Raw genomic sequence first — 144,179 nt, 5'->3', positions numbered from 1 at the left:
GAAGTTGAATATTACTGAGAAGAAGATGGAGTTATTTCAGCTGATATGATGAGAGATTTGAGACAAAGCAAATGAACAGGAAAACTGCTTGTTACATTTCTCATCTGTGATTATATCTGTGTAACAGCATAATTTCCAATGTGATTAAGATTCCAACGAGAACTGGTTTTTGTTTGTTTGTTTGTATAGGGATGGAGGTTGAAAATATCACATCTATTTGTCAAGTTTGATACCATATTAAAAAAGAGACAACAGGTAAGGCAAAGGAAGTGAGGAGACATGAAATTGATCAATCGCATTTGCCTGAATTGCCCAGCTGTTCAGTGTATGCTATATAGCGTGATACCTCAAAGCATGTCATATGAGTTGCGTATTATTTCAAGCTTTTTGTACGATGATTTGGTTTTGTTTATTCTCAGTGTTGATTCTGTGCGCATACACAAAGCGTCCCATTCATGCATGGTTGATTGTACACACACAAAAGAGCGTAATCTCCATTTTTTCATCAGCAATCAAACGGTGATGCCTTAGTAGTGATACGCATGCTGCCAGACGACAGAGGGCGCTTTGGCTTCAACGTGAAAGGCGGAGCAGACCAGGGTGCCCCGATCATTGTGTCGAGAGTAGCGCCAAACACACCGGTACGTTACCTCAAGTTTCCTGCACAGGATTGGCATGTTCATCAATATCATAATCATTATCATAATCATCATCATCATCAACACAATCTTTATCTCTGTCAGTATCATTTGCATTATCATTCTTATTATCATAATCATCATTCACCATCATCATCATCATCATCATCATCATCATCATCATCATCATCATCATCATTTTCATTGTCATTTTCATGCCACCATCATCGTCTGTACCATTATCATGATTATTTGACTCCAACAGGCAATTTTCCATCAGTTTTCATTAGAAATTACAATACAAGCCATTATGGTAGTGTAGAATGTTTTGCAATGCATTAATTTTTTTTTTTCTCCAGAAGATTCATCTTTGCTGAACTACTGTATTGAGAAAGGAAGTTGCATCGTGGGTAAAGTGTCTCACAGAGATTCCAGAGCAGGGCTTGCACCCTTAACTTTCTTATTGTAAGCACATCGTGCAATCCACGAGTCCTCTATACTTCAGACAAGACTTTGTGCAAGAAGATAATTTCATTAGGTAGAGGATTACTTGTGTGGAAACTGGTAGTCAAGACCCTTTGGCCCGAATTCACAAAGGTGGTACAATCTTTGTCCATGGTTTAAACCATGGACAAAGATTGTAGTTTTGTACATGTATGGGGTGCCACGTGTCGCATGGCCTATTTCACTACGAAATGTTATCATTTCATCGATGAAATGATCATTTTGTCAATGAAATGGTCATTTCGTACGAAATGGCTGATTTCGTAACAAAATAGGCCATACGACACTTGGCGCCCCATACAAAACTACAATCTTTGTGAATTCGGGCCTTTTAGTCTCTTGAGCCAACTTGTTCTTATTCATAAATGTTGTTACCACACTACTGTGGACTTGGCACGTTTTTCTTTGCCACACTGGAAGGCGTCGGAAGGAAGGAAGCGAGCTACAGGAGAAATAACAGATACTATCCTCTTACCCAAGCTCTCCTCCCACAGATCCTTGAATAGGATATATATGTCACCCACACTCACTGTTCATCTCCTTTAATATCGAGAATGAAATCTGATATCCTTGTGCGATTGTTTACACTCCCCCTTTCATCCTACTATGTGGCGATGTATTTTTATAAGGCCGTCGCTACCTGACCTCATGAGCAAGGTTTGCATGATTCATTGCTGGAATATAGATGGGAACATACGATAGATTGCATCAGAAATTTATTTTCTGAATAAAGTCTGAATCATGGCAAAACAGGCTTGATGTTTGTATCTGGGAGACAGTATTCATCTCTTAGAATGAGAAATTTATCAGCATGTTCCAGAAATAGAAAGGAACTTTCTTTACTTGATGTAATAAGGTCATTTCTTGAGTTCAGTGTGATTCCTTATCAACATCATAGGGTTTAGTCATATCTCTGTGGAAAATGAAATGAGGGAGTTTGTAGAGGGCTAAATTTGCAGATAAACATTCCCTTTTCTTGCTCATTTCACTAGGCTGTTCATTTGAATGATACTGGTTGATTTTATATCTAGACTTCACAAGCAGCAAAATGGACATAATTGCAAGAAAAAGAAAACATGAAAGTAGCAACCATATTTGATGATTTCTTTCATGTCACACTTCAAGATGTAGCAGATGAAAGATATGTTATGTATGCCTCTCCATATGTTTCCATAGGTTTTTGCAGACCAACGATAAAGACACAAATTTTATTCTACATGTTTTACATACATATGCATGACATCAAGAATGTACACAGAGGAGATATTGAAGGAACTATGAGATTCTATGATGTTGGTGCTTTGGCAGAGTAACCTATTTACTGGTTGTACTGTCCCTCCGTTACAGGCGGACCTGTGCATACCTCGATTGAATGAAGGAGACCAGATTCTCAGACTGAACAACCAAGACGTCTCCTCATCAACTAACGATCAAGTGGTTGCAATCATCCGTGCCATAGGGGATGCCGGCAACAAGGACTTGGTTCTGACTGTACGACCAAATGGTGGGTGAATAATGAAAACAGGATAGCGAAAATACAAAACTTGTAAATTCTTAATTTGAATTCTTTCTTCCTTAAGTAGATTGTATGAAAAGTAAGTATCATATTAAAGAGACTTCCTATCAATTGCATAAAACATTGTGATATCAAAGATATGTTATGTTTGGTCTCTTTTTAGAAGTGAATACAACTGTGATATAGAGATATTGTGTGTGTTGCTGTTGACCCCAATACATGCCACCTTCTTTGCCAGATGTGTAGCTCTGTCCAGAGAACAAAGAAAATATCTTCACATAATACTCTGTCAGAAAAACATATTTTTTTCTTCTTGTCCACCTGTTCTCTTTCTTCTGTCAAGATGAGATATATTAACTTCACCACAGGATGTTGTGACTGCAGCCATTGCCATGGTAACGGCACCGGCGGCCTTATTCAGAGTCCCCCATTCATTGGAAATCACATTTTATGATTATGTCATCCCGTTCCAGTGAGGATTTCCTCCAAAAGACAATCCCAGCCAAGAAAATTTGGACGTTCCTGCGAGTGCCGCAACGTTTGCCTTACGTGTACATTGTCAGGGATCAGATTTTACTCCCAAACACATGACGTAGGCTGAAATCCACCCTTCACTCTCCCAGTGAAGGCTTAGGTTTTGAAATGGGTCTTTGAGCAGCAGAACCGTGTTGTCTCCATGAAAATTTGTCTGTTGTATAAAGCATTTTTCTGTTACATACATGTAACTGATTGAAAAAGTGTAACAGCTCTTGTGTAAGAAGTACACTGTATGAGATCTCTTCCTACCTCTTGGACAAATTTTCAGTACATGTAAAAGTGGGTATTTTCGCGCGACTAATTTTTTTGCCCTTAGCAGGGTAAGAAGAGTTTTGCGTGTCTTTAGTTCCGCAGAATCAAGACATCAACTACTGGAACGTATGGCATGCATGAATATTCACGTGCTTTTATTTTCGCACTAGTTTCTGGTTGCGCGAAATGCACGAAAATTTCAACACAGCAAAAATGTCCACTTTTACAGTATATAGAAAGTAGAATATTAAAGTCAAGTCTTTTAGAGAGACAGAGTTTCCATGCAATGAAAAACACTAATCAGAGTGGGTTTTTTTTTTTTTGGGGGGGGCAAAGAGGAAAAAGCTGTTTCTTTGAATTTGTGTGATACTGCCTGCAACAAGAGTAGCTAGCAAAACTTGAAAGTTAATACGTACAGTTTTTAGAAGTGAACTGCAAACATAAATTACACGGAAAATTAACTGCAGATGAACTATAACTTACTTTCCCCTCTCTCTCCTTCAGAGAATGTAGACATTAATTAGACAAAGTTAAAGTTAACACATACATTGTAATTGCAGTGATCGATCATAAGCTATTTCCTTTTTGCAAGGCCATCATTTTTCATACACTGAATATTTTTTTATTCCCCCCAGACAATGAATTGTGAGAAAGAGCTGCAGCTAACAATGCTAGTTGATGCATGTGTGTAAATTTTGAGCCCATGATGAATGAGAACCCATGATTTCCTCTGTCACTCACCCTGTCAGAGGTCTGTCGCTATGGCAACAAACAAGCCTCAGTCGTGAGTCATGCACCGAGTATGTTGGCTTGCGTCAATGTCACCTTCAGTGTTTTTCAGGAAATTATATGTGTTTGTCTGTCTGTCTATAGGGCTTTTTACACTTGCAAATTTTTGCCTAGTCCCGTACCAACGGTGGGGCTAAGGGGGGGGGGGGGGGGGGGGGGGGGGGGCCTTAGCCCCACCGTTGGTACCAGACTTTCCTTAGCCCACTTTCTGTTTACACTTGTTTTTGCGAAAGTGGGCTAGCCCCACCGATAATCCCGTACTATCTGGCCGTGCAAAATAGCAGGGTTAGCACCGCAATTGGGGTCCTAACCCCACAGTTGCGGTGCCAAGCAAGCGAGTGTAAACAGAACGAAAAATTAATCAGGGGCTAAGCGACAGAGACGAAGTCCAACCCCCACTGACCAATCAGAAACGAGGTAATCAAGTGCTGCCGGTGCTTGCGTGTACTTGTACAGTGCACAGCGTAATCATGAATATTCATGTGGTTTGGAAAGTACGGGGCTACATGAGTGTAAAAAGGTCAGTTTTCTCCTTAGCCCAGGACAAGAGCTTAGTATGGGATTTATTGGCGAGTGTAAAAAGCTGAAAAAATTCGTATGGGACTAACGATAGTCTTGGGTCAGAGAAAGTACGGGGTTAAGAAACACAAGTGTAAAAAGGGCTTATCAAGATGTAAAGACTATCATTGTGTGTTTTCTGACTTAGGAGACAAAAAAGGAAAAGTAGGTGAAATTCTTCCTCCTGCTTTTCTGCTGAAACACAACACTAACAGATACTTACCACGAAAGGAAGAAAAGATAGCAATGGACCAATTCAAGGTCAGATTTTGGGGGGATGGGGCAGGGTGAAGAAAGAAGCATTCACAAATTTTTTCAGGAAAGTCATTATGATTTAGTATCACAGACATTGTTTGCTAGAAATAATTTTACCAGCAGATATTTGGCTTTTCCCCTTACATTTTTGTTTGGAGTTCACAAACTTGATATAACGTGTATTAAAGGGATCATAGAGTTTTGGTTGAGACGTAACTTCAGGTTTCTAACATTTTGGGGTGAGATAATGAGAAACCTCTTATGAATATGAAAGAGCATGTAATTCCAAGAGGAATTCAACATTTATTTCATGAAAATTGATTTTGAAATGGCTGAGATACCCAAAACAGAGCGATTCTAATATAAGGTGGGACCCACCTTGTGTTACGGTCGCTTTGTTTTACTTTGTTTTGGACGTCTCAGCCATTCCAAAACTGATTTTCATCAAATAAACTTTGAATTCCTCATAAAATGGTATGCCCTGTACTATTTCATAAGTGTTTTCTTGATATCTCGCAAATAGTTAAAAGCCCAATCCTCATCTCCACCAATACTATACCATCCCTTTAACTGATATATTGCTTACAGGCTTGTCATGAATCAATAATCATCAGATCAAACCCTCCGCCTAATGCTACCGTAGAGTTGCAAATACTTTATAAAGGGCTTAATTTTCATATTTTTGTTACACATCACTTTATTGTTTCTTTCTATGTTGGCATCCTTAGTTCAGTATTTTGTCCACAGCTTGTGAAAATTGTAAAGCTTAAAACATACCCAAGAGTTTAATTTTGCACTTTCTTTGGGATTCCACTCTGAGTTATATTGTGTTGACTGCATTGCAAATGCACTGCAGTCTGACAGAAAGGTTGTGGACAGCCTTCCAAACAAAGATGCCAGCTTATGTACAGAAATCCTGAAGCATTAAATAAAAAAAAATAGAAGAAGAAGAAGAAAGAGAGATTTATGTAATCACCATGGCAAATTTTGAAAATCAGAAGCATTGTAACTGCTTCCCTGTAAAATTGCTTACCTTTTATAGTACTACACAAAAGTTCATGTTCAATTCACATGATGAGCTCAGATCTATTCACCCTTTCTGTGTTTTAATACTGTGGGGAATATCTCCTTGAGGTAGATGCAATGTTACTCAATTTCAGTACACCATACACCGGATTGGAGCAAAGCATACAGTTTATTCTGTTTAGATTTGTCTAAATACTGAATCATGTGTGGTGGAGATAGGGTAGATCACATTTTGTGGTTGATTATCAGAAAGCAAGCTTGATAAATATGTTGCGTTCAGGGGAAATTTCATAGGAAATATCATATTCTAATTTCAGGCTCAAGTTGAAAATGAATATGTAGTTTTGAGAACTTGTTTAATGTGTAAACAATTTATATGTAGGGTGTAAATCAATCATGGTAATGTGAGAGATAGTGTATTCCGAAGTGATATTGAAAGCATACTGTGGTTAGACCTCAACACAAACATCATCTGTATGCCAGAATTCTTTTATTTTTTTTTTGTGCTCACCTGTGAAAAGAATCCGCAACTTTGAAAACTGATGTGACTGTGCAAATACCCTGTATGCAGTGTTAACTGATCACAGTGACTTAATAGCAAAGAGATAGCGTATCCAAGAGTGATAACGAAAGCATCAGATGGTTAGACCACAAAACAATCAGGAAGTCTGCATGCCTTAAACTGGTTCAATATTTGCTGAATAGTGCTTAATATGACCCCTGACTGCACAACGCAGGATGTTGTATAATATCTAGTCCACATCTGGCATTGTTGAAATAATGTTGGGCAGAACAAGAGTACTGACATGTGCCTGCCATCATGCAGTCAGTTTACACTGTAGCGTAATTAGATATTTCCAGTATGAATGTGAAAATTGGAGAATATTGTGGTTGTGGTAGTGATTCATTTTATAATCTTAAGTATAATAAGGTGTGAAACTTGAAATTGGATTAGCCTGTAGAAAGTTTAAACTTCTCTGTTTATATATACTTTCATTTTCATCGATGAGAAATTCTCATAAGTATCTGTGGATATTTGTTTTATTATTGCTTGTAAACTGACGCTTTGTGGACATACACGAGGTTGTAAATACACTTTGTACTTCCTTTCTTCGAAGAGTCTAACCACTTTCATGTTTTTACGCACGTACTTTCAAGTGTTTTTCTCATCTGGCACTGCACATTTGTATTTCTCATTTTGATACTGAAATGCAATATCTGTGTATCGATTAATCCAACTATCAGCCTATATGTACAATTCGCTGTTTGAGTATTTGACCAGTATCTGTTCACCTCTGTGTGTTTAAGTTTATCCAGTTGTTCGTATTGTTCTGTCTATCTATCTCTTTCTATTAAACTACTTGTTGGTGGTCTATGTACAACAAATTTCTGCTCTACTCCATGTTCTATATGTTCATCTTTCCTCTATCTTATCAATTGCTTACGTACCTTACTGTAAAAGTAGAAATTTTCGCAGTGTTGAAATTTTCGCACACTTGGCGCAACTGGAAACTAGCACAAAAATAAAAGCATGGGAATAGTTTGCTTGCCATATGTTTCAGTAGTTGATGTCTTAATTCCACCGAATTAAAAACACGCTAAAATCGTCTTACCCAACCGAGCGCAAAAATTTACTGGCGCGAAAATATTGTCTTTTACAGTATCTGATTATCAGCTTTTATCTGCAGGTGTATCAACGCAGTTTAATCTCAGTGTATTCATGCACAAAGCCTTTCCTTTTTGATGTACTGTAAAAGTGGATATTTTTGCGCGACTAATTTTTCGCGTTCTGCGGGGCAAGAAGAGTTTTGTGTGTTTTTAATTCCGCGGAATCAAGCCTCAACTACTGGAAAATATGGCAAGCAAAAATATTTGCGCGCTTTTATTTTCGCGCTAGCTTCTGGTTGCGCGATATGGGCGAAAATTTCCACTTTTACAGTAATGATTGATGTATATCCTCCTGTATGTGATCATTTCATTCACCAGGTAATTCTGTTATGTCTGTCTGTCTGTCTGTCTGTCTTGTAGTGTATGTCGGTGAGGAGGTGGAGGAGCCCGTCTTTCAGTACATCCCAGAGAGTCCTCGCATCATCAACGGTGAGATCGACTCTCTAACGGAATCCATCATGCTGCTCCAGGAAGCATTGGATACAGGGATGGCACAAGCCCAGTTTGATGTGAGTCTTTCCGTAGTGTTCTCTCGTGGTTTGTCTGCTGAAGAATGAAGAACTGGTAGAGCACCACATTAACTCTTTATGTGCCATGGTGGAAACCCCCTGTGTGCCACATTATTCTGAGACACTAACGTTGGCATGCTTTGAGAAAAACATTCCATTTTTCAAATCTATGTAACTTATATAGATTTCTGTTGAGCCGGACATGTAGTGAGCAAAGTTGCAGAGAAAATGCCAAGCTTTGCCTTGATGTAAATTGTATGACAAATCTATGAGTCTTTTTCTGTCAAATGACCAGTTAGCTGCATTACTGTAAAGGCATGACTTTTGCACACAGAACAGTTTAATACAGAAACTTGTAACTTACACACAAATTGAGTAGGAAACACCGCTTGCTCGTCTGATCGCCACACAAAATACAAGCTACAGCTGTATGTATGACAGGAAAGGAATCGTAAGAAACGCTTTCATTGTACTGTGGCATTTGGCGATTTATCAATCAGTTAGGGCAGGTTTGTGCATTTTAGCAGAATATGCGAAGTTGGCACACTGTCGACTGAGTCAGGCGTGCGAACGTGGCACATAAAGAGTTAAAAGGGCTCAAAATTCATCTTCCACCACCTGAACTTTGCTTGTAATATCGGAAGGGTCTACCAAGACACTTGTCTAGCCGACGTAATTTGCCTGGATAATGAATTGTTTTGGAGTATTTTGAGATCAAAAGTTGAAAATAATTTCGAGCGGAGTACCTGTCTTGTTCCTGAAGCACCCTCCCCATTCAGTAGTGGGTAGGTAGATACGTGATGATAAATCATGCCCTAGCAGTAGTATTTGCCTATATTAACTCGTGTGGAAGATCTATACATCGTAGATACTTCTATGGCCCAATTTGTAATCGATCACAAGATGTTACATAGCGACTATGTTTGGATGCGTTGTCAGATTCAAATACTATTGACGCACCTTTTTGGCTAATATTTCACATTTTCGTCATTACCCAATTGCAATTGTGTTATCTCAGCATTACTTCACACATTTCTTGTGCATATGCCTCCATTTTAGAGTGAAAAATCAACAGTTTCTGCAGACATGGAGACTATGTTTAGCCTTTAACCTGCACAGTCCTAGTTATTAAACCTTCCAAAGTTTTATGAGATTTCATCTTTAATTTGCAATTGACGTCAGCTTGGCTTTCCATGAACCGCAACCCAAGCTTCCTCACACGATGACATTGAGAAACAAACCCTTTATTAGATTATCCTGTAGATGAAAACAGATGAATGAATTGTGTGTGGTTCATGTAGCATTGTGGCTATGAATCAAATGTGAATTCAAAATGGAATAAGCAACCAAGCCACATCAGACTTTTCCTGGAAAAATGCTTGTTTTGCCATGGGTGTAGGGCCATGACTTTTGAGAGACACCACTCCAGTGACGTAGTGTTTGACATCGGAAACAATTAGAATTGAGGCACAACATTGACATGGCAATTAGCCATTATGAATAAATTCAGATTAATGAGAAAGCAAGGTAGTTTTGAATATCTTTTTAGTAGAAATGGGATCAGCTTGTATTTATTTAAAGGGGAAGTTTACCCAAATTCACACATAGATTGAGGTAATGCAGCAATATTAGCAGGACACATTAGTGAAGTTTGAGAGAAATTGACAATCCATTCAAAAGTTGTAATTTTTTTTCCATGTCTGTACCATAGTGAAAGAGCAATTGACTTGCCTCTTTTTGAAAAGCAGGGTCAATAATATTACTCTCAGCATACATCAGTAGCAAGTCAAAGGAAGTTTACTTTTCATAGAAATGAAATTTTGTGGAACTCTCTACATTATATTTTCTTTGTATCATTCTGCAGTGACATCACAAACTGTTGTAGTCTTCTCATCAAGGGATGGTAGCACTAAAACTTTACAAATTAATATTTTTTGAATGGATTATCCAATTTTCCTCAAAGTTCACGAGTGTATTCTACCAATATTGCTGCACTCACTCAATCCACATGTACAGTGTATTTGGGCCTCATTCTCTCTTCAATTTGTACAAAAAGCAACATTACACAATGCCAGTTGCAAAGAAATTCAATGTGGAAGACGTCACTGGTTGTAATAAAAAAAAAAAGAAGCAAAGGTAGCAATCATAGCAGTAATACCAATATGGTTTTGCTTACCCCAGGTATCCTCCTATGTCATCATTGTGGTGAAGATGAGTAGATTTCATCCTTGAATTCATGGAAGGAAAGGAATTAGATGCAAACATAGCTGTGCATGTCTTAAAGATCTTCACACATTTCTACCAGGAAGGAAATTTTACTGGAACTTCAGTTCCTGCAATCAGTGTGTGACATAATGCAGATGGCATTTGGAGAAATGAGATGAAATCAGGAAATAGAATTTGTCGGTTTTCTTGACCAAATCCAATATCTGATGGTGATGTGGCTGGCAAAATCTTTTAATGAGAACCACATTTCCTTTAGAGGGGAGATATGTTATTTGACAAATCTCATTCACAGTTTTGCTCAAATTATTTGCCAGTTTTTGACATCATTTCACATATGTATCAATAATCAGATAGCTCTGCTGAGAAAGATGAAAGATGCAGAATCATACATGTATGTATAAATTTTACAGCAGATTTTAATATACAACTGTATATTCCCAAATATGAAGCTTCCACCATATTTATTAATGATAGCTGCACATGCTATCCTGTGCACTGTACTTCCACAAAGTTTATACTAGTAGGCATTATTTTGCACGTGGTTTATTTTGTTTTTATGTTGCCTTTCAGCAATTGTACAGGAAAAAGCCAGGCATGACGATGGGTGCTTGCAGACTTGCAGAGAATATTGCCAAGAACAGATATAGAGATATTTCACCATGTGAGTATATTGCTTTCCAACAGTGTGAAACATAGACACCAAATATATAGATGATATTAACAGTTGTCTCAGTGTATGTTAATGTTGTTATATTGTTGTTAGTGGTATAACAAACCATTTAGATGGCTCTGAATGCAAATGTTATGAAGAATTGTGTTTTATATATATTTTTAAAAAGTACATGAAGAATGGTTTCTGTAAAAAAACTTCCCTAGTGTAAGACGGGACCTTTAAGGAATCATAGATGATATTATTTAATGTATATGTGAGTATTGTAAGAAATGCATTGTAAGAAATGGATTAAAAAATAAAGTCGCAATACAATTGTGAATTTTTAAAGTCATTAGCCATCAGCCTATCAAATGCGTGCACACTGTCTGAGTTCCTAAGTACAATTTTATGACTTTAGTGTTAGAGCTTGTAGCAATCAAATTGAACTAAAAACAATGTGGAGTCGCAAAGACGTATACTATGTATTTATGTTTTGCATCGATAGGCCAAAAATTGAATAATGCCATCTGGTCTTTTTCCTCGCATGCCCTTTTCTTTCCGTCTATTTCCTGCATGTTTCATTACTTTTCAACCCCTTCCTTCCTTTTGTTATACCCAATATATGTTTATATATGAACTGGCTTTTCCTTTTCCCTATCCTCTCATTCTCGGTGAATCTAAATTTGTTTGCTTTTCTTGTCAACCGTCTCTTTTTCTCTTCCTCCTTTTCTGATATGTTTTCTCTCTAATTTCCTGTTCTCTCCATGTCTTGGCTCTTTGTTCTGTTTTCCTTGCTCTTTTTCTCTCTCTCTCTCTCTTCTCTCTCTATCTATCCAATTCTTATAATCTCTCTCCCTTACTCTCTGATTTTTCTTTATCTTTCTTTGTCTCTGTCTTTATGTATCCATTTCATTTTATCTCTTCATTTCTTATTATATCTCCCCTCTCTTACTCTCTGCTTCTCCCATCTTCCCTCTCTCTCTCCCTTTCTATCTCTCCATGTTTTCCATGTCATCCTATTGCTGCGTCTGTTTCCCTCATGTAGACGATGCAACCAGAGTCATCTTACAAGATGCCGACACGGGAGATTACATCAATGCAAACCTCATTAATGTGAGTACCAAAACACTCCGTTACCGCAATCGGAGAACAGACGTATCTCTTTCTCCAGGTATCTGGGCACACTGGGTATCCATTAACCCCTTGAGGACGAGCTGATTTTGCTACAACATGCATTTCCTATAGACACCTGCCCGAGTATACTCGGGACTCATCCTCAATGGGTTAATGAGGATCACATCATTTCTTCTCATGATGACTGTTATGGTATAGCAAATATTCCTTCTCCGGTAACACATGTTTCATACATTTATGTCATTATCCAGACACTCCTCAGGCAGTGATTAAATACCTTTAGATGTTATATTTCCTGTTCAATCACAATACAAAAGTAAATCATACATAAAAAATAAGAAAGGTTAGTTATTTTGTTTGAATTGCATTTTTTTTTAAATTGCATGCTCCTTATTCAGTGGTGACTGTTTTATTAAAGGGTTATATTAAAGTTCTCAAACTTCTAACATATTTTTTCTTTCTTCGAGTAAGTTTGGTATTATCTGGGCCCCATTTTATCAAGAGATACATGTCGTCGCTGGGGCGATAAGACCTCGTATCTACAAAATGTCAAATGTTCAGGAGAGCCAAAAAACATGGCGGCCAAAGCACAGTGGCGAAGGGGAAAGCCTTACCTTTGACATGCCGTGGTGGCTTCATTTTTGGAGTATTAAAGACAGTTGGGATTTGGACAGGACGTCACTTAATGCATTATTTGACCATTGATCCAAAAAAGTCATTTTCCCCAAAATTGCAGATACAAGGTCTTGTCACCCCACCAGCGATGTATAATTGAGTATAAATTTCCTCATTCTTAAATTTCGCTGCCATATACTTACCATAGAAATCAACTATATAATCAATTATAACTCTCCTTAAAACAGGGCCCTGGTATTTTATAGAGCTGAAAATAAAAGAAACAAAGAAACTGGTAAAAATAGAGGATAGACCGTGTTGGTTCTTATATCATGCCAATAGGAAGACACCTGTTACTTTATGTAATTGAAGATAGGAATTGTGATCACTGGAGCTATGATCCTCAAAATCTTCACCAGTTAGAGCACCTCGTAGATAAGCAGTGCTGCATAGTGACATACATGTAGAATATAACGTGATACAGTGTACCACACACTTATTTTGAAGGGATTGGGTGGGGTCAGTTTCAGGGCCAGTGTTTCATTGTGAGCACTCAATTACTACATGAGAAACAAAGTTAGGCTCTGGACAACTGGGTCTTGATGTTATAGGCAGATTTCCCAAAATTGACTTTGACACAAACTCTTTCTCCTTCTATCAACATTGCTCTGCTTCTTGCAACATGAATCTCTTTATCAATTAACTTTCAAAGTATAGAAATGTTTTAGACAAAATAACCACATTCTTATCAGGATAATTCAGTGTATTTTAAGCACAATCAGATAGTTATTCAGTATTAGAGCCAACAACACATAGGTCCTACCCACTAGCATCTGGTTAAAGGGGAATTTGTGGCTGAGAATGGTACATTTGTAGCCAACTAAAAAAAGGTTGATTCAGTATGGATTGTGGAAAGGATATAAATCTTTGAGATGTATCATTTCTGTAGTAGTGGATGTTTGTTTTTTTGCACAAAGACAGAAAAAAATATATATATATATTTTTCTTTTTCTTTTTCTTTTGTTGTTGTTGTTTTTTAAGAGCCTTGATCATCTGGGTTTCCAACTCATTTAAAATATCATAGACACTTCATCATATTTGTGGAGTCAAAGTGATACTTGTGGTCTGGAGTTTACTTGTATATGTGTCAAAGAATGACACCAGCCCGTTTTAATGATTTTTCTTTTCTTTTCTAAATTTGTAATCAGGTTAGTGATGTCTAAATGTATATGTTTCTCTCAAGTGCTACTCATTGCACTTGTATCACTGTATCATTGACTTTTAATTTTGTAAACAGATCTGTAATGTTGCTGTCAGTTACAGGGGTGATTATTTTCCATGCCATTCCATGTCATTCACTCGCAAAATGTCCATGTAGTCTAGGTTGAGTATTCCTTTTTGCATAATTATGTTTATGATTCCTGTATCCTAACTCTCCTTTTGAACAGATGGAAATTCCGGGCTCAAGTCTAGTAAATAGGTACATAGCAGCCCAGGGCCCCCTTCCCAACACCGTCTCAGATTTCTGGTATATGGTATGGGAGCAGAAGTCAACACTCATCGTCATGCTTACCACCAATGTGGAAAGGGGAAGAGTAAGTATGCTGTATTCATGGCCAAGCCACCAGTCGGTCAAGTTTGAATATCGTGGTCTCGCAGTGCAATTTCACACAATGTTCTAGGCTAGGTAAAGTAAATTCAGAAGAGTAGAGTGGTAGATGTGTCAGTAAAATTATACCCCGAGATCAGAATGTGATGGCATTTTGATGTTTCTTCTGTTTGATTGAGTCAAAATGGGACTGAGCTTTTGATCTTAATAGCAGAATCTTTGTCAGAGGCAAAATGACCAACATACACAGTATTCGAAGTAAGCACACACGTATCAATGGACTACACATAGCATGCACTGACTTGGGAGGGGCTAGGGACACAGAACAAAGAAAACAAAAAGGGTAGATTAGGAATCAAAGGCAGGGGGCCAAACAGGTATGGAGGGCAATTAGAGCAAGGGGGTGAACAGACAAAAGGCAGACTAGGGTCAGTAAAGATCCCAAGGATAATAGGGGGCAACCTGTGAATGATGAAGATGAATAAGGGGGCAATGTCACACAAGATTTTAGATCAGAAACAACACAATGGTGATGGTACATCGTTGTAGGAAAGGGTTGAAATAACAACAACATGAGTGAAGAAAGGAGGAGGGGGTGGTGTCATATTTCTTAGGTTTGGATGAAACATTGATATTAAGAGTAATCATATTCAACATGGTAGATAAGGCGATGTTACTACCTCACTGTGATTTTTTGAAGGATTGCCTGGTGAGAGACTCAGACTTCATTGGTTTGTGTTGCACCATGAAGATTCTTTCATGGATGAGTGTCATCCTGGCCTTTTTCTGATCACAGTCATCCAAGAATGAATCAGTGTGATTCACTTCATACCAACAGAGCTGAAGCAGGTCTTATCATGCAGATATCACAAGCAAAAGGACATAGAGAATGCTGATGTCTACTACTACTGAACACATTAATCATAATATAGCTATTGTCTGAATCATGCTACTGTAGAACCAGGAGTATTCGTGTGGATGAAACTTTTGTAAATTTCTCAAAGGTGCCAAGATTCATGGGGGTGAAATGCACGCAAAAGTCTTTGTCTGCACAATGCATTGAATGCCAGTGACATTTTGTGAGAGTTTCATGCCTTGAAAAAGGCTCTCGTCTTTATTCACTCTTTTCTAGTTTTACAGTACTCAATACAGAGTGTCAAATACACACAACTTGCCAGAACCTTTGGAGAGGCGATGTCTCTTCTATGTTGAGTCTGTGTTAAATCTAATGTCTCAATGTTTCTTTCTTTCTTTGGTGTACCTGTCCAGGTCAAATGTCACAAGTACTGGCCAGACTATGAAGACACGCTCAAGTTTGGTCCCGACCTTGAGATCCGCTGCACACGCTGCGACGAGACACCGTCCTTTGCCTACAGGGATTTCATCATTGCCAACACAGAGGTGTGTTTGTAGCTTCATTCTTGTCTCCATGGTGATTCGTGGAAGTTGGTGGGAGGTGATTCGTGGAAGTTCGTGGGAGGTGAAATTTGATGGGTCAATTTGTTGCGTACAATAATGTCATTTCTTAATTTTTGCATTACATTGTGCTAAAATAGATGCAAATGTGTAACTTATTCATATGAATATATATAATTTTTTTTTTTCAAGGCCCAAAACCAACTGATGCTGAATGCTCTAGATTTCTTACAATTTTTGTCTGTCCTCGTGAGCTGCAAACTCTTCAGCACTAGTTGGGAGATTCTTTGAAAGTGTGTTTGTGATCTGAGTCCCTGACCCAAAGTGATGCTCATTGTGAATGTGGGGCTTTTATTTTAGAAATCAGTTTAATGTGGGGTAGGGATTACCTTTCTTTATTCCAGCCTTTACACTCATATGCTATATTAGGTATTGACAAGTATATACATACATATATATTTTTAAGCATAAAGATAGTGAAGATAATCCTTGATCCATTTTCAAATTGTTCCTCTATTCCTATTCTTTATAAGTGACCCTTTTGATATTCAACCAGAGTATAATGTAATGACCTAACTCTTGCATCAAACAAATGGAAGCCTGCAGAGACATTATTTTTCCTTTATGAGTTCTCAAGGATTTAACCAGAACTCAGGCACAGGATGAAAATTAAGAGCCTCATGGTTTCTCTCCTGTCTCCCACTCCTCACCCCATCCTCACCCCATCCTCACCCCATCCTCACCCCTACCCTACCCAACCACCACCCCTCCCCACCCAAACCTCTCCCCTCTCTTCTTACCTCAACCTACCCCAACCCCTCACCCTACCCTCATCCCACCCCAACCCATTCCACCCTACCCCACCCCACCCAACCCTTCCCCTCACTCCCTAACTCGCCCCACCCCACCAAACCTCACCCAACCTCACCCCTCACTCATTACCCCAACCTCTCACCCCAACCCCTCATCCCATCCCACCCCACCCCTCATCCCACCCCACCCCTCACCTCACCCCACCTCACTCCTCACCTCACCCCAACCCCTCATCCCATCCCAACCCACCCCTCATCCCACCCCACCCAACCCCTCATCCCATCCCATCCCACCCCTCATCCCACCCCACCCCTCACCTGCAGACAAAAGAGGAGAGAGTGGTCCTCCAGATGCAGTATGTGGCGTGGCCGGACCACGGTGTGCCGGATGACTCCTCTGACTTCTTGGACTTTGTGCTGCGGGTCAGACAGTGTAGGGTGGGCATGGAGGTTCCCACTGTCGTCCACTGCAGGTCAGTACTGACCCCAGACACCCTTCCTGGGCAGATGCTCTCAAATTTCACAGATTCACCCATATGATGGCAGCTACCATTAAGGTTTACCCAAGTCTAGTCAGTGTCAGAGACCCTCTTGCTCTAGTGAGTACAGGAGAATTAAGTGTCCGGAGTCAAGCCACCTGCAAGAGTGCCTGTGGACACCCGTCCCAATTTACTACCTACTGACGTATTCACCTTCAATTACCAAATTTCAAATCCAGCGCTTCGTAGCAAAACTCGCTACTAATAAGCCAGTTTATACGTAGTTTACCTTTGAGCACAAGCAGAAAAAGGTCATTTGTACTGACAGGCATGTTGGTTTTTAGATTCACTGCGGAAAGCATCTGTGATGTAATGGTTATTCATGTAATCCTTAATATAAATGTTGCTTGCCAGCACATCCACCTGTTCAGTATAGCCAAGCACTGTATTTAGCAATATGAATAGAAAATGTTTGTTAATCAGAAAGCATTCAATTTTACAAATTCTGAAGGCAGTGTATCTGTGAGAAGTTATTCTGTTTTTCTCACTTTAGTGTAGTGACAGTATCAATATTCCTGTCAGGTACAATATAGGTGGTTTTAAAAGAGAAAAGATGCCATTATGATAAAGCAGAGAAGTTGTCCTAACCTGGCAACTTGTGCCATTGTACCAGTAATATCAATAAACTTCTCATGGTAGTTTGTTTTCTTCTTCTTCTTTTTTTCAGTGGTCTTGTTGAATGTATGGAACTTTGATTTCAAAGTGAAATGAAAGGATGTAAACTTGAAACAAAAGATTATTCCTGTTATGCGGTTATCTCAGGTGAATCCTAACTTGCTAAAATAAGAAAAAAAAATGGGTATTTACAGCTTTTTTTTTCTAACTTATGACCTTTTAGCGCTGGAATAGGGAGGACAGGTGTGCTAGTCACCATGGAGACAGCGATGTGCCTAATAGAGGCCAATGAACCTGTCTACCCACTGGACATCGTCCGGATGATGCGGGACCAACGACCGATGCTCATCCAGACTGCTGCCCAGTACAAGTTTGTCTGCGAGGCCATCATCCGAGTCTACATGGGTAAGATAATCTCTGACAGCTGTTTTGGAGTAAGAAAGGAAAGATGTTTTTTTGGTTTTTTTTTCCCTGGTGATTTCAGTGAACAAACTAGGATGACTTCCTTCTTTTCATCTCATCCATCGACTATTTTTGTAGGGTGTTAGATGGGTGTACAGGTGAACCTGCCCATCTAATGCAGTTGAAATGAGTCAAAGACACGTGGTTATACACCCTTAACCCATTGAGGACAGACTGATTTTCCTACAACACGCATTTCTCATAGACCTCAGAAGGTTGTTGAGGATTTACCAGTGGTATTACTTCTTTCTTTTCTTTTCTTTTTTTTTGGGGGGGGGGGGACAAATATTTGTTCTGTTTTGATAGCAGTGAATCAAATAATGAAGAGAGCACAAGGCAGTTCATGCTCATTCATGCTTGCACTATCTGCTGTTTCTCACACTTCTTACAAAATTGTAGATGCCAAAATCTAGGTCACACATCTCTTCACTAGAGATGAAATCATTCCTCAAATTCTGAGATGCTCTTTGAATGTTTTAGTTAATATATCTGCTATCTGGCTTTTACTGAAAAAAGGGTGGTTTGATATCACCAAAAGTTAACCATTAAGATTTGTCTACCTCCACAAAAATAGATAAACAGTTATGTTTGGGTAATTCCTGCTTTAGATCCCCCTGATGCACCTGAAACTTGTTTAATTTTTTTCACTGCTCCCTTTTCAAAAACTGCAAGCCTTATATTATAAGGCTTGCAGTTTTTTAAAAGGGAAGCAGTGAAAAAAAAAAGAAGAGTAGGGTGAAGATGCAGCAGCTGACCTGACACGGCCTCCAAAGTGTGGAGAGTCCATGAAGACTAGAACCAGCTTCCTATCATTCAGTCCACCTATTGATGGCTGCAGGCAGGCTTGAGGCAAGCCATAGTCTTCCTAATTGTGGATGTAAATCTTTCCCTGTTTGATGCTAGCTTTTCACACATGTAGGACCTTTCATATGCCTCTATATCTCTGACTCAAAATGCCTATGCCGAGTTGATGTAGAGTTTCCAAAGTCTGGAGCCGAGTATGTGTGAACAGTCCCAGAGCTTGGCCAGGATCTGCCTTCAGTGTATATTAAACTAAGATCAATGATTAATGGACCATTGTTGTATTATTGCTCCCGTGTATTTCCATGCAGATGGGATCGTGAGGCCGCTGGTAGAAGAAAAGTCATGAGTCAAGCTTCAACCATCCAGTCTTCCATGGTTTTATCGAACATTTGTCGTTTGCCAGCCAATTTTTCCCCTGTTTGTTTGCTTGTCGAGTCTGCAATCAGTAAAAGGAAGGATGCTCCTCCCGTGCTCCCCAGCTCTGCTACCCTGCATCGTCGATACCGATGGCCAAAGTTCTGCGATGCCTCTCCCGAGCTTAGGATGAGGAGGGAAGATGAGGGAGAAGGAGCTCAAGCAGCGGAAACGAGCGACACGCCTGGTGCTCTACGTCTGTCTAGATTTGCTCCCCATTTTGATAAAGAGTAGATGAGTTATTTTTGTGATAAAAGAAGAAAATAGAAATCTACTTTTGGGCATGATTTGTATATTTAAAAAGAAGAAAAATATATATCTATATATATTTGTTGTGTACATGTCTGTTATTTGCTAAAGAAGATGCAAAATAATGAAAACAAGATCAGATTTGTAGATTCTTTGTTAGCGTTCAATGTAACTAATGCAATGACGTATGCGTTGTGCGTATGACCTTGTTTGTTTTCTAATAGATTGTACTGAGTTTATTTCAGTTGATATAAGAGAGATGAATGCAACACATTTTTGGAGTACCTTTTCACACCATGCAATATTTTGTTGTGACGAGAAATTGAAGTGGGCTAGTTGCTGTGATGTTAGGGATGAAGTGATGGTCATGATGGAATGCGGTGCCCACATTGGTTCTCTTTTTTATAGCAGTTCTTCAAATGAGTAACAGGTGCAGATGTCATTCACATGAAATAAATTCTTAATAAACATTCATTCTCCTGCACAGACTTTGAGCTTGATCATGAGGAGACAACACACAGATGATTCACTGTACAGGTCTGAGTGCATCAGTAGGGAATTGTGTGCATAATGTAACTGTGGAATTGTTTCAGTAGTTACTGTACTGCATGTACGCTATTCCTACTGATGCATGGAAAAAACAAAAACAAAAACAGGTGCATTATTTGTTTTGTAGCATGGTGGACAGATCTTTTGGTGGAAATCCATTTCGTGATCATGTAACCCGTTAGCAAATTTACTGGATGCCTGGTGAATTTACGGGAGGCATGGTTTAATAGCTAGCCAGAAGGCACCTTTTACTACATCAGTGCAATTGCTTCCTAAGTATGCAGACTATTGCTGCAAGTATATGATGGCATGTTAACAATGGGTATCACCAGTGAAGCAATGAGCAGCCAGTAGAAATCAGCTCACACCTCGTGACCAATAAGATTGCAGAATTTTCTCCACCCACACCCACTCTATAATTTGTACTGTCCCGTACTGTCTTGTAGAGACGTAAAATTCATCAGATAATCCACCTTTTAATTACCCTCTTGATCCCTCTGAAACTAATACAAAGCATTGCTTTGTTTTGTTTTTTGTTTTTGTTTTTTCATTATGCACAGAGAAAAAAAGATGTGATAATTCCTCGCTATGAAGCATTTTTTGTTGTTGTTGTTTTATTGAGAAAAGGATGCAGTGAATTGCTGTGTTATATTTAAAGTCAAGAATACCACAACAAATTTAGCAAACTATTGATAGCTTGATATATTATAGTATAAAGTAAACAGATCCATGCAGACTAGATCACCACCAATGTTAAACGACATCTGTACTCAACTTGGATTAGGTGGACCAAACTGATATGAAAATAATATTAATAATTTCCTATGCTTGAATTTCCCTTTTCTAATGGCTCAACTTGCATGTTAAGTTTTAAATTAAAGTGAATATACAGTGTACTAAGTATGCATGGCATATTCGTAGTAAATGTATGAAAATTTTACATTTATTACTTGTTAAATCTTCACCCATTTGTAATTTCACAATGTTGACTTTCTCGACAAACCACTAATAAAAGAGAAGTGTATCATTTATTTTTGATTGATAACTAGAGGAAATTACTGACACAAGTCTGTTCACCAAATTTTAGATTGATAATGGTAGCAGGATATGTATATATTTCTTTCATTTTTGCTACTATTTCCATTCTGTTACATACTTGCTAAAGTGATGCATTGTATGGTAAATGAGGGACTGATCAATTTGATTTTGATTCAGTATAGTCTTCAGAACTAGACACCTTGCTATGCCTGGCCAAGTGAATGGGCAAAAAGACACAAAAACAAAATACTTCAACTTGTAAGAGGAAGAATGCAATTATGCATACAATAAAAAAGAGATATATGTGCTGGTACTGCTTTATTTCTTCTCCCAATGAAGTTTAGTCCACCATGAGATTTGCAAGCAATGCACTGACCATCACAACATGTTATCATTTGCTTCAGAACACTTAAACATTATCTTTGTACTCGAAGTGATCATTCGTTACCTTTAGAGGTCTGTTTTGAAGCAATTTTTGTGAGTACACTAAGGAAATATTGAGTTGTATTTTAGGTCTGTCCAATACCAAAGAAAAACTCACCTCTGCATCGGAGATTGTTGGTTAAAAGTGAGCATTATGTTTTTTCATCATTTGCTAAGAAATTTTAACAGCTGCAGGTTCAGAATTCATTTTTAAATTAGCTTTTATCGCTATATCAGGATTTCAACAACATCAGCATATTGTATTCAACATGTTTGCCAGGTCTGAAAACCGGCAAAGAGAGTATAGTTTAATTTTGCATTCTTTTCTTCAGTATTTTAGTGGCGTCATCATATTTGGTGTATTTACAGATGCAAAATTGTCTGATTGTGCTGCTTGTTTAGGAGTGAGCAGTTTTTAAGCTTGAGAGATATACAAGTTGTATGTTCCAGTGTGAGAGATGAGTGTGTAATGAACTTGTAACCTGACAGATAGCCATCTTCTTTGGGGAGTTCCCATTTCTTCTTGTAATACACATATGTTTCCCTTTGTGATACTTGCTAAGCTAAGGTGAGGCGATCAGTAGTCAAGATCCTCCCCACCAGCCGTTAAATGTTTGCTTTTTTGGGCTACCATTCTCACTGGAAGACAAAAAAAAAAAGTGTTTTTTGATATCTATGCAAATAAAGCACAAGTAGTGACTTGTAGTCGCTTCTTGACTACTATGCCTTGCGGAATAATTACGAGCACTCTCCACTACTTCTTCTGTCCAGTGTGGTAGACTCTAGGTACTTGCAGATATTTTGATATTGACGTAAAACTTTTAGATACACTCTCTCGCTCTTGTGCATGTTGTGAAATTAAAGTGAAAAGGCTTCAGCCCTAAACTGTGAATGCCCTTGAAAGGAGGACTTCTCCTCTTTGCTCCCTCCGTTCTTGTCAATGCCCATTTCTGTGTGCCGTGTTGTGCATTATATAATATCTGATGAAAGCAGAAGTCTCGAACCCTGCAATCAGAGTGTAAGCTGGTGAATCGCCAAACTTTTCAGTGCTTCTAGAATGTCTTCATCTTGTGACGGCAGTGCGACTTGAAAAGGAGTTGCAAGACCAGTAAAGTAAATGATCCAAATGGTGATGTTGATTTAAAGGGAGGAAAATATTATCAGTGGTATTTGTTGTTGTTCAAACCAGTGAATCCCCAGTGTCAAGTAAGTGAAAGAGACATCAGTTTAAAACTGCAGGTAAGATCAAGTCTGCGAGGATCAGACTAGGGAGGAAGACATTGATTGTGATAGAAGTTTGTAGTCTGTGGGTCAGCCTTTGAGTGAGAATATCTGGAGTGTAACATGGTGTGCTTTCCTTCAGACTATAAGCCTTTTCAGTTGCAATGACGTGCACCACACTGCCATACCACTGCGGCTTATTTTTTTTTTTAAGTATGCCAGTGAAGAACATTGTGTGTGTTCCCTAGCTATGGTTGGTGTTGTACATGCACTGCATGGTGTGTACAGAGATAAGATTTTACCCCCATGTTTAGGCCTACACCAGACATTTTGTGCTGTGAACAATATCTAATATTGTCAAGTCCCTGATCGTGAGAATAATTGACATATGTAAGTGCCTCGGTTATAAAAACCGACTACTTTTTTCAGTTCGACCTTGTTCAGACTTCTTGCATCAGACTTTATGAATATTTCTAACTATCCTTGTCTAAGTATTTTTTGTGTAACTTTCTACTCTCCATTATGTATACATTCCCTAATTCCTGATACAGTGGATATCATATGCTAAACTTTTTAGACTTGTCCCCTTTTTTACACATGCTATACTGTATATCTATATATATTAAAAATCTTGCCTGTTTGCATTAAAGTAAGATCATCAGATGTATGGACGTGTGCAAATGCAGTTGAACACTGAAACCATCAATGTTGGCATGCCCTGTACAAATTACATGTTCTGTCAAACATTTTTTTTTTCAGAAACCTTCATGAAAACTTGGTTGACTTGAATGTTAGTAATTTCACATCCTGTGACAATTAGATTCAGAGTTTCCCCAAAAGAAAGAGAAAAAATACATGTGGCTACAGACATTCAAAAAAAAGGACAGAGAGAAAAAAAAAATATATGTTGTCGCTGGGGCGATAAAACCTCATATCTACAAAATGTCAAATGTTCAGGAGAGCCAAAAAACATGGCGGCCAAAGCACTGTGGCGAATGGGATAGCCTTTCCTTTGACATGCCGTGGTGGCTTCATTTTTGGAGTAAGACAGTTGGGATTTGGACAGGACATCACTTAACCCATTATTTGACCATTAATCCAAAAAACTCATTTTCACCAAAATTGCAGATACAAGGTCTTATCACCCCAGCGACGAATGTTGTATGTTGTACATGTATCAGGGCCCTGTCTCAGCGGACTCAGTAATCAAAGTTGAAATCAAGGAGTAGAAAATTTTGTGACCATACCTCATACCAGGGATATTACAGTTTTCAGCCGTCAGTAAGGCTGGATGATTACATGTATGTGTTCTGAAACTACCAGAAGTCATTTGGTGTAAATATGCCCCAAATAGACATGAGGAATAATGTGTGTGTGCCATATATTTGGCGAGTCTAATTTTTTTTTGCAAATCGGAACTTCCTGACAGATGGTTAAATTCATGAATGTGGAGTACAATAATGAGCAGATAAATGTATACATGCACACAACGTTTATATTGAGGTCAGAGTTAATATTTTTGCATATTGTTAAATTTGCGAATAGCACCCTACTCATTAAATTTGCGAAAATAAAAACCTTGTGATATACCGTATGTCAAAAAAAAATTACAACGGATCCTCCACTGTGATAACTCTAAAAATAGTGAATCAATCCAAATACAATTTCAGGGTATGAAACTATAGCTTATTACCCACATCTTACAGAAAACCCCATCCGATTTGCTGTAGTGGTCAAAGAGAAATGAGGAGTTTTGTAGAGCATGTCAGGAATCCCTTCCCTCCAAGTTCTGTCTATTGTGTTCACACATTATGCAGTTCCAAGAGCATCCAAGTGCCCAACTTGGAAGATGACATGCGTTACAATGATCCACATATCTCTGTGACCACTCAACCAAATTGAATGGGGTTTACTGCATAATATGGCTAAGATGTTATATTTTAAGACCCTGAAGTAGCATTGAGAAACTTAAATCATATTGGAAGTTATCAATGCGAAAATCTGATTGTAATTTTTTTGGGGACATACTGTATATGGCATATACAGGAGTGGATCACATTATAATGATAATGAGATCTGGACCAATGTAGGAAACTATAATGGTGTACCAATGCCTAATACAAAGCCAAATTTTGTATGTCACTTTCTAAGCTATCCCAGCACTCTTTCAGAATTCAGTGTGTCTCCTGGTCATATGGAGATATTTTTTAAAAAAAATAAAATCCACACGAATGAAAAGAATCTAGCACACAGTGCCTATAGGATATCCCTGATCATGTCCCACTTTTAGTTCAGTGTATTTTGAACTATTGAACTGGTATTTTTTAGCAATTATGCTATCTGGCATGAAAATCTGAATGGGAAGAATAACTATTCAGGCTAAATATTGGAATTATTCTTTTATTTTATCTTAGAATTGATCATTGCCCCCCCCCCCCCCCCCACGCACACACACACACACACTTACACATACAACTTTACTGAATCCTTTTAGATTGTGAAGTGTAGATACATTTTCAGAGATTTGTAAGAAACTCTCTTGTACAAACAAACAAGTGTCATGCATCTGGTTTCTAAACGTAATTTTCTACATGAGCCTCCAACTTGTATCAACATTTCTAGCACAGCTGTTGTATGTAGACTTGAAGAGCTTTGGTACTTCTGAAGCATTTGATGAGGGTTCAAGTGCTCTATATTTCAACATACCTATTTTTTCATCATGATGTGTCAAGCATTGCAAAAGTTTGTTTACACTGTACATAAAGCTTTTTGAGAGCAAAATAATATGTTATTATGTACATAGTTTTAGACTGAACTGTACCCATCTCAATGTAAAGGAAGTGGATTGCGCATTTCTAATCCTTTTAGCAATTGTCAATAGCAAATGTTGTATATGTATATGTATATGCAGAGAAGTGGTGACTTAATTTATATATTTGTAATTGTCCTTCATGAATAGTCCTCAGAATGTGTCAGATATTTTAATGAAACAAAGAAATGCATAGTGGACTTGATTTTTTTTCTAACATTTTTTTTTAGAGATATGTACATATTGTTGCACTCATTTGTGATTGAAATGTATGTTGTTTATCAGATTTCTTTACTTCTACATGTTATTTCTGTTCACAGAACAGAAATCTCTTGTAGTCCAGGAATCAGTTCAGTTGTTGTTTTTCAGTGTTGACTGGGTTTTTGTAAAGTGTATGCTATCAGAATGTTACCATACAGAGCCTCAAGAATGACATATTTTTGATGCCGTTGTCTGGGGCAATGAAAAATGATGCAGATTGATTGTACTGAATATCTGTCTCCCTCCATTCTCCAGCAATTGTATTGTGGAAGGAACAAGACAGGTGTGATTGGGCATATACCATGCATTTCTAGAATGTTGTACATTTATATGTTTCCGTGGCAATGTATGGTCAACATACATTTGTTTTGTTTTTTCTCACACCTTGTCTTATGAAGACATGACAGAAGTATATGCCCCGTAGTCGAGCACCACAGAACGACATCTGCAACTCTGGGCATGGGGTGTGATGGGGTGTGATGTGAAACAAGTTCTTTGGTAACAAGTTGATGATGAATGGTATTAATCTATTGGATGACTGAAAGGGGTTTCATAAAAAGATTAATTTGGGTATGGTATCTGATTTGGCACCACAGATTCTCAATGTGATATACACAAAATTAGCCTTGCCCCATTCACATTAGAATATTGCGAATGTAAGAGTTGAAATACAGTTAAACCCGATATACTCTGTATGATTTAATGTAAAAGGGGTACCAAGTGTATCTGTGGTGAGTGAAGAATTAAGATCAGTGTTTAATCCTTCAGAGAATCCAGACAAGCATATCAGGGTTGCATGGTTATGACAGGTGTGTATGAATACCTCCTTGTGAGGACCATGGCAGAAACACACACACACACCCACTTACTGTAGGCCCTCACAGGCCATGGGTGTCCTCAGTTTGTAAACAAGTCAAATGTCATGTAGAAAAGGTTTGGGGGAGGGGTGTTATTGATATGGCTGCATCAATCAGATTTAAAGAAATGGGGTCCATGGCTGCCTGCAATATTCCCGTGCTGTAGGGTCCTCGGTAAGATCGCATAGAAATTCACAAGGTGGAAAGGTTCACATTGGAAGGCCTTCACAAGATTTGTTGAGCATTTGTGTGTGTGTGCATGTGTGTGTGCTTGCTTGTATGAAACAAGACAAATGCAAATGTGTTGAAAATAAGGTGTTTCATTACTATGTTTTGTTGTATGCCTTAAGTTGTTTAAGGAATCTGTTAACCCACTTTAACAAGCCCTTGAGGAGAATGAGAGTGAGAGAGAGAGAGGAAAAGGGGAGAAAGAGCTTAGAAATGATAACAGCCATCTCTCATTGTTAGCATCCCTTTAAGGGCTACAGCTCATTGTGAGCGTCCCTTTAAGGCCCAAGGCTCATTATGACGTCCCTTTAAGGGCTACAGTTCTGTGTAACCTGTCCCCCAGTCTCCAAGACAGATGTGTAAATGATGCAAGCACACATTAAAAGTCCAAACTTGCACCTGCACACTATACTGAGTCATATACAAGTGTATTGTCTATAAAATCTAATTTTGTCTTTCATAAGTTTAGGTTTGCCACACTATTATGTGTAGTTTTTACACACACCAGTCAGATTTATTGAAAAAACCTACTGAGGTAGAATTAACAAGAGCAACAACGACCATAAATACATTGTAAGTATTACTTTCTATGTATTCACAGTGTGCACAGGATAGGTACGAGGGTTGGAAGAAGACAAAACTAACGACTTGGTAGGCTTTGCTTTTGTTTTTCCAGGTCCAGACTTGCTGCTTAAAATGCATCAAATACACTCGCTGTATCATTAACATTTGTTATGCCTACTATCTGATTTTGACGTATGATTTGTGATTGGTTTCTGTTTCTTTGTGCGAGTTGACCAGATGGACTATATTAGTCGTGCTTGATTACAGGTTTTAGGTCTAGACCAACATGTGTGTGGTACAGGTGTAGCGAAGACGGAAGCATGTTGTTATATATATGATTATGATATAGAACATTATTTGTAAATTTAGAAATTATTTATCAATTACCTTATGAATGTATGCCATTGTAGAACCCAGCATATTATACATATGTATATCATTTGTATCATCATTTTTATGGTTGTCCACTTTCTTTTCACCTGGTTTTGTTTTGTTGTCATGGAGACGGAGATTTTGATGTCCTAGCTATGACACACCGAGGAAGTTTAATGACTCCAATCCTCAAGATGTCCAGCTACAATGATTGTTGTGAGTGACTGACTGTACATGGTTGTACTCAATGGATATTGTAATAAAATGCAAAACAAATTGCTTTCTAGAAAAAATGAATGGACTCATGTATATAATTTGTGATTATATTATTATCTTCTTGTGTTGAGGTGTCAGTTTGTGAGTGTATTTGTGTGGGTATTTGTATGTTTGTAGTGGAGTACCAGGCTGTGTTCTATGGCATAGAACACAGCCTGGCACTCCACTACAAACATACACTAGTATGGGAAGGATTTTTTCCCCCTCTTAGACATCTTGAATTGCAATTTCCCCAGATTGCTGTACTTGAAATTCTGATGGCAACTCAAAATTTTGAAGTCAACAAATCACCTACTCACCTATGTCATTGTGATTTGATGTTCAAAACAACACAAAATACTGTAAAAGTGGAAATTTTCGCGGTGTTGAAATTTCGTGTATTTCTTTAGCCGGATGCCAATTACTGTATTATCAAAAGCATGAAATTTTTTTGTGAATTGGAGCAGCCTTTTTCATGGCATGAAATTTTCATGAATTGCCACTGGCATTCAGTGCATATAGTGTAGACAAGAACTTCTGTGTGCATTCTAATTGTGCGAATCTTGGCTCTCACAAAATTCATGAAATTACAATGCACGCAAACATTTCTGGTTTTAGAGTAACCCCCTGCTAGGCAACATTTTACATGTGAGTACACTACTCATGTCTGCAATCATGTTAAGTGTGTGTGGGTGTTGGTGTGTGTATCAAGGTCTTAAACATGTGCATGGTCAGTGTTAGTGACTGAGCGGAAGCCTTAAAGTCAAACTTGAGTTCTGGTAAAAACGCCCATATTCCCCTTATTCTTCCCGTCCCCAGACATTAGCAAGTGTTAGATCTGTGACGTGATGATGCTAAGACGATGCTATTAGGCAAAAAATGATGTTCTGCACATGAGCCAGACTGCCATTTCCAATATTGTCCAACCTAGGAGGAGGCTTAATCTTGGTGTTTGTGTTGTAGATGTACAGCTTGCTATTGGCTAAAGCGATACTAGTACATATCCAGCTCAGAATACATTGTACTAGGAAAGGGAGATACATTTTTGTAATGCAAATGTAATCAATCATGCATGAAAGCCCAGAAATTCCTGCATTACTTTAACCACAAGATTTTGGGCTGAATTTACTGTACAACCACAAACATTTGCTGCAAAAACTTGTGCAAATTGGAGGCAACAGCATTTTTTGCATCATGAAATTTTCATAATTCACCACTGGCACTTAATGCATTGTGTAGACAAACACTTTCATGCAAATTGAATATTGGCTCCTCACAAAATTCACAAAAGTTTCATGCGCACAAAAACTTCTGGTTTCACAGTACAGACCTACTGCTTTAGTCCAAAGCAAAGTTTCTATCATAAAGCAAACTCAAAAGTTCACAGACGAAATCAACTCTAAAAATGTAAAACATCAGTCAACAATATCCATTAATCTTCTCACTACTACAAGTATGTATGTGGTCATAACGAACTGAAAATGATTTGAAAAAGGAAGATATCCATTTCTTCTTCTTTATGCACTTTATTACAAATTTTCAAGATATAAAAAGTATCATCAAAGTGTCAAAGTGGGTTTGTACGTTTAATGGGAGGCAACATATTCTTAGGCTTACAGAAAATCCATAAACACACGATTCTGATGCTTGAAAACAATTGTGACATCTTGAACATGTTTTGCAAAAATACATGTATAGGGAAGCCTCCTTATAATGAAGTCATAAAACCCATGACAAATTATCTTTTAGTATAATCAAGGTCTTTGTCTATATCAGGGTACAAAAAAAGGAAGAAATAATAGAAATCACTTCGTCAGAAGAGGATTTTTGTTTTTGAATTTCCGAACTAACAAGGTTTCACTGCATTCTATTTCTGGGGGGCATTTCATGAAGCGTTTTGTCAGATATTTCGTCCGACAAACTGTTAAAAGCTACAGAAGTCCTTGCATCTCATTGGATGACATCAAATTTGTCCGACAAAGTTGTCGCACAAAATGCTTCATGAAATGCTCCCCAGGTGACAGAATTGCTGGGCAAGGTTTACTTCACGACCATAGTCATTATGACTAGATATGAAACATTCACAAGTGTTCGCTTGGCATGAATTCTGAACAAACATGGATGATAAAATATATTGCCAATGCCCAGAAGATGAGACAGAAATGTGTGATCTGCTCCATCTAGTGCAGAGACCTGGCTGCAACAGATCTGCGACACTTTCTAGCTGTCTCAAGAAGTAATGATTGTACTACAAAGACATCACATTCTGCAGCTTTTTGAAAGCATGGAAGATCCTGCAGAATCAAATACTGTATACGTCAAATATTTTGTGAGGTTTTTATTTTCCGAATTTTGCAAGTCAGGTGCTCTTCGCAAAATTAAAGACACACGAAAATATTTACTCTGATCAAGCTATGAATGTGACGTACGTGCATACATTTCTCCATTTAGTACAGGACTCTACAATCACGAATCTAACCATGCGAAATCGTCGGGAAGTTCCGATTCCGAAAATTTAGACTCGCTAAATATATGGCGTATACAGTATCCTCAACCGCCAGTGAATGAAAATGTGGTCTTCAGGCTTTTAGAAACTCCATCAGAGCCTGCTCAAAAGGACATGTATACTAGAGCCACTAGAGTTTGAATGGTTTTGGACAAACAATTGAAAGGTGTGGATCACAACAATGTATATTACTCGCCTGATGTACTCAAAAAAGCCCATCTTTCTGAAGATGATGTGAAAGGGTGATCTATCAATTGGTCTACTCCCACTTCGTCTAATAGCCATTTAATCTCAACCCACATGGTCTAATCCTGTTTCATCTAAAACCAGTTCGTCTAAAGACCATTAATAGCCTCATTACCAGTTGGGCTACTTCCAGATGGGCTATGCCCACTTCGTCTAATACCCACAGTTTATCAGACAAAATGGGAAAAAGTCCAACGAGACAAAACTGCGGTTAGACCACCTGGTCATTAGACGAAACGATAAGTAGCCAAACTGGGCATTAGACCAAATGAGAAGTAGACCAAATGGGCGTAAGACGAAATTGATAGTAGACCAAGTGAGTTCAACCTACTGGTGTTCGACGAACTGGGAAGTAGACCATCTGATAGTAGGCCAAGTGGCAATAAACAATGTGAAAATAAACAAACAGGAGGACAATCAGCTGTAGTCTTGAAAAGGGGACTACAATGAGTGCAATTTCAATCTGCAGCTAATGAAGAGTTGATATAAAGCAAATATGGATGTCTACTTTGTAAAAATATAAATGTCTACTAATGGTACTCCTATGTCAAGTACCATATTCTGACATCATGCATATTAAAACCACAGAAGAGCTCGGGAGATGTCCCAAATTCACAACATCTTGGGATTTATAGATTAGATTTGAGGATGAAAGGTTTAAAGAAACAAAAGTAGGTTTGCTTCAAAGGGACTTAAGTCAGACAAGAAATCCACACCTATTCCAACTGTTGAAGCCCAATGTACAGTGTACAAGGTACCTCAGCAAACAATCTTCAAAAGTCACCCTGAGCAGTTTACAGCATCCCTTGCTTTGGGTGCATAATTCATAGGGCACAAGGAAAGACTGAATAATCAGTGTCATGCAATGGAAAGCACATGTACAGTATAGACATGCATGACTACATAAAATTATGCAACCATCAGCATAACATCAGACATTATTGACATGCACTTTTCAGATGAACTCTGGTATTTTGTTAAAAAAAAACGATCTCTTGCTGGAGAAAGTTCCAATATCATGATTCAGTAACTTTTCTGTTTTCAGTAGCATACCGTTCCTTTTGTTTTTGATCAAAGAGCTCTTTCAGGATGTCCCTCTTCTGAATGTTTGTAGCTCCAGAAGAGTACACAAGGCCTGGTGTTTCATTGCCATAGTATGTGTACAGCTGTTCCCCTCGGCTCCCAAGGAGCTTCCTTAGTCCCCTGTTCCGCTGCAGAAGTTTCTCATAGAACTCCAGCCCTCCCATGACGTATGCATCGCTCAGGTCTGCCAGTCGTTGGTTCACTCTCAGATCCACCCTTTCATTGAGGCCAGCCATGCAGAAGCTGTAGGCAAAGTAGAAGCATGTTCCCACAGCGAGACCAGTGACATAAACAGGAACAAGCGGCGAGAGTATCTGGACAATAAATGTTGTTGCAAATCCTGCCACGGTGGCTACCGGTGCCAAGACGATGGAGTAGAACGGGAGATTACTGTCACTCAGTGCAATCTGCTGGCCGACGGCAAACTTGCGGGCCTCCTTTCCCATCTTAAGAGAGTCCCTCAGCCACAGTCCTTCCCTACTGTCAAGGTTTGCTTTGATGGGTCCAGAGAAGCGAATGTTGGACAAGTCTGGCTCACTCACCAAAGTGGCTGGAACACCAATATGGCATCCAGATGGGAACCAGGGCAACCCGATTGATTTAGCTTCCCAGCGACTGGTGACAAAGGCATTGTATTTTGCAGGGTTTATGCCGAGATCACCGCAGACCTCCAGAAACTCCCGGTTCTGTTCTTCTGTTAGCTTGCAGTAATTGCCTGTCCGATATGCCTCGAAAACGGGGCGGTACAGGTAGTTAGGAAAGAGATGAGGTGCTGTCTTGATGCTGAATACAATGCCAGCGCTAGTGGCAGCAACGATGCCAAAATTCAGAGGCTTCCGCAAAAACCTCGTCAACCTCGACATTGTCAATTTGGGTTTCCCACGGTCCAAGTATTCATGAAATCTGGGAGATGAAAGAAACAAAAAAGAAAGAATAAGAATAATGCCTGTCTGCAAACCACATCAAAGCATGAATGCAAATTGAAATATACAGTTGTATGTCTTGTTCAGGCTATTGCAATGAATGTACACACAGTAGTTTGAAGGTGTGGAAAGACTTTGATGGTTCTCCTGCGAGACAGTTGGAAGCCTCTCTCGTGGACACCGCCATGGGGGAATGCTTAACCAAATGGAGGTCCCGGATAAGGTACCTCACCCTCCTCAATTTAATAATACATCTTATTCAATCACAGTCCTTGATCAGCAAATTTGCTTAAACAGTAAAATCTACATCTGATTTTTTTAAAATACAGTGCACTCACCAGCTGTTTGACATATATATCAAAGATTTAGGTGGAATTTCGTGGAATAAGACACAGCTACCAGCTCATTGGCACGCTATTATAAATGCTAATATTTAAAAAATATTCAAGTAATTATCGCACACTGATATTCTAGTGATAACTTATCATCAGCAAGTGCATCCATTAGCCAATCCACATTGGTTTTTGTGGGAAGTACATGTAAATATAGAGCATACCCCCTCACAGTATTGGGTATGAGAGCCTTCATGTAATCAGTTTGTATTAGGGTCTATAGGAAAAATGATTCTGTGAAGCCAGACGTGGTCTCTGCGGAACATATTCCAGACAAGAAATACAGGCTGATCTTTTAATTGGACCAAGTATGAAGAGCCTTGGCCTTGGATGTCGGACGCTCGGTCTTGCAATGCACTTTGGACAAGACTGGGCACTGGTGTGGTACTGCACTGTGCTGTCTGAACTGTAACCCCTGAGCGCTCCTTCACAGTTATACTGTGGGAACACCCTGAGTCAACAGAGCGCTATCTCTGTACAATGAAAAAAGAAACACAAATTTAAGCGCTTCTAAAAGTGTCCTATTTCATCAGCAAATGGCTTACTTTTAAACCATATGTTCCGTATCTAATTCATACCAGTTGTGCACTTGCTCATTTTCAAATTGATCCCATGGTCTTGAAAAGATGTTTTTCTACGAGTTCATCTCCATACCTCCCATTCATTCCTTCGTTTTTTGATGCAACCTTTGAGTGGCACTTTGCGCATCGGTGATATAAATATGCATGAGATTCGCAATGTGTTTGGCCTTTGAATAAGGCCTTTTCATTGCATGCTTTGTAGTGGCGAGCGAAAGGGTTTGAGTGCGCAGGTGTGTAGGTTTCAAATCGGCGTACGTAGCAGTTGTTGTTCTCCCAGTTTCCTCTTGACTGAATCATTTAAAGTCATCAATTTGGACAGAAATGGACTATTAGCGGAACCAAATGTTCACCGTATCCTGTTAGTGTTGTCAATAATTGGACTACATCTGTAAGTCGAAATTTAGCCGCAATACTGGAACCGTTTTCTATCCCATACGAGACCCCAATTTTATAATCTGCAGCCCGAATGCAAAGCGTTCAGGCTGGTCACAGTTATCTGAACTGTAGTGTACTCATGGGCCCTAACCCAACCAGACCTGTGAATCCCTGTCGCAACTTCTGCACAGCGACAGGGCTGTGTGGTATGTTAAGGGTACCACATATCGGCAGGGTACCCAACATCAGCAGGGTACCTAACATCAGCACCCTGCGTATCATGGCTGTTAGTGTTAGCATATAGAATGAAAAGGTGTGCGTGGGATTAAGCACCATAGCCAATAACTTAGCTATGAAAATAATAACGAAGAGACAAAAACAAACTCATAATCAAACTAAACTAAACACAGTTCAATGGTAACACATCTGCTTTACAAATTAAGAATAAGAGAAGATGCTTTCCACTGTAAAATTCACATTATTATCTTTGTGCGCCTGAAAGGGTTTAGATAGGGTACCATAACTTTTCTCTTAATAGTTCAGGTACCCTTTTTAAGCTGCACAAAGATTAACCGCAGCAGCGACCCCATACGGACAAATACGTAGCAGCGCCCCGCGACGGGGTTACACAAAGATATGCAATTGCATGAACTATTAGTATGGTAGGTGTCCAACCCACCGACCGGGTCCATAACGACCGACCGCGCATTATAATGGCATTGCGCGTACAGAAAGAAAATGTACGCATGGGACTACGCGCAACGGTGTTCGATTCTTCACTGGGCTACGTTACCGAGTAAAATGTGGCGAAAACAACAAAGTATTCCCTCTAAATTACCGAAATTTAGCACAATCGAATAAGGTTTATCGTGTAACTACATATAACTAGGCCTACCTTTGCTGACTCGTTGTTAGATGTAGAGTATCCTTCCGTAATAAATTTGACGATTTTGACCGCAAAATTGTCACCGCCACTTGTACGATCGTGCACACACGTTTAATACACATACACATGACATAAACATTTTGTCGCCCGCTACGACCGTACGAGTTGATGCAGAAACGAGAAATGAATGTGAAAAAAACAAACCGACTCATCTAATTTATTTCAATTACGATGAAAAGTTCCCTAATGAAAATCGAGTCAAATTCATCAAACAGTCCTTCAAAAGTAATACCAGTATCGAAGGATTCGAAATATATTTGTAGTATATTATGTAATCAGGCTAGACTCGGACCAGACAGGGTGTCTGAGCTCTGTCGGCCAGAGGGCTTAATATCACATCACTCGTATATCGGAGGGATTAAAGAGACAGGTGTCCTCACATCATGGTGGACCACCATACTGGTAGTAGCAATGTACCGATGTATTTATGACCAGGCAGTCCAGTGTTTTGGTCAGTCTGTCTCGAGCGTTGGCTGAATGCAGCTCTTCCAATAAAGTCAATCTCTCTCTTAACTCCGAGTGTGTCGATCGTGTTCTATTTGATTGTGCTCATAGCAGGTCACATCACTGGCGACGAGGATATTTTTCGAATGCACCTATACATGTACTGTATAGGATGGCTCTCATCGGGAAAATTGAGGAGTTTCTGGAGGGGAGAGAGGAATGGTCGCAGTACGTCGAACGGCTGGACCTCTATTTTAAAGCCAATGACATTACATCTGAGGGAAAAAAGCAGGCGACACTGCTCACAGTCATTGGGCCTTCGTCATACAAATTGCTACGGAACCTGGTGGCCCCAACCAAGCCCTCTGCCATGAAGTATGACGATCTCGTGGCAGCGATGAACGCACATCATTGCCCGATTCCAAGCGAAATAGTGCAAAGATGTAAATTCAACAGCCGGTTTCGCATGGATAATGAAACGATAGCGGGCTACATGGCATCACTTCGTTCTCTAGCAGAGTTTTGCAATTTCGGGACGTCGCTTGATGTAATGCTACGTGATCGCCTGGTTTGCGGCGTGCGGGATGACCGCATCCAACGTCGGCTTCTTGCGGAGAAGAGCTTAAATCTCGGGAAGGCGGTGGAAATCGCCACCAGCATCGAAATGGCTGCCAATAATGTTCGGGACCTCCAGACGGCGCAAGCTCCAAGGGAGGAAGTACACCAAATGGCTTCCTCGCCTCAGCCGAAACAAGCCAGGACCAGAACGTGCTTCCGGTGTGGAAAGGGCGGACACACATCTGACAAGTGCAGGTTCAAGGACAGCAATTGCCATCATTGCCAAAAAAGGGGACACATTAGCAGCGTGTGTCTAAGCAAAAGACGCGGAATACCGCCCAAGAGCAGTGGCCAGGTGAAAGCGTTAAAAGCGGACGACGATGACGCCGGCACGGAATCGGCGGACGAGAGTTCAGCTCCACCACCAGCGGAGTACGGCAATCTCAGGCTGTATCGAGTGGACGGCAAGTCAAATGTGCCCCCACTGAAAGTAAAAGTCAATATCGACAGCCAAGAGGTCGGAATGGAAATCGACACCGGTGCATCTATTTCGCTCATGTCGGAGACGACATTCCGGACATATTGGCCTAAACGACGACTAAGCCCAACAACTATGAAGCTGCGGACTTATACCAACCACGAATTGGACGTCGTGGGCATGGTCGAGGTGCACGTCGCTCACAATGGCCAGGTGAAAACGCTCCCGCTCATCGTGGTCAAAGAAGATGGTCCCAGCCTCCTTGGTAGAAGTTGGCTGCATGAGCTGAGGCTGGATTGGGCAAGTGTGCATAACATGAACGCCGCAGCCACAACCGACGTCAACGACATCCTGCAACGTCACGACGCGGTATTTCGTGAGGAATTGGGCAAGTTCACAAGTCTGCAAGCCACGCTTCACGTGAACAAGGATGCAGCGCCCCGCTTTTGCAAAGCACGGGTGGTGCCGTATGCGATGCGGGACCTGGTGGAGAAGGAGTTGGAGAAATTGCAGCACGATGGGGTAATCGAACCAGTCCAGTTTTCGGAATGGGCGGCACCCATAGTGCCCGTGATGAAAGCTGATAAGCAGTCAGTTCGTATCTGTGGTGACTTTAAAATGACAGTCAATCGCGTAGCGAAATTAGACAAGTACCCACTCCCGAGAATTGAGGACCTGTTCGCATCACTTGCAGGGGGACAAAAGTTCTCGAAGCTGGATTTGTCCCAAGCGTATCAGCAGATCGAGCTCGACGATGACTCACGCCAGTACGTAGTGATCAACACACATAAGGGGCTATATCGCTACAACAGGCTCCCGTTTGGGGTGTCGTCCGCCCCAGCCATATTTCAACGGGTAATGGAGAATTTGCTACGCGATATTCCCCATGTCACGGTATACCTCGATGACATCCTCATCACCGGGGTCAATGACCACGACCATCTTTCGACAATCGACATGGTGCTCGGGCGGCTGGAGGAGTCTGGGCTGCGCTTGAAGCGAAGCAAGTGCAAGTTCATGCAGCCGTCGGTTGAGTATTTGGGTCACACCATCGACGAGCAAGGCCTGCATCCGACTTCGGGTAAAGTTACAGCGATCACGAATGCCCCTGCACCCCGCAACGTCACTGAACTGCGAGCCTATCTGGGGCTGCTCACATACTACGGCAAATTTCTCCCGAATTTGTCGACCACGCTAGCACCTGTGTACGCCCTCCTCAAGAAAGGGACACCGTGGAAATGGAGCTCAGCTCAGCAAACGGCATTCGACTCGTCCAAGAAGCTGCTGTTATCATCACAAGTTTTGGTACATTATGATCCAAGCCGAGAGCTGGTCGTGTCCTGTGATGCCTCGCAATACGGCATCGGCGCGGTGATCGCGCATCGCATGGAAGACGGGTCAGAAAAGCCGATTGCGTTCGCCTCGCGAACACTTGCGGAAGCCGAAAAGAAATATTCGCAAATCGAGAAGGAAGGTTTAGCTTGTGTGTTTGGGGTAACACGCTTCCATTCTTACCTGCATGGGCGCCACTTCACGCTCGTCACCGATCACAAGCCCCTCCTCGGCCTGTTCAACGAGGACCGCCCTATCCCTGCTCAAGCATCAGCTCGCATTCAGCGTTGGGCCCTCACTCTCGCGAGCTATGAGTATACACTCCGTTTCAAACCGACAGGATTACACGCTAATGCCGATGCTCTCAGTCGTCTACCACTCGCCGATGTGCCGCCCACGGTGCCGTTGCCGGCGGAAACAGTGCTCCTCCTCGACACGCTTGAATCATCGCCCATCACTACAGCCGACATTCGGAAGTGGACGCGCCGTGACCCGGTCTTGTCTCGCGTGTTAACCTACGTAGAGCGCGGTTGGCCTGAGCAGCGAGAGGAAGTCGATGTCGACATGAAGCCGTATCATGTGCGCCGCGATGAGCTATCAATGCTAGATGAGTGTGTGCTCTGGGGAAATCGTGTGATCGTTCCTAGGCAGGGAAGGAAGCAAGTGTTGGAGACGCTCCACGCGGGACATCCAGGCGTGTCTCGGATGAAAAGTTTCGCGAGAGCGTTTATGTGGTGGCCAAAAATGGATCACGACATCGAAAGTACATCGAAATCGTGTAGCAATTGCCAGGAAAATCAGCCAATGCCGGCACCCACACCGCTTCATCCATGGCAGTGGCCAAATCGTCCATGGTCACGCCTGCACATTGACCACGCTGGGCCGTTCATGGGGAAATATTTCCTCATCGTGGTCGATGCGTACTCCAAATGGCTTGAAGTAATCCCAGTTGGTTCGACGACGACAGCGTCGACAATCGCGAAGTTACGGCTACTTTTCGCAACGCACGGATTGCCAGATAAAGTAGTCTCCGACAATGGTCCCGCCTTCGCTAGCGCGGAGTTCAGCGTCTTCTTGAAGAAAAATGGAATCGCACACGCGAAGTCGGCCCCATATCACCCAGCGTCTAACGGCCTAGCAGAACGTGCCGTTCGCACATTCAAAGACGCGATGAAGCGCACGGGAGATAGTTCGTTGGAAACAAATATCGCGAGATTTCTTCTGCAATATCGCACAACTCCACACTCGACGACAGGAATCTCGCCCGCTGAAATGCTAATGGGTCGTCGTCTGACGACCGCACTCGATCGTTTGAGACCCGATATCGCGTCACGCGTGCATGATCGTCAGGAAAAGCAAAAGCTAATGCATGACAGCAGCTCGAAGTCGCGTACCTTTGCTGTGGGAGACAAAGTGTATGCCAAAAACTTCACCTCGAAATCTCCCAAGTGGTGGAGTGGAGAAATCGTTTCGCAGAATGGGCCGGTTTCATTCGAAGTCGCTATCGCCGACAACAGCGGTCGGGCAATTAAACGTCACGCGGACCACATTCGCAAGCGTTACAATTCTACGATATCGCCCTCGAGTGGCGGTACATCTCGACTGACGAATACCGCACGCGACATCACCAGCGATGAAGGACTAGATATCCAAGGAAGTGTAGACGCGACCGCGACGACCGACCCACCAGCGGAGCTACCACCCCCGGTCATGTCGCAGAACGACAGCGAGCTCCAACGGCAAGACCAGTTAGCGCCGAACCGTAAAACCTACCCGATCAGGCAGCGGAATCCACCTGACCGATATGGATTTCCATAATGCCGACAAACTTGGTAGATGACACTGTGTTATATCAGTTGAGTTGTTGTTGTTTTTTCTTTCCTTATGTGTTTTTTGTTGTCTGTATCCCTACACAGAAACGAAGAGTAATATCTAGGCGTGCCTTCATTTATACTGTAAAAGTTCGGGGTAGTATAATCCCAAATGCAGCGAGTATGTTGAAAAATTTACTTGAAAATCGGCATTTCATGTCAAGTTCATGTTTGTTTTAACTTATTCGTCCATAGTCAGGAACATTGAAACATTAGAACAATGCCTTCAACCCCACCCCTTCGTTCTGGAATTCTGGGCGAGTTTATTGTCAAGGTGTACTTAATTGGCAACTGCATTTTTGTACACAGTTTGGGGTTTTAGTTTCGTTGTGTGTATACATGTCGTGAGTGTGATGGTTTGGAAGTTATATTCTCTCCCTCATCATCTCTTCAGATGCTATGATTATTATCATTATTATTTGGTATGTTTCGTTCATTCACACAATTGTTAGGGATGCTATCCTTATTTGGTTTGTTTGGGCAAATGTCTGACAATTTTGTTTTGTTTTGACTTTCTTCCGTATATTAATTTTGGCATTGTTAATTCCAGGTCAGTTTAAAAGGGTGACCATATTTTGCATAATACATGTATTTTAATTCCAGGGGTATGCTGACCAAACTTTCTGTGTTTGTGAGGGTCGCAATGGTCACCATCATTTGACGATAGAGTATAGCTTAAGTGAACATGTGTCTCAAAGGACGCTAACCCCATTGTACATTATGTAAATGTTAGCAACAAGCGTAGTCAAATGCTTGTTTATTTCCTGTGTTGTCATGCTCTTATTCACAACAACGACAATAAGGCCGCTTACACCCTATAAGCGAATAGTCCGTGCATGGCTGCTCATGTAGAATGTTGTCCTAGGAAACTTTGTTCATGTACTATCTGTTAATATGTTCTGAATGTTTCTTTTGTTTATTTTTGTTTTGTTTCATGTTTGTAATGTCTAGGATATGTACCCCATATTCTTTACCTGGTCGAATGATAAGTAATACCTATATAATGATAATATTTTGTGAGTTTTTTTTTTTGTGTGTGTGTTTTTCATTTAGTACTTTATTCAGGTTATTTGGCTATGTGAATGCAGTGTTAATGATATAACTGTTGAAGACTGACGTTTTCCAAGTTTTGCTAGCTCCTAGAAACTCGTTCTATTTTGATGCAGTTGCAAGTTATCACTTTAATGGAGGTTGTAATCTAAGGGGGGGAGGAATGTAGTATATTATGTAATCAGGCTAGACTCGGACCAGACAGGGTGTCTGAGCTCTGTCGGCCAGAGGGCTTAAAGGCAGCCGATCGCCATCCCTAATGGTACGTAAACTCCGAACGACCGAAGTTTGTGCATGCAATTGCGCAATGCTACCACTGAGACAAGTGTATGTGTGTGCGTGTGTGTGTACGCATCATACACAAACATTATCACCGCGAGCTGCGGTGATTGGAGGAGAGAGGCCAGAAGACGCTGCGGCGTGTGTGTGTGTGTGTGTGCGTGTGTGTGTACGCATCATACACAAATATTGTCACCGCGAGCTGCGGAGATTGGAGGAGAGAGGCCAGAAGACGCGTGGCTCTTTTGGCCTCTCTTCATACGCATGCGCACTGAGAGTGGGCGTCCATTCGGAAGCTCTCGTGGCTCGCTGGGACAGCCATTTTGGGTTAGGAGATAAGCACAGGGAGCTTTCTTGTAGCCTATCGTATTTTCGCTGACCCATTGAGCCAGCGCTATTCTCATTCGGGGGTCACTACATTTGATACAGAATGGGGGAGGCAGCGTGTTGCGTTCGTCTCCGTGCCGTACAAACCACTCGCCACGACTGAGTGTCTTTAATATCACATCACTCGTATATCGGAGGGATTAAAGAGACAGGTGTCCTCACATCATGGTGGACCACCATACTGGTAGTAGCAATGTACCGATGTATTTATGACCAGGCAGTCCAGTGTTTTGGTCAGTCTGTCTCGAGCGTTGGCTGAATGCAGCTCTTCCAATAAAGTCAATCTCTCTCTTAACTCCGAGTGTGTCGATCGTGTTCTATTTGATTGTGCTCATAGCAGGTCACTTCAATATTCAAATATTATTGGGGAAAAAATGACGGCTAGAAAAAAACAGCGGCCTGTCGAAAAAACGCATTTAAGTGCCCTTTATACGTATTGTCAGGGTGGTCGGCTGAAATGAGCAGGGCAACTGAGCGCGGAAAAAATGACACCCCACGCGTTCGAAGCCGCCATCTAAGAGCGCGTACCTCAGATCGCATTTTCAGTGCGCGCTTGTGAATCCGGAGTATTTTCTCCACACGTGAGTAAAATTTCAGGGAAATTGTGAGATTTTTCACGTTTCTATTGATAGAAAAACGTTAGGTGTCCGGTATTATGAACACCCAACCATACATGGTAAAACAGTGTTAGACCACTATTTCAGTTTCAAACTTTCACTAGAGTCTAGGTCTATGCCTGGAGATTCAGAGTCAACAGGATGGCCATGAGATTCGAAACTGCGCAGTATCTACGGCATATTCATGATATCTGAGGCAAAACTTAGGCAAACTTGTTTTAATACAGACCTCTAACGCTAGATCTGTAGACTTCTAAAATTTATTTGGCCTTTAGGGTATGTATTTAAATTTATATTTTTGGAATAAATGAGCAACAGATCCTTCTATATTCTAGACTCTACATGATTAGGCCTAACAGCTAATGTTTAGTTTCTCTACGGCGTCGGTGCCCTCCGCCACTGCACAGTCGCAAGCCAGTCGGGCTTGGTTTTCACGATGTGATATGATGTGAGGGCCGAGGGCCGAGGAAAGCGAGGGTCCGGTCCGCTGCTGCGGGACCGGACCGACCGGGGCCGGGGCCGGGGTGCGATGGGAGCTGGGCGTTGTGCACATGCAACCTACGACTGTACGAGTGCGAGTGCACGAGTACCGGTATAAATTTACTGTAGTAACGTGTTAACGGTTAAACTAAGTACTCTTAGACTCTATAGCTCATCTCATCGACCTCTACTAGATCACAACACGTTTGTGAATGAGGCCGTAAATGAAACTAACTAAGAATAATGAACTTATACTTACTGAAAATTTCGTGTTCCTCCAAACTAAGGCCCAAGGGGTCGTGTGTTACATATTGATACTCATCCTCACGTAACATCAGCTAATGGAGGCTGACATATTGTATTTTTGATGGCCTCATTATACAGGAGTTTGTTTTAATAGTGATAGTGTTTACTCAGTAGCGCGCTGCGATGTGCTTGGCTAGCTGTGGAATGCGGAAAGGACAGCCTTGAGTTGAAGCTAGCTGCGCATACCTGCTCATTTTGAAGCGTATGATGGCGCTGCATGACATGACATCTACCGGCACTGTCTGAAGTATTCCATCCATGATTGGTCAAAGTTTCTATACTGGCTGGGTATAGATTCAATTGAAGGGGTCGGTGCAATATAGTGCTAACCCACATAATGGTCATTTTGAGATAATCGCTGTTGAATGTTTGGAAAGTCCATACATTGTACATTAATAAAACATGAATGCATGCATTTTTTACCATCTTATTGGTTGAATTCAAATATGATATTTTCACGGAGGTTAGATTCAAGGGTAAGAATCATGCAAATGCATGTAACTCAATTTTGACAAAAGTGTGGGTTAGCACTATATTGCACCGACCCCTTCAATTGGTAGAGGTGAGGATTAAGCTTTTAACTTTTTGCTAGATACTTAGAAATCACTTGACGGAATGTCAAGGAGCATGTGATTCTAAGAGGAATTCAAAGTTCATTTGATAAAAATCTGTTTTGAAATGGTCGAGATATCCAAAAACGATATAAAACAAAATGATCTTATTAATAGGTGGCATGGGTCCCACCTTTTATTAGGATCCCTTTGTTTTGGATATCTCTGCAGTTGCAAAACCAATATTTTCATCAAATAAACTTTGAATCCCTTTTAGAATTACACGCTCTTTCATATAACGTGGAAGATTTCTCATTAGCTCACACAAAAAGAGTCGGAAACCTGAAGCCCCATCTCAACCAAAACTATACAATCCCTTTCTAGGATGAACGCGAGTCACTTGCATGTGATAAACCCACTACTCTGGATTCTTGTACTTTTGCACTTAGAGTACAAAAGTACATACTTGTCATCCTATAGGTTTTATTTCTTCTTCTTCTTCTTCTTTTCAGATCACTCGAGAAAGGATGGAAGATCCAATCCGAGACATCATTATAAACATCTCACTCACGTCGGTATTGTTTACCATTTTTGGGAGCTGCAGTAATTTTACCGTCCTGTTCTATACTGAATTCTGAAATGCCCATGGACATAATGCACATGCCGCCAGGTTCCCGTATGGAACAGGTTGAAAAAAAAAAACTGTTTAAGTTATCACATTTGATGCATATGTGAAGGTCAGTTATATTACAAAACATCCCACCATAATATCAAAAATAAGATTGCAATAAAGCCTAAAATATAACGAGATATCACTTTTACTAAACCATAACTGTAGATAGTTTTGTCTGTTATTTTTTTATTATAACTATTGTTCACATTTTGCATTATTTAACAATACTTAAACATTAAATATTGATTACAATGATTACAATTTTTGCATTGGTTGTTCCTGTCCATAACTCACGTTTTAGCACTAGAGCTGGGTTTTTGTTTCATCTGCAAATGGTAAATAATGCCTTTATTAATTCATTCAGAGCCAAGAAGTCGCAGGAGACAACAGAATGATGTGGAATAAGAAAGAGGGGTTTTGAAAGTGACATCCATGTTGACGCTAAGAGTGAGTGATAAGGCTTAGTGGTTGCAATGTTGCAACCATAAGGAGTAAAGATGTAATAACATCCCAAGTCTCCCGCATTGAATATTCACAATATTCCTTGAATTTCTTTTAATTCTTGTTAACGAATAGAGGATACATTTTGGCCATTCACAGCTAGCTGTTACAAGGTATGAAATACAAACCCTTATAACTTAGTGTAATCTGGAACAGACATTTTTTTTTTTGACAATTAGTTTATTTCATAGTTTATTTTTCTCCATGCGATTGACATGCATCCAATCTAACTATTGTGAGGGGAAAAAGAAAAAAATGAAATAAAAATTTCTAAGTATATAGGCCTATAAGTTGCTAGGCCTAATTCGTGTTCATGCAATCGCACGAAACTTCTACCATTCTTTGCTTTTGTTTTGTTTCCATTTTTAAGTCAATAGGACAAGTCCACCGTGCTTCATAAACATGTGGATTGAGAGAATGCAGCAAACTTAAAGTAGTAGACCACATAATTACGTGAAAGTTTGAGTAAAATCAGTTCGTTCAAAAGTTAAGCTTTGTTTAAGTTTCAGTTCCGCGATCGCTGGATGTGATATCTACTACAGTTTGTGATGCCAAATGTGTAGAACGAAATAAAGAAAATGAAGAAAAATCAACATAATTATTTTCACTTTTCTTGCGTAATAAAAGAGCTCATAACTTGCCTCTTTCAGAAGGCATGGGGAGTAATATCACCCTTTATTATATCAGTAACAAGTTGAAGGAATGTGTATTTAAAATAAAAACAAATTTTGTGGAATTCTTTTAATTTCCTTATCGTTCTATACGCATGTGACATCATCAACTGCATAGTCTTCTCATCTGGCAGTGACTACAGAGAAACTTTGAAAATTCGTAACTTTTGAACGGATTGTAAACCTCAAACTTTCATTGATGTGTTCCACTTTACATTGCTGTATTATCTCAATCTGCATGTGAAGGCGTATGGTATATTCTTCTATAATAATTACATTTATACAGTTTTCATGACTTATGGTAATCCAAAAGAAACCATGGGGTCCTCCCCATGTGAAGAAACACTGTAAATTTTGATGGGATAGGACAGGGTTCGTCCCATTGCATGCATACAATAAAACAACAACAACAACAACAACAAACAAACATGTAATCCTGTCCAGTGTATTCTATTTCATATCCTGATGCCTTTGTCTCAATATTGAATATCTAAATGATAATATGGCTGCCGGTATATATAGGGTCCGAGTCTTGGAGAACAAAACTTCTTCGATGAAGGCTCGGTCCTTGTTTTTTTTTTATATATCATAATTATCATTTTAGTCGAAATCCAAACCGGTTTTTGCTTTTTAGTTTTTTTCATTTCTCTGCATAATCGAATTCTTTAAAGGGGAATTTTTGACTCACACATGATAATGGGAATTCTGTGAATACAGGGAAAAAGTAAAAAGACACACACACACACACACACACACACACACGCACGCACGTTAAACTGAGGGAAAATAATTTATGAACAAGACATTGGTTCACGGTTTAATTTTTGAAGTTTAGTTAAAATTTGTGCATTCAATGAGTACAGATGGGTTTGTGTTTTCTTTTTCTAATTTCTATGTTAAGTTGCTTTTATTGAGTTATGCCGATAAGCTGACACGTCAGTCATGGCTCAACTGTTAAATGATAAATGCCGGAAATTCACAACAATGTCAAATTCGGACAGAATAATGGTGTGGAGAGCAAGAACAGTATATGTAGTCCTACATTATTCATTTGCATATATTTAAATTTGAGATATCTAAAGGGTTCGCATAGTTTTGGTTGAGACCTATAACTTCGGGTTTCTAACATTTGTTTTTTGGTGAGATATCTCTTATGAAATATGAAAGAGCATGGAGTTTCTAAAGAGAGATTCAACGTTTTTTTGATGAAAATTGATGTCGAAATGGCAGAGACATATCCAAAACAGAGCAATCCTAGTAAAAGGTGGGACCGACCCTTTAAGATCGCTCTGTTTTAGGCCTACTTTGTTTTTGGATGTCTCAACCATGAGTCCAAAACCCATTTTCATCTCAGTAAAGTTTAATTCTTCTTAGATTCGGTATGCTCTGTATTATTTCACAGGTGGTTTCTTGGTATCTCGCAGAAAGTTAAAAGCCCAATCCTCATGTGCACCAATACTATTATCATCTGTTGAGAAGCAAAGAAAATAATCAAAATATAATTTGAATTATATGTTATATCTAAAAATATTTCAGTGTTGTTATGTGACGAGTAACATGCAACATTACTGAAAAGTATTTTTCTCTTTTTTCTTTGTTGATGACATTAGGCCTATGCTATAAAAAAGATTGAAAATGAAGTTGATTTGCTTCTGCATTCAACATACTCTTCGTGCACACCATACAGAAAATACAGAAAAATGCCGTATTTGAAAGGAAAGTATATAAGGCTATCCCTTGACTGAAATACTTTAATGGATTCCCCCTGATAAAATGATGAAAGTAATGATGGTGATGATGATGATGATGATAATAATAGCCTAATAATAATAATGATATCGAGAATAATAATAATAATAATAATAATAATAATAATAATAATGATAATAACAATAATACAAAAACAAAAGCCTTTTTAAAGGAAACCAAATCCCAAATGTAAATGCGGGTTGAGTGAAAGTAGTAAAATTGGTATAACACATCAGTGAAAGTTTTAGGAAAATCGGACCATTGACTCAAAATTTTTAATTCTTTGGAGTTTCAATGTCGTCATCGCTGGATAAGGAGACTACTGCAGTTCATGACGTCATGTATGAACAACAATACAAAGAAAATATAAGGAGAATTCCACAAAATTTTATTGTTCATTAAAAGTATACACATTCCATTGACTGAATTACTGCCATATTTTAAGGGCGATACTATTCCCCCTACTTTCTGAAAGAGGTACTAGTCAGTCAAGTGCTCTTTCATTATGCTGTAGAAAAGTGAAATTATGTTGAATTTTCTCTCTATTTGTTTTATTCTATTTATCTTTTTGATGTGCTTGTGAAGTCGGCAATTGCATTTTATTACTGAACATGATCGAAAAGCCCGACCCCACGCAGCTCTGCGCGCGCTACATACATACAATGGGAGCACGCCGCGCTCGTTTCATGGAATGTGTAATTACTGTATTGTGTAGTAAACTTCGATTCGCATCTCGCTCGCTAGCAGCGGGGCGGTGTTGACTTGTACTAGCCAGCGAGAAGTTGGGCATCTTTCTGGCGTACTGGCGTACATGTATATACCGTAAATTTGTTCGTGCTTTTATATGCAGCACGTATAAAAGTGGATGTATTAAACATCAGCTGAATCTCGCAGCGTTGGCTTCAGCGGTTAACTGAGGGGCGGGTGATCCTCCTGGTAAAATTCTGAGTCTGCTCCTATTCACATGACTTTGATGAGAACTCAATTCCGCGGATAGTTTCAGCGTGTCTTATTTGATGCCACTTCGTTAGTCGATTGGATTGTGTCACAAGATTTATGGGACAAAATGATGCGATTTCTCTCTAAACGTTTCTCCCGACGCAAGCGGCACGGCGACAGAATAGACTCGGCGGGAAGGCACGGGCATGGAACCCATGTCCACGTACCATCTCGAAACAAGAATGTTCTCGTTTGTCGTGTAATATTCTTGGATGGAACAGACAAAACATTCGAAGTCAAGGTATATCAACATTTCTCTTTCTGTTCTTCATGTGGTGTGAAATCATCGTATGAGTATAAGAAATGCAGTGGTTCATCTCTGTTGGTTGGTTGTAATTTTTATGGATGGTAAAAGAATGAGAATTTCATAACCCTCGAAAAAAAAAAGCCTGCTGCTACTGCTATTGTAACTTAACGTTAGTGCTAAATTTAATCACTGAGTGTAGAGTGAAGGCCCTGATCACTGCTAAATAAATTTACTAACTGCTAGTGAGTAGCCAGCCAGCCAGGGCCAACAACGTTAGATCTAGATTCCTAGTTTACAACACTAATGTTACTGACTAACATTAGACTGCTTTGCTCATCCTTCATAAGACAGAAAGATCTGTCTGTCGGAGGAGTCTTTTAATATTTTGACGTTATCACTCTCCTCCTCAGGAGGGGATTCCGTGAAGCCAGATGCAGTCTCCGCGGAACATGTCCCCGACGACCAGATACAGACTGATCGTTCAGTCAAATCCTTCATGTAAAAGCATACAAGTTAGAGTTAGTTAATAGACTATCAACTAGACCTGGTGAGAGGTCTATCCCAGAGGCCTCAGAGGTGTCTACACTAGACATTGCTCAATATGTGCATGTGCTAGAAATCTAACGTTGGGCCCTAACCTATGAGGGCCCACTTAAGGACAACTGTTGAAATTGATGTTAAACTTTTCATCTCATTTAGGTACACACGATGTTCCTAAACTTTAAGAAGTTTAGGTCGAAAACTAAACTAAAGGCTGTAATCTAAGCCTTCCTGATATGGGAATGATTTTGCTTACAGCTGTAGGACGTACCGGTATAATTTGTAGATGTAGTGTACGTAGTTGCCGTATAGATGCACACTGTCAACACACACACACAAAGTGTAATCTACAAATCGTATATACAGTACAATTGTCTCCCTGATTTTATGTGTGAATTTTGGCAGCCTGTTTTTCAGTGTATTGTCATTATGGTGAAAGCATTCAGAGGTAAGAGTGTTGACAGGAGTTGGTTTATCATGTGACTCTTGACATGATACTTACATGTAGTGTCAGCTACACAGAGGTGTGGAATTGTGTCCATTCGCAGAACTTTATCTCATGCTTTATAATTAAAGGACAAGTTCACCTTCATAAACATAAGGATTGAGAAAATGCGACAATATTAGTAGAACACATCAGTGAAAGTTTGAGGAAAATTGGACAATCGATGCAAAAGTTATGATTTTTTTTAATTTTTGTGTTGAAACCGCTGGATGAAGAGACTACTACGGCTTGTGAGTCATATGCGTACAACAGTATAAAGAAAATGTGAAAGAAAATTCAACATATTTTCACTTTTTTCGCATAATAAAAGAGCACTTTACTTGCCTCTTTCTAAAGGCAGGGGGAATCATTTTACCCATAACATTCGACGGTAACGAGTCAGGGGAATGTGTACTTTTTTCAAAAGATGGAATTTTGTGAAATTCTCTTTATATTTTCCTTATATTGTTGTACGCATGTGACATCTAAGTTATTCATACACTGCAGTAGTCTTCTCATCCAGCGGGTACTGCACAAAACCTTCAAAAATTCATAACTTTTGAACGGATTGTCTGATTTTCCTCAAACTTTCAGTGATGTGTTCTACTAATATTGCTACATTCTCTCAATCCCTATGTTTATGAAGGTGAACTTGTCCTTTAATACATTGCACAAGGGTATGTATGTATAAATGATTTTATGCTGCAGAATTTTTGCCTTTTGTTTGTGTGATTTCACAGTTATTCATCAGGTCAGCTTGAACATGTGGAATAAAGCTACACATTAGAGATTCTGCTACTACACTGCTAGAGTTGCAAGATACATGTACATGGCTATTCTGTCCTATGCTTTTACAGCAACAGCTTTGGCCCTCACAAAGCTGATCAGTCTACGTGGTGCTGACAGTGTAAGGTGCAATGAAAAAATGAAAAACCCACAACCAAACTTGTAATTAAAGACACATGGCCCTTCTGGTAGTGCCTAACAATTAATGCACTCCTGGAGTGATCTTGGCACAGCTTATCATTCAAGAGAATAATGCCAACAAAACAAAAATTACAGCCCCCCCCCCCCCAAAAAAAAAAAAAAAAAAAAAAAAAGTAGAACAGTGATGCATCTGTCATTTCATCTATCAGAAATGAACAATGTAGATATTTTATGTGATTTCATTTCATTTCAACAAGACTCTGCCCCCTTTGGAAAGTATTAGGTTTTGTGAACAGATATAAAACTGATTGTGGGATATGTTTGAAATTGTTACAGGAATGATATGTACGACTATTAAAGGGAAAGAGATATTATTTATGTCTTTGATCATTTTCTTTACCAATAATGTGTGCTTTTAGTATTTCGGTGGACAAGAATACCCAGGTTATAATTACAGGTACATGGTTATGGCCTGAGAACTCACATTTTGTTGAGAGCTTTGCAAGGAGTGCTAATGATTTCACACTTCCTTGATGTCTACATTGGTGCATGCCATTTCTCAAGGCTAGGCTTGCAACCTCACTTGGATATGTTTTGAGAAATCTGCCAGCAAAAGTGAGGTTGGTTCCTTCACAGGCCTACCACTACACTTTGTATTTGAACAAGAAAATTATTGCATTCCTTCTGTTTATAATCAAGATTACATCATGGTACACTGTACAAATAGGTTCTCATATGATACCTTATTACCATCATGGTATTAACATTCAGGTAGCATCAAACCTAAATTTTGATCTCTTTGGTTTTAGTTTAATTCCCACAATTTATTTTGTTAGTTTCTTTGTTCATTTCTTTGTTGCTTTTTGGGTGGTTCTGCACCAAATAACACCTACAGTGTATTCAAGAATGCATTTTAAAGTTACTTCATATCTTGTTCTCTTGTTTTCATGGATCAAAATATAGGCCTACAGTTGAATCTACATACTTTGTACGGGTTCATCATATTTCATAGAATTAGACAGCAAAAACAACTTTCGACAGCAAGATCACCATAGAGAAGTAATGTGCACAACTATCTCTGTAAAAAGAGGGAGGGATGTGCTGTGCATTGTGTGTGCTCTGTGAGCTATGAGTGCATTGTACAATGTTTTTTTGTACATCTAAACAGCTGTGAATATATTTGCAGGTACATACAAGTGCAACTACAACCATGACTAACTCCGAGTCCTATTCACTTTCTCAATGCAGTCATTGTGGGTATGATATATTGCTTTCATAATGACACATTATAATCAAATGGATACCTGAGGCTAAACCTTTTTTTTAATTCTTTTATTTTTTTCACTGTAAACGGAGGGTCCCCCTTCTGCTGTATTCAGGTCCATGTGATTACATTGCCAGAGCTACAACTGTAGGAGGTAAACCTTATCACACCTACATCTCATATCACAGAGTGTAGTGAACTTTGGACAGAGAAATCTGAGATCATTGATATGCAAATTACCACTGCCAAGGCTGAGCAGTTCTTAGCCCTTTTGCCATATAATGCTGGGGATTTTCTCTTGTATACACTACATTGTACATGCTCCTTGTATTTTGTCAGTGAACACCCCCTCACACAAATACAATGAACATTGTAGTCAGTGCCTTTTGTTGTTGTTGTTGTTCTTGTTCTTGTGTGCAGAATCACATTCTGATGTCATGCTTCAGGCAGGCTGACAAGTGTGTCTGACTGTTTCTTCTCTCTTTTTTCACAATAATTTCACACTATTTTTTTGTTGTCATCGTATGCACTGACAAACAAGGAAAATTGGAATGTACCACTCTATCTGGGGTAGGTTGTCATGGTCCTCCAAAATATACGCCATGATGAAGCATTGGTGCAGTTGACTGCACTTATACCAACAGGGAAAAAGAAACAACAACAACAACTGATTTAAAACCAAACAAGTAGACCACTCCTTGTGAAACATTTTTGTTCACATTTGACAAATACCCACACACAACATATGACGCACCCATGTATGCCAGTATTCAATTCATTACCCAATGTGGAATAACTGTGGAGCCTATTCCTTTGGTGTTTCCATGATACAGCTTGTATAATATGTACTGTGTGTTTCACCTGCATACAGTACCGAGTACATGTTTACAATGTAGACATGTATGTAGTCCTATATCTTCTTTTTAATGTAATCCATCACAGTTTTTTTTTTTTTTTTTTTTTGGGGGGGGGGGGGAGGTAAGAGTAATGCATGTGTGTGTGTATTTCACATGATACAAGTGATACAATTTATTCATCAGAGATGCTGATACCATTTTCTCTATTTAATGAGCAGTCTGGTCTTTTCAGAATTCAATCTCAGATTCTACAGATTCACACAATTAAACTGTTTAATTCAAGAGCACACGACTACCAGGTACCGGTACTTCTTGTGTATTGTGCAGTGCACGCCTACAGTACCGGTATTGTACAACTGTGCTAGTGTATATTTTATGTAATGTTCCTGTAGCAGGCACACTTGTTCAGCAGTAATGCTGTACTAAATTGTGAAACTGTGGTCAATGGATACATATGTATTGTAAACAATTAAAGTCAAATGATGACAAAAAGATACACTTTCTGGCATCTGTTAGAGCTGTGTCAAAAAGTTTACAGTGCATTTTATTGGCTACATATCACTCCTATGTTACAGCATTGTACATCTAGGGAAAGATGCCTCTAAGCATTCAAAGATAAAGTGGATTATGTAAAGATGATGTCAGCATTCTGTAAGTTTGCCACACCAGAATCACAAGGTGAAGTACAATGTGGGGCACTGTGCAGATTATGTATTAAACATACAAACTGTAAATTCATCTTCCAAAGGAAAAGTGTTCACTTGTACTGTAGTACTAGTAGAGTGAACATTATGCAGCTGTATCCATCAAACTGTGTACTGTACATACAAATGTACAGTAGCAGAAGTCTTTGTTGTTTGTACAAAAATGATTATGTTCAATCCTGATATTAAAGCACTCTGTACATTTGTTTTCTCAATTCCAAGCCTGAGTAGCTAAACAAATGTACAGTATGTATGTAGGCCCTACAACTTTCCCCCAAAGTCTTTTATCTCACATCTTCCAGTGGCAGTATACAACATATAATGTATGATAGACACTGGATGTGGAACTGCTGAAGTAAGATGGCTATGCTTTTTTACTGAGTTGCACCAAAGGGCAGATAAGAAATGGCACTTTAACCCGTCGAGGACGGACTGATGTTGCTATACAACAAACATTTCCCGTAGACACCTGCCCGAGTATTTCAGGACTCATCTTTAATGGGTTAAAGAGACAGGCTGTGTTGCTACTACAGTGTATCTCTACCAGTTTTGGGCAAGTATGGATGGTGTAGCTAGCCATTATGGTCTACCCCTCTTTTTCCATTTAAAAAAAAAAATATATATATATTTATATTACAAAAGTCAAGTGTGTTACAGCTCCCTGCTACGAAACGTGCCTTGTTTGATATCAATAGGCTACTGGGTGTGTGTGTGTGTGTGTGTCAGTGTGTGTGACATATCTTCTCTTTGGGTGAAGAGAGGGAAACCAGTAAGGCCCATCAGCTGGTAAGGGAACACCCTCTGGGAATTGTTGGTGCCGACCTTTCCTGACCTTTGACCTGGCTGGGGTCATGCAGTTCCCATGCCCATAGTGGGATGCCTGGATAAAGCTGCAGTGTAGAACTGTCAGCACACAGCCTCCCTAAACAGTAGTTTCACATCTTAGCTGCTCCTTTATGCATTCTATCTACAGTAGCTGTCTCTGCCATTAATTTTTTTTTCTCTCTTCTCAAAGCACTTTTCTCTATTAATCACGTATTATGAATCATCAGTTGTACTATACCATGTAGAATGTACAGGGTACATATTTATGTACATATAGGCCTACAGTATAGAAGTGAGTAGTCATTCCAAAGTATTAGGCCAACCTGTACAGAACTGCTGTCTTCATCAAGATAAGCAAATGTACCCTGTGATATTGGCTTGAATGGTACGAATGTACATTGTGTATGCCTATATGATGTGAGTTTGAACCAATGAAGTAAGTTTAAAACTTTATGGAAGTCAAATTGTTTTGCCCTTTTGATACAGGAGGTAATGAGCTGATAAGTGGAACTGTACATGAACTTTGCTTTTGACATTCTGTACACGTATAGGCCTACACCTTTTGTACTCATACCAAATGCCTGTAATCCTGCTGCTGCAAACCCATTAGAATTCTAGCCTTTGCCCACTAAATTGTGCATTATTTTGTTGATCAGATAGGCCTTGCAAGTTAAATAATCAAGTTTTCCCTTTTTTATCCAAGATTTATCTTCAAAAGCACACTTTGTAGAGATTTTGATATTTAATGAGAACTGATATTTAACATCAAAGAGGAATTCATTCATTATGAACTACTGGTAAATTGTAAATCCCTCTCATTTCTCTTTTGCCAGAATTTCATTATGTGGTGAAAAGCAACTCCCAATGTAGTACAGGGTAGGCCTATTCATTTTCCTTTTACCATGTTGACTTTGGGATTTATGAATCTGTACAATCAATCTTTAAGTCTAGGGCCTATACGAAGAGGATTTGCCTTGTGTCAGACTGTGATGTCTTCTTGTATACAACATAATATAGAGCAAATGTCCTATAAAGTCGTCTTGCCCAGCTTGCATTACATTTGTATCACACTGTACTACAATGTACCAGCTATACTCTGACAGTTTAAATGGAAATAGTGTATTATGTACAAGTATGTACATACATGTATACTTTGTAAAATGGTTGTTCTCACAATGCGCACTGTAATGAGCAAGTTGGTCTGGGTTATACAAAATAGTACAATTTCTAGACTTGGTACCGGGTACTTAATTTTTGAACTTTGTGCATTGAAAGAGTAGGGCCTAATGCAAATTTATATTTTTAACCTATATGTATAGTATTGTACACATATTTGGAATGCACTGGTGGGACATTTACTATTGAGAATCGTTGTTTGAATCATAGTATCATGTATAACACATACAATACAGGGCTGCCAACTCTCACGCATTGAGCGTGAGACTCACGCATTTTGGTCCTTTCTCACTCTAAAACTTTATTTCATTTGCATGCATTTCTATTGATCTCACTCATTTTGACTCCTAAATTATAGCATTGGCCTATGGGAGTCTCACTGTCAACTACATAGTTTCCAGTGTTGGCAGCCCTGACAATAGTATACAGATATTGACTGGTACGGGGTGGAATATAACATTGTTTGGACCGCCAGGGAGTTATATTTTCCCAAGAGAAAATATGATCACGAGGGAAAATATAACTCCCTGGCGTTCCAAAGAATGTTACATTCCACCCCGTAACAGTCGATATCTGTTATATTAGATGGCCTTGATTAGGTTGTCTACGCTTACTATTGTAACATTTAGTTACTAGATCTAGGGCCTACAGAAAAGTAGGTCTAGGCCTAAGGAATAATAAATACATGTTTGTTTATGATCAGATACTCACCCAGTTCTGCTAAGCCTGACAATAAATCCAAATGGTGATGAACACACGTCAATTCAATTCAATTCCAAGTTCCAATGTACGGTACGTAATGCGGCATTGAAATCCACAGTGTAGCAGTTCAAACAATCAAGATTCGAAGCACAAAAAGCAAACATATTTACACAAGTTGTGGAGTAGTCTGGTCGTCTACTTGTTTACGATGTTCACTGTACAGTGATGAAAGTGATACTGCACAACATTTTTCTGGTCAACATCAAGTTTGTTTGAAACAAAATTCATCGTTTGAGGAGAAGACTGTGAGCTTGGTGACGATGACGGTACGATGAATGTAGATTTCGGTGACTGCGACAGTGTAACGTTAGACCTAACAACGCTAGTACTAGGCCTACTGACGTCAGGCTCAGGTCCAACACCAAGATCAACATTAGGCCTAGATTTCCGCAGAGGCGGAGGCGTCACAGAGTCTGAGTGGCATTTTTCTGACAAGCACAAGCTCATTTTTCTTTTGTGTCCCTCTGGTACACGGGAGTAGTGTTTCAGACTGGTCTCGCTTTTATGTCCAGAAACGCTCATGATGTGTCTAGCCTCAAAACCATGCTCATCCAATGTTGTTATAGCGGTGGCTCTTAGGCAGTGGTTAGTGTAGATTCGTGACGTTTTAGCTTCAGTGCTAATGGTCTTCATTTTGTTTCCCAAAGCATTCTTGCCAACAACCTGGCGATCGTACCATGGCAAGTCTTGTATCAGGCCTTCCTCCGCTTCATTGTTGTCGTTTATAGATACGCGTAGTGGTGGTACACTAGATTTAGGTCGTTGCCAGAAATAGGGCACGTCTGGGTTTAAGTGGGACATGTATTCACAGAACGACTTTACTGGGCAATTTTCATCATTTGTTTCGTACATCCGTCCACACTGGCTCCTTGCATCATCATCCTTCTCTCCCCTATGATTTTTTGTCAATTTGTCCTTTGCTAGGTAGACATACCTTCTATCACTTGAATCTGTACCGATTTCAAAGTCAGTCTTCTTGAAATCTCTGAGATTTTCCCGACCTCTGTTGCACAGATGTAACATTGTATTTACAAACACAGCGTTTTGTAGTCCTCTCGGGGTAGTACGATCCAAAGCTGATGAAGACAAAATTTTGTCAAAATCTTCTCTGCTAATGGGTTCCTTGTGTGTAGTTGCTCCCTTTCCTTCAGTCTTTAGCTTGTGTAAGACTGCAGCAAAAATGTCATTCGCACGTTTAAAGTCTCCGCTATTTACAATGTCCATTGACTTTGTTTTGAGAAAGTGTCTCTGTAGGCCATAGCGAATCGTGATCATAGACCTTTTCGCGTACAATTCACCATTTGTGCGGCGCATCTCTGCGTAGAACCGTCGCAGGCATTCACATAGGTCCTGCTCCGTGTAGTCATTTTCCACTTGTTCAATGTCAATTGCCCTCGCTCTGCAGTGAGAACTGAATATGTCCAACGCTTGCTTCACGACATTTTTGGTGGATTTGGAATCCTTGTCATCCAAAAGTTTTGCAAGCTCGTCATTGGTCATCAAGCGAAAACGGGGCTCCATTTTGAAGTGTATCTACAAAACTTGGCGGACTGATTTGGTGTGCACGTAATGGATACGTAGCTAGTTAAAAGTAGGCCTACGGTATACGTCACGTCCCGGCCATGCTCCGCTGCCGGACGACCAGCACAGATGATAAACTATCGATCGAGACTACCGATATCGATAGTAATCGTTTGCTAGTCCCAGTTACCGGTGTGGTCCCACACCCTTATATTGGTGTAATTGTTCGTATTTCAACAGTTAGAGGGCGACACACATGGAAAAAATATATTCACTTGACCAGTTGGTCAATATAACGAGCTGGGAAAATATAACATTTGCGATCCTCACAAACAGTATCACGTGATGAGCTCTCGACCAATCACATACCAGAAACTGTCTGAGCCATCTAATATTCAAGTGTATAGTATGCCAATACATTTTATAGGCCTATGTTGCATTGCTGTTATCTATATAAAATACAAGTGAGTGGCCTTGCCAAATTTATTTTTTGGATTCAGCTTTCCCCGTTTACAATGTTCAATCCATCTTGTATACAGCTGTTGTCTTCAGTCAGTCATACCATTACATACTGTTGAAGGCTACAGACATACAATGTATTGCACACAAAGTACAATGTACACCTGTACACAGTGTGTACAGATTGTATGTAGTAGTAGCAGTAGTTTATCTGCTGCTATCTATTGATGTACAGTAACTGTATGGAGGAGACTGGACCTAATAATTCTGACTCACCTGGTCACCACAGTGTAAACCTCAATTACAGCAGCTGGTGTAGTAAATCACCGATGGGATAAGTATGGACTGGAATGTAAAGAATTCTGCATAGCCCTATAATTCAGCCTGATAGCTGATAGTGATACTCAGGCACAGTACTTGTAGCCAATGCTATTAAAGTGTACCTCACCAAAAGTTTAGTAGTATGAAGCTACTTTGTACTACAAAAATTTAGCTCCATGGTTGGTTAATAGTACAGTCTGGCCAAGTTGGAAATAGGAGTACAATATTGTATTTTCAAACAACTTCACTATTGTTCCCTGTTACATGCGTATGTGTCATCTGGCAAAGGGAGGAATAAAAGAAATATGGTTGCCCACATAATTAGGAACCTACATATAAAGTACATGTACATTGTAACTTGTCATGATTACTCTTAAAGCAAGGAATGACAAATTTTGATCATAGCATGCTCAGAAGACATGATAAACAGTTTAGACTGTGATTTCTGCAAAGTTGTCACCAGAATGATTCTACATGTACATGCAGTGTTTGTATGGTCTTTTAATAGAGTGTGGTTATTTGTCATTCTGTTTATCGTAAGTTACAGTGAGTTTTGTTAATTTAAAACGGTCCCCACTGTGGCAAGTGGATGATGATTATTTTTTTTGGGACAACAAATTATTTACATGTATAATGAGTACCACATTGAAGTGGCTTTTAATTCATCTGCATGTGTAAACTGTGTAGGCCAATGCAAAACTTTTTCCCCCATTTGTTGATTTTCCTTGCAGACAGAGGACTGACTGTACATGTACAATAGATTTAATACTATGCTGTCTACAGTACAGCGATCTTGTGCCCATCAAAAGAGTCTTCAAGAAAGGACTTAAGATTGTTTTAAGGGAAAGTATGTCAGCTCTTCTTGTTGATACGTAGGATTGGTGCTCTAAGTTTAGATTTCTAATTCCATGTTATTTGTTGAAAATCATTCAATAATTTAAAGTGAAAAACAGTCAAAAGGAGGAAAAATGAGAATGATATTGCTTGCCCAGTGTGGCAGCTACAACCTACTGTACATGTCCTCACTCCAATCAACCTTACAGCACAATTGAGATGCCCTTAGAAAGGCATACCATGCACATACAATTGTATTGTTCAATGTTGCCCTTACTTGGTTTTTTTCTTAAAAAAACGAAGGCCATAATCCTTGAAGCATTGATTTCATGAACAGAATTTGTCTGTACCATGCCTAACCCATATCCACTCCCTGCCAAAAAGAGTAGGCCTACAAAGCTTTTAATATTTGTGTTTGGATATTTTCTGGTTTGCACACATGTGTACAATTGTAATTCTGGCTTTATGCAGAACAGTCCATAAAAGTATTATACTTTACTTTTGGTATAAGGTGTACACTTGTACATCTGCAACTGTACTTGCCAATATGATGCATTAAAGGCTGGGCAATGATTTTGTTTTAAGGAAAACAGTACTCGGTGAAAATTCTGTGCACATGATTGTTCTCATTGTGTGTGGGTTGGCTCTGTGGCTTGAACTACATTGTACACTGTACACACTGCAAATTTCCATACAAGTATAAAAGGCAAAAATTATCAGCTTCAGTTGTTTGGTCGTTCTTGCATGTCATCCACCCTATAGTATCCTTGATATGTCTAATCTGGTCACGCTGCATTTCTCCTAAACCCACAGTTATTTGAGTTGCGTATTCAGTAGTGTACACTGTACTGCTTGCTGTAACTGGCCTATCTGTATCTGTACAGACAGTACCGATTCAACAGAAGGAGAACTTGCCAAGCCTACAAATGAAATGTCACAGATGTACACGTAGCCAGACATCAGTCTGAGGACGATCCAGAGGCCAGAGTATTGTTAATAGCAGTCTAGATGCAAAATTTCACAAGCATCATTGTCTTTTTGTCCTTGCTGAGGCCAAAATTGTATCAGGATCATGATGTCATGATTTCAACATCTTTGCCAGACTCTTAAAGGACAAGTTCACCTTCATAGACGTGGATTGAGTGAATGCAGTCATATTAGTAGAGCACATCAGTGAGAGTTTGAGGAAAATTGGACAGTCTGTTCAAAAGTATGAATTTTTAAAGTACTTGTGTATGTGTGCAGTCACTGCTGGATGAGAAGACTAATCAGTGTATGATGTCACATGCGTAGAACGATAGAAAGGAAAAAAAGAGGATTTATCATTATTTTTTTTAAGTGCACATTTCCTTGTCACTGACATATGTTTAAAAGGGTAATATTATTCCCCCTGCCTTCCGAAAGAGGCAAGTCAAGTGTTTTTACTAAGCGAGAAAAGTGAAAATATATTGAATTTTCTTTTCTTTTCTTCATATCATTATACACGTGTGATATCACAAGATATAGTAGTCTTCTCATTCAACAGTGACTGAGCAGAAACTTCAAAGGGCTATTCATAACTTTTGAACGGATTGTGATTTGCCTCAAACTATCACTGATGCATTCTACTACAAGTACATGTATATTGCTGCATTCACTCAGTCCACATGTCTATGAAGATGAACTTGTCCTTTTTTATTTGAGTGCAGTCTTTACACAATACCTATGCCATATTGTATTGTGAGCAACAAGTGAAGTGCAATGTGTACCCACACATTGTTTATGTGAGATTAAATGTGAAACTGAGAATCTACGAAAAAGGTGAATAATTTTAAAGAACAAAAATAGAGATCATTCAAGTGAGCATTTTGTTTGATGCCCAGATTTCAGTTGTATTGTATATATTTGCTAGTACAATATATACAAGGCTGCAGATTTAAAGAACATATTCTACATCTATTTTGTTATCACAGATAGTCATGTTAACACGCATTCAAATGTAACACGGACACAGTAGACAAATTTATGGAAAGGTCTTGGATTTCAGCCAAGTGCAAAGTACGTCATGAAAGTGAAAGGGCTATGGAGGTTAGGTCAGACTTTTGACACAAATCCGCTCCTAAACTGGAGAACTTCTCTGACAATGCTGAGCTGCCTAATCTGAGTATGGCATGCTTAGAAAACTACATTATGAGTGCAATATCAATCATGTTCTTGATTGTCACAGTCAAGTGTTTGGCGATGCTGTTTGCGTCATGTGCTTGATAAATGCCAGGTCGCTCCAGACAAGACATGGATTAGTCACAGTGGGACTGAACAGAGAACAGCCCCAGTGAACTAGGAGTGTTGCTGTAGTTATCATGCTTGTCATGATAAGTATAATCCAAGGGAGGTTATTCTCATCCCCACAACTGACAGAGATAGGGACATCTTGCCTACTAATCCCCCGAGCTGCTCGGCAACATGCGAAGCACATCAGATTCATATAAAAATGAGCAACTCGTATGCCTTCAAGATACAAATACTTCTTTAATTTTGTGGATATCACACTGGAACATCTTCATTCGAGATGTTTTGTGACAATGAGCATTGCCGCACTGCAAGAATTAATTCTTTCGGGCTTAGCAAATTAAAAAAGTTTGGTGGTTTGTTTGTGAAATTGTGAGCAGTCTTTAGCAGACAATGACTCAATGAACCTTCAATCCTCAGAGGCTTAGTAAAATATCAACCTCTACTCACCAAGAGAAATTAGTCACTTTCACACTGTTTTCAGAATTCAGAATTCAAAGATTCAAAATGTGAATATTATGGTACCATTCATACATGTTGGTACATGTATCATGCATACTGTAAAAGTGGATATTTTTGCGCGACTAATTTTTCGCACTAGGCCTGGTCAGAAGAGTTTCGCGTGTTTTTAATTCCGCGGAATCAAGACATCACGCACAGGAACGTATGGCAAGCAAAAATATTCGCGTGCTTTTATTTTCGCGCTAGTTTCTGGTTGCGCGAAATGCGCGAAAATTTCAACACCGCGAAAATTTCCACTTTTACAGTAATTCATATATATGTTATGGGAGTAGCTGTATCTTGAATGAATGAAGTGATTCGTATTCTGAGTAGCTACAGTTGTACCAAAAAAGTACTTCATTTCAGTTGTAAACCAGTAACTACAGTGTAGCTCAATCATGTCAAAATTTTGTAGATTGTGGACTTTTGATCTTTGGCATAAATTGGGTTTACAGGGGGAAAAGCATGGGTCATTTGCTGTTGCAGCAGCTGGCAATAGTTTGATATGTGTATATTATACAACATGTCCTGAACATGCACAGGAAGAAATTTGAATAGAACAGTATTCCCCATCTCGACTACAAGAGCATTTTTTTTTTTTTTTTTTTTTTTTTTGCTTTGAGCTAGAATTGGATATCAGATGCCAGTTTTATTCTAAATGTCATCTGCCAGAGAGGGAGATGGTTGCCACAAATTCCTTGACAGTGACAGCTCAAAATAGACATTTTTTTTTAATGTGAATGTGAAAGAAACAACCAGCATGGTCCTTTGATGAGATATTACAAATATGTAATCTTGGGCTACATCATACAGAGTATTTTCGCTTGGTGTTTGGTGTTGTATCCCTTGTAAATGAAACACTCAAAATCTCCTATATGAGAGGAATGCTGATTCAGACTTGGTTTGGTAAACAAAGAGCATCACACCTGCATAGAACACATCCCTCTTGAAACCGTTTTGTGTTGACCAGTGTATACAAGCAGTGCATTATAGAGTCAGAGATTGCATCACAAATATTTGCCTTGACAGATCCTTGTCATCTTGACCAAACAAGTTTCCTTGAGGCCCTTCAGTTGGGCCCTGGACAACGGTGTGGATTCAAGACCACCATATAACACAGATACACGTACATGTCGTCTCCAAAGCACAAATCAATACAATTTGTATATGATCTTACATGTGTATCTTCACTTTATCCCTGTAAGTCATCATTTTGAAATTGACTTTCTATAATTCAATGTGCTGTATTTTGAAATGGTATAAAATCCATGTACAGTGTATTATAGTGTACCTAATCATAAACATGATGCAAGAAGTCTTTGACAATGTTTAACACTCTGTATCCGAGTTTCCTAGGCTGTAGCTACAGTGTAATCATCAGTTAATTGAAAATTACTTCCGTGGTCAAATACCTCTTGCCCTCTCTGTTGAATCTTGCAAATAAGATTGTCAATACAGTAAAAGATGGCAATCTGGGCTACAGGATAACACTGCATCATTGCTGACATTTTACGAGAATTGCAAGGTAACCTTTTTGTGATATTTTTAGCCATCATCACATTTTAAGTCACAAAGTGATGTTGTGTGTCTGTCTTTTTTTTAATTTTTTTAATAAGTTGTGTAAGATAATGTTCGTGTGAAGCAACAGAGAAAGTTGCTTGTGAAGGCTCAGTGTGTTGGTTATTGCATGCCTTGTGTGTCCCCTTGGCATGCTACAGTCTTGTGATGCCTGAGTGCTAGGCTTGTGGGTAATCTTGAACTTGGTGGTTTGTCATCCCCGCCCGTCTCTACCCCCTAAAATAATACTTAGGACTTACCACAATGTACAGCGTCTGTCTATAATGTGTTACAGAAATGACACAAGGCATGTGATAATGTGTGCTGCCCCCCACCTTCCACAATGTCTGGGTTTTATAACTTTTTTTCCCCCATTTCTTCTTTGGCAACGAGATCATTATTTTCAGCTGAAACATTGTTCAAGTTTTAACCACATGTGCATCATACAATGTCACTGTATTATCTACAGTAAAGTATTTCTGCCCTGAGAACAGTCATTGTACAGGACGCAACACTAATTTTTGTTTTCTCTTTTTCTCTTTCTGCTGGCCTGTTTGTGCCAATAAAATCTTCAAATTAAATTGAATTTTGGTTGCCTGAAATATCAAATAAATATAAAAATTTCTTTTGAATCTTAGATCCCGCTCAGACCACGTATAGGAAATTTTTGGTGGCCAGACATCAACTTAAACTGACTGCGGGCCTCTGGGCCACCACTATAAATGTCAAGCCCTGTTGTATCTCTTCCCATATTCTCAAGTAAAAAGATTATAAAGATCTGTTGTACATGAAAAGTATTTGAATGAAAGAATCTGGATAAAGAAGCTTATTTTTGAAAAAGTAACATTTTGTGAAATTGTCTGACAGCCCAATGTTAACGTATTGACGGTGATTCCTGCATTTTGAAATCAACCATGATTGGATGATGATATCATATTATGTACTGTATGAGCTGAAATTTTCGCGGTGGTTTTATTTTCGCGAATTTCGCGAATCGCCTTTGAACTGCGAAAATAACAACATGCGAATAACTAAGTTCAGTTAGACCCTCGTAACCGCCAAATAACAACACAAAATGTCCGCCAATTAGCATTTCGCGAAAATGTCCGCCAATTAGCATTTCGCGAAAATATCTGTATGCGAAAATTTCAGCTTGTACAGTAATACTTATATAGTGAAAGTCTCATAGAAACTATACAGACGAAAGAGAGTTTGAACTATTACATACAAAAGATCAATGGCATACAATACTGTGTGCAAGTCATTGGTTGACAAGATACAGTGTACAATATGAGCAAACCTCGGAGATACAGAATGTAAGGAAAACATTAAACTCAGTATTCAAATGATAGAGGAATACAGGAGTTGGAAATGCATTTTAAATTTGCAGCACAGTTAAGTCATATTTTAAATCTATAACCTTGTTCTTCATCCTTCATGAGATAGTCATGGATTATAGGCACTTAAAGTATACATCTAACATATCTCCATCCTCTCTTTCTTCCATGAAAGAAGAAGAAAAAGAGAAAGGTCGGGGTCAATTCTACCACAAGAGTGTTTCCTTATTTTCTACGCTTGATTTAGAGTACACTTGACATGGACGTTAATAGAGCAGTCAGCAGGAAGTTGTACAGCGCGGAATAGATTCCAAAAAGGAAGTAATTAGGTTAGCGGTTAATTTCATCTGCCTGCCTGTTTCGGAGGTCTGCATCAAGTGGCGACCACGTGATAACGATATAAGAAGAAGTAAAAACAAATTCACTATTAAAAGAAGTGATTTGGTGCTAAAATGGCATAATTAGATTTAGTATCAACTGCATCCAGTTTTTGCTTCTGCCAAAAATGTAAGACAGTTATAACCTAAATTAGCCCGGTATGAGGAATTTCCCCTCCTCGTTGTAGCAGGTTTGTTATTCGTGCGTACAATACTTTAATACATAAGTGTTACGGCATTCATAGTAGCTCAGCGAAAGAGATCACAGGCATGGCAAATACATTGTATTGCCAGCCAATCAAAGTGATAGCCTTGAGTGCATTTAGGCTCAATTTTTTGAAGGCAGAATCAGCATTTTGAGACACTGTTAATCCACAAATATGTATATAAAGGGAATTTTACAAAAATTAATTTTTCGTGAAAATTACACATTTCATCAACTTGATACTGACATATAAAGGGTAGCAAATATTTCCCCTTCTTTCTGAATACGGTTAGTCAAGTGCTCTTTTATCATGCTAGAAAAGTGAATTTTTTTGGAATTCCCTTTATATTTTCTTTATATTGTTGTCCACACATGACATCATAACCTCTAGTAGTCTCCTCATCCAGCAGTTCCAATACCAAAACTTTAAAAATTCATAACTTTTGCATGGATTGTCTGATTTTCCTCAAACTTTTACTGATGTGTTCTACTAATGTTGCTGCTTTCACTCAATTCACATTTCTCTTTGGATTTTGGTTTCCTTTAATTTGTTTTTCTTCTTTTTTTTTAATAGAATGGCTGTCTGCAGTTGTCTGTGATTTGACATTCACTTGTGTATTGAGAAACCTATCGCTGCTTCAGGCTTTGACATGATCCTATTTATCAAGTCCTCCTCTGTTACTCAAATCAGTATTCGGGGGTCAAAGGTTGAGCATCCATGCTGGAGCTATCTAACAGGTGCTGTGTCAACTCTGGTAAGGGTTCAACAGCTAGTCCTTCTCAAGGCTTACAGAGTTTTTGTTTTCCAGGTTTCTGCCATGAATATTGGATGCAAACAAAGTCAAAATGACTAGAAATACCATGCGATACTTAGAGAATTTTGTATTTTGATAATGGAGTATTTTTATATTTGTGGCATCTCATAAACTTCTTTAAAAATAGCTGTTAGCATGATATGACCATGATGTTATGTGCATATTTGAGGATGCTTGCCACATACTGACCTGGCTCTATATTCAGCTGCAAACTACATTTATGAAGGAAATGTTTCTTTGACGTGCTGTTGAAACACAGTTACCGGTATTAACACTTGCATGATTATGTAGTAACCCTTTAACATCAGGCAGCAAATATGAAGTGCATTCAAATGCATCTCTAGAAAATGCAAGTCATACAAAATATGAGTGAATGATATCAAAGAATGAGTAGCTTGAAAAGATCCAAAGGCACAAACAAAACAGGATATTATTCAGAGGGGTGAAGGTTCAGGTATGAGTTTCTTCAATTTGTCACCCTCTACAGACGGAGACAAGGGGAAGAAACTCACACTAAAACAGGTTTTATCACCCATTTTCATACATACTGTACATGTATGCCACTTCTCATCCCATGAGCGGATACATTTTATTCCTGGCTATATAAAGTGTGATATTTTGATACAGTGGACTGATATGCACAAGCACATTTGCCATGCAGTGATGTCATCATATCTTCAGTATATATATGCAGGAAGGGGTTTCCCCTCCATGCAGTACATTTCAGCAATGTGATTGATAGCAGTTTGTATCTATGGAAACCAGGTGCTGAAAGCAAAAGCATAGGCCTACATGTACATGTATCAGAAACATAGCACTACAAAATGTAGGAGGTGGAACTACAGTGCCGACCGCGGGAAACGTCACGCTTTTCCGAGATTTGGACGAGGCCACTCACGCGTATCCCCGCGGGTACCCGCGGGTATACGCGTTCAGTGGACGAGTCCATCCGCCCGCACGGGAAATCCATCCTAGGGAATTTGCGTCTCGATAGACGCGGGTTGGACGAGGGTGGACGAGGGTGGACGAGGGTATTCAAGGGCACATTCCCGTTAAGCTTTATTTTGACCGCTCAATCAAAATACATTTCATGGAGTTCCAGCTTTCCCCGTTTTCATCAAATTCCGATTTTCGATTTTCGATTTGATCACACTCTGATGTCCACTGCCTTGATTGTTCGTTTCTTTCTAAAGAAGTACACCTGCGGAAGTTGTGCACATGCGTTCATCACTCAAGTATCAATAATTATTAGAACATATCGGCATCGGTTACGATCATCTAGCCTCGTGGATCCGACACCGCGTCTGCTATTCACGACTTTTAACGACCTGCGCCACCCAAATTTCACTGCTGAAATTTTGCGGGCCACACAAAAGTCGGATTTTTGCCTTTACTTTTGGTAATGATCAGCGGTAACAATCGGCTCCATAAGATGCAAAAATAAATGTCGCATTTTTGCTTTAGATCTTGGAAATGAATCACGGTAACATTTGACTCCGTATGATACTAGAATAAATACCGAATGTTTGCTTTGGCATTCGGAAGTGAATAATGATAATATTCAACTCCGTACGATGATAAGATAAATGTCGGATGTTTGCTCTTACGTTTGAAAGTAAATAGCAATAACATTCAGCTCCGGAAGATGCTTAAGTAGATGTCGAATGATCCCTTTGACGTTTGGAAATGAATAACAAAAAATATTCAACTCCGTACGATGATAAAATAAAAGACGGATGTTTGTTTTCTTTCGAAAGTAAATAGCAATAACACTCGGCTCCGGAAGATGCTAAAATAGATGTCAGATGATTGCTTTTACGCTCGCAAGTGAATAGCAGTAATATTCTGCTCCATACGATGCTAAAATAATGGTTGGATGTTTGCTTTTAAATTTCGAAATGAATAACATTAACATTCAGCAGCGTTCGATGGTAAGATTAATGTTGAATGATTGCTTTGATGTTCGGAAATGAATTACAATAATATCCAACTCCGTATATACGATGATAAAATATACAATGTATGTCTGATGTTTGCTTTTACGTTCGGAAGTAAATAGCAATAACATTCAGCTCCCAAAGATGCTAAAGTAAATGTCGAATGATCCCTTGGACGTTCGGAAATGAATAACAATAATATTCAAGTCCGTACGATAATAAATAAATGACGGATGATTGCTTTTACCTTCGAAAGTAAATAGCAATAGCATTCGGCTCCGAAAGATGCTATAATAAATGTCAGATGATTGCTTTTACGCTCGCAAGTGAATAGCAGTAATATTCTGCTCCATACGATGCTAAAATAACTGTTGGATGTTTGCTTTTAAATTTCTAAATGAATAACAGTAACATTCAGCTGCGTTCGATGGTAAAATTAATGTTGAATGATTGCTTTGATGTTCGGAAATGAATAACAATAGTATTCAACTCCGTATATACGATGATAAAATATACAATATGTCTTTTATTTGCTTTTACGTTCGGATGTAAAGAGCCGTAACATTCAGCTCCCGAAGATGCTAAGGTAGATGTCAAATGAGCCCATTTAACGTACGGAAATGAATAACAATAATATTCAAGTCCGTACGATAATAAAATAAATGACCGATGATTGCTTTTACTTTCGAAAGTAAATTGCAATAGCATTCGGCTCCGGAAGATGCTAAAGTAAATGTCAGATGATTGTTTTTACGTTCGGAAGTGAATAGCAGTAATATTCTGCTCCATAAGATGCTAAAATAACTGTCGTATGTTTGCTTTTAAATTTCGAAATGAATAACAGTAACATTCAGCTGCGTTCGATGGTTTGGAAATGAATACAATTATATTCAACTCTGTATATACGATGATAACATAAATGTCTGATGATTGCTTTTATGTTCAAGAGTAAATTGCAATAACATTCAGCTCCGGAAGATGCTAAAATCAATAACGCATGTTTGCTGTGACGTTCAGAAATGAATAACAAAAAATAACTCCGTATATACGATGATAAAATAAGTGAATAGCAGTTACATTCTGCTCCGTACGATGCTGAAATAAATGTCGGATATTTGCTATTAAATTTCAAAATGATTCGGCTGCGTTTGATGGTTAAAAAACAACAACTGTCTGATGTCTGCCTTGACGTTCAAAAACTGAAAAACAGTAACATTCGGCCCCGTACGATATGATAAAATAATTGTCAAATGACTCATTTCACTTTCGCTAGTGTACAGCAGTAACATTCGGCTCCGTACGATGATAAAATAAATATCGGATGTTTGCTTTTATATTTGCAAATGACTAACTGTTGAATTCTGCTCCGTACGACAGAGCTGCCAACCGTTGGAAGCACAAATTAATACTCAGCAGCTCCAAAATTCGTATTTTCCACCAGAATCAGTTTTTTGTTTTTTTTCAATCTCCTTCTTTTTGCTATGAGGCCTACAGGCTCTAAACATAAACATATCGTTATGACACATGCCGAAGCATCCAGCTGGTCACCAGCACGATAAAGATTCTAAACTACGCAATGTTCAGCGTTGATTGATTGCTTTCTCGCAATGAATGTGTACAAGTGCAAGTTTGTACATGAGTAATAGCTGAATAGTGTACAATTTGGTTAGAGGTGGTTTGAATATGAAAACATAAATCAGTTTCATGAAATCCATGATTGATTTCACTGTAAGGTTCCAGATTTTGCTCTATTTTCAACCCTCTGTACAAAATTTCACTTTGCACAGGGGTCAATAGGTGTGTATGGGAGTGTGTGGTTAACACCCTGACAATGGTCCTAAACAATGGTTAGGGTTTGAATGCTTCATTATTTATTCATGAGAAATTCCACTATCACAACTAGTCTTTATTCAGCCTCTGGCAGTATCTGTGTAAAGTCGAACGCCTGCCGATACTTTCGTTGGGTCTCGACAGTGCTCTCCCTACTTCTGAAAAACGAAATTACAATGACTACCTTCTGTTCTATCGTAAACATGGTGACAGGAAGCAAAGAAAATCAATTAGAGTATACACTTGTGTAAATGGAGCCTTAAATAAATCTACTGTGAAACATATCGCCCCAATGATAAATGCTGCTGAACTCTTAACCAAAAATGATTTCTTTTTATCAAAAAGCGAAAAATTTGTTAGACTATCTAATTAGTAGACAGTTGTATTAAAACGAGGAACTTTAGATCATTTATAGTTATTTATATCCCAAATTTAGTGATATTTGAAGCAAAAATTGAAAATGATTGCCAGCTGGAATGGAATGTGGTGTTTGCAAGCACATGGAAACGTGTGCTTTTCCATGTGCATGCAGTTAACCCTTTACCGTGCATGAATCCAGACTAGCAGTGCCCATGGCAATCCACATGAATTATTGATTAAGTTTTCATGTGCCTGGGAGCACGAGACTGACGCCTAGTCAGCAGGTGGTTAAGGCATGTCCATTGTTAAGGGCCATTGTCAGCACACACTCACATACACATCACTGGTTCGTGTGTAAGGTTCAATTTTTGTACAGAGGGTTAAAAATTGACCAAAATCTGAAACCTTACTTCAAAATCAATCTTAGATTTAATGAAACTGATTTCTTCAAAAACTTTCTGGGCTGATTATGGAAGCTTCCACTTTCTAGCAGGGGACGGGGAATGCTTGATCTTCTCAAGAGAGCTTCTGTGTGAGCGGATGCAAAACTCTGTTCTGTGTTTCCAATTATGTACTATCAAAACATAATCATGCGTTGTTTTCAGGCTTTTTTCATTTTATTGGATTTTAAACATCAGTATTTTTCGAAGTATTCCGATTCCTTTTCCCCTGACTGGAATCGGAAAGTCTGCTATAACGATGATCGCAAAATGCCGCGCTGTGTGTGGAAGCGCCGATGTGGTGCAAACACGTGGCTTCATTTTCAAGTTTAAATGAATGCGCCATGTGCTCCTGCCTATAAGAGGTTACTGCAAGTTCGATGGATCGAATGCGCCATAGCTGAGCTGAGCTGAATGGCTTGTTTACGGTAAACATGCAGTTTACGTTCGATATGAAGAAATCATTACGTCTTTCACGAGGGAAAAACACATCAAACAAACAAACAAACAAACAAACAAAATACACCCACGAACGAATGTTGATAGCCAAAACTTTGAAAAGTAATAAGCAGTTTTGATGCGCGTGAACTGAAATTAATTGTCATTACACGTTGTATTTTGCTGTCTAACCAGGTGATGACTGCATCTCATTGGACCTACTCGTAGTGAATTTGTCTGGGCATACGAGACCTTTCATGTATTTCTGTGATTGCATTTTTAATTGACTGAATAATCTATCCTTTTTTTATTGTTCAGGGAACATTAGATATTCGATCAAGTACACTATAATCGACTGTTCGATGTTCCCTACTATGCGCCAAAAGAAAGGCTATAGACATAGAATCATGATATCTTTGGAATTATTCCTTTAATTCAACTAATGAGCTGGTTCTTCCATATTTCCAGGATATTTACACGCTGTTTATTCCAATGCGCGCATTCTTTCGTCTGGCACGCACCTGGGTGTGGCACCTGCTTTTGTGGAAATTTCCACAAGGGAGAGGGGTGGGGTGTCAAGTTTCTTCGAGCCGAAGAGACTGCATACACAATCTCTTCGCTTTTATTTGTTGTCATTCGTGTTTTCGCCTTATTCTTTGCTGATATTGAACATTTAGATTTAACTTTACGAAAGTTGCTATAGCACATGGTTCGTTTTGTTGTGAGGTGTACGTAATTTCTTTTTTTTAAATCATTCTTGAGAGGGGAAAGAAGAGTAAGGGGGAAAGAAGACTAGAGGGAAAGGGAAATAAAACAAACGTCACGTACGCTAAGCATTCACAGGAAGCCGTCTTTTTACACCAGTCACCAGCATAGTTATCATCACTATCAGACATCACTCAAGATCATTTTAGCCTTTTCCTATATATGATCAACATTAAGAAACACGTATAATCCCTCGAGATAAATACCTAGGAAACTCAATAACAAATACAAAGTATCAACACCTCCCAACAACACAAACATTTAGAAAAGACAACAAATAGCACATCGAAGCGGCTGGGATCAAACTCCGTCGCTTCGATTGCAGCGAAGCGGAGAAATCGCCGTTACGAAAATAACAGTGCGAGACACTAAGAGAATTACGTTTAAATACTTCAAAGTATAAAGGGAACGGATAAAGTGATATAAAATGGAAGAAATCGTACTAAACGAGGTGTGAGAAACGACGGAAATAAAACGAAGTTTAGTAGTAAGCTTAGGCCCTAGCAAAAGTTTTGCAGCACCGAAAGCTACGCGAAAATAAACACACATATGAAACTCGGTATTGCGACGAGATCCTATGGGATCAAGTCAATAAACGATACAAAACAAAGGAAATTGATTCATTTTGACCGGAAAATAGTTAGTTATAAGTATTCTGTTATATGAGATCTCCTTTAATAGGCCTAGAAATAATCGAGTTTCCACGATACTCGGGAAAGAAAGTTCGAACGCTTTTCACCTGCACATATACTGCAGAGGGCAGTGCACATCAGTCATCAATACACGAACAGAAACTCACCTCTACAACTTCCTTGCAGAAAATGATGCAATAGCGTTATAAAAAAACACACAACACTCTAAAAATCATTTCGTACTTGGGAGGCAAGGGACAAGAGGATGAAAAGAAGAGAAAAAGAAGCAGACATTGAACAACGGGACGCTTTCACCCCGCCTCATGCGGTACTGTAGTGGCAGCTGGCTACAGTGTGTAGACACTCCCCAGCCGGCCGGCCACACATGGGGATACCACGGCAATCCATGTAAACATCCAGGGTCCGTAGGCGACAGGGATTCACGCGCGCGAAGTTCTGTTCGGTGTACACAGTACGCAAGCAGCGATATGCGTGTGCGCACATTTTTCTATTCAGCGCTTTCCACATACGGTGCGTAAGCGTTGCATCGATATCCCAGCTGAATACAGATAACATGGCACATACGACGTGCGTTTGCTATATTTTTACCCATTATTTTTCCCCACTGTGAATTCGTACTTTCTAAGGACGTTTTCATATTGTCGTATTCCCTTCGATTTTTCGTATACGAATTTTTCGGAACGGTTGGCAGCTCTGGTACAATGCTAACATAAATAACAGATAATTGCTTTCACATTTGAAAATGATTAATGGTATAAATAGGCTCAGTATGATGCTTAAATAAATAGAGGATGTTTGCTTCACATTCGGAAATCAATAAGGGTAACATTCAGCTCCATAAGATGCTAAAATGAATGTCGGTTGTTTGCTTTTATACAGTGTATTTGAAAATGATTAACGGTAATATTCGGCTCCGTAAGGTTCTAACATACTATAGTGAATGTTGGATGATTGCTTTTACAATCAGAAATGAATAGCGGTAACTTTCGGCTCTTTACAATGCTAAAACAAACAATCTGGAAATGCTCCCACTTTCTCATCCCAAAAGTAAGTTATGACCACCTAATAGGCATCAACTTTTATAATTATCTATAAGCCTATTTGCTAAATCTTAGAATTCAGAATAATGGTGATAAGATGATCTACTTTTGTATTCATTTATTTTAGACATGGGTACCTGTCACGTCAGTAATGCTTAATAATTGTTTTTAGTAGGACCGATTTAGTTTTTCCTATGTTTTCTTGATTTTTTTGGCCACAAAAAAAATAGAAATCAATGATTTTGGTGGTCAAAAAATGAAAATTAGTTTGGAGCCCTGCGATATCATTGGGCTCATCATTACTTAATCTTTCCCATGATACGCTAATATTTATATCATCAACCTGTCGACGTCATCCGACAATTCATGATTCAAACCTTTTTTTTTCATCGTCCGCTATTCCTCATTTTTATCAATACACGGACAAATTATTATTTCATCTTGCTGACATTATACTCCTTTCAAGAACTTCATAAGCAAGCAAACATTGTAAACATTAGCAAGTGAGAACATGCATCTATCGCCGTCATACATAGAATATTAGAATACATCGAACACTTACAGATCAAAAGATAAAAAAGTGGCGATATTGCATGTTATAATAGAGACGAGATTAATTATGAAAATTGAAATGATGTTACAAGATTGCAATATATAGGACCCCTATAATAGAGAATCAACGATTAACATAAAAAAATCAAGTTTCTATATATGCATAATACTCAGTACTGTATAAACATAATGATTATACCGTGTGTGTGTGTATATGATATAACTATGTGCCAACTTCTAAACTGGTAAACTGGAAATATATTGCTCGGGTGATTGACGCACTCACTTATGAGTGATTGACGCGTCCTCCCTACTTAGCGAGATCGTTGAAGCTCACCGACAATGAAACAATATTCTTCATGTTTGTATATAAAGGTAACTGCTTCCCGCCCAAGCCAACTTTGAACACAGACAGGGTATTCTTTCTCATTCTAGAGTAATGAAGGAGCGCACTTTCGGCTGTGATCTAAGTCCTATTATCATCATGAGTTCATGTCGCCGTTTAGTGATCTAAACTTCAGCTTTGCTGAACTGTTCAATGTCTTGAGCAGGAAGCGAAAACAATGGCTGGACTAAGGAACCTTCGTTTTTAAAAGGGGGGAATAGAAACAAAAAACAACACTGAAACCGAACAAGCCGGCCGAGCATTGTTTAGGTTAACCACGCGTGGTGATAATCGCGCCCATTGATCGCTCTGTCCAGCTGGCTTAACCCTATTCTAACTGGGAGGAGTTTTTACTGGGGGTGACCCCACCCCCCCCCCCCCCCTTTCAGATCTCGGCCACCGATCGCGCGATCGCTGCGAAATTTTTCCTGAAGATAGAGCTGGATGTCAACTACAAGATTAGATGGTCATACAATAGAAAAATATTGCCTTTCTATTTTTAATAAATTAATTATGCAAAGTTGTGCATGAAATCATATTTTCACCTATAACTCCATAAAAAACACTGAAGTATTGCTAAATTTTTGTGTCAAAATTCCTCAAGACATATGAATCAATTTTCATTTAAAAATAAAGCACAGTCAAAATCAATTTCTTTTGTTTTTTATTGTTTTGTTAATTTCTTATGTATTTTATTGTTTTTTCGACCTTTTGTTTTGTGTTGTTTTTCAAAATTTGTTGCAGGCACTTTTTCAGGCTTATCTACACTAGAATTGATTAATTTCAATGGTTCAAAGATGAAATACTCTAATTTATATCAATTTAACCAAAAAACACAATTTGCATTCAATTTGCACACGATATCATGAATTTGAGCTGTTTTCCGGTTGACATGCATTTGCATAACATTACGTTACTTCAGAACGGTGTACTCGGACGTCGCAAATTTGGTCTCAAAATATTCGGAAGACTTCAATGAAAAAATCTTTGCGCGTTGCAGAATCGTGGCGCGAAACGTGGGGGGGGGGGGGGGTCAATTTGACCCCCCCCCCCCCCCCCAGTTAGAATAGGGTTAAGAGTATGCATATTGACCAAAAATAGTCAGAGGGATGCTAATTTACTCTTACAAGCTATCGCTACTATTTAAGTTGAAAACTGGAACTTTCTGAAAGGTTAAAGATGATCGTAAAATCAGTTCTGGCTACAGGATTTTATAATAATTACAATAGCATACAACATGTACCAAGTTTTCATCGTTTACCTGTCTAGAAAAGGCGGGAATACACCCTTTCGCAATTACCCGTACTTCATATAACACATCAAGTGGTACACTTATTTTTTTTTTTCATCTTCCCACTGACCAAGTCCAAGTTCATTAAAAAAGAACAGATCCTTATAACAACGTACGGAAGTGTGTCATGTATGTATAGGTCATCTATAGCGTTTCCTTGTAAGTAAACCATTAACGAAAACCCGGCTAAAACAAATTCATTAAGAACAGGAAAGGGTTCTTCAATTTTAAAGAAAGTATAGCTTATAGAAATCAAATAACATGTAAATGAAGCATAATACATCGCCGTGTGACTGATTGTGAGATCTTGCTTTAGATATTGAGCATGATCATCTGCATTTATTCATTTCTTAAACTTTGCCTCATCGTTTTATTCATTTTTTTATTAACAGTTGATCGTAATATTTACAAATTGTAAAGCAGTCTGCTATTATACAGTAATATAATAGTGTTACATTCGTCACTTGAAATTGGTCGGGTGACGCTCACAAAAATGTTTGAAAATCGCGCGATTATGTGGCATTTTGTTCGTTAGTTGGCGTCTTATCACTCCAAAGCAGTTCAGCTTAACTGTTGGCTTATAGAAGTGATCATCAATCGGTAAGGATTAGTCAGATGAATTCATGAATTCACTTTATGCATCACGGCTAATCGAACTATTCAACATCGTTGAAGTAACCATACCTTTTTATTTTCATAGTTCAAACTATTTCTTAACATTTATATGCAAAACGAAAGTACTCTACACGTTTTTCAAAATGCTCAGGTAATGAGTCAATTCCACAAAGATTGCATTACGGCAACCTTTACTGACCTAAACAAGTTTTCTATAAAGCTATCAGTTCTGTTATAATGGCATTCTGATAACTTCGACTGCGTTTTGAATTCGTACCGAGCACAGCATTCAAAACAACGGGTTCCTCAGGTCCTCTTTAGGTACTGGTATACTTGCTAAAAGCATTCTCTTTAGCTTCCATTGACAACAACATAGGAGGAGAATGGAAGCGATCAACTTTCTCGGTAAATGAGGCTTTTCGTATATAGCACACATTGCGTGCCTCTTTCTTTTTTCTGTTTCTGTTGTTTCAAACTACACCGCAGCCGACACACACACAAACACACCAAAGTTTACATTCAGGCAACCGTATTTTGGTATTGGTTAGAATCGAATTATATCTGTCTTGTGATTGGCTAATTATCAGTAGCAAAAACAAAACAAAACAAAACAAAACAAAACAAAAAAAACAAAAACAAAAACAAACACAAAAATGCTGAAAACTGCTTATCGAATATCAGTGGCGTGCCAAAGGAGTAAAATGGAGTCTATACTCTAAAGGGGCCTGAGCTTTTGATTCCAGCAGAATCTTCGTCAGAGGCAAAATGATAATCAGGCAGGGAAAGCAATCACATTATAAAGAAGTTCACACAACACGAACAGTCAGGGACAGGCTAGGGACACGGAACAAAGAAAACAAAAGGAGAGGATGGGAGGTCATGGGCAAGGAGGCCAACAGGTGAAGGGAGGGGGATTAAAGCAGGAGGGTGGATAGACAAAAGGCATAGGAGGGTCAGTGATAATCCTGAGTGCCATGGGGGTGCATCCATTTAAGAATGAATTTTCTCACACACCCAAGCTGTCGCCATGTATGTGTGTGCGATGAAGCGTTAACGCCGTCGCTAAGCAGGACTGTTGCATCATGGGGGGGGGGGGGGGGGGGGGGGACGGGTTGTGAGCTTGAACATAACCTGAACTTTAAGGGCGATTTTCGTTTTTTTTTTCTTTTATGACTTCTAGGGATGCGGAAAGGGGTTGTTTTATATATTATTGTAAAGATAAAACTATACAATGTATGTAGAATTCAAGTATTTATATATACATGTGTAGACATGCCTAAAATTTCGTAAACTGCGACATACGCATTTCGACCGAGCGCATCACGACCTGTATGGACTACGCACATGTTGTATTCTTTTATCTTGCGCTCTGCTTTTGTGGGAATTTCTTCAAGCATAGGTGTCAGGTTTTCCTACGTTACGTCTGCGGTCATTAATTCCATATTTGTTAGTTTGTCTGCTTTCTTATTCTGTGTTTTCTGCATTTTACTTGAACTTAAAGGAGGTCTAGACATTTCGTTTGCTAAATGCACGCGAGTCACGTTGCATTGTATGATGTATTTTGTTTCGTTGACCATTCATGAGAAGCGTTTCTTTGAGCAAACTCTCTTTTCACACCAAAATCACTTATAGAAGGTAGTCATCCACATTGGTTATCAAAAGAATAATTCCGTCATTTTCCTTTCGTTCAGAAACAAAAATCTGTTATTCTCAACACGTTATTACAAATATTACATCTCACAGCGATAATAGGGCCTACTAGAACCAACTCATCGCCGCAAAATGACACATTACGGTTACGAGGACATACACAATGCTTGAACAAATTACTTTGCTTCAAAATGTAGAAACAGATGAAGTGACATAACAAGAGAAAGGGCGCACCGAAAGAGGTACACTGTATCAAGATCAACTAAGATAAACTCTTAACAAAAAGAAGAAAAGAAGAAGAAGAAGGAAACTATTCCCCCGCCCCCACACACACGCACACACATACACACAAACGAGTAGATACACAAAGGTCATATGTTTACCTTTGGGAGCAGTGATTTAAAAGATGTTTTAGATATCACATGTGATGCATAATAGGTCCGTTGTGCAAAGCATCCTACATAATTTTTTGTAATAAAGCCTAGAATATAAGGAGATATCAGTATTTCTCTTATAGATTGTAAAGAACCTTCGGAATTAGGACCTTTGTTTCATTTTCGGATTAACGAACCTTCGGCATAACGAACCTTATTTCATTTTTTGATAAATGAACCTTTGGAATAACAAGTTACAAACCTCATATTTTCGGATTAACGAACCTTCGGAATAGCGAACTGTAACCGTACACATTGTGTACTGTATTTTCGATCATACTTATTCATTTTTTTTTTCCAGCGGTTGTTTCTATCCCTATAACTCACATTTCAGAACTATGGGGGTTTTGTTTCATGTACGTGGTGAATTAATACGCCTTTAATGCAAGAGCAAAAACATGGGAAAGTTTGAATGCTTTTCACGTGCACATCGTCACATAAAGAGAATCAGGTGCTGACGGACCATAGAAGTGTCTCAAAATCAATACTGCCATGCAGCTTGCACCAAAATCACAAGAAATACTACATGAAGATTCTGATAGGTTATATCCCGTAACAGGGGCGGATCCAGGAATTCCGTAAAGTGGGGGCGCGTTTACAAAATTAAAGGGGGGGGGGGGACGGCACGCACCCCTCCCCCATTTTTTTTTTTTTTTTTACATTTCTTTTGTTTCAACAAAAAAAAAAAGGGGGGGGGGGCGGGCGCCGGTTGCGGTCCTCCCTGGATCCGCCCCTGCGTAACCAAGTAAGTTTGAGAGAGAAAAGTTTGAGCCAAAAACACAGCGTTGACAAGTACTACCACAAATTGCATTTTAAATATGGTATATAGTACACAGTACGAGATAGTATACAGCACGAGATCTCTAGTTTGATTTTCATTTCGCTTCGAACAGTAGACGAGCAGTGACAATCCGTCAAAGTGCAAACTACAGCTAGGGCCTAGCGGCACAGTTTACAGGTCTACCTTCTGTTCACTGCATGGTACACATAAACAAGAACAAAAGCGTTTTCTTCTTTTGCATGTTAGCATGGGGACGATAGTGAATTAAGTTCACCAAGATTCAATGTTTGTAAACAAGAAAGCAGCGCGGAGTAAAGACCTCAGATCGTTGTATAGCACACATGCACCTATTGTGGTAGCATTTTAATCAACGCACTAACACCATCTGAACATACTCAACGATCATGCCACACAATCACTGTGAAGGGGAAATGTTCAGCAACAACAAGAGCACGAGTATGTAGCCTACCATACTGTACGCGCATTCCGTGAGTGCCAAATACAAGCTAGAAACACACGCAATAAAGAAACATCGCAAGTTCATGAACTGAGGGCCGTGGGAACAGCAACGAAATCGGGGCAACAACGTCTCGAAAAGAATGTTTGACACTGCCATATAAAGACTTTTTTTTCGTCTTATATCTTAACAAGATAAAGACGGTGTGATTTCGGGTGCTGTTCGTTATTCCGAAGGTTCGTTATTCCGAAGGTTCGTTTATCCGAAACACACAAATTCCCTAAACCATAGAGGTTCGTTAATCCGAAAACGAAAAAAAGGTTTGTTGATTCGAACATTTGCGGCGTTATTCCGAAGGTTCGTTAATCCAAAAATGACATAGGGTTCGTCATTCCGAAGGTTCGTTAATCCGAAAATGAAATAGGGTTCGTTATCTCGAAGGTTCGTTGATCCGAAATGATATAGGATCCGAAATGATATAGGCAAGGGTCCGTAACGAACCTTCGAAGTAAGTCGAGCTTTGTTTCATTTTCGGATTAACGAACCTTCGGAATAACGAACCTTATTTCATTTTCGGATTAACAAACCTTCGGACTAAAGAACCTTACTAACGAACCTTCGGAATAACGAGCTGTAACCGTGATTTCATATCCGATTTGTTTAATTGGACCTTTTAAAAACTATGATTGTATCGAATCATTGAGAGCAATGAAATTTAACGGCCTTCTGTCCGCCGTATCAAAAGTGTGATGATAAAGGGGATGTGCGCATTGTCATTCGAAATACATGTAACTACATGTAACTCTACATTTAAGTAATTAGTCTGATTATTATAGCAACTGATTTTGGGATTGATAGTCACTACTGACAGTTTTCATTTTCATAAACGGCACCTGTCAATCTCACAGGCGTCAAGTCGAAGCACTCACACGTCATGAATTGACCATAACGTAAAATCGACAGAACTCTACACACAAGAGTTCTGTGATAAAAACACGCTGGGCACACAAGATGAGTATGTTTGAACAAGGAGGTACTAGGCAAGCTTGCCTAGTACCTCCTTGGTTTGAACCACATGGCGCACTCACTGCTGGCAGGGCAAGCACGTGCTTTGCTCATCGAACTAATCGTTTTTATAGCGATCATAATATCGCTGCACAGCAGAGATTCGTATTCCAATGCACAGTAGGCCTACTCTCTCTCTAAAAAAAAAAATGAAAAAAATGAAAACATTCACACCTGAAGGGGTGGATACATTTAAAACGGAGTCAATTTAGAGTGAAATTGGAGTGAATTTTGAGTGAAAATGTTCATTTTCACTCGGAGTGACCTCCGGGATCACTCGAAGATTTTGGAGTGCTATTGATGTAGCGCGATTCCGCTGCTTAAATGCATTCAGTTTTGCTCATAATCATTAATTTCATCCGTCTTTTTTTTTCTTGGAAAGCAAGCACTCCTTAAAGAGGGAAAACCCCGATTGGACAAATTGCGACGTAAACATGCATTGATATAGTTATGTGATACGTATAAACAATTTATCATGAAAGGAGAGAAGGGTACCTACAGTACATGTATCCAAGATAAACATTATGCATGCACGTGTAGTACCACTTCTCGGGGACTCGAGTAAAGTTAAACGCAGCTTTGTTGATTACATAATGCCACTCTGGTGGTTTCGCCATACCCTTCTCTCTCTCCTACGTTTTCTTTGTTTTCTCCCTCTCTTTGTCTTTGTCTTTTTTCCCTACAAATCGTGTACTTTAAGAATAGACAGACGGTGTTAAACTTCAACTCAAGTGGCTTCTTAAGATCCGCGCCTCATTCATCCATCTAAGGGACCGTGACACTATTGTGAATGACACAATTAAAAGCATCACACAAGGACTTTCACGCCTCGTTAGACCTTTAAGACTCAGATCTTTTTCTTTGTGTGTGTGTGTGTGTGTGGACGTGGACGCCATTGGGAAATATCAAGCTCGAGACAATAAGTGGCCACTTACAATATAATGACCGACCGATGTTGAAGGTAGATTAAATCAGTAACTAAGTCAGATATTGGGGAACCAGTAAATAAATAGGCAGCGATCGACACTTCGACGGTTTGCCAATCTAATGTGCAGCGATCGACGTCGAAAGTGTCAATCAAATACGTTATTTACGGTCGACGTCGAAGGTTGATAAAATCAGTCAGCAGCGATCGATGTCGAAGGTTGATAATCGGATGGGTGCTGTTCGTAATATTCCGAAGGTTCGTAATTCCGAAGGGTCGTTAAATTCGAAACACACAAATTCCCTAAACCTACAGGTTCGTTAATTCGAACGTTTGTGGCGTTATTCCGAAGGTTCGTTATTCCGAAGATTCATGAATCCGAAAATGAAATTAACGGAACAATATGCCTTCTGAATAACGAATCTTCGGACTAGAGAGTCTTCGGAATAACGAACATGGGAATAATAGCTACCGATGTGTAAGGTTGATAAAATAATTAAATAGCGACCAATGTCCAAAGTTGATTAGGTCATACCGTCCGACGTCAGTGATCGAGAAAACTATAAAGTAGCGGCTGATTCCGAAGGTTGATAAAATGAGGACAATTAAATAGGTATAGCGTCCATAATGTCGAGATCAAATAAAATTGAGCAGCAACGAAGTGTCGAAGGTTTATGCAATCAACTTGGTATCGCACGACGTCGAATGTTAAGCAAAATTATCTGATTTATCCGACATTTGTTTTAGCATTGCAAAGAGGCTAAAGTTACCGTTGTTCATTCTGATCGTAAAAGCAATCATCCAACATTTACTAGTATTTTGACACCTTACGGAGCCGAATGTTACCGTTAATCATTTTCAAATGTTAAAGCAAACAACCGACATTCATTTCAGCATCTTACGGAGCTGAATGTTATCCTTTTTCATTTCCAAACGTGAAAGCAAACATCCGCTATTTATTATAGCATCTAACTGAGCCGATTGATACCGTTAATCACTTCCAAATGTATAAAAGCAACAATCTGTTATTTATTTTAGCATCGTTCGGAGCAGAACATTACCGTTATTCATTTCCAAATTTAAAAGCAAACATCCGACAATCATTTTAGCATCGTACGGAGCCGAATGTTACTGTTTTTCATTTTGAACGTCAAGGCAGACATCAGACATTACTTTACCATCAAACGCAGCTGAATGTTACTGTTCTTCATTTCGAAATGTAATAGCAAATATCCGACATTTATTTTATTATATGGAGCAGACTGTTACTGCTATTCACTTCCAAACGTAAAAAGCAATCATCTGCCATTTTTTGGGCATCTTCCGGAGCCAAATGTTATTGCTATTTACTCTCGAAAGTAAAAGCAAACACCCGACATCTGTTTAATCATCATACGGAGTTGAATATTAGTGTTATTAATTTCCGAACATCAAAGGGATCATTCGACATTTATTTTAGCATCTTCCGGAGCTGAATGTTATTGTTATTTACTTTTGAACGTAAAAGCAAACATCCGGCATTTATTTTTATCATCGTACAGAGTTGAATATTATTGTTATTCATTTCCGAACGTCAAAGCAAAGATCCGACATTTATTTTAGCATCTTCCGGAGATGAATGTTATTGCTATTTACTTCCGAAAGTACAAGCAAACATCCGACATTTATTTAATCATCGTACGGAGTATTATTGTTATTCATTTCCAAACGTCAAAGGGATCATTCGACATTTACTTTAGCATATTCGGGAGCTGAATGTTATGGTTATTATTTTACTTTCGAACGTAAAAGCAAACATCCGGCAAATAACTGATACTTTTCAAATGATTTTCGCGGATCGATTTCAGCTAATTTCCTTCATGTAGCCGATGGTTGACGGGAGAGTTTGATTTTCATATCATTAATTCCGCGCTGGAGCGCTCGGGCAAATGCGGGTGTTTAGACGAGCGTGAAAGTGCGGGCGACTTCCCTCGTCTGTACGCGTCCAAACGCCCGCGTATAACCTCGTACGCCCGGACGAAAGGGCTTCCCGCATTTGCCCTAGGGGTTTGCGTGACGTTTCCCGCGGTCGGCACTGTATCAACATCTCAGTAGTTTACTGTCCTTGATAAGTGTTTTGCTATGTGAATTTCTATATTTTCTATTAGAAGATAAAAATAGCATGAAAATTCCACATATTTGTAGACACTGGATCAAATTTACAATCTGCCCCCCCCCCTCCATTTCTCTTGTCACAGCCAGACCATAAGTGGCCAGAGTAGGGAGCTAGACTACAAAGTAGATTCAGGAGCTGGGTCCTTTCAAGCACCCCTGTGTGCAATCAGACCCTGCCTAGTATTATTTGTTTATTCGACCACGACTAAAAATAGCATCTGGAAGCAATTTTCCTCTCAAGATCTCTGCCCTCTTGTGTCCCTCTCTTTTTTTCCCCCATAATTCCCTCTCCAGATATTAATGTCTTTTGGCATCAAAACTGTCTTTAAAACTGTCTTTGGCAGAATTTAACAATTCAGAGTATATACTCTGCAAATTCAATGCATTAGGCCACTTCGAGTAAACGGTATTTACACTTTCTCCCTCATTATGTGCAGATCGTAATAGAGGAAATGTAATTCATCAGCTGTACTGTAAAGCTATTATTTTCGCGTAAACATTTTTTCTCTAATGAGGAAATCACAGACATTTTCGCACAATGTCATTTTTGCGAATTGACAACCTGGCTATCAAAGGTGAACTTACCCTTGTAATACTGCATGGCGATATTTTCACCTGTGGTTTAATTTGCGGTCCAGCAGTGATTCATGAAATTCACGAAAATGAATCCCTCATGAATATGACAGCTTTAATGTAGGCCCCTTACAGTATCTGAAATTTGGATATTTCATTTAAAGGACAAGTTCACCTTCATAGACATGTGGATTGAGTGAAGGCAGCAATATTATTAGAACACATCAGTGAAAGTTTGGGGAAAATCCGACAATCCGTTCAAAAGTTATGAATTTTTAAAATATCTGTGCAATCACTGCTGGAGGAGAAGACTACTACAGTGTATGATGTCACATGCGTACAACGATATAAGGAAAATAAAAAGAGAATTTCACAAAACTTCACTTTTTGAATAAAGTGCACATTTCTTCGACTTGTTACTGACTTACATGTATGTTAGGGGTAATATTATTCCCCCTGACTTCTGAAAGAGAGAAGTCGAGTGTTCTTTTATTAAGTGAGAAAAGTGAGAATATCTTGAATTTTCTTTATACTTTCTTTATATAGTTGTACTCATGGACATCACAAGCTATAGTAGTCTTCTCATCCAGCCGTGACTTAGTAGAAACTTCAAAAATTCATAACTTTTGAACGGATTATCCGATTTTCCTCAAACTCTCATTGATGTGTTCTACTAATATTGCTGCATTCACTCAACCCACATGTCTATGAAGGTGAACTTGTCCTTTAAATTTATCACGTCACACAGTTTACTAAGGTTGAAGTGGGACGCACGTAATAGCAAATACAATGAAAATATTTCATGGCTTCACTGATTGTATTTTTCAACTTTGCAGACAAAGTTTTCAGATACTGAATAATGCTGTACGTGTATTAAGTTATCTTGTGTTATTTTATGGAATCAACAGTTTAGAACATAGGCTCCTACATAGACTACAATTGTAGCATGTACCCATGCAACTGTAGATTTTAACAGCACAACATCCAAACAAGTTCATGTTTCTCAAAAACAGTTTCATAGATGAATAAAGAAGGTATATTTTATTGAGAGAGTATTCAGTCATTCATAATTTTGCTGTACAGTGTAGATTCACTTAACATAAGATGACATTAAAATTCAGTCTGTATATCATAGCACATGCAGACCAAATGAAAAGAGGTAGAACCATTCTGACATTTGAACCCATCACCTTTATACAGCATGCCAGACAGCAGCACCACCACCCTATTTGAGGCTATGACATTATCCCTAGTGATTGGCTGAACCTTTTGGCTTTACCATTTGATTTAGGCCTACCTGGAAATATGACTCTTTCCTCTGGAACAACATTTTCTTTGAGTGCTTGGAAAAAGCTCTGTAGGTGGCTAGGAAATAAACAATACCTCTACATGTAGTTCCGCCAGAATACTTATTGGATACCTTTTGCTTTGGTGTATTTGTTGTTGTTGTTTTGTTCTGAGTTTGTGATGGCTGGAGTATTGGTATGGGCAAAAAGTTGCATCTAGCTTGTTCAGAATTTTCGTGAAGCTGAAACCATACGTAAAGTACATCAACAGCTACATTGGGTATCAACAGCCACATTGAACGAAATCACTTATCAACCACTAGATGCTTTCATCCAAACTTCCTCTCATACCCCCTTTCATCCAGACCATTGATCAGATAATGGTATCACCAATCATGTGATTATTGATGCATGGTGGAGGCCCTCAAGTTCAGGCAGCTTAATTGACCTGATTGACGTCAAGAGAGAAATCAAATTGGGTCCAGAATATGACCTGTTTCAAAATTTGGAAATCTGTCAAATATTGATGAGAGAAATATTAAACTGGCCTCTTTTTTGATCAAACTACTCTTGCACCCTTGGACAGATATAGTAGAGAGCTTTCATGCTTTCCAAGATCTTGTTTGTGAGCCAATTTTTCAACATTTTCATGCCAATAGATTTATAGTGGTACGTGTACATCTAAATTCAAACTTAAAGAGATGGAATAGTATTTGTGGAGGTGAGCATTGGGCTTTTAACTTGTTGCAAGATATCAAGAAAACACTTAGGCCAAAAAAAAAAAAATTGTTGCATTGTTGTAACCCGCCCGACCCTAAAAATTCCGCCGACCCCATGTTTTTTTATTATTTTTTTTTGCTATCGATATCAAATATCTTGTTGATTGCGATCGCGATCGCACAAACCCGGAAGTGGAAACGGCTCTGGGGATATCGGATGTACGAGGGAGAGATCTAGCGCCTCGCATAAGCCTTCCTTGATCAGTACGTCATCTGTTTCCAACACGGACACGTACTCTAACAAGATTTATTCAGTGTATACGTAGCATTCAGACTGCGATGTATTGTGCACAGTTTTGCCATAGGTTTCTTGTGTGGAGAACTTACACGAATCTGTATATGTGGGACTGTAATAGAGATCGCCGTGTGCGATGAAAAGATCGTACATATGGGTCAATTTGCATCCATCTTATCTAAGTCAAAATAGTAAAATATGAAGTGAAAACATTCAGGATAGGGATTTCAACATCTTTAAATTCTATGAAGGGGTATAATTCCAGTAATATCGGCCTCATAAATGATTTGTAGAATAGATGAACACAGCACATTCGGTGCAGCAGTTGTAACTGTTTACTGAGCTGAGCGCGAGTTTTACACGTAAAATGCAGGTAGCAAAAAAAAAAAAAAAAATCCGCCCGACCGACCCTATTTGAAAATCTCATGTTACGCCAATGCAACAATTTTTTTTTTTTGGCCATATGAACTAGTACAGAGCATACCATTTTAAGAGGAGTTCAAAGTTTATTTGATAAAAATCGGGTTTGGAATGACTGAAACATCCACAAACAAAGTAAAAAAAAAAGCTGTCGTAAGAAAAGGTGGGTCCCACACTTTATTAGAATTGCTCTGTTTTGGATATATATCTCAGCCATTTCACACCAATTTTCATCAAATAAACGTTGAATTCCTCATGAAATTACATGCTCTTTCATATTTCATAAGAGGTTATTATCTCATCAAAAATGTTAGAAACCTGAAATTAGGTCTCAACCAAAACTATTCGATCTCTTGAAATTATGCTTGTCGTCCACTGGAGTTTTGCTAGATTCTAATTACCTCTATGTCTGCGTTGATATCATCTTTCCCATATTTCAATACCCACTATCAAAACGCATTTTCAAAGACCTTTCAGATAACATGTTTTGAGTTTTTGTATTTGAAATATCAACTCTTTCATGAGTCAATTGGGATGCCTTGTCACTGCGCAGCTGTGCAGTTTGACATTAGGAGCAGAGATGTGTAGTTGACAGGGGTTGGTTGGGCAGGTCCGAGCTATAAACGCGCTTCAAAACATCTTTGCATAGTTTATCAACCCTACAGAAACCCCTTTCTGACTCAATGCACTTTTTCAGTGTTTCAGAAACATGTTTTTAAGTATCAAAACAGCTTTGCATTTTGATATGAGCTACCCAAAACTCCTTGAAAGTTGTTTGGAAACCCAAATTCTGCGCCAGAGGTGAGTTGATAAACATGCCCTTTGTAATCAGAATGGCTTGACATTCCTAATACTATTGAAGAGGCTGAGCCAATTTTGATTTTGTAGGTATACTTCCACCATGGTGCATATGAATGTGTTCATCATCACTGAAGCAGATTCAGGGTTACATGTCTGATTGACAGGTGGTAGTGTTTGTGATGCAGCTGTCTCGAGGAGTTAGAAGTCAGTGAGAACACTGAGTTTTTGCATGAATGCTTGGCACATATGGATGTAGGTTCCTACCCTGTATTTTTATACCCCCGCCAAACGAAGTTTGAAGGGGGTATATAGGAATCAGCGGACGGTCGGTACGGTCGGTCGGGCGGTCGGTCGGGCGGTCGGTCGGGCGGTCGTTGCCATGGTAACGGCATATTATGGGCAAAAATGGGTACAAATCTTGCGTCGCGAACTCCTCCCACAGTTTTTGATCAATTTTTATGAAATTAGGTACAGATGTTCATCTGAATATGTTAATGTGCAAGACACATATTTCCGCAGTGGCAAAAAGTGCGTTGCCATGGTAACGGCATGTTATTGGTAAAATATAGGGCAAAATGCTTCATGGCAAAACTGCTTCATCAGTGTTCTTCCAATTCTCATGGAATTCATATTGAATGTTTGTCTTAGGATATAGGTCAGCATGACACATTTCTTGACAGTGACAAAAAGTATGTTGCCATGGTAACAGCTCACATATTATGAGCCAAAATGATGGAAAATTTTGTGTTGCAAACTACTTCCTCTGTTTTTGCCCAATTTCCATGAAATTTGGTACAGATGTGTGCCTTTGGTTGTAGATGTGCAAGACGCATTTTTCGACAGTACCCGAAAGTACGTTGCCATGGTGACGGCATATTAATGGCAGAAGATCAAGGAAAGATCTTGCGGATTTAACTACTTCCTCAGTTTTTTGACCAAAGCTTATGAAATGTTGTTTGGCGGGGGTATAACCAGTCGCTGTAGCGACATTTCTAGTTAGTCATGTGTAGAAACGTGTGTTGAAATCATGATTACTAACAGTTCTTTTATGTGAAAGCCTGCGCAAGACCCCAACCAACCTAATATTAGTACATAGCTGTCAGGGCTACTTGTAGCTCCTTCGTTGCTACAAGTCAGCTAAACTTGAAATCACTGAATGAACACAATGAAGGCCCAGAATACTGGAATTATTAAAATGTTAGCAAAGAGAAATGTTCAGTTGTTGCAGATTTGAATGTAAAAAGAAAAGTTGGATTTTATTCACAAAATACAATGCACAAAATGATGCCAAGGAGTCTTCAGTACTTCAACACTGAATGAAGACTCCATTCAGGCACTGGACATTTCCCACACATATATGATTATGAGTGTATTATAGGCATAGATATCAGAAAGACAAATACAATTGTATGAATCATTGAAAAAAAAAAACATTCCAAAAGAGCCTGACTCTGTGACAAGGAGTCCCTTTAAATTTGAGTCCCAGTACTGACAGTGATTTACATTTATGAAATTGCTATTCTAAATCTTCATGTAGGAGCCTACAGATAAAGTTAAAGGGTGTGTACAGTTCTGGTCGAGGTGAAGATTTAGCTTTTAACATTTTGTGAGATATTCAGAAACCACTGTATGAGATGTCAAGGAGCATGCAGTTCTAAAGGGTATCAAAAGTTTATTCGATGAAAATCGGTTTTGAAATGGCTGAGATATCCAAAAACAAAGTGAAACAAAGAGATACTAATAAAGTTGGGGCATGTCGCCTTTTATTATTAGCACTTTTTTGGATATCTCAGCCATTTGAAAACCAATTTTCATCAAATAAACATTGAATCCTTATTAAAATTACATGCTCTTTCATATTTCATAAGAGGCTTTTCATTATCTCACTTAGGAATGTTCAAAACATGAAACCCTACCTCAACCAGTACTGTACAGTCCCTTTAAAGGTTGAGACATGTACAAATCAAGTTATATGGAGAAAACCTGCCCATAACATTGTACAGAGGGAGACTACCTTGGATTGAGGGTAACTACCTTGGATAGAGGCTAACTAATCCTTAAATTGCTGGTAATAAACCTTGAAGTTTAAACCATTTGAGTGAGTGTCACAAGTATGTAGCTCCATGGTTGCAGTCAACATTTCCTCTCTCTCCACTCTCGTATCTTTTCCTTCTCCTTTGCTTTTCATCTTCATTCCTTCTAAGATCTGGATCAAAGTTTAAGGGATCAGATTCAAAATGTGCAGAGTACGCACACTCAGACACACATGACACATGTAGACCTTCATTGTATGTTTAGTGTGTTTGTCTACAGCACAAACTTCAGGGTGAGTCATACAGTGTTCTTGAGACACCAGTTACCAGAAGGCCCCTGATAGCATGGCATGCTCATTTATGGCTCTGACTCATTTGCATAATAAAGAAGCCTTTTGAAACTGACCAGCTATGCCAACATCTGTCTAGGTCCAGTGTCCAAGGGATTTACCTCTCCGCTGACCCTTCATGTGTTACATAGGCTTGATGTGGACAATAGCCCATGAATAGATTCGTCTGCCCATCTGTAGCCAGGATAGTATTGAAACCAGATTACAGCTTTAGGAAATCACCCCAAAGGAGATTTCGCCATTCTCCTGTGATCATATGAAAGGGGAAATCACATGAAATGTGCAATGCCAGTTGGAAATGAGTTTTAAAGCCAAATTTTGAGAATCTGTTTCATTGAAGAATTCCGTTTGTGCTTCCAAATGACAGTACACAAAATGTATATTTTTGGTGCTTTACAGGTTATTCAGTGTCCAGCTGGTTTTAGTGATTTATTCAAGTTTGTTTCTACCCAGCATCAAGACAGTTTATCTCATGTGATCAAGTGTTCTGGTGTTACAATGTTGCTGAAATGGTGAATTGGTTTCTTTAGTAGGTCCTACATGTATGCATACAGCTAGTGCTTTGGTTGTAGGAATTTTTGTAACAATCTGACTCACCCATATCTCATACGAGTTCGTATTCATTTGCTTTCCATCAGATGGATGTATTCTGTTGTCTCTGGAAATGGAATGATTGTACACTATGCATTCATATTTGAATTACTGTGGTATTGAATAATGAGTTAATTTATTGGCAACATTCCCACTGGCAAAATACCATGGAGATACATAGTTACCATGGTATTTCACTTGGTATAATTCTCACTCATGATATACCATGATATCTCTGGTAAGCAGTGTGCATGTGCATACAGTACAAGCTGTATCTCCTATGGAGAGAGGACAGGAAATGTATCAGGTAATGTGAGAAATACACTAGTTTATGATCGGCGGTATTTTCTGACACAATTCACAATCAAACCTCACATCAATATTTTGTACAAAGTTGAATTACCACCCTACATGTACATAATTACCATGGTATTTCGTGATGTATTTTGTGGTGGATTTGCATTCACAGTTACAAAACACTGCAAGATATCCCTCCCCCCTCAATGTGAATTACAGTGAATGCACACACATTGCAAATGTTAGTGATGATGATTGAATTGTTCCATTCTCCATGGAGATTGTAATGAGGTAGTGTTGACATCTAACAAGGGAGGCAGGGTGTGTCAGGGGGAATTCCCACTGAGTCAGCTCATCTTAGAATGTGGTGCTACATTGTCAGCAGTGCACCAATCAAATGTCTGTCTAGAGAGATTTACACTTTGTACAATGATGACTCAACTATTATGTTTATAGTGCAATGACCAAAACAACAACTACAACAAAAAGTGGACAATAATGATGATAAATTATTGCACAGGTGTGTGATGCACATAAGGAGGATTTGAGATTGTTGGATGTATGATTGATGTAATTCATCAGTGTTGATTGCACTGATAATGAGTTTTCCAGATAAGCGCATTGTTCATTGTTGGAAATGAAAGTACAGAGGCGACTGATGATGATGGTATATTTGATGATAGTTTAGAAGCTGGAGAACAAGATGATATTCTCATGCATTTAATCAGGATGATGGTTTGCATAATAATAGTTTTCAAATGTATACATTTTTGCTATGCAATGATGTGATCAGAAAGCACTCTGCCAGTTTACCCAGGGCAAGGAAACAGTGTGTTTGACTTTTTGACTTTGATTCATCAAATCTGAAAATAGCCAGCAAATACAAGTTGATGATAATCTTGAAATTACAGCAGCAACAACAACAAAATCACTGTAATATTAGAACCCCTTTTTTTTCAGAATCCTTGGCATATTGTACGTCATAAGAATTTTGATATTGCATAATTTGTTTTTAAAGATGCAGTAGATATTTGATTCTAGTCAGTGACTGTAGCAAGAGATATTAGACATGCACCTTCCAAACAGTGCATGAAATCAGTCTATGTGGCAAGTCTTTTTTTTTTAAATAAACCTACAGCCAAGTACCAAACACACAGCTTCACACCATAAATGTCTCGTTCATCTGTCATGAATACTCTGGTTTTTGCACTTGATGTTGACCCTACACTTTGTCGGTGGGAGTATGTCAATATTTTTCCCCTCTCATCGCTGGTATATCGACCTTTAGGGCGCCAAACATTCGACAGTGTTATCATTCTACAAACTTGTACATTTTTTTGTGGGTAAATAGGAGACCTCCAGCAGACAAAAGCAAGACCTTGATACACATCTGGTGCATACATGTCACGGCTCAGCAAACATATCATGTATTGTTGGTGAATATGTATTGAAGTCATCCAAGGATACAGGAGGTGGTGCTTCATTTCATGTTCAGCCAGGTCTTGATACTGCAGTAAAGAATTGTTGTTTCATCAATGCAGTTATTGATGCAGTTGGCCAGATAATGAAGCATTGAGTGTGAAATTGTCATCAAGTTTCCCAAGGATATCCTAAACATTTGTGCTTGAACTCGCTGTGCCAGGGACTCTGGACAGTGTTCAATGCTCTCAGGTTTTCTGTGCCAATCAGCACACATTGTCCTGTTTGTTTGTTTGTTTGTTTGTTTGTTTGTTTGTTCAATGTTGTTGTTGTTGTTGTTTTTTTTTTGGGGGGGGGGGGGGGGTTGAGGGGAGGGGGAAGTTAGTAACCTGTGCAGTAGCTTCCAATCCACAGTGTATAAAGATTACATTTGCCTCAAGGAAGTGCAGTAATTACATGGAATGTCCCCTCAAATTACTTTTTGATTCTTTGAAGAACTTTTTATTCCTTCTCTTTGTTTTTTATCATTTTACATTCTTATGTCCTCTTGTGATCAAAGTTTGTGTACATGGTTTGGAAAATAACAAGGAAGTCAAAAGTGCATTTCGTTCATCCTGGTCTTTTAAATGAAAACATTGTTAGACTTGCCTAGAGTGCCAACAACCAAGTGATATCCTTCAAATACCACACTTCAGAACATCAGATTTCCGACCTTCAGTTCTTTTTTTTTGTTTGGTTTATATCAAATGAAATATAACTCACCAGTCATTAGTATAGTTCTGTTTGGATATCCCCCCCCCCCCCACTTGAACTTCTACATTGTATGGATACAGATGATTTTGTGAGATGGCATCAATGAGCATTGTTTGTACACTTTTACCTGATTGAACTTGGAACATACATGGTGTAGCATATTCTGTTATTACTGTCAACCACACTAGGACTCTAAATACAATATGTATCTTCCATACACCTGTAGAAAATGCATTGGTCATGAAAATCTGGTGTTTCAGCATTATCTCAGCAAATCAGATGCTGCCGTATAAAACCAGAGCTCCTGTCCAGGCTACAATTGTACAATTAGCTTCTATCTCTCATTAATTTTTAGGTACAGTCAGTTACTATTGTTACATTGATTTTACTGATGTCAATTCAGTGATGTTTTGATGATTATTTCTGGGTTTTGTTTGTTTGTTTGTTTGTTTGTTTGTTTGTTTTTTGTGCCATAATTTTCTTTGTTTTTTGTGTTTTAATTTTCTTTGTGTTTTATCATTTATTTATGTTGTAGTTATTATTAATATTGTTATCATTATCAGTAAATCCGCAGACCTGCCCAAGCCAGGAAATCATCAGCTTACTTTCTTCTGGAAATGTTTTCTGTATAGTACAATTGTGATATAATTACAGTGTATGTGTATCCCTACTGCTGCAACAAGCTGCATTGGAATGATTATCTAGCAATGCTGAATGTCACATGAATTACTGTCTGGTGGTTTAACATTAATACCTCTAATTGTGATGTCTGTTTTGATTGTCTCTTGCAGAAACAAGCCAAAGCCAAGGAACTATTTGACCAGGTCTACTACTCACTGGACGTCATTGAGAAGGATTACTTTGGACTTAGCTATATGGACACTCAGCAAGTCCAGGTAAGACCATAGCTCACAATGGCTTAAGAGGGATCATATAGTTTTGGTTGAGACATAACTTCAGGTTTCTAAAATTTGGGGGTGATATAATGAGAAACCTTATAGGAAATATGAAAGAATGTGTAATTCCAAGAAGAATTCAGCATTTATTTGATGAAAATTGGTTTTGAAATGGCTGAGATATCCAAAACAAGGAGATCCTGATAAAAGGGGGACCCATCTTATAGTAGGATCACTTTGTTTAACTTTGTTTTTGGATGTCTCAGCCATTCCAAAACCAATTTTCATTAAATAGACTTTTGAAATAAACTCCTCATAGGATGGCATGGTCTGTACTATTTCATAAGTGGTTTCTTGGTATCTCACAAAAAAGTTAAAAGCCCAAGTGAAAATAGCATCAGAGGAAAGCAAACACAGTAAAATTAATTTAGGCCATCATGCAATAAGCATGTACGTGTAGGGTGTTGTTTCTGCAGTTATTTACTCTAGAAACATGTCTATTCTTGACAAATTTATAGTCAGAAGTGTACAGATCTCCATTGTTTGGCCACAGACTGTGTGATGTTTTGCTTGTATGAAACCTGGCCCAGACAAAGCTTCAATAGTAGTTAGAATTATTTTGCAAGTAGCTTTAGCAGCTAAAGGGTTGGTATAGTTACGGTTGAGAAGAGGCTTCAGGTGTCTAATATTTTTTTATGATGACTTTTGAGATAATGTGAAACTGAATGTGAAACTTGAAAGATCATAAGTTGTAAGAGGAATTCCAAGTTTATTTGATGAAAATTGGTTTTGAAATGGCTAAGATATCCAAAACAAAGCAATCCTAATAAACTGGGACCCACCTTTTATCAAGATTGCTTTGTTTTACTTTGTTTTTGGATATCTCGGCCATTTTAAAACCAATTTTCATTGAATAAATTTTGAATTCCTCTTAGAATTGTATGCTCTTGAACATTTCATTTAAGTGGTTTCTAAGTATCTTGCAAAAAGTTAAATGCTGAATCCTCATCTCAACCAATACTATACCATCCCTTTAAATACGAATTATTATTATTAGAAACACTGCATACTTGCAGCCTAAAAGAGTATCTTTATATAGCGCTCAGAAGGCACTGAGAAGTTGCATAATACATTTGATAATTTTAGGGACTGAAAGAATACATATGTAAAATAAAAAGTTTGAAAAAAAAAATCAGTAGTGAAATTGCCAAATTTGTCTTGTAACACTTGAAAATGAATAAGGACTATACCAATACAGACAGATTTTTCGGACAGGTCTGTAAGTTCAGCCATGTGAGTTTTTATGCCACAGCCACAAAGTGTCGCGGGAAGCAATACTATTGTTATTATTTCTTTTTTGCCAAGCTACCTGTAATGTAAAAAATCTCATGTGTTTGCATCTGTCTTTGTTTCCATGGGAACAGTATGAGGAAGCGAATGTTCCATATGGTTACAGCATACCTACCCGTGAGAACGAGGTATAGTGATAGAAACATATTTATATTTTCATTTTTTTGTTAAAAATCACGCGCTGCCCATTCTTTGTCAGTTGTGATGTTTGTAGCACGTAAGTGTGTCTCACTCAGTACCATGACATTATGTGTTACATTATCAGTAAAGCATCAGTTATTGGCATGCTCTGAAATGGTGGAAAGGTGTTGAAGTAGCGCACAGTTTCTTCACAGTACACCAACGTTTGGGGCTGTATCATCTTTGACTCCGTCTTTCACTACAAGTCAAAGAGACTTTATAAAAGAAAAGACTTCATTTGAAATTTGAAATCATATTCTTAACGTCATTTCACTCATATTGTGTCATTTTTAAAAGACATGTCTGTTTTTCAACCATACAGTATTGTGCCTATGCTCTCATATTTGACATCAGGGTGGCCCACAAGGGGTTTGAGCGTGTTGAGGCAACATGGTTGAATACTTGTTCAACATCCTCAAAAGCCAGCAACATGCTGTGCAACATCCTTGAGAATTGGAGACATGCTCAAATAAAATGTATTCAAACATGTGAAAAACAAAAATACAAAACTGCAGAAACATTCAAACTTCTGCATGTATACTCAGAAAATTTGTGTGCAAAACATGAGGCAGAGCATAAGGGCATAAGCAGCACAATGAGAAATAAAAAGCAAAATATTGTGCGCTACACGCTCATGATACGTGATCCCTGCACGTACAATATCCGCAATACTCTCACATTCTAAGCTTGCAACATGCTCAAATTTCAAGATGTGGACCACCATATGACGTGCCAATCTTCTGTGTTACCATGATATGAATCCTGCGCAGTTTGACTTTGATGCGACAAGATCCATTCAGGCATGATGCCATCACATTTCCTCATGAATGCATCTGTGATAAAGATTGATGGCCAAAGCGAGTCAGCAGATGTACTGATTGGTGAATAACATACACTTGTACTTTTGTTGAAATTGGATGTAGCATTCTCAATATTTGCAATTTTCTTAAATTTTGACCTCAAGGTACCCTGTATCTTTTTTCATATCATCATTTTTTTTTTTTGTAATCTGCAGAGGCATTTAGCCGCACAAAAGCATCAGATAAAAGAATGATCAAAAGTTGCTCTTTGTATTATGTCAAGATACCCATTCCATTTTGAGGCTGAAATTCTCCGAAATTAAGATAAAAAGAATACGTGTAGAGACAGAGTGACAGTTAGGATTAAACAGCCCTTCAGTGTTTCTGTTGTGTCTATTGGCACTGGTTTGAGCTTTGTGTTGGTGGCATTCCCGTTACAAAAGATAATGATGATAATCAATAAGGAAAGAAACATGTATGGATGTCATCTATTCTGACATCATATGTTAGCTTTTCGAAGGCAATGCTGCTTCATGTTTTGATTGTTTGTTATAGCGTCTAGTCTAAAAGAAAGTAGACAGAATCGCAAAAACAGGATACATTTGTCATTTTTAAAATTTTGCATAACGTATTTGCAGATATGTAGAACAATCTCAGTGACAGTATGTTCTCTTGTATGCCCATGCTTGTGCTATTAATTGCTTGAACATACAATGTAGTTCAAATTGTATTCAGCTTGAATTTTAAGTGTGTTTACTTGTACATGTACATTGTAGCTGGTCCACTGCAATAATTCACACTGTCTGTACAGCTATCAGTCACAAGTTCCATATTGTACAGTGTTGTTGGTTTTTTTTTTCTGCTTTTGCTTTTTTTTTTAAAAATGAATGTATATTTGGCTGCAGAAATAATTTTTGCAAGTCATAAGTAATCATCCATCACTGTGGGAATTTTTCTTTTTATCAATTTAGTATTTTAGTATTTTGTATTTTTCCCAGGCATTAACTTGTGACATAGTGATTGTTTATGAAAGCAGTAGCCATCATTCACAGGCCATTGTGTTTAAGAAATACGGTTGATGCAAAATGCTTCTTATATTACACCTATCATATTGGAGTGTAATGTAAAAATTCATTTTGAAACTTTGTGAGATAATTTACTACAGTGTATGCAAATAACTTTTCTGTGTTGGTATAAGTCAGCAGTTTTATGTCATTTTCATTTCATATTTTAATGTCACTGAAAGAAATTTTAAAACAGGGGCTTTTGACTAACAAAGCTTTCATGTTTTAAAATGTTTGAATCGGCCATAAAAAAGTGCAGTGTCCTTCAGAAGCTTATGAACCACCAACAAGCAGTTGGTGATGTCATACCTAAAAATAGAATGTAGGAAGTTATGGCTCAGTGGTTTGAGTTGGTCAGAAAAATAATGGCAGCAACAGTACAGGTGATAAAGCTATCATTATTCAGAATTTTCCTTTACAATCAAAGGGAAAAGATACAAAGGTTGTGTATCTATTCCCCCCCCCCCCCCTCTATTTATGTCAAAATGAAGTGAGAATTAATTTATTCAACTTGCTTCATTTCAGAAAATTTATCAATTTTCTCTTCTTATTATTACAGTCTCTGCAATAGGGATTTTAGCCTTATAGTGTTTGACTAGATGACATTCAGTATTTGAAGTTGTAATTTTTTGTTCTTTCAAAAGTTCTGTGTTTAAGATTTATTGATCCCATGCTGAGCGATTTCATTTCTTACAATGTATCTCCCAGAAAAAATAAACATGAAGATCATGAAATTAATCTTGTGCAGTGCCAACGTGTGATTTGTTACTTACACCTCTCACCCTGTGCTGTTATCTACACATAAAATGTACAATGTAGCCAAAAAGGGGGTGTTTAGATGGATTCTTTGGTGATCTACACTGTAGTTTAGTTTTACAACATTTTTGCCCCCTGCCTGAAGTTTCGAATTTCACGTGCTGATGGAAAAGTAAGTTTTTTTGTTTTGTTTAGTTGTTTTTTTTCCAGCTCACCATTTTCATATTTTAAACGGGGATGTTCTTGTCCACTTGTAGGGCCTTAACAATGCATAGAGGTTGTACCAGGAGCTGTAATAGCTACTATTCTCCTTCTGCTGTCAGTGTAAGGGTGACTCACAGAGTAAATGAAGCCTTAGAGTTAGATCCTTTAATATTTCTTGATCAGACTAAAAAGACATTGTGGGTGCTGCTTTCACCTTCTCCCTGTTCTACAGAGTAGATCAGTTGATAACACCTTGACCTCATGGGGAAAAGGTCAAGTCGAGGTCCTGTCCCCAGGGGGTCAGGAAACCAAGAAGAAAGTGGGGGGGGGGGGGGTGTAGCTGACATGTGTCATATGTACACCAAATGTGGGAACCAGACGAGGGAAATGCAAGTTTGTTCACTTGATACTTTGTAGTCCCAAAATGCTGACATTAAATTCAAATGTTTTCCACAGTGCACAATCTCATCACCAAGTTACATACAGTGTAGTATGATGTACAGGTGTACATGTTTGTATGTGACCTTTATTTATTTATTTTTTTTTTTTTGCCTTGAGCTTGCTACTGTCTAGAATACTTTAGATTTCAAAGTTGAATGTAGTCTAGAGGGTGGTAATTATACATGGTATTCTTTATATCAAGATAATTATGTGTATGGTATGTCCATTTACATGTGTGTGAGACCTCACAATATTTTGTTATCAACTTTATCCTCACAAGTGAGTGCGTTGGCCCATTTTCAGCACAATATACAGTACTTAGCATTAAAAAAAAATGTGGTATTTGACGTTTACTTTTGGTGATAAAAGAAAAACAAGTGTGATGTCGCTGACATGAGAAACTGTTGAAGTTTTGCCATCATACTTTGCCTGTGTGGCTTCTGCAAACAGCAGTCTTGCCAGCTACAGATCTGTAATTCATGTAATTTCACAAGTGGGAAGAGATCTCTAAATTTAGCATACAGTTGAACCTCTCTTATCCGGCCTCCCTTTATCCGGATCTCTCTATTATACGGACGCAATCTCGCCGTGATTTTTTTTAAAATATAATTATGGGAGGAAAGGGGGATTCCCAACTCCTTGAGAACTCCTAACAGTTACACAAACACACATGAATTACATGTACTTGATACATTTCTTAATAATTATTTAATAGGTATAAATCATCCCAAGAATTTAAGAAAATGATTTCATTCTTGCAAACACGAACCTCTATTTTGGGGTCTGTTACTGAGTGTAGCAATGAAAAGGTTGCAGTATACACATTACTACATGTGGTACTACAATGGGCTACATCAGTACATGTGTATGTATATTTAATATGTACGTATGTATAAAGCATTGAGTCTCCCATATCCGGCCAAATCCCTTATCCGGATGAGCCCCGGTCCCGACTTGTCCGGATACGAGAGGTTCAACTGTATATTAAAGTCACACGACATGATGGCAAGTTCTTTGCAGTGAGGGTACTCACTGCAAATCATGACTACCAAGCAAAGTAAAAAAAAAAATTGACATTCCGGTGTGTGATATTTCTGGCGATGTTAAACCTAACCCTTGATGCAGTTGCTTAGCAACTATCATCGTTATGTTGCCTGCAAGTGCTTCTTACATCATGATTTTTCATCATCATTGTGAATGGCTATTGTGATTGATTTCTGTGAACATATGAGTTGTACTTTTCAAACCGGTATATAAACAAATACATAGTGTACATTCTACATAGTCCCTGCCAACTGGGTTTCAAAAATCATCATGTTCGTACAATGTATACATTATCACTGAAAACATCATAATTACTCTCTTCCTTCACACTGCTGTTCATGTCATCATCAGGCTGTCCATTTAAAAAAAAATCTGATCAAGCCTGTGCAATTTTTGACTCTGATATACATGTAAATGTTATACAAATATGTATAGTTTGCTGATGGGGAAAAGTGTGAAGATTCAGATGAGTGTGAAATTGTAACAATATTTTTATTTTTAATTTTGAAGTGTAACTGTGCCAGATTCTAAAGTAAATGTAAAGTGAGATAAAATATAGTGTCATATTATATGTATACTGTCATGTGAATGTGAAATTGTCACAGCTGCCTGCAATAATTCAATTGTCCATGATTTACAACTACTGTACATGTACATTGTACAGTATACATATTGTACTTAGCCCTTGTGAAATCTTTATTCTCTATTCAGGTATGAGTCTTATATGCATTGTCATAACTATACAGACCACTGGCTTGTTTGATAAGTCCAGATAGTTTCGTAGTTCATGAAGCAACTATGAAAATAGTCTTACCCACATGTGAAAAAAAAGTAACATAGACCAGCACTTTGATGGAGAGAGAAGTCTATAAGATTTCTTTACAATATATAGGCAAGTGATTTATTGTACAATGTAAATGTCAGAACTGATGATTGTAAATGATCAATGAGTTACAATGTGTTGAATTATCTTTGTCTCTCTTCTCTTTGATTGCAGCACTGGTTAGATCCAACAAAGACCATCAAAAAGCAAGTCAAAAGTAAGTTTAACCTCAAGATATTAAGCACATGAGCGTGTATAAGAATTCTATAAAGGAGAACAATCAATTGTGAACAAGAGTAGTAAAACATAGGAAAGAGGGGCAAGAAATGAGAAAAATCCTGGTATGAGTACTCCAATAGAACTGTTCCAAGTCAGTAAGAATTTCTGCTGCCGTATCTGTTAGCTAATGAAAGGAATTGTAGTGAATCATAACTTTATTTTTCATCTTTGAATGTTTGCTCACTTTTACACTGCTCTTGTGCAGATAACTTTCTCCTGCAGGTCTACACTTAGAACTTAATAGGTCAGGTTAAATGCTAGACCTCTCAGAAGAGCATTTTTTCTTCCATTCCCTTAAAACGTGTGGATGATTTCCATAGGCCACTATAAATAATCATCTAAAAGTAGTTCTAAAGTCTATTCTTAGGTGTCCATGAATGACCGTGTAAGATTTGATTTCTTGTGCTTTCGTTGTCAGGATTTCTGTGGTCAGAGGATTTTGCAGTGATGTCAGTGTGATAGAGGATATTTTTTTTCCTTGCCTATGAATAAGTGGTAGCCATGGCAACACAGTATCACAACAAGACAGAGTGCTTGCACCATCATGTATGCCCTAGTTACAACAAAATTGTTTGCCTAATCGTGTACCACATTTGATAATGAAGTAGCTGGTTTTGTAACGTGTTCTCTTCATCCAATGTTACTTTGAATGAAAGCAGATAAACCTATTTTTTACATCTTCTGTTCATTGCACCTGTTATTCATCAATCTATGTTTTGTTCTCTCTCTTTATTGTAGTTGGTCCACCATACACATTGCGATTCCGTGTCAAATTTTACTCTTCAGAACCCAACAACCTCCACGAGGAATTCACAAGGTTTGTCTCAGTGTTCTTCCAATGCTGTCGTTTGTTTCATACTGATCAATACAGTGTATTTGCACATTTTAATTGTTTTTCATTAACATGAAAGAGTATTGAGAGATGTGCAGTGTACTTTTGATAATATTTTCCTTGTGTGTGTAATAAGGATTTTTGACCTACAATGTAGACTGTGTACTCGTTTTACTACCATAATGTTATACAAAAATCATACAAATTCCGGATGATGAATTATACTATAAACAACAAATTATTTACATTTGATTATAACTTGAAAACATGCATGTTTTTCTTATAACTGCTATCAAGATAATCAAATTTTGAATATTGTGTTTTACAATTTTTGTAAGACATCTTTTATATAATATGCTGAATGCTCACTCTACAGTACATTCATTCATTCATTCATTCATTCATTCATTCATTCATTCAATCAATCAATTGTGATTTAATAGTCCTTGAATTCATGCAGTAGTCTGTTCATCATTTCTTCCAGGTATTTGTTTTTCTTACAACTAAAAGAAGACATACGATCAGGAAGGCTACAGGTATCATACGACACACTCCTTGAACTATGCGCACTGGCTCTGCAATGTAAGTATACCCCACATCTGTGTAAGATTACTACTCAATCAGTTGCAATAAGGTTACTATTGTTTGAAAGATAATGCTTGTGTGTATGATAGATTACTGCAGGATTTACTGCCTTTTAGGCCATTTGTAACCCAGTTTCCTTCAAAAGATAAGTTTTATCCTTATGATGTGGTGCTCTGCCATTTATTAGTGATCAAATATCACTGTTTTACCTTCATTTTGAATTTATTGATTGTAACATCAATGATTGATATGTGGACATGATGAAGCATGAGGATACTTTGACAAAAGGCAATTCCTTTTCAGATTGTAGAGTACACTGTGTACCACAAAGTTAAAATGAGAAAGCCTAGGAATTGGGACATATTTTCACTGTCAGTATGAAATACATGTACTACAGAGTTAGTTGCGTTGCTAGTGGGAGGGAGCTCTTGCATTCAAATATCATAACTAACTGTGATGGATAATTCATGGAGGAAAACATCATTTTCAACATTTCTCTAAGTTTGTGTGAATGGTTTCCATGACAGCGGAGCTGGGAGACTATGACCCGGAGGAGCATGGACCAGAACTTGTCTCGGAGTTCAGATTTGTGCCCGAGCAGACTGAACAGATGGAGCTGGACATCACAGAAAAGTTTAGACAAATCAGGTGAGCAAATTGTTGTACTGTAATGTTTTTGTATGTGCCTGGCCTGGATGGTGCTGGGGGGTGTTTCATAACACTGTTCTTAAAGTTATGAATGACTTAAGAAGGACTGGTGATCAGTTCTTGTGCTGAATTATTGAAATTCTGATAAGTATAGCACATCAGAACTGATCACCAGTCGTTCTTAAGTTGTTCGTAACTTTAAGAACAGCTTTATAATGAAACGCCCCCTGGGAAGCATTATTTCAGACTTCAGCGGCAAAGAGACGTATTGAATATCCAAGTGTTTTTTCAGTGCAAAGAAGGTGTTTATTGCCTTACGATGCTACTAAGAAGTGTTTGTGAGGTGTTGCTCCTGTAACGTAAGGTAAATTTTCTTTTTCTAAAGTAGAAGTCATGCCACTGCTCTGAAAACCACCTGGGTCCTGTTTTGGGTCCTGTATTGTGATATTGTGACTCTGAGATGGAGTATCATGCAAAAGACTTTCCAGATTCTTGTTGTGGAGATCTAGAAACTGATTTTGCTGAATTGTATTAAGATGGAGACCCATATTTCAGGATTTTATAAGAAAGAAAGTAAATCAACCCCAGGATCTTACATTTACAATCGCTTGAAAGTGGACTCTGAAGCTACTGAGATGTTTCCTTATCAATATCAAAAAACAAACAAACAAACAACAACAAAAAACCTCCCCTTGGTTACTCTTCCTTAAATTTCTTTATTGATGGCTCTGTTATGGACTCCATATCAAAATAGCTTTCAAATTGATACTCCTTGAGGTCCAAAAGATAGTAGGGGGAAAAGAACAGATTTTAAGACTGAGTTCTTGACATAGATGAAGGCACAATTTATGGCTCCCTATAAATAACCAGAGTAAGATTATCTCACTATTCTTATTAGAATCCTAGGATCCCTGTCTTTGGGTGGCATGAAGAGCAGACGTGCAACGCTCTGGTCATGTCGACAGAGGCGATCAGAAAGACATTTTCTGGGTGGCTGTACCCAGTCTCGCCTCTCTCTTTCTCCCTGTCTCTCTGGCCCTCTTGTCTCAGTGATGCTTGTGTTTCTCAGAAGTCAAGGGGCAGCAATCTAATCCCACCAGTCACTGGGTTTAGGGGCGATGAACGGCGAGCTTTGGCCCCCTTCCCCTGGTTGCATCCAACCAGTTGTCATGATGGGGTATCACTTCGTTGCCATGGCAATGTGAAGTCAGAGCTATGCAGTTCTTGACTTCTTCGGGAGGATTGTTCCCTCATTCCCCATTGAAAGTTTAACCTTTGAACTATGTGCAGTAAATAGGAATAAGGAAACAATGGTGTAGGGTTTCTTTGTGGAACTGGTAATCGCGCAACTAACTGACAGATTCGATGAGAGAGGATTTCACTGCAGTTTTGAGTATACCAAGACTTCTGTATGTTGTCTGGCCAACTGACAAACTGATCTTCACATACCGGACATTCTTGTACATCTATAGGTATTTTTATCATATAAACAGAAGTAATACTCGTTACTTCCTCAGTCTCAACTGAATAATAAGATCAGTCATTAAAATCATTCCACGATTAAGTTGACTTTAAATAGTAAAGAGAAAAGCAGAGACACAGAATGGTGGATGTTTTTATCCAAATTTGACAAGTTTCATGTGTTTTCAGGGAGCATTGATGTTGGTTACAATTGCTCATACAGTATGTAAATTAGATGAAGTGATATCTTCAGCTAATTGTTCTTCCATTATATGTATACAAAGATAGTAGAAAACTCACATTTCATTCGTCAATCTATCATACACAACCTCTCCCCCTAGTCATTGTAACATTATCACAACAGTAATTTACTGCAAAGGACACAGACTTTTTATTTCTGTCATGTCCAGTCTATTAATGTCTAATATATTTATCTCTTGTCCAGTCAGGAAATTGATTGAAGATTCTACTGTATGTCAATGCTAGAATTGGGGGAAAAAAACAGCTTTAAAAACTCCATAACTTTTCTGTATGTATGTCTGACTATGATGATACTCCCTCTGTTTCATTTTTTTGGTTTGACTTTACTCATTGACGCCAATTTGAACATTGTGTGGAATTGCACCTTAATTTACAAGCCAGCTGTATCTTATTGTACGATAAAGCAAGAGATATTTGTTGCATGAAATTCCCACGAATTGGAGCTGACAGTCTTTTTCCTGGCACACAAACCTTTGCAAATTGTCACCGGCATCCAGTGCACAATAGTGTCGACAAGAACTTTCACATGCATTTTAATTTCCTGAATCTTGGCTCTCCCAGAATTTGCAAACTCAAGAGGCATGTGATAATTTCTGGTTTTACAGTATTCATCAATCTGAATCTGCAGTTTTGTTTTTCGTTTTGTTTTGGTTTTTTTTTGAGCAACAAACTTCGCTTGAGACAGGGAGGTGCTAGAGAAGGAGAGACAACTGCTGCTCTCCTTTGAAGTCATGCTCGGCACCGCCGAGAAGTTATGCGTTTAACTACAGGTGTTACCCATGTGCTTTGACAAAAGAGAGCATTAATAATCGGGACTAGCGCTCTCACATCTAGAAATACTTGCTCCTACTGCAATTCGCTCTCTCTTTCAATGTGACAGCAACAATGAATTTGTGTACCTTGAATTGGAGCAGTGAATCAAAATGCAGTGTAAAACTCACGATTTTAACAGCAAATAGTTTAAAAACACGCTGGAACACGCATTAGCGGAGTACTTTATTTGAAAGGTCAAAATATCCCGTATCAAAAGATAGAAAATTAACATGCGGAAATGTGCGCATTATAGAAAAATATTAGGTTTTTGAGAGGGCCTAATTTTCATTTCATTTCGATTTGCGAATTACGAAGAAACTAGAAATACATGTTTATACTATTGAATTCTTTCCTAAACTATTCTAAATCAATTTGAGTATTTTATTTAAAATTTTGCGGTGAAATAAAGCTTATAATTCAACGAAAGGAGAAATGCGTTCTTCGTCTCCGAACTTCGTCTTGCAACTAGAGTGCTGCCGAGCATGACTTCAAAGCGTAGTGGAATGATAGACATCCCATTGTAACGCCTTGAACCTAAACATGTGTTTGCATGAATTACGAAGAGTTGCCACTCCATCTCTGAAACACCTTTCTGCTTGAGATGTCCAAGTACTCCATGTTTTGGTGTTGCTCACTTCACAAAGACTGAAATTTAATCTATTCTTGCTAACGTCTGGTGTTGCTCACTGCGTGTGATGTTCACATTGAGGAGAAGGGAAGGGGGGGGGGGGGTCACTGCTGTTAGAGTGATGCTCAGCATTGTCTGGTCTGCTCATGACATTCCAGGCATACTTCTCCACATTCCAACACCCAGCTGATAAGGTCCCATGTACTGCTGTGAGAATGTTGTGGTTGGAGAGAGATAGAGTGTGTGAGAGTGAGTGTGTTGTGTGTGCCCACGAGACAGAAAGAGAGGGAAAAAGGAAAGGACAGAGCTTACCAGTAGTCTTGTTGAACTTCTACTTAAAGGGATTGTGTAGTTTTGGTTAAGACCTAATTTCATGTTTCTAACTTTTTTTGTGAGTGAGATAATGAGAAACCTCTTATGAAATATAGAAGAGCATGTAATTCCCAGAGGAAGTCACTATTTATTTGATGAAAATTTGTTTTGAAATGGCTGAGATATCCAAAAGAGAGAGATCCTAATAAAGGTGGGACCCATCTTTTATTATGATCGCTTTGTTTCAGATGTCTCAGCCATTCTAAAACTGATTTTCATCGAATAAACTTTGAATTCTTCTTAAAATGGTATGCTCTGTCCTATTTCACAAGTGGTTTCCTGGAATCTCAAAAAGTTAAAAACCCATTCCTCATCTCCACCAATACTATACTAACCCTTTAAAATATGTTTATGTTTGCAATTCACATATTTTTCATGTTTATATAGTTAAGTACACAATCTTTATACCCACTTCCACATTCTTTCTTATTGTCTTTTTTTTTTCCAAGGTGACTTAGAATGAACCAAAAATGAGTCTTTGTGTTGAGGTCTGCCGTCAGAAGTGTAATCTATATTTATTTTAGTGTGACTGAGGAAAGTTGCTAAAAACTGCCTGTACAGATATAACGTTAAATGTTTTCATACACAGTATGTTTTTATTCATATCTGAAAACTATCAACTTTCCTCATTTACAGTCGATGATGATATATTTTCTTTTAATAGCAATGTTTCAACAAATCTCTGCATTGTCTCTTGTAGTCAGTTTGGTTGATTTCTTTTGCACAGTCTAACAGATCATGAGTTACATGTATACAAGCAAATGTGAAAAACAACAAAATCATAACATATATTAAAGAGGTGTTTGTGAAACATAAGGCATATGGTGTAAATATTCTTTCAAATAAAATCTAATTTCAGGACATTTCATATTTAAGATGATTTGACATACATTGTACATTTCTTGGCAAATCAGCATTAACCACACCCACGTTGATCACATGCAGACTGCTCCATTTAGGAACAGTCTACCCTCACTTGATAATTGTAACCTTCCATACTTGTTTTATCTGTCAGTATTAATAGATGTATCATCTCCCTTTCAAGAAATGAGTTATTAATGGAAAAAATATAGATATATTTTTTTCCCTGTGCAGTTGTGCCAGAACTAATGAAAATGTGTCAATGTCTATTTTGGTTCAGCTGTCGACATGCTGCGCACCATTGTTTCATTAAATGGTGGTGACTGATGTGATATTCCATTCATCTCATTGTGTAGGCCCATCAGTACAGGATTGTGTTTAGATGCAATGACTACTGGTTTGATAATTGGCACAAACTGTTCATTGACTGCATGTGTGTGTGTGTGAGTGTAAATGATATGACAGTTTTGCTAGAAGATATAGATGGTAGAGGAAGAGGGTGGGGAGGGGAGATTTCATTGTTTTCTTTTTTGGTCAATTTTTTTGTAATATAATTCATTCAATGTTTTGCCTTGATATAATGCATATTCATCAATTAAAAAATGTCTGATATATCCTGTTCTGAACATTGAAATTGGAGAAAAAATGGCTCATCTGCTTTTGTCTAATTGTATTATGTAATCTATAAATGAAATTAACTAAAATTTTGGTTGAAAATTCCTATGCTCTTGTAAGGGTAAAATGCAATGAACCTAAATTACAGTAGACTACACCCTTTGATAGATTGTTGGATTTAAAAAAAGATGCCACAGAATGGCAAGAAAAATAAACTCGCTAATGCCTGAATCAATTCTAGAGTGAAGATACATAATTTTCACACCCCTCCCCCATTCATACACATCCATATATTTATATCCACTGGTGGTAGGCCTCAAATATAATGGGTTTCCACTTGATGCACACCATACTACCCCTGTGAAAACAAACGTGCTTGCCAAAACTGACCCCAATAACAAAGCTATTCTAGATTTGAGCTTTGTGGCTCCCCCCCCCCCCCCCCCCCCCCTTACCAAACAATGGTTATTATACAGAATATCTGCCCAAGAGGCTTTGGATATGTGCTGCCTGTGTTTATCACGTCTTCACTTTGGGAATAGAACTCAGAAAAAAAAAGTGTTTCTTGAATTTACTCCAAGTCAGGTTGAAAGTCAACAAACTTTCATAGAGAGTAGGGAAAACGTAAGTTTAAAGGGACTGTTAAATACTGGTTGAGGTGAGGACTCAGCTTGTAACGTTTTGCGAGATATTTAGAAACCACTCTATGGGGAATCAAAAGTTTGTTTGATGAAAATTGGTTTTAAAATGACTGAGATATCTAAAAACAAGGTAAAACAAAGAGATCCTAATAGAATTCGTGGCTTGTCAATTTCATTAGGATCGCTTTTTTGGATATCTCGGCCATTTCAAGGCCAATTTTCATCAAATAAACATTGAATCCTTCTTGAAATTACATGCTCTTTCATATTTCATTAGACATTTCTCATTATCTCACCAAAAAATGTTATAAATATAAACCTGAATCCTCACCTCAACCAGTACTGTACAGTCCCTTTAAAGCTAATGCAATACTTCCTTTCTGGCCATGTTTGACCACATGTAGTAGGAGATACAGTGCACAAGACCACAAAGAAGTGAAATATTTAGCGCTTTAAGTTGCTATAAAGATGAACTTTAATTCTTATGCATTGTCATTTCAAGAAAAATATAAATCTCACTGACTCCAGTGATACCTGCCAAAAGAAAGTATTCCAAAGTGAGTACAATTTGCTCTTTTTTGTGTGTGTTCTTATTTGATTTTTTAACATTTGTGCATTGAAGCTGTAAAACTAAAAACCTCTATGAAACTTGCATAACAATTGACTTATGTCAATTCTTACATGATGAGCTATCAGGGAGAGATACATATGGTGTAGGTCATCGAAATTTGATTGAGTGAGTGTAACCGTATGAAGAATACATGATCTGGGCATGCATGATGTATGTTTGTAAGCATCATTTTATGTGCATTTGTAAATTTGTGTTTTCTGTGTTAGTATGTGTGTTTGTATGTATGTTTTATATGTGTATTTGTATGTGTATTAGTCTGTGTGTTTGTATGTGTATCAGTATGTGTGTCTGTATACATGTGTTTATATGTGTGTGTAATGTGTTTGTGTGTGTTTGTACTCTGTGTTACTGTGTGTCTGTATGTGTGCTTGTAGATGTGTTATATGTGTTTGTGTGTCAGTAAGTATGTTGTCAGGGATCAGCTCTCCATACAATAATTTTTCCTCATCTCCATAGCGGCAGTATTGGTGATGTGTGTAGACTGTTCTCTCTGCCACACTGTAAGGAAAGAGGAATGTAGTAGTTTAGTGACAGATGGCCTGAGGTGAAAAAGATCAATATTGCACCCTCGTTAATCAAACGCTCTGCAAACTTCCTAGACTGGTGGTGTTCCGTCCCCAGACTGTCTTGTCAGTTTCATTACCTCACAACCCAACTCCATCATTTCCATGCAGAGCATAAATGTCTCTCTTTTTCATTTCTTTTTCTTTCATTTTTAAATTCTTACCGTAGAACTTTCAGTATACTGTAAAACCATGATTTTTTGCGTGCGTGAAACTTTCAAAAATTTTGTGAGGAACCAAGATTCTTGAAAGTAAAGAACGCAAAGGTGTTTGTCTGCACATGCCAGTGGCAAGTCGCAAAAGTTTCTTGCCGCAAAAAAAGGGCATCAGCTCCAATTCGTGAAAGTGTCACACCGCGAATGTGTATCTGGATTTACAGTAAATTTATGCCATGAAGAGAGAGCAATCTTTAGCGTGCATTTTGATTTCACGAAACTCTGCTCGTGAAATTTGCAAATTTACAGTACATTTACGTTTTACAGTACATTTAACGTAAGCATCAAGCATCCCATAATGACTTCCATATATATTTCTTGTGGCTGTTTGGAAATATTGCATACTCAAGAGGGAATGGAGAGAAACATTTTTTTTTTTTTTTTAAGGATAAGGAAAAACTATTGAAATGTAGGGACCAGGGAATTTTGCTTTATTTCTCTGTTTAATTTCATTTCCTTTCATAGTTCATATTCCAAGCAAATTTTCATTTTTGAATTGTTTGATTTCCTAGTCATAACAAATTATATGGTACATTATGTTCCATGCTATATATAGTGACATGTTGGAGTACACTGACATACATTATTCAAATATTTAGTCTGACTTGTAATTAGTGTAGTTAATTTTTTTTTTTCTGATGTACTGCAAGTGATCTGTTGTTTGCAAGCCATGTTAATGATTAGCTCACTTGCTCATAAAAGTACCTGTACACTGGAGTGTTGATGTACCGTGCAACCTTTGGATTGACCATTACAGTAATTGGCTATTTGTTTATCCTTGACTCATAACAACCCAAAGTCATGACTAGTGACACAGTGTGCGTCTACTATGGTAGGAGGTGAAAATAGTTTATAATAGGTTCACACACTGTTCCTAAACTTTGAGTTTAGGTCGAAAACTTGACTCTCGATGATTGGCTTGTAGTTTAGCACAGTGTGGACGCACTCGAAAGTTAGCAATCTTAAGAGTTTAGTTGATGATTAAAACCACAAGATATCTTAGGGTTTAGGCTCTCTTCATGAGCCATGGGGGGGTCCCCACTCGTAGTTTCGCTCCGTGTGGACACAATAATCAACGAGATGTGAGCTAGCGTGAACCTCACGTCTTGTTCGCTGCATTATTTTGTATGGGCACAAGGTCATCTAGCAAAGACTCTGCACTTCTGTTGTAATCATCGAGTGGGGCTCACTTGTAAGTTGTAACTTGAAGTTTAGGTGCGCATGTGAACACGCGTCATGAATTCATGAGTGGAGCTAATCATAGACAATTAAGTTTTAACCTAAACTTCAAGTTTGGCAACTGTGTGTGAACGTTACTAATGTGTCAACAGCCTGTACAGCTTCATGTACTACTGGTACAGACATCATTAGTCTACAATTTGTAACCAAGGGTATTTACATTAAAGCAAACCAGATACGAAAATAGAAAATATAAAGAGATGCATTTACAATACTAGCTTTGCAGAAGTAACTCCTTCAAAAATTTGATTGTTTGCTGTATACTTTAAACTTTAGTTTTTTCTACAAGGAAGGAAAATCCATATCAGTATGAAAAATATTAATGGTGCATGGAATGTAAAAAAAAAAGAAGAAATACATGTGTAGGTGGATAAATTGAGACAATTCCTAAATAGTCTGTTGGGGATATATAAAGATAATATGTTTCTTGATTTATGTTACGGATGGCATACTGTATTGTATTAAAAATTGTAGCTGTTATTTTCGTGAGGGTTAATTTTTTGTGAATTTGCGAAACACAGTTGGACTGCAAATTCAACAACATGCAAAAATGTCACCATGTGCTAAGGTACATGTATACATGTATAGTGCGCTTATGAAGGCCTCTGTGTCAATTCGCGAAAACTAACATCTCACGAAAATGTCCGTGACCTCATTCGCAAAATATTTGTACGTGAAAATGACAGTGTATACAGTACATCTCTATCTCTCTGTACAAAGAAAAGTGTGACTATTGGTTAGGCAAGCATTAGTGTCATTTATGTACAGTACAAGTGTTGTTTTTTTTCTTGTTTGATCCATGATTTCTAATGTTACTGAAGCTTTCATAGATATTTTAAGTGTACACTTCCCTTTTTCTTGTTGAAACCATATCTTTTCCTTGAGGAATAAATTTCCAAGTAATTTTCCCCTTTTGTAAGTCCTTTCTCTATCTCTCCTTCTCCATAATTCTGCTGTAGGTTGTATTCCACAGAGTATGACATAAAACACCATACCAAGTCAACCACAACAAGCATCGTAACAGGAATGCAACCTACCTGTTCCTTCCATTATAAAACCCACTTTGCATCCCCTACACAATGTACCCAAATCTGTCGTGTGTGGCATGACCACTGCTTCCTACTGGAGCACACACTGTGATCCTGACCTGTCTCAGTAGATCAACAACAACAACAACTCAGAGGGAGAAGAAAAGTCTATTTAGACCCATTCATTCCCACTTTTGCCCAATTTTCTATTATGTTATTTGTCTCCTTTAACCTTCTGTTCAACATGTCTCATTTTTTTCACTCGTTCTCTCTTTTCTCACCCTCTTGTAGTGGTATGAATCCTGCACAAGCTGAACTGAATTACCTGAACAAGGCCAAATGGCTGGAGATGTATGGAGTGGATCTACACATAGTACAGGTATCTACACTTTGTATTTCACTGCAGGCCACACATAGTATACAAATAGTGAATGGTCACAAGTGCGATGATACAAGATTTCGCATAAGGTGAAAGATAGAGGCGCTCTATTCAATGAGGCGAAGCTGAGTTGAATAGTGCGCCTCATCTTTCACCGAGAGCGAAATCTTGTTCCATTGCACGACATACACTATTTGTTTTATACAACACCTTGAACGTCAGCAGATGAGGTCCACACAGATTCTTCAATTTAGCACAGAAATGGCAACCATTTTCTGTGAAAGATGAGTGAGTAGCTACACAGACACAGTCACCGTGTACGTACGTACGCGAAGCCAATCGGTTGAAGTTGTTTACAAAAATGAGTGACAAAAGTACGCGCTTGTAAGCGCGCTTGTAATTGTTGAGTGCGCGCGGCAAATGTTTGTTTATTATGACATCATAGCTGTGCGATGAAACAAGAATTTTGGGGTTAATCGTGAGTTGGTATTATAAACATATAAACTGATCTTTCTTTTATCAGTTGATGGAAGATTTTATTTACAAGTGACTGGGGGCAATTGATTAATTTCATTTTGTGGTTATATCATTTAGTAGCATTATGGGTCAAAAGGCTCATGTACCGTATTGGGTAAATGCCCAATCAGCACTTTTGTAAAGAACTGTGTAGGCCAATATGTAAATGGTAAAAGACGTCTGTATGTATTAAGCATTGAGAAGGCTGGCGTCACTATATTTGTAGATCTTCATTTTGTAGAGACTTTATATACATGTAGCTATCAATAACTACAACAGAAAAGAAGGACTCAATTCTATGAGATGTGACTGCGTTTTGACAGTTCTGCCAATGTAATACTATTTGAACTACTGTAAAACATGGTATATTCGCGGCATGAATTTTTCGCAAATTGGAGCCGACGGCCTTTTTTGCGGCATGAAATTTTAGCGAACTGCCACTGGCATTCAATGCATATAGTGTAGACAAGAACTTTCGCGTGCATTTTAATTTCGCGAATCTTGGCTCTCGCGAAATTCGCGAAATTAAAGTGCACGCGAAATTCGCGAAATTAAAGTGCACGCGAACATTCCTCGTTTTACAGTATTGTTTGTTAGAATATCACTTTGTGGAAAGTGAATGTAATACATTGTATATGGTGAAAACTTCATATTTTCTGAGAACTACTAACTAAGCTGGGGTGGTATTCTGAGGTCGTAATTAAGTCTGTAATTAACTTCGTGATTAAGTCGTGAAGTTAATAGGCCCTTAATCAAGGGCAAAATCGGTATTCTGAGGACGTAATTAAGGTATGATTAAGTCCCCTGTAATTATCTTAGGTCCCTCCCATCTAATTGTTATTCCATCCAATCAGACGCGTTGTTAGAAGCCAAAATGATGATTACACGCGCAAATATGCCCTCCATGCGCGCTCCTCCATGCCCTTTGTAACTACAACCCAAGAGCTCCATGCGCACACTCCGGTATTTGATTACAACCCCTCACCAACGCACGCGAAGATCTCAACCTTTTTGCTCACATAAAATGACAAAATTCCTCGAAGATCGGCTATATTTCTTTTTTTCTCTGAATTCTACGGATACCAAGATAACAAGATTCAACCGCTCCTCGGTTACCGAAGACGGTAAGCATCGTTGTGGCCGAGAAAACACGATGTAATGCGTGATATCGGAGAAGTTAATGACACTCTTTGGTATCATTAAGTTTTCCATTAACTTTCATACTTAATTACACCCTCAGAATACCGATTCGTAATTAACTCTGTGATTAAGTCCTCTCAGAGGTGCACGCGCATTGATACGCGCAAACGCGTAGGTCCTTCCCGCCAAAACGCTTGTTGCTATGGTAGTTAATATACCCCCTACTTAATCATGCTCTCAGAATACCAATTCGGTAATTAAGTGCTAATCAGACACTTAATTAGCTCTCAGAATACGGCCCCTGGACTTAACTATGGGATACATTTAAAAAAGAGTGATTGTTTTCTTGACTAGATTTTTATGCCTCCGCAACGAAGTGGCCGGAGGCATTATGTTTTCGGGTCGTCCGTCCGTCCGTCCGTCTGTCCGTCCGTCCGTACGTCCGTACGTCCGTACGTCCCGTTTTGTTTTTGTCGATATCTCAAGAACCGTGTGGTGGTTTTACATCAAACTTGGTATGAGGGTATATCCTTGGGGGATGATACTTTGTGTGGATTTTAAGGTCACAGGGTCAAAGGTCAAAGGTCACAGGTTATTTTGTGAAAAAAAAATTTGAAATTTCATGTTTTTCTCCATATCTCGCAAATGGTTCAAGGTATCTTCATGGAACTTAGTATATATGCTTGTACCGATGGGCAGTGATTATCTAGGGAAGTTGGGGTCATGGGTCAAAGGTCAGGGGTTCAAAGGTCAAGGTCAACTCCTCAAAATATCACTACTTTCCTTAAAATGCAATATGCCTGAAGGGTTTTTTTTTTTCAAACTTGATGTATGGCATGTATTACCCAATATATATTTTTGGGGAAGTTTCTTGCCAAAAGGTCAAAGGTCAAAAGGTAAAAGGTCAAGTGAAAGTGCTAAATTGCACTTTTTCCTCCATATCTCGAAAGTAACTCAAGGTATCGTCATGAAACTTACATATTTATGCATGTTCAACCTAACAGTGATTCTCTTTGGAACTGTGAGATCAAAGGTCAAAGGCCAGGTTTAGATAATGCTATTTTCCCATTTGATACTGAAATTATGCTTTTTCTCAATACCTTGAAAATTACTCAATGCATAGACTTATAAAAGGGTCAAAAGTCAAGTAAAAATCATCAGTTCCCCAAATACCTGCACTCTGACATTTTAATCATTCATCCAATTGAACCTAGTTCTAGAAAAAGTGAACATTCAGCACATTTGTGTCAAACCTGTCATTTTAATATTTTGCCAATTGTGTGAAACTGTCATCACACATTGTCAAGACATTGTACTATAGACCTATTAGGAGAACCATGCATTATGGCGGAGGCATATCAGTAGCCGTAGCGATATATCTAGTTTTTTTCATTTTCAAAATCAATTATTTGCTTCCATACTTAGTCATCAAATGACTAAGTAGCATACACAGGACTCATGACTTGCATGAAATGATCAAAATTCCAGTTTTCTTTTTATCATTAAAGTGTTTGCTTCTCAGAACATTAAAACATTGACTCTAGACCAGCTCAGTAGCAGGTTGATATTGGGGAGGTGTACAACTCTGATTAATTCTTTAACACTTGTCAATGTTTTCTATGTGTAGGGGCGAGATGGTCACAACTACAAGCTAGGACTGACTCCCACAGGGATCCTGGTCTACGAGGGGGAGACTAAGATTGGTCTATTCTTCTGGCCGAAGGTGACCAGGCTGGACTTCAAGGGGAAGAAACTCCATCTTGTCGTGGTGGAGGATGATGAGCAGGTGATCTTTAATTATTCATATTTTTTAAATAGAAATATAGACTATGATGCCTGCTATTTCTCTTATTCTTTTTGATTTCTTTTGAAGAAAAAAAAAAGCCAATATATTCTCCATCCTAATCAGGTCAGATTTCACAATCATTTCTCTGGTCTGGATTCCCATTCTGCCTGCTTGCTTTCTATACATCTACATTTATTCAAACATATTGCAGGGCTTGACACTATCATTCTTTTTTCTAGTGGCCCATTCGGGCCACTAAGATATGTGAAATTAAATTTTGGTGGCCTGAAAGAGAAATATAGTAGCCCGAAATGAAAGGAAATATAAAATTTCATTTTGAATTTTAGCTGCCTGATCAGGTCACTAAAAGATGACTTTGGAAAGTATGTGGCCCTACATAAATTTTCAGTGGCCCTGAGCCACCAGGCCACTGCTTATAATGAGCCCTGCATGTTGTTTTCCTCACTGGATAAATTTCATGTTATGATTTATGTCCTGCCCACCCTACTGTGTCATTTTGTAACTGAAGTATGTTTCTCTCCTCTGATTTATTTCTTTTTGCCAGGGGCAAGAACAGCAGCACACTTTTGTCTTCAGGCTGGAGTCGGCCCAGGCCTGCAAACACCTCTGGAAGTGTGCTGTGGAGCATCACGCTTTCTTCCGGCTGCGTGGCCCCGTCACGCAGACCAAGGACAGACAAGGGTTCATTCGCATGGGCTCAAGATTCAGATATAGGTACCATTTGCAGACTTTTCCCCCATGTGCAGTCCAGTCGGTGCTCGAAACGGTTCTAGGCCAATTACCCCAGACTTTTCTCCTAACCCTAACCCTAACCCTGAACCTAATCCTAACCCTAATCCAAACTCTAACCCTAAACCTAACCTTAACCCTGGTACTTGCCCTGTTCATCCTTTGATGGTATTACCTGATATGCAACTTCAAGGGTCATGGGGAAATTTTTATAGAAGTTTAAAACAAATTCCTGCTGTATACAGATAGTGATAACAATTTAACAGTCCCAGCCATTATTTCATCTTGTACGTTTCTTTGTTGTTGTTGTTTTCACCTCTGTTTTTAGTTCTTTAAAGTGTGATATGATTCTTTGTGGATTTAATTAAAGTGTTGTGCTTGCATGGATTATGGTAACGTGAACTCAGTAATGTTTTGATTGATTGCATTTCCTTGCTTGCTGTCTTCTCATGGCTGTAGTGGAAGGACAGAATTTCAGACAACAAAGACGAACAAATCACGTCATTCCAGGCAGTTTGAACGCAGACCCAGCCAACGCTTCTCCAGAAGGCCGTCGTATGCACAGAAAAAAGGTGAGAGTGAGGTCATACCAACATCTGTTGCCTGGCCGTCCAGGCTTGGTTTGAAATTTCTCGGTAATAATGTTTGGCAGCACAGATATTCCTTGAACAAACATTGTCACTTTTCCATCCATAGCACAGTGTGAATACACCAGAGACGAAGATCTGTTTAAAAAAAGAAAAGAAAAGAAAGTTGTTGACATGATAAAATTGCTGTAAGTGAGTGTTCATGCTCTCTTCTATTGAAACATGAATGAACTTAATTTGTTTTGCCCTGTACAAGGAAAGGAGGTTAACCTGAACAATGACAGGATTAAATCCAAAGATGTTGTGGGATTTCTTCTATTAGAGACCAAGGTGCGACAGTCGTAGAGAACAGCATTTTATACAGAATCATCCATATTTTTTTTAAAGGAAAATTTGTCTGTTCCCTGTGAGATCTATACACTATAGAATTAACTTGATTTTAGTCTGTGTTTGAATCTTCAGCCACCCTTATAGAATTTTCTGTCACCACAGTAAGATTTTCAGTGACCCTTACAGAATTTTCTGTCACCACAGTAAAATGTTGAGTCGCCACAGTAGAATTTCCAGTCACCACAAGTTGAAATTTCAGTATCCACAATAGAAGGTTCAGTCTTCCACTGTGAAATTTTCAGTCTCCTGTAGAATTTTCAGTCACCACAGTAGAATTTACAGTCAACACTGTAAATTTGTCAGTCACCACAGTAGAATTTTCAGTGAACACTGTAGATTTGTCAGTCACCACTGTAGAATTTTCAGTCTCCATTGTAGAATGTTTTGCCATCACTGTGAAATATTCAGTCTCCATTGACAGTAAGTTGATGGGTCACTGTCAAAGAAGCTGTGATAGATAACTTTGACTCTAATTCAATTTTGAGCTCAAGGCCAGTCGATAGCTTTTGTGATTATATAATGACAGTGACCAAAAATGAGGGAGCCCTTCTATGACACTGAGTCACACTGTTTTTATCTCTGTCAGCAGAAGTTTTCTTAAGACTTTGTTTCTTTTGAATCACTTTTTTACTCTTTTCCATGTAGCTGCTGAAATGGCTGCCAGACTTCATTCCAATGCAGCAGCAGCATCTGCAGGAGGGTGAGATTTCCATTTTTGATTTACTTTGTTCGTGTGTATACATGTGTGTGTGTGTGTTAAAAGCTTTTGTCATTGTTGCGGTATTATGTGACTGGGAATCAGCTCTGTTCAAGTGCCAAGAGCTGATGTGTTAGTAGCAGATTGACCTTGCTGCTGTTACGTTGTATACAATTAATTCAGTCAGTCCCGTTTGTGCTGTTTGTCAAATTTTGCAGTCGCTCACCCAACGTAAGGCACCGCTCCCCCATCAAGACTTCTCCCCACGTGTCAGGCCCCACCCGTGTGGCTGCCAATGCCACAGTGCACGTGGCGACATCCAAGGGACCAGCACCACCGGTCCCAGTGACCACACCCGAAGCCAAACCACCCGTCGTCCCCTCCATCCCCGGAGCTCTGACGGAAACAAACATCGACACAGGAGCCACGGCAGAGGTTCTGGTAGGAAGGTCGACGCCCATCCCCCCTCTCCCTGAGAAGCAGTCCAACCTGGCTACAATGTCCGGTACGAGCATCGGAGGGACTGGCTTGACCATTGCTCTGACCAGGCCAGCTGAGGACGTGTCCTACACCCAACCTGGAGGACTGAGTGAGAGACTTTTTCTTCACAGTGATTGTATTTGTTGATCCTCCTTTTTATTTCCTTCCTTTATGTATCTTCACTATTTCATTTCAGAATATTTAAAGGGGGGGGGGGGTTGACTATGAAGATTGGAAGAAAATATAGGAAATATTTTTGCTTAATTTATCTTGCTTCATTTATCTTGCTGTTAGTTTCATTTCTTTCCTATCTTGTTGTTGCCACTGTAGGTGAGTCAGATCGAGCGCAGGCCAAGCTAAAGGGTCTTGAGACAGACACCTGTTACATCCAGCCTAATTCAACATCCCGTGCCATGGCCGCCGGTATCGGCCACATCGGAGCCCAGCAGAACAACCAGCAGCCCAAGCCAGTCAACCGCAACCAGCTGCCAGCCGAGCACATGAAAGTCAACCCTCTCAAGGTATGATGCAGTCGCCATGGTAACCATTTCCTGCCAAATTAGGGGAGCATCCATGATGTATTATGTCATGTTTGTATTATTTACTCATGTTGTGAAATTTGTCGTACTCCTCCGCATTTTACACATGCATACTAAGGTTTCAGCGTCATACACGCAGGGAAGTCCGTTTTCAAAGTCAGTTGAGATAGTGAGGTTTTTTTTTCACGTTAAGAACTAGCAAACCAGAAATATTCGTGACATGAAACTTTCATGCCTTGGAGGCGATGGCCTTTTTCTCAGCATGAAATTTTTTTGGTCAATTGCCACTGGCATTTAATGCATATACTGTAAAACACAATATTTTCACGGCATGAAATTTTCGCGAATTGGAGCCGACTGCTTTTTTGCGGCATGAAATATTTGCAATTTGTCTCTAATATTCAACGCATATAGTGTAGAAAAGAACTTTCACGTTCATTTTAATTTTGCGAATCTTGGCTCTCGAAAAATTCGCAAAATTAAAATGCACGCGAACATTCGTCATTTTACAGTAGTGTACACTGTAGACAAGAACTTTTAGGTGGTTTTTAATTTTGCGAATCTTGGCTCGTACAAAATTGAAATGCATGCCAAAATTTCTGATTGTGCAGTATACAGCTGTATCTCAGTGTTTGTGAGTGAATTTTGGTGAAAGAATGATTACAGACCACCCACTGTGCCATCTGTTCTGGAGTAATTTGATGTACTCTTGTCAAATTGTGACACAGAAAGTTGTGTGCACTGTGAAGAAGATATTTCATTGACAGATAACGACAAATATTTTGTGACAGGTCATGATGGACGAGAGGAACAAGATGCCAAACACAGAGACAGAGAAAGTGACAGACACCAAGTACAAACTCCTGCAGCCCCCAAAGAACGTTGATATTCACTACGATGACGAGGGCAATTTCAGGTAGGATTTCTGGAGGGACTTTCATTGTGGGCACTCTCTTACTCCCTGCCCTCCTCCAAAGATTTAAAGCAATTAAATATTTATTACAGCAAAAGGAAGACTGGAATTTTACTGCCCTTGCAGTCATCTGTAAAAGAGCTCCACCTTTCAAATATTTTTAGTGCACAGATTGACATAAAAGCATTGAACAAAATTTAAGTAACATGAGCTTTAAGATGGACATGAATGAATTGATGATTGCTTGCATGGTTACATCAGGTTATGGGATGAAAGTGTTCAAAACTAACAATCTGAATGTGTTACATCAATAGCGCAAGACGAATTTAAAATCTTAGTTGCATTTTGCAAGCACTGAAAGAAGTCCAACTTGTAAACATAACAAATCAAGTTCAAACACCAATACAAGTGTATAGATTAGTGTATTATCCCATTAAGGATGAGTCCCGAGTATACTAAGGCAAGTGTCTGTGGGAAATGCGTGTTGTAGCAAAATCAGCCCGTTCTTAACAGGTTAAAGAAGGAAGGCTTAGAGAAAATGTTACTAGAGGATTAACAGAGGTTTTGATATTCTCCTGTTTGATATTGTATTGGGATTGAGCTAACTTTGCAGTATAGCAGTAGTTACTATTAATCTCAGCAATATTCCATATCCCAAGACATTTACAAGGTGTCTGTGTGTATGATTATTTTTGATATTTAAGTCAAGATTAACATGCATGGGAATGAGTTCACTTGTTACATTGAGATCACCGGCAGTGAACACTTTGCGCCGCCTAACTTACATGACAGTTCATATGCATGCATTGCTGATTGCTGATGACTTTTTTACATCTTTTGCAGGGGCCATCCTTAACCCTATTCCCACCGGGGGGGGGGCCAAAATGGCCCCCCCCCCTCGACGTTTCGCATGATTATTTCGCAACGCGTGATGCTCTCGTCGCGACATTTTATGACTTTTTCTTTTAGGTATTGTGCAACTTTTGAGACCAAATTTGTCACTACCGGGCATACCGTTTTGAAGCCACGCCCCTTTGAAAAAAATTCGTCGACCCCAAAATTGCTCGAAAACATGATTTTATGTATAAATCCAGTGTAAATTGTGTTTTTGCAATTAATTCATATAAAAATAAATATTTTTACTTCCAATGGCTGATAATGATCTATTTTAGCATGATTATGCTTTAAAAAGTTTCTGCGACAAATTTAGACAAAAAAAAAGAAGTAAAAAACAAAGAAATACATAAGAAATTCAATAAACAATAAAATACATAAGAAATAATTATGAAGCCAAATTTTTGCTTCGATATTATTGTTGAGGATATTGAAAAGAATATGTTCACCAAAAATTAGAAGTCTTGGAGCTTTATTTTTTTATTTATAGGCAAAAAATTAATTTTGCATAAATTAGCATAAATTAATTAATATAAGATTAATAAATTAAAATTCAAGAAATCTAACTATAGTCAGTCTTGTAGATTACATTGGCCTCTACCTTAGTGCACATTTTCGCGAGGATCGCGCGATCCACGACCGAGATCTGAAGGGCCCCCCGGTGGTTTCAAGTCCCTCAAAAAACCTGGTGGGATTAGGGTTAAAGAGATGGTACAATTTTGGTTGAGATGGGGTTGAGGTTGCCAACATGTTTTATATGATTATTTTTCAGATAATGAGAAACCCCTTATGAAATATGGAAGAGCATTTGATTTGAAGAGGAATTCAAAGTTTATTTCATTAAAATTGGTTCTGAACTGGCTTAGATATCCAAAACAAAGCAATCCTAAGTAATAAAAGGTGGGACCCACCTTTCCCTAGGATCGCTTTGTTTTATATCGTTTTTGATTATCTCAGCCATTCCAAAATAGATTTTAATCACATAAACTTTGAAGACCTCTTAGAATTGTATGTGTTTTAACTTTTCATACAGTGGTTTCTAAGTATCTCGCAAAATGTTAAAAGTTGAATTCTCACGTCAACCAATGCTATACCATCCCTTTAAACCTTTTTTCCACACCCAGGACAGAGAATTGGATTAACTGTAATTTCCAGCAGAGAAATGTTGAATTTGGTGGCAATAATTTATTTGCCCTCTTTTTTTTTTTCCGTTCTGCAAGGACTTTGACTAAAACCTACAAGTGTCGGGCTGATGTAATGTCGCATTAAAGGGATAGTACAGTTTTGGTCGAGATGAGAATTAGGCTTTTAAAATTTTGCAAGATACCAAGAAAACACTTATGATATTGTACAGAACCTACCATTTTAAGAGGAATTCAAAGTTTATTTGATGAAAATCGGGTTTGGAATAACTGAAACATCCAAAAACAAAGTAAAACATAGCGATCGTTACAAAGTGTGGGTCCCACACTTTACTAGAATCATTCTTTTTTGGATATCTCAGCCATTTCAAAACCAATTTTTATCAAATAAATGTTGAATTCCTCATAAAATTCCATGGTCTTTCATATTTCATATGAGATTTCTCATTATCTCACCTAAAAATGTTAGAAACCTGAAATTAGGTCTCAACCAGAACTGTACGATCCCTTTAATGTTCACAAGATGTGGTAGTTGTTTGAAAGATATTTTAATGTGTCAGCAGAGAATAGAAAATGTGGGTCATGACAATATCTTTGACCCTGAAGTCTCATCTCTCTCGCCTGACATGCAAGTCATTATCTCAAGTTACTCCCATCTTACAATGGACGGTTTTTGTGGTGACATGTTTTATCAAATTATTATGATGTTGTATTACTTTTTCTTGTAATATTCTTGTTTGTTTGTTTATGGTGGCTGCCTCATAGTTATATTCCTCCCCTTGTTAACCAAGTATGGATTGCTTGCATGGCGAAAGCACACCCGCTTGCGTTCCTAGGCCTGGCAGCATCATTGAGTAAAACCTTCACAGCCCTAACACTTTCATGAGCATTGGAAAAAGTAATTAATGATGTCATAGTGATGCTCATATAAAGATTTATAGCTACGTGTAGTCAGAAGGTGGAATATATGTGGCTTCAGTTCAATTCCAACTCTCTTTTCCTGTGATATTGTACAAAAAAGAAATAATTGACCTCCAAATGATTTTTTTTTTTGCATTATTGAAGGGACTAAAATAACTTAGTTACCTTCTTTTACGTAATAAACAAAATTGTTTCGAATTTCTTTGTCCTTTTTATACACGAAATAGATTTCAGGTCATTCTAATAGTGTCCATCTGATAGCTAGTGGGATGTACTCACTATTATTAGATTGGGGGAAACACAGGCTAATAATGTTTGAAGCATCCGGGAAGTAGAGCGCATGTAATCCTGATTGGTAGGAAGTGATTTCATGTGATACTTCCCCCTTGTTATTTTTTCATGATGTTTGGCCCGCTGAGATAACCATGCCAGGAGATAGGGCGTAAATGTTTTGGCAAGCTTGAGCGCACGTTGTTCCTGCATCCTCCCCAAGTCCCCCTCCTCCCTCGCTACTATCCATTTCCCTTTCTCCCTGTCATGCTTCCTGATAACACGCCTTCTTATCACTTCATCTTGCTCTCTTCATTACCTGCTGAGCAGAAAAGTATGACCTTCTCCCAACTGACTGAAACTGCTCCTTCATTAACTACTCTGCCCCAGAAAATTAGAGGAAATTCTTGTTAAAACATGGCAAGAAAAGGGACCATACTTAGCATGTTGGGGGAAAAAAAAACCCCAAACATTACACCTGCCTCTCTCAAATCATCAAGTTGAAAAAAATAAATTCACTGATGATATGCTTCAACTTGTAAGTGCAATAATAGGGTTGATTCTTTCATCTTGCTCAGATTTAACTTCATGGACTAATCTTATCTAAAGCATGATGGAATTCTAACACTTGAATTCAAGAAATTATGCAATGCCTGCTCACATTTAATGTATTTTTTTTCTTTTGCCTAATACTAACATCAATTGGCAAGTAGCATGCTGAATTTAACATCTAATAATTCATTTTTTTTCTTCAATTGTATTTACAAAATATTGATTACTTGGCTTTACTAAAAGATGCAGTACAATATCAATTTCAACCATCTAATAATATCACTCTTGTGTATCTTGAATGCAAACGTGCAGTCTATTGTTCAACCTTGTCATCTAAATACCTTTGAAATGTCAAGAAAATGCAAATTTGGATTATACTGTATCTGTTGGATATAATTTCCATTACTGAAAGTGACATGATAGATATTCCTTTTAATGCTTTTTGAGGTTGCATCTTTTCTTTCTCCCGCAATCCTGTGGTGCCGGTGTGGGAACGTCTAGACTCTCTCCTTTGTCAGGAACAAATAAAATTGTAGTAGTAGAGCAAAGGAAGGTATTTTACAAACTCCACTGTGAATCTGTATGTCTTGTTGTTTCATCCCTCTTTTCTTTGACCCCACCCCGCCCTGCCAACTTTCTCGGTGATGTTTTTCCACCTTCCTCTTTGTGGATCTTCTCCTCCATCTCTGGCATCTTCTTATTGGTTACCAAACTGACCCTTTAATTCTTGGTTGACTGTTCAATCCCCACCTCCTTCCCATATTCCCTGACCTCTACCCCTATCCCTTTTACCCTCCCCTATTCCTATCCACTATCCCTTATCCTCTACGTTCTAACCCCGCCCCTATTCGTATCCATCATCCTCTACTTTCTTACCCCCAACTCCCACCCCTTCCCTTCTCTCCCATGGTCTCCTCCCCACCTTTACCCCTATTCACCAACTTCTGCCCCCTCCCCCATTCCTATTCCTAAAATCATCAATCTAACCTGCTATCCCTTACCCCCTTTCCATACTCTTTACCTCCACTCTCTAAACCTTGCCCTCTCATCTCTAAACATCCTTTATACCTTATTCTCTCACCTTTCCCCTTATCTCCTACCTTCTAACCTCTGCCTTGTACCCCTTTCCTCTATCTTCACACCCCATTCGTCTACCCCCTACCTTCCAACCCTCTACCCCTGACCCTGCTACCACTGTCCACTCCCCCCTCCTCTCTGCACTCGGTCTCCACCTGTTCTCCCCCACCCTAGACGTCACAATTCACTGCCCCCGCCCTCCAGCGATGCTCCTCTGCGTGTGGAACATAAAAGGGTCAGCAAACAGTTCTCTAGCATGCGGAATGTGTAAGTTTTCCTTGCTCCCTGTGTCCAAGATTGAAATGATTTTATTACACTTCAAACAGAAGCTGACGCACATGCTACAGCAGAGATTCCGGAGTAAAGTTCACTGAGTTCACATAGTAGAGGACGCTCCTGTTACAATGAACAAAGTTATAACAAAATTTCAAAGTTATAACAAAATTTCATTAACAATACAGCAAAGTAAAAATTCAGGTCCCAAAATCATCATCATTAAAGTCTATGGTGCAAATTCCCTTCGTGTATAATGCAATTTTGATATAACGAAAGAAAACTACTGGTCCTGAGGACTTCTTTTTAATGACAGTCACCTCCACACTGTACGCTTGTTTGTCGATGTTTGTGGTGCCATATTTTGAAGTAATAGGCTTGATTCCAAGCAGTGCCAGGCCATATAACTCTTTGTGGACTTGACAGAGATGCCGACAAAAGCCTGCACGTGAATTTGACGGCTTTGGCTTCATGCGTCATAAGTTGATTCTTACCTTTCAGTCTCAGTCAGTGTTGTACTGGTGCTTGGTTTGAGGTAACAAATCCATGCTAGGCATGTTCTGTGTTTGTCTAAGATATTCTGGGCCCTGCTCAACGAAAAGTTAAAATCGATTATAAAGCTAATTTCAAATCTAAGTCTATGGCAGACTGTGTGGTATTCAAGAAAATTTAAAATCAATTTTATCTTTTGATGAAACGGGGCCCTGGTACTGATTATAACAAACAGCCATTTATTAATTCTGCGTTTAAAGACAAAAAATTAATAAAGCTTTTCTTTTTCCCTAATACGATCAATGTGTGTGTGGTGGAGGACTTACTTTGTAGTGTGGGTGCAATTTATTGCTTTAACTATGTCAGACCTGAAGTAGTTTCTACTTCTGTCTTGAACACAGTTTTAACTGAATAACACTTATAATGCAACATTCTGTTGAAAAAGAGCTTCTGACTGACTGCATTTACAATATTTGCATACAAGAAGTTACATTTAGAAACAACCAGACCTCATCAGCAAAATAAAGTATGAAGGAACTTTGTGATGGCCAAGTGAGATGTACTCCAACAATATTTTTCTCCCTCAAACGGTCCACTAAGGTCTTTGTGCACGTTGTTGAATCTGAGCTTATTTAATTGTGTTTTTGTGAAAAGACTTAATGCGTGTAGGTGATAATCCGACACCACAGCATACAGATACCTTGAAGTTTGATGCCATTGACTGAAATTCTTTATGGATGATAAAATGTACATTCAGACTTCAATGCTCATGTACTAAGTTTGACAAATAACAGGACAGATGTTCAACTTCATGAAAAATTAGACACTTTTTGCAGGATTATTATTAGTGCTATTTTCATTTCATTTCCTTGCAGCACAGCCGTACGGATGGAAAACTGTCCGAGAATAACTGGATTTTTTTCTTGCAAAATAGTTTTAAACCTCTTTGTCATGTGTAGATTGTCTTTTTCTTCCTACAAATTAAACTAGAATTGATGTGTGTGGCAGTTTTGTGAAATTAGCTGATATTCACTTTATATGAACATAGTACCTTGAATTGAGTTTGCACTTATGCTTCCTGATAAATAACATATCCATAGAGCATAAAATGAAAAATATGCATGAAAAAAGTTACTCTTGATTTAAACAAAAACAGAAATGCAAAAGGATTTGAAATTATATTTTTGTTTTGATTTTAGGTAGTCCTCCTTGTTAGTTGAATTCAGCGATCAACAATTTCTTATGATTTAACGTAGATACCACCATGGCTGCTAGCTCTGTTTGCACTTTCACTGAAATGTATGCCACGAACTTGGCTTGGAAATCTTTGATGCGAAGCAAGAGCCTTGTTTAAGTGTAAAGCCAGCATTAATATCTAAGCCTCATTTATTCTGAGCAAGCATCTTTTCTCTGACTGGTTCAAGGTGCCTCTCTTCTCAGCTGTGACAGGATCAAGCATTTGCATGAAAGATGATTTCTAGCATCAATGGCTGAAATAGAATTCATGCATCAAATTTGTTTTATCACCTTTATGCAGCTGACTTCAAATAGAAAGCAAATAATTTGACAAGGATGGTCATTATGATGGGGATATTTTATAGCTAAGAAAAATCAGTGCACCTCCGTAATAATGTAATAGAATTATTAATGTGTTGTGTACAGCCTTGTTTACCAGAATAGCTGAGGCAATAGCTGTCCAATGGGGGAATAGTGGAAGTTTACATCACAAGATTTATTGAAGCATGAGCATCCTCAAATGAAATTGCAGGAGGAATAGCTAATTTGATTTATTCTTACTTTGCATGATGTTGAGTGTAAATGCTATTAGAAGATTGTTTCCTTTCATTGCAGTCATGTGTGCGCTTTTTTCATTTTCTTATGTGAAGGAGTACAAAGGTTTCAAACGTGACATGTTATGTTGAAGTGGGAGCAAACATGAAGTTGTTATTGTGTATGCTCGCTAAAAAGAGACAAGTTGGGTATATGATGGTTTAGTTTATGATGTACATTTCATATAGAATTGTCTGCAGGTACAGCGGAACTTTCGCACATTTTGACATACAATGATATGGCAATGGATAAGCAGAATATGAGCAGTATTTAATCTTCGTGCACATGGATTTCTTGTGCTGTTCTCAAATGTTGTACCCAAGTGAATACTGCAACAGTGTGAGTAGCTGCAATGTTTCTGCAGTGTGTACAGGTAGACATGAAATTTAACAACCATCGCATCATTTTCATTGGTCAATCATTCCTTCACACTTGACTTTTAAAGGGGTACGGAGGAGGAAGAGAATCTCAAGGCTGCTTCCACCAATGGACCGACACCCAACGTCCAGTACCAGTACTCACCCAAAGGTGGCGTGGTGGTCAATGGGAGCGGTAGCATCCGAGTGGGCAGTAACTCAGAGCTGGGCGGGGCGGACCCCAAGGTACCTCTCAGGGTAAGGCAACAGTGACTTTGACTTCTATCATCATCCAGAGCCCGCTCGCAGGAATGAGTGGATGGGATTATATAATTTTGCTCAGTTCAAAGCCTTCTCTCCATTGAGCTTGCTCAAGAGGAAGATCAACACTGCAAATATCACTCACATGTGTATAGTTTTGTATACTGTGTAGTAATTCATACATCTATTTATGATACACATCATATGCAAAAATAGAATTGCACAAACATATGGAACATTTATGAAACATATATATACCTTTGCCAAGTGCTTGTGTGTGTTCTGTTTTATTTTTTCCATTTATATGCACAGTAGCACAAGTTGATGGATTGGGATATACCACGTGTCCCAAAAAAAGTAGAACGATGGATTTTTCAGTACCTTGTCTTCTAAAAGTTATATATTTTTTGACGTCATTAGAAAGAGCATCTTCCGCAGAAGACAATGATACCAAAAGCATTAAATGTGGTTCAGTACTTTTTGTTCTGCGCCAATTTCTGTAAATGCAGTCATTTTCAAATTTTTGCGACTTATAATAATTTGGGTGCGACGAGCGTTCCATACGGTGAATTGTGTAAGCTCGTTGATCCATGTCAGCAAAAGATACAGCTTTCACATTGGGCGCGCACACATACAGACACACACTGTTTTTTCCTGGTCCGCGCCCAATGTGAAAGCTGTAGCGTTTGTTGACAAGGATCACTGAGCTTACACAATATTCACCCTATGGATTGCGTGTCGCATTCAAATTATTATCTCATAAGTCGCAAAAATCTGGCAAAATTTTAAAATGACTGCATTTACAGATATTGGCGTAGAATAAAAAGTACTGTACCAAATTTAATGATTTTGGTGTCATTGTCTTCTGTGGAAGATGCTCTTTCTAATGATGTCAAAAAATATATCACTTTTAGAACGCAAGGTACTGAAAATCAACCGTTCCGCTTTTTTTGGGACACCCGGTATAGGTGTCATATGCTTCTGGTGATGGTGATGAGAGTGGTTTAGTCTACAAACGTATATCATCATATGTTGGACTGTATATACAGCACATTTCATTTGATAAACCATCTATTCATTTTTACTAATCATTCTTTGTGAGTTTTTTTCCCCCTTTAATTATTCAACCTCCATGTACTTACATATATTCTTTGAATATCATGACATGCTAACATACACTCATACTAAATTCTAACTCTGGTTGTACGTATGTTCTGGAGGATCCCAAGTGCATATATGCATAATATATCATTTGTAACAAGTGGATCACAATCACCAAAAGAGACAAATAGTCCATGCCTTGATGTAGTCATGTATTTCCACTACCAGTATGGAATTAATGATAGGAGCATCTAACAAATTAAGTCAGCTGTGAAAGTAGCCAGAAAGTGCCATGATGGATGTCTATGTAATGGTGCATTAAACAACAAATTTAGCCTACTTAACCATATACATGCTTTGCTCTGCAAAACAGTCATATCTATGAGATATCTTTCATCACCATATAGCTGTCAAAGATTTAAGGCACTAGGCTTTGTGAAACTTCTCTGCATGTAAAGTTGTGACATATGCCACTAGTGACAGATGGGTTTCTTACTGGAACAGGTAGTTCAAGTATTCCTAATGTGCAACATGCGTGTATGTGGAGCCATAAAATTTTATGGACCAAATTTAAGGCATAGTGTAGACTGGCCATCCAACAACATCCAACAGACAAAATGTGTTGACTATTTTCTGAATTTTGGAGTATAGAAACTGCTCAAGGTGATGACCTATCTTGTAGACATGACTTTTAGATTAATCGTCATATATAATGATAATAATGATGATGATGATAATAATAATAATAATAATAACATATCAATCTGTACAGCACAAAATGTAAAGACATCTGCACTGCAAAAGCTTTTGATGTACTTGAGAATAGACAGTTAAATGAAAAGATGTGTTTTGAGTTGTGATTTAAAGACTGCTGCAGTTGGGGTTTTCCTGACTTCTAATGACAGAACATTCCAGAGGTTTTACATATGTGTGTGTGTGTATATATATCTATATATCTATATATATATATATATATATATATATATATATATATATACATGTATATATAATATGATATAATATATATATATATATATATATATATATATTAATAAGGGAATGAATATAATTGAGTTTTTGTATGCCAGAAATAATCCTTCCAAAAAAAAAAAAAAAAAAAAAATTGTGTTTCCACCAAGCAACACATTTTATATGAAAGAGTGACTACCTGCATTTAGAGTGATTGAGAATTATATTCATTTGTAACTTTAAATCTTTTTTTTTTTTAATTGCCATAATATTCACATATTTCAGTTGACATGTTGGAATCTGTATGTAAGTATGTGTGTACATCTATTTTCTCCCCTCCACAGCACACTGTTCAGTTGTATAGTTTGTTTGTACTATGTATTTGACAGCAGTCATGTAGAAAAAATATTTGTGTGGACTTTTATCTCAATCATCAAAATGTTGACATCCCTGAAAATAAAGCTTAAAGGCAGACATAATTTCTCCCCCCTCCCTTTTTCCAAGAATTCTATATCATGAAAGTGAAGAAAAAGTACAATGTTGTACATGTCTAAAGCTTATTGAATATATATCTATGCCCCCCCCCCAAAAAAAAAAAAAAAAAAAAAAAAAAAAAACAACCGCAAACAAACAAACAGACAAAACAAAACAGATAAGTTGTGGAGAATTCTGGCAGAGTATTATTTATTTATTTATTTGATAAATGACAGATCATAACTCATGTACAAGAATTGCAATGTACATGTATGATTATGATGTTCAAGTGCATGCATGTGATGAAAATATGCAGCAATTTTGAATTTCACTTATTTCTTTTCAAAAGAGACTTTAACTGGTCATACCCAAAGTGGCATTCTTGCATGTGAAAGTAATGTGGTGAAAAATGTCCAAAACATCAGATCAGAGTACATTTATTTTGTCATTATTTTTTCTCCCTCGTGGTCCATTTATAGTATTTTTTTTTTTTTCACCACTGAGACTACATATCGTTGGTGGAGTGACAAAACCTCGTATCTCAAAAATGTAAAATGTTCAGGAGAGCTAAAAAACATGGCTGCCATAACATGTAGTCAATGGAAACAGCCAACTTTTATTTATCATTTGTGACCTTATTTTTGCAGATGGGTATATAAGGATTGGGAATTACATAGTAATGGTTCCTAGCTTCAATATAATGAAGAAAACTCATTTTCACCAAATATTGAGATACGAGGTTTTGTCACCCCACCAACGATATGTAGTTGTGAACATTGTTTCATGTCCTCACCCTTCATGATAGAGAGTTGTACAAGTAGGTATGTTGTCAGCTGTGCACATATTATGTGATCAATGTGCGTAGTGTCACTCCCACAGGTGGAATCAACAATTAAGGTTTGTTGATTCATCACCAGACCATTCTTGGGGCTTTAGCCGCTGACCTCACTCAATATAGGACGATGCTTCTGTACAAAGTACTGATCACTCCACCAAACCCTACCTCTGTAGACATGCATGTTTGATTATGTTTATAATTATGTTTTATCACTGTATGTTCAACAAGTGTGTCATTGTCATTTATGAATTACCACACCTACATACCCCCACAACCCCTGTTTTGTAGTCTGGCTTAGCAACCATGTACCCCGTGACCCCAAGTGACCTTCCCTCGCCGACCTCACCAAAGGTCAGCAACCAAGAAGCGGAGTTGATGCAGCGGGGGAGGACGAAAGGCGTAGCCGATGGGACCAGTCCGTCACCAGAGGGCGGCAGACAGCACCCCTACTCCGTGGCCCTCACACCCCAGCCATCTCAACATGGGTCTGCAATGGGTGATGGGGTCATGGGTTCGCCTCTCGTGGTATGTGGATGGGTTACCTTCGTCCATCTCCGCATCTTTTCCTCTCACTCTCCTGTCCCATCCTCACTCTCCTGGTCCAAATATCACTGTCCTCACAATCACCTGATACTTTTTCATCACCCATAGGTGCAGATTAGTAGCTTCCCTGATTGATATAGGTGTATGAGGCTGGATACAGTTATTGAATATTACACAATGCTACCTTGACACATTTGACGGATTCATATTTGAGTGATAAGAAAAAAAATATATATATTACTATTACATATATAACATCTGGAAAGTAAATACCTGTTTTTATCATTGTAATTTGAATGAACCATAGATGTGATAGATTCAAGGTGCTTTTTGTTTGTTTGTTTGTCTGTTTGAACGCAAAATATGCAAATATTCAAAAGCTGTATCTGACCCTTGAGAGCTCTTACTTCTTCAGCCTATTTATTCTCTATCCAGATATTATTTCTCTGTCTCACATATTCTTCATTTTCTTTGTTTCAAGTGCTGGGGTACTTTTCATAACTGTTTGCTCATCAATGGCTGTTTTCTCCCTGTAAAAACATACTAGCTAGAGTATAGAAAATTTGACTTGGACTTTGCTTTATATCAGGGAGTTCATAACATTGATCGCCAAGCACAAATGTAGTTATTGCAGCATCATGCATGTAGTTTGAAAGGTGATGACATTCATGTAACTTCTAAAATTAGATTTCTTAAAAAAAAAAAAAAATCCCATTTGATTACCGCCATAATTTAACAGGCATGTCCCAACAGTGCCAAAAGTTCATCCATGATTTATTTATTTATTCACTTATTTGATTATTTATATATATCTTTATTTATTCAATTGTTCTTAATTCTGGCAGCATCTTTTCCAGCGCCAATCTGAGTGAGGAATCCCCTTGGCACCAGTAGTACATTAGTAGGCTATCAAATTGAATTCCACAAGAATGTTTACCTTGAATAAGGATTCCAACAATGAATAAAGATTGATAGAGTGATACTCTTGCTTTCCTCAAATTGTATAACATTTATTCAGTCTCATGGGCCGTGTCAAAAATCAATCCAACTATTTTCCTTACGTATTTCTAGATTGTTGCCATGTTGAGAAATTGGTCCTACTCCATTTTTTTTTTGGGGGGGGGGGGATTATGTCATAGGCACAATTTTTGGTTTCTCCCCTTGTTCATAGATTGTATTTATGTTAATAGAAAAAGTTATTTATTTATTTTTTTTTTTTTGGGGGGGGGGAGGGGTGTCTTTAAAAATTCATGAAAAAGAGAGGGAGTATATATTCAAATCTAAATGTCAGATTATGACGCATTCCTACCCCCCCCCCCAGAAAGTGAAACCCTTTTGGAGTAGTTTATTTGATAAATTCACAAAGGTTTTATATTTCTGATTACCATTTGTCCTTATGTGATGTTTGAGTTTTGTTCAAAACTGCTTAGTCTTTGTACAAAGTGTTAGAATGGCTTTATTTGTTCCATGTAGATATTATGCAGAGCATTTAACTGTTATGTTGTATAAATTTTCTTTCAGTAGTGTAGTATTTGATGATTTAATCTTCATTACTTGCACATTTATATGTAAAGTTTTTTCTTTTCTTTTTTGTTTGTGTGTGTGTATATTTGCATGCAAAGATATGTTTACAAATCCATAATTCATTATCATTGTTCATGAAAATTTTTAAAGCACAGTTTAATTTTCTTACCATTTTTGCTCCAATTCACAATTATTTGAATGTGTGGACTTCTTTTTGACTTTGCTCCCAAAGGTTACAAAATGTGTGCTTCAAAATCCAAACTGCTGCAATGTCATTTGCAATATCTAGAGCCTATTCATAGTTGCACAAATATTTTAGCTGTGAAATTTCATCAGAATGTTTGATTGTATTCAGTAAATATTTTGCAAGGTGGGTGGGGCAGTTCCACATAGTTACTTCATACTTGTAATTTCTTTACGAGCCAGCTATAAAAATTTCATCATATTTTCATCCCCTTCTGGTCCCTTTCTTTTCCATTTCCTTCCTTTTATTTGACTACTTTTGCTGAAAATAAGAAGAGTTGCTTTTCACTGTTTTGTTAAATGCACTTTTGTGCTATGTAAATCTTGCTCACGACTTGCATAAATTGTCATTTTAATAATCTACGTCTTTAGGAAGCAAACGCTACAATTTTGGTAGATATTTTCCAGAATTTTTACAGAGTTTGCTGAATCAATTTAAATGCCATGTCAGATCCTGACATTGGCGGTGAACATGTCCTCCTCTCTATTCTTGAAGCACTTGAAAAATAGTTTGGTTTTTATTTTTATTTACTGTAAAAGTGGATATTTTCGCAAGACTAATTTTTTTTGCACTTGGTCTGGTAAGAAGAGTTACGCATATTTTTAATTCCGCGGAATCAAGATATCAATTACTGGAACATATAGCAAGCAAAAATATTCGCATGCTTTTATTCTCCCGCTAGTTTCTGGTTGCGCGAAAATTTCCACTTTTACAGTAACACAATTTATTTGGTTTTGAGGATAATTACTTGAAATTTTCATGTAGAAATCTTCATGAGTGTTGTGATCAATTTATTTGGCTTTCATAATGACAGTTTTGAGATTGTCACAGAGAGTATTCATGCCACAAATATTTTCTTTGGTTTTGTCAAAGTCCAAAAATGACAACTCTTAACTTTTTCAGACTAGAGTCATATACTTTATCCTGATTCTAAGTACTCAGTAACACTCATTTCCCATCTGAAGCACATGACATTATGTTCATATACGTTCCATTGTTGGTTATGACATTCTGACCTTTATTAATTTCATGCAGTCTGTGTATTTCTCTGCTCCACATTTACTGCAGTCATCATCCCCAGTACAACCCGCTTCAGCTAGTCCAGCAAGTAAACTGGAAGTAGGTCAAAGGGCAACTAACTTTTTATACCAAGTCTGTGGATTCACAACTGGGGTGTAGGCTTGCATGATGCTGCCAGGACAGTCAAATTTGCTGTCATGGTTGCTGAGTTTTAACATGCCCTTAGATAAGTTAACTGCAGGCATTGATTTGAAATTCCCAATTTTATTAGTGATTTGATGACCTTTATACCACACATATGCAATGTGGAGATATATTTAGCGTAGTGGAATGGAGGTAGAAAAGTTAGTTACTTTGTTGCTCTGGTTGGATGGGACAAACATTAGATATAGTGTAGCTGTATCTGCCACAACCAGGTTAACATTAACCCATTGGAGACTAATCAGAGTATACTCAGGCAGGTGTCTATGGAAAATGTGTGTTACAGCGTAATCAGCTTGTCCTCAATGGGTAAACAACTGCTGTTTACCTTGTATCACATAATTTGGCTTGCTGCAAACAGTACACCTAGTTGTGAATCCACTCAATGAGTGCCTTGCTAGAGGAATGCTTGTATGAACATACTTCCTAGAAGGTTGTGATGTTTTTATGTCAATATATCTCTCATGAAGACATATCTATCAGCAGCTTCCGTGAAGGAAAGTGGTGAGTCCATCTCACGCATCCCATGACCATTGTATAGCTTTCAAGATGCCGTACATGACATTACAATATTTATCACTTAACCCCACCAAAATCAGTCAAGCTGTTTCACTGTGCCCATGGTTTACAGCACTCCTCAGATGGATCCTGAACCAGACGAATCCTGAAAAAACATTGCACACAGCATTGTCATTTTCCATATAGTGTAATGGGCACATCAAAGCATCATAATGCTTCAAAACTTCATCTGTCATCAAGGAGTAAGAAAGTTTTTGTGCTCTTACCCCTGTGTGATTTACAAAATGTGTATTTTATACTTTCCCAAAACAATGGATTTTTATAGGTAAGAAGGGTCAAACTAAATGGCCGCTTTTCTTTCAACCTTGATTTTCATTATAAAGCCATGGTCATTTCTTAATACAGTGAAAGCAATTTTGCCCCAAAATTTGCCTGGACTATAATTCATTAATACAGACATTGACTTCACCTCCTTGTTTATGTCAAGGAAGAGTTGGGAGGGGGAGGCAGGAGGGGAGTTTTTTGTTGTTTTTTTTCCTTCCAGGGAAAGTGTTCATACAGCACCCTCCTATAGGCATTGTGCATTGAATGTTTGCTTGTTGTTGCTGTGATCTTTCAATGTAATCAATAACAACTTGTGAACTTTCCCCAACAGGTTTTGATTGAGGACTTTTGATCGATAACAAGTTTAGAGAAGTGTATCATTTAACCAGACCAAACTATTAACAACATACCAAACTGTTAACAACATACCCATTAACAACATACCATCATCAGTGTCACATTATTATGTTGTGATAATCATCTGAGTGTTGTGTTGGTCATTTTTGACCTTGAAATAGAGACCCCTATGAAATGTAACTTCTGTGTGTGTGTGTGTGTGTGTGTGTGTGTGTGTGTTTGTGTGTGTGTGTGTGTGTGTGTGTGTGTGTGCATAAATGGGACTGTAGGAAGAGGCAGAACAATGTACTATGACTTGTTTCAGTGATGCTCTGACTTTAGATGATAGTACATCTTCACAGAGTGTATGTAATGATTTTGTTGTTCTTCATCATTAGTTCTTGCTTGTCTATTCTTTTTTGCCCTTTTATTGAGTGATGTTTTCTCATAATTCTCTTATTTTGCTCGTATTTTTGAGCTTTGACTCTGTATGTACCCTTTCAGTGTGAGAAATATGTGCCTTTTCTGGTATTGAAATCCTCACAGCCCATGTTGAATACACACATAACTCAAACTGAAAATCTGTCTTCCTAGGGTACATAACGTATCCTTGTGATTAAATTCATGGCAGCAGTACATTTATCCAAGATATTACATGTCAGAATTACAGAAAGGAGTTGTCACAAAGAAAATAGAGACCACATTTTGCGCCTTCTTTCCAAAGAGGTAAATTTGGCAAACGTCATTTGCTGATAAATTTCCAAACTGTAAGGAAATGGGTTCCACCTTCAACATTCCAAAATAAGTCATCTTATCCCCTGATTCCCTTGTCCCATTGAGTCAGTGTTTACACTACAGGTAGATTTTTACTTTCTCCTAATTTTCAGCTTTGTTTTTGCTGTGAATGATTGTGAATCCCTCCCTCTTTCTCTCTTCTCTCTATCGTCTGTTTTTGCTCTTCAATTTGACACTTTAAAGGCATTATTTACCATTTGCCCCCCCCCCCCCCCCCCCCCAAAAAAAAAAAAAATGTGAGTTAGGAATAGAAACAACCAATGTAAAAATTTTAATGATTACAACTGTATAATCCATTTTTAAATATACAAATGTGAACAATAGATCTGATAAAGTTGTTTCTAGACTAAACTGTGTACAGTTATTTAGAGAAAAATAGTGATAGCTCTTTATATGTTAGCCTTTATTGCAAAATTTTTACAAGTATTACTTTTACCATTTAAAGGATTTTTTTTTTTTATTTGGTCTGCCAAGAATAGTAATCAATGGCTGATTACACAAGCTCATGAATAGTAAGGGACCATCATGAACTTACCCCTCAATAAATACATTGACAGTGAAAGAGTGTCAGACATTTCAAAATGAGACATTTTGACCAGTACCATGGACATTGTGTATCTCTGTGTAGCCCATCCTTGCCAGATATTATTATTGTTTTCAATGATGACGTGATATTCCAAATTCGTATAGAGACACAGCATATCTTTTGTTTGAAAGTTGGACTTGAAGTCGTCTCTGGGTTGTTTCTAGTTTTTGTTAATGTTATGGTAACCAGTTCTTTTCCCTTTCCCCACAACAGCAACTGGAGTCGCAGACGAGGCCAGTCAATGGAGCAGGGAACGTCCGCAAGATTTCTGGTCTTTCTCGTAAGACCTCGGCCTCGTACACAGCGAGCAACAATGCCAGCGTCATGTCGCCCTCAATCTCAGGGCACGCTGCCATGGCAACCAATGGGCAGGGCGTTAACGTTAACAGCAACGTGAACATTCCAGCATCGCAGCCTTACCCAGGCTCAGCAGGTGTAACACTGACGTCGTCGTCATCAACGAAGAGGTGTACGATGACCACGGAGCTATGATGTGTCTTTCAGGATCGGAGCCTACCCAACCGAGGACAAACGCAAATGGGGAAACAAATCATTTTTGGGTGCCTTTGTGAACAAAGAGAAGAGAGAATAAAAAAGGTACTACCCACAAAAACTAACAGCATCTCAATTTATACAGCTGCAGAAACATTGGATAAAGGATGACATGGAAAATCGTGCATGTATTTTCATTTATGTGACTGGTTTTCACATAGGCTGTTAGATTCTGAAATAGTAAGGTGCCCATTTATACTTCATCAACCTGCGGAACACAGCTCACTGTGATACCTGGGCCCTGTTTCATAAAGCTGTTCGTAAAGTTACGAACAACTTACAAGCGACTGGTGATCAGTTCTGAAGTGCTATACTTATCAGAATTTCAATAATTCAGCACAAGAACTGATCACCAGTCCCTTGTTAGTCATTCGTAACTTTACGAACAGCTTTATGAAACACCCCCCTGGTATGAAATAAAGCGGTCACCAAGGTCATTGATCTTAATGGTCTCTGTAGTACTTAAACATGCACAACACCCCAGATGTACTTCTAGAAAACTATTGAGGCAGCTGTCATCAGTTTGATACATTGATGATGAATGAAATCATGCTTTCATGCGTTGTCAGTGATAAATGGGTAAACATTTTACTATTCAATGCACAGCCTCTTTTATTGCATTGCATAAAGACAGTCCATACAGAATTTTTGAAATATCAGTGGTTTATGTGATCTGAAAATTGGGGACAAATTTTAGTAACTGCACACACATAGCCTTTTGTGAAAGATGGAATAAAGATAGTTCCTTTAGGATTTTTATTTGAATAGACAATGGATATTGACCCTGGGTGATCAAAATTATGTCATGTTGAAGCCAGAGAATTTGGTGTATCCTAAATAGTCAAAATAGTACACACACACCAGAATATCTTTCTGTAATAAGATTATGTCACTGAGTGTATTTTATTTCTTTTTTAAAGATTTTTTTTTTACCACAAAATTTTATAGTGCAAGCATTTTTTACATATTCTGCACATTCATTTTTATCTCCCAAAATGCAAGTCACGTGTCAAAATGTGTGTGTGTGTTTTGAAAACAATGATTTTATGTCAGATCATGTGCCAATGTGTCTTATGATGAAAGGGTAAGAAAGCACTAACAACATCAGGCTCATGTAAATTTGCGTTTGATGATTGAAAAGAACTACAACACAACATCACGTCATAGCACAACTATTTTTGATACTGTAGATAGATTTTGTACATCAGGACATACATTTTTCAATGCTGCTACATTTTTAGGCTGTTGATTTGATATCACTCACGTCACTGGTTTCTGCACCTCGGCACATTGCAAAAACAACTCAATGTGCAATAGCTCTTGAAGAAAGAATCTTAAAACAAAATCTCTTTTAAATGCACTGAAAATGATAATTCTAATCAAATGTGTGCATGGGTAGATCTTACGAAAGGGACGTCATTCTGCTTTTGTGGGCATATTTGAGATTTTCAGCATGAAATGTATGAGCATAAATGAAATTCTTGGCCTGGTTTCTGTCCAGGGATGTTACTACAGTGTATTTGTGCAAAAGGCATGTCTCTTTGTGTCTGTTTGTGGATGGAATGCACAACTCTCACTTTATAGTATTCAGATCTTGAGATGTCAGAATGGACATTAGAAGACTGGATATATGTGTCGTCTTGTCCACAAAGAGCCAGGTAGTCTCTTGGCTGCTTAGTCAGTAAAACATGTGAGCTAGTATTGACTACATCCTAATTTGTGCACGAGAGACAGTTGATCTCAAAGCCGTTATTATTATCTCTCTGTAAACCTTAAACACTTGTGCATAACAGTCTAGCCATAAGCTCTGTGGTAATGTCCTTTGTTTGTATGGTGAAGGCAAGTTTAGCTTGAGTCGTTCAGTCCTTAGACGTTCCAAATGTTATTGTGTGTACACAGATACATGTGGCGTGGACAAGATTTCTGGATTAGGTCATAATGAGTCCCTTTTACAAACCTTGAAAAATATTACCGTGTGCATGACTGATTAATATGAAATTGAATTACCTGTGTGCTATAGGGTGTGATTATTCCTGAGTGAACATAACAGTTAAACTTCTGTGGAGAGCAAAGGACACATACACGTAGCTGTATTACTGCACCAACATCTTACATGGTATTCATACAAGTTCCTGTATTGTCAGTGTTTGAGTGACGTGCCTGTCTTCGTGATGCTCATGTAAACCTGTTTCTTGGTGTGTATTGTCGATGTAAATAAGACTAGTAATGAGCATTATTCAGCATTTCTTTGTTGGAAAAGAGAAGGAAAAGTCAATATATAGATCTGGTCTTCAAGATGATTTCCATGCCGTACATAAAATTAATCCAGAGACTTAATTTGAATTATCACATTCAAGGTCAAACAAATTTTGTTATTTGAAATATTTTTGAAACTGAATGATGTATTCAACACTCACCATTCACATGCCTTAATGACTACTGACTTTTGTATTGTTATACTGTTTACAATGTATTATGTATATTTGTGTATACTGTTCATTACAAATTGTCATTATTTAGAGTATTTAAACATTTTTTTTTTCATTCTTACATATTCTCTCTTCAATACAAGCTGTAAATTTCATTCCATGGTATATTGATCAAAGGAATGTAGGGAGAACTGAAACAAGGGAACTTTTCCCGTTGTTTTCTTGTTGTAGTTGAGATGTACATTGTACACTTGTATTTGCAATGTTATATTTAGCTGTATCATAATAATGTGTACATGTTTTAGATATTCTGAATGTATCCAAATGAAAAGTACTAATTCACTGCTCATGTTGGTGAGACTGTCCCATAAGGCATATTGATCCGAGAATCAGCAAGGCATGAACAATTGTAAAGCAGTGGAATTCCCTAATGGTGGTACTGTAAAAGTGGATATTTTCACGTGACTAATTTTTTGCGCTTGGCCATGTAAGAAGAGTTTCGCATGTTTTTAATTCCGCAGAATCGAGACGTGAATTACTGAAACATATGGCAAACAAAGATATTCTCGTGTTTGATTTTCACGCTAGTTTCTAGTTGCATGGAATGCGTGAAAATTTCAACACAGCGAAAATCTCCACTTTTACAGTTGGCCAGTGCAAGGGTCTGCCTCTATGCAATCAGTTTTAGAATACCCTGGTACACCCCATTTGACTTTAGTAAGTTGCATGTACTTGAGGTTTAATAAGTGAAAAAGCAATGGTATGACATAGGAAAAGTGTATTGGGGATTTTCCCAGAGAAGAACAACTTTGGAAAGAACAAAATATTTTTTTTTTTTTAACCTCGATCAGCCAGGGAAAATGATATTTCTAGACATCCATATTTCAAGGTAGATGAACACTTCAAATACTTGAAACCATTCAGCAAAAATGAAAATTCACAGCTCTACAGACAAATTAGAAATAAAGAAACCAAGATATAGTTGCATATTTATATGTTTGCTTTGACCATAGTTTCTGTGCATCTGCAGTTAGTTTTAAATATTGAAACCAAAAGATATCTCTGAATTCAAACATTCATAGTTTACAGCAGTTGACATGTTTATGGCTTCAGCAGCAAACACACAAGATCTTTTGATCAAAATGCTCCCTTGTCCTTTGTAAAAAGTGATATGTGACATCATTTTTTGAAGAAGAAAAATACCCACATGAAATGCAAATTTTATTAAATATGGTCTCCTAGTATGACAGATGAAGTTGTTTATTGTGCTCCTCATGTATGTGTAATGAGAACATCACCATTTTATTAAAGAAGAATGATTAAAATGACATTTTAAAAGAAGAGCTGTCATAATTGGTAATCATGTTCACTCAAATTGTATGTAGAGATACATTTATGGGACGGTTTCCATTCCCTCCCCTAGTGATTCTACATTGCCCAGTTGTAAAAGTATTCATGGTTGCTTGTGTGGAAAAGTGAGTTCCATTACAGAATCTATACATTTTAATGCATGAAATAGCTCATTTCTGTTACCAATAATGACTTGACATTTACCCTGTGAATGAATAGTACTTAAATATTTCTGAAAGTGTATTTAGATGTCGTTATGTTTTACATGACATTCTGTTTCATTTTATAATGATAGGTGATCAATTCTTCCCTGAATTTATGAATGATTTGGAATAGACCTGATTTTTTTTTCTGACGTAGGATATCAATCAAAATTCACTCTTTGTGTTCAACTTTTAGCTTTTTGTGCTGTAATATACGTCAAACTTTCACTAGCATCCCATCCATATCTTGCCATTTGGGAGCTTTTAATGGATGAGCTTACAGCTTATTTCACTTTTTTAGGTTGTTGAGAGGGGCTCTTATGGAGGTTGGGTAGCAACAGGTGAAGAAAAGATGTTTGTATCATGCTGTTTTATGAGATTTTGATTTCTATTGATGTTGATGTCCTGTGAGGTACACACTTGTAGAGACATAGCCTACAATGTATGGGACTAAGGCATTCCACTTCATTGCAGTCATGTAGTATTACATACTGTACATCTGGCCTCACACTACTTCATGCTTTCTACGGCATGTGATGCAGGTGTAGGGACAGTGAACTGTATGTAAATGAAATATGCATTCTTAAATTATCCATTGATTTGTGACCAACTTGGATGTTCTCAGAAAGGTCAGCAAAAATTGTTCCTGTTGTACTGTTTTCTAACAATGTGTTGTTGTTGTTTTTTCAGTTCATGCAGGTATGTGTCAATAGTGCTGTATTCTACCTATCTACCTATCTTACTTTGGAAGGGCAAGTGTTACCTTCATGCTGTTTTAATTGTGAAGTATTCTAACAAAACTATTTGTATTCCAGTGGGTATGGGTGCTTTTTGAGGTTTAGGACTGCATGGAATACTGAAACCTGCATATAGCTTCCAGAGTATCTTTATTATTATCTGTAGAATTTTGATGACTATGTCGTGGAGTATGCTTATGTGTATTCAGCTGTTAATATACGTTGGTATGTCATTGTTTTTTATCCGAGTATTCCACTGATATTATTTTGTCTTTATACTTCATGAAAATCATGT

General features: G+C 38.3%; 4 protein-coding genes across 8 annotated transcripts in view; 2 read left to right on the top strand and 2 right to left on the bottom strand.

Annotated features, from left to right (window-relative positions):
* The window catches only part of LOC139733916 (tyrosine-protein phosphatase non-receptor type 4-like), a 199,439-nt gene extending 179,154 nt beyond the window's left edge, over positions 1-20,285 (top strand). For both annotated transcript variants that reach the window (XM_071644730.1, XM_071644729.1), the window contains 10 exons: positions 510-641; positions 2,490-2,646; positions 8,104-8,252; positions 11,049-11,139; positions 12,176-12,243; positions 14,328-14,474; positions 15,758-15,889; positions 17,041-17,189; positions 18,094-18,275; positions 19,445-20,285. In XM_071644730.1, coding sequence (XP_071500831.1) covers positions 510-641; positions 2,490-2,646; positions 8,104-8,252; positions 11,049-11,139; positions 12,176-12,243; positions 14,328-14,474; positions 15,758-15,889; positions 17,041-17,189; positions 18,094-18,275; positions 19,445-19,482 — 1,245 coding nt within the window. In that variant the 3' untranslated portion in view covers positions 19,483-20,285. The remainder of the gene's footprint in view (positions 1-509; positions 642-2,489; positions 2,647-8,103; positions 8,253-11,048; positions 11,140-12,175; positions 12,244-14,327; positions 14,475-15,757; positions 15,890-17,040; positions 17,190-18,093; positions 18,276-19,444) is intronic.
* Positions 20,286-32,144: 11,859 nt separating this feature from the next.
* On the bottom strand, positions 32,145-33,074 carry LOC139733908 (transmembrane protein 177-like). The gene has a single exon (XM_071644717.1). The coding sequence runs from the start codon at positions 33,072-33,074 to the stop codon at positions 32,145-32,147; it is 930 nt and encodes a 309-aa protein (XP_071500818.1).
* Positions 33,075-48,334: 15,260 nt separating this feature from the next.
* Positions 48,335-139,432, top strand: LOC139733898 (uncharacterized). Of its 4 annotated transcripts, XM_071644705.1 has the most exons (20): positions 48,335-48,615; positions 94,456-94,560; positions 95,985-96,038; positions 101,397-101,439; positions 102,240-102,318; positions 102,818-102,915; positions 103,446-103,566; positions 113,186-113,273; positions 116,557-116,715; positions 117,281-117,450; positions 117,925-118,037; positions 119,088-119,142; positions 119,358-119,728; positions 119,950-120,140; positions 120,950-121,074; positions 126,102-126,194; positions 128,968-129,136; positions 132,810-133,046; positions 135,901-135,951; positions 138,827-139,432. In XM_071644705.1, the coding sequence occupies exons 1-20, from the start codon at positions 48,442-48,444 to the stop codon at positions 139,103-139,105; spliced, it is 2,775 nt and encodes a 924-aa protein (XP_071500806.1). In that variant the 5' UTR covers positions 48,335-48,441; the 3' UTR covers positions 139,106-139,432. The 4 variants fall into 4 exon arrangements, with proteins under 4 accessions (XP_071500806.1, XP_071500808.1, XP_071500809.1 ...); XM_071644707.1 differs by lacking the exon at positions 95,985-96,038; XM_071644708.1 differs by lacking the exon at positions 126,102-126,194.
* LOC139733900 (uncharacterized) lies at positions 56,296-57,681 on the bottom strand. The gene has a single exon (XM_071644710.1). The coding sequence runs from the start codon at positions 57,679-57,681 to the stop codon at positions 56,296-56,298; it is 1,386 nt and encodes a 461-aa protein (XP_071500811.1).
* Positions 139,433-144,179: the final 4,747 nt, after the last annotated feature.

Source organism: Diadema antillarum, unplaced genomic scaffold (assembly GCF_040938485.1).
Source record: "Diadema antillarum isolate AM-2024a unplaced genomic scaffold, OU_Dant_1.0 seq00000503_RagTag, whole genome shotgun sequence".
Lineage (NCBI taxonomy): Eukaryota > Metazoa > Echinodermata > Echinoidea > Diadematoida > Diadematidae > Diadema > Diadema antillarum.
Note: the sequence above shows the minus strand (reverse complement) of the source record. Positions and strands in the feature narration are given on the sequence as shown.

What these genes read in the sequence shown, in the direction of transcription:
- LOC139733908 (XM_071644717.1), bottom strand. Translation starts at nt 33,074, where the DNA reads ATGTCGAGGTTGACGAGGTTTTTGCGGAAGCCTCTGAATTTTGGCATC.
- LOC139733898 (XM_071644705.1), top strand. Translation starts at nt 48,442, where the DNA reads ATGATGCGATTTCTCTCTAAACGTTTCTCCCGACGCAAGCGGCACGGC. An exon ending in GTCGTATGCACAGAAAAAAG is followed by an intron (nt 118,038 to 119,087) that starts GTGAGAGTGAGG and finishes TTTTCCATGTAG; the next exon opens with CTGCTGAAATGGCTGCCAGA. An exon ending in TGAAAGTCAACCCTCTCAAG is followed by an intron (nt 120,141 to 120,949) that starts GTATGATGCAGT and finishes ATTTTGTGACAG; the next exon opens with GTCATGATGGACGAGAGGAA.
- LOC139733900 (XM_071644710.1), bottom strand. Translation starts at nt 57,681, where the DNA reads ATGGAGCCCCGTTTTCGCTTGATGACCAATGACGAGCTTGCAAAACTT.